Source organism: Gigantopelta aegis, chromosome 8 (assembly GCF_016097555.1).
Source record: "Gigantopelta aegis isolate Gae_Host chromosome 8, Gae_host_genome, whole genome shotgun sequence".
Taxonomy (NCBI): domain Eukaryota; kingdom Metazoa; phylum Mollusca; class Gastropoda; order Neomphalida; family Peltospiridae; genus Gigantopelta; species Gigantopelta aegis.
The window spans coordinates 65,922,760-66,066,938 of record NC_054706.1 but is presented as its reverse complement, the minus strand read 5'-3'; the positions used below and the strand labels follow the sequence as shown (position 1 = coordinate 66,066,938).

General features: G+C 37.3%; 5 protein-coding genes and 1 long non-coding RNA gene across 8 annotated transcripts in view; 4 read left to right on the top strand and 2 right to left on the bottom strand.

The window, feature by feature from the left end:
- The window catches only part of LOC121378454, a 26,862-nt gene extending 983 nt beyond the window's left edge, over positions 1–25,879 (bottom strand). Inside the window, exon 1 of one of the 2 annotated variants that reach the window (XR_005958732.1) lies at positions 25,782–25,879. This is a non-coding gene — a long non-coding RNA (uncharacterized LOC121378454). Of the gene's footprint in view, positions 1–6,138; positions 6,687–25,781 lie in introns of those variants that run through there. The other variant, XR_005958731.1, reaches the window with a different exon arrangement.
- LOC121378452 (indolethylamine N-methyltransferase-like) lies at positions 10,730–26,259 on the top strand. Its single transcript, XM_041506625.1, has 3 exons — positions 10,730–11,455; positions 17,357–17,564; positions 25,830–26,259. Exons 1-3 carry the CDS (start codon positions 11,326–11,328, stop codon positions 26,257–26,259), a joined length of 768 nt encoding a protein of 255 aa, XP_041362559.1. The 5' UTR covers positions 10,730–11,325.
- On the bottom strand, positions 11,486–14,839 carry LOC121378453. Its single transcript, XM_041506626.1, has 2 exons — positions 14,289–14,839; positions 11,486–13,853 (listed from the first exon to the last, which is right to left on the bottom strand). The coding sequence occupies exons 1-2, from the start codon at positions 14,503–14,505 to the stop codon at positions 13,357–13,359; spliced, it is 714 nt and encodes a 237-aa protein (XP_041362560.1). The 5' UTR covers positions 14,506–14,839; the 3' UTR covers positions 11,486–13,356.
- A 30,045-nt stretch (positions 26,260–56,304) lies between the features above and the next one.
- On the top strand, positions 56,305–82,199 carry LOC121378567 (vacuolar fusion protein CCZ1 homolog). Its single transcript, XM_041506803.1, has 12 exons — positions 56,305–56,514; positions 62,956–63,053; positions 63,870–63,960; positions 65,692–65,814; positions 67,051–67,140; positions 67,712–67,887; positions 69,215–69,358; positions 70,896–71,041; positions 73,001–73,118; positions 75,044–75,196; positions 76,035–76,162; positions 79,848–82,199. Exons 1-12 carry the CDS (start codon positions 56,437–56,439, stop codon positions 79,901–79,903), a joined length of 1,401 nt encoding a protein of 466 aa, XP_041362737.1. The 5' UTR covers positions 56,305–56,436; the 3' UTR covers positions 79,904–82,199.
- LOC121378568 lies at positions 56,528–57,505 on the top strand. Its single transcript, XM_041506804.1, has 2 exons — positions 56,528–56,968; positions 57,116–57,505. The coding sequence occupies exons 1-2, from the start codon at positions 56,843–56,845 to the stop codon at positions 57,386–57,388; spliced, it is 399 nt and encodes a 132-aa protein (XP_041362738.1). The 5' UTR covers positions 56,528–56,842; the 3' UTR covers positions 57,389–57,505.
- A 1,292-nt stretch (positions 82,200–83,491) lies between the features above and the next one.
- On the top strand, positions 83,492–141,380 carry LOC121379328 (arf-GAP with dual PH domain-containing protein 1-like). 2 transcript variants are annotated; one of them, XM_041507900.1, is made up of 10 exons: positions 83,506–83,584; positions 119,015–119,142; positions 123,068–123,192; positions 125,347–125,438; positions 126,432–126,621; positions 130,584–130,730; positions 131,477–131,560; positions 134,209–134,340; positions 135,453–135,675; positions 138,871–141,380. In XM_041507900.1, exons 4-10 carry the CDS (start codon positions 125,350–125,352, stop codon positions 138,918–138,920), a joined length of 915 nt encoding a protein of 304 aa, XP_041363834.1. In that variant the 5' UTR covers positions 83,506–83,584; positions 119,015–119,142; positions 123,068–123,192; positions 125,347–125,349; the 3' UTR covers positions 138,921–141,380. The 2 variants fall into 2 exon arrangements, with proteins under 2 accessions (XP_041363833.1, XP_041363834.1); XM_041507899.1 differs by lacking the exon at positions 119,015–119,142 and having other exon boundaries at positions 83,492–83,584.
- Positions 141,381–144,179: the final 2,799 nt, after the last annotated feature.

Here is a 144,179-nt window from a genome sequence, read left to right as displayed (position 1 = left end):
GGTAAAGTGCTCAATCTATTCAATGAATCTTATCGAGAACATAGAAATAACTTCCCAACATGTGATGGTGATCCGAAGTATGACGAACAGTCCTATCAACAATGGGGTATGTGCTGGCCCCTAGGTTTAAAATGTGAGCTATGTCATTTTAGATCGAAGAAGCACAAATTGTACGAAGAAGTCACTTTACACACTGCACGAGGTCAGAAAGCTGCTCAGCCTAATATTGGGATACATGTTGGCCTTATGAATACATCAGTTGGAATTACAGGATTTCGCGATTCCTTATCTGCAGCTGGTATCCCTGTTGGAAGCAAGCGTGGAATGCAGAATTCAGCCAATTATGTTGGATCCAAAACAGTGTACATAAACAGACACGATATGAAAGAAAGACGGTCTAATTTGGTTCGACTAAACAAACTAAAAGGTTTTACCAGTGATCACAAGATAAGTGTTGAGGGAGACTGCCGTTACAACAACAGACTTTTCAGTGGGAACTCGAGCACACCCCTCCAGCCTGCAACTCAAGCGGTCTACACCATTGCTGAGAACGAAACACCTAAAAAGGAAATTATTGGGATATACACTGCAAACAAACTTTGCAAAAAAGCTGAAATCCTCAGATCTAAAGGAGAGAAAATTACATGTCCAGATCACAGTGGAAAATGTACAGCTAATTTCAAGACAACAGATTCCATCGGCAATGAGGGCTTATATGCAGAAAAATGCGTGGTGAATGAATTTCAAGTGGACGAAGACAAACTGAATATTGGTTATTTCACGACTAATGGAGATTCACATGCTACTGACGGTGCTACCCGAGCACAGACAGGTTCCATTGAGAATTTACGTGACACTAGACATTTTTCTAAAAGTCATCAAAAGGCGATTGAAAAAGTTTCATTTAGCTTAACCATGTTTCCGGGGAAAAATAAATCAGAACGACAGAAAGTACAGCGACGTTTTGCCATCGACATCAAGCAACGTTGTCACCTCGAACTTGACATCGCCCACCGTCAACTTGCAGGAGATATCACTAAAATAGTTAGAAAAATGACGTACACCATCGATTCCATCGTGGCCTGTGTGAGTGGCAACTGTTCAACACTGTGTCAAAGGCATTCATTTGTGTGTTCGGGCAGGCGGATCAAGGCATGGAAACCAGCCTATTTACCTGCCGATTCAGTTCTGAAAATGAAAGAAGGCGATAAAGAATTGTTAAGAAAATGCCTAGAACTTCGACTCGGCAAAACTGCAGTTCTTAAAACAAAACTCAATACAAACACTCAAAAAGTAGAAAGTGTCAACCGGGCTTATACTAGAACAAATCAAAAACAAGTGACATTCTATTGCAACTTTGAAGCAAGAATAAACAGTGCAGCCCACATGCTCAACAAAGGAATTCTAAAGTCTACTGTTACAAGATGTCAATTAGTGGGAGCCCCACTGACTGGAAGAATACACGCCCTCGCAGAACTGAAAGCTCGGGAACATGAAGACCGGTATCATGCTACTACAGGCCTGGAAATAATTATTTGGACCATGCCTGTCAAGCTGTCCTATATCAGTCAGTTTGTGCCTGTCACAAATTAAAATGTACCTGTCACCAAATTGCATGCCAGTGTGTAAATATCGAAAGCAATTATTACAAATTTTAGAATGTTATTTATCTTTTATTAATCCTGTAATATTAATAAATGCATGAAATTATAGTATGACTGATAAATTACTTATATGGTCATTGTTATTGTATTCAGATCAACAACTGCCAATATCACTTTGGTAAGAAACCTTCAAATCTTAAGCAGCCACTGTTGTCAGAATCAGATAAGAAACAATGTTGTCAGCATAACTTTGACTTGTATCTGATTTCGGTTTCTAGTTTCTAGTTTATGATATCGTTCATGTTATATATCCGTAGGCAGGAAACCTTCAAATGTTGAACTGTCACTACTGTCAGATAAACAGAATACATTTTCATTATCACTAAAACTTTCACTTGTGTCACCAGACTCCGAATCAGATCCACTAATCTCCTTTCTTTCAGTTTCTAGTTTCTGGTATTTTACTTTTGGGGGTCTCTTTTTGTACATTTGCCTTTTCTTCTGATTTGGTCTCCTCCTTTTCACCTGGTTCCACAGATGAACTACAGGGCTTACATCAAATGATCCCAGTGGGGGACCTTCCTCAACAATTCGTAGGATATTTGTTAACCTGTCCTCACCTAAAGAACACCTGCTATGACTCTTTGTTCTTTTTAAGCGAGAAAACATTCTCTCAAGTTTTGCATTACAAACTGGTACAGAAAACAAAAGTTCAATGAAAGTCAGTATATTCTTCCACTTAGTGGACTTAGAGCAGTTAAACAAAATTTTCCAGGTTTTTTTGTAACAACTTTTATGTGGCTGTAAAAAGTCCAGTGTGTACCTGACCATGTCGTGCCATTCCTCTAGAATATTTTGAGAGGCATCTGGAGAAAATCCTTGTTTCAGCAATACAGGCTGAAAGTTCTCTATCAGTTCAGTAACATTGACATCCGTAAAGTCTACACCTGCCACATCAACATTTGATTTCCAGTGTTCAGTGTTTAATATAGTGGCAACATTATTCAGCTGTATACTGCTGGCACCCTTTAGTCTGGAATCCATGGCACAGTGTACAGCATTTATAATGGTATTCTTTGCTGATTTTACATCTTCAGTGGCCTTCAGAAAACTTGTTTTAGTGAATTCTATCCCCTGATAAGTGTACACTGAATCAGTCTTTTGTAACTTTCCAAACAGAAATTTAACAGCAGGAAGATCCTCAAAAGACCTAGTTAACAATTGATCAAGAGATTCTTCAGAACACTTGATATTATGTAGAACTCCAACACTGTCAATAACATCTTCTTGAAATGCTTTGGACAATATAGCTGCTGGGTTCAGGACATCAATAAAGAATGCAACATACAAAAGCATGCGACTAGAATTCCACTCACACAGATAACCACATATCTTTTTATGATCTTTACATTTTTTGTCACCAGCTAAGTGCTGTAGATGTTGCATGTAAACACCATATTTATCCAGGACCATCCGCAGTGCTGACAACTTGAAAGAAATCCACCTTGTATCACAAGCACGTTTTGGTTTCAGAGAGCCCTCTTCAAATTCAAATGTATCTTTGACTAAATTGTGCAAAGTTTTCAGTTCCTGTAGTTTTTTGGGAGATTTATGGTAAAGGTAATACAACCTCAGCAGCATATTGTCCACCTTTTGAAATACGGTAGTATTTAAGGCATCTTTCAGGGCCAATTCTAATTTGTGAGCCACACACCATGTATATATTAGCCATGGTGCTTTTTGTTCCAGAAGTGCTTTTACTCCACTTTTATTACCACTGTTGACTGATGCACCATCAGCACCAAAACCAATAAGCTTTGAATAAAGTTCACTTGGCATGATACCCAGTGAGTGAAAACTCTCCTCAATTGCACCAAGTATTCCAGGTGCATCTCCCTTTTTGACATCTTTTAGGTAAAGAAATGAAAGCTTCACTTCAATTTCATCATTTTTAGAATAAGGATCAAAATACAGTACATATACAACTTCCTTTTCTGTAACAGACTTGTCTGTGCTCCCATCTGTTAAAACACTATAGAATTTGGCTTTTGAAAGATCATCATGCAGCTTTGATGCTATAAACTGTCCATGAATGTCCACAAATTCTGCACATTGTTTACGGTTAGTGTAAGCTTGATCACCTATATCTACACCATGGTAAGTTTCCAGTTTAATCAAATCTTCATACAGAGAATGGGAGCTCTTTTTTGGCAATAAAATATGCTATTTCAATTTTTTTTATTTGTTGAAGTTCTTGTACTTTAGTCATACTACAAAAGCTGTCACCAAGCGTTTGTTGTTGGGGGTCTGGTTCAAATACATTGTGAAGATGTTCAACACATTCACCCCTAGCGTTCATGTCCTTGACGTAAAGTTTGTATGCATGTTTATGGTAGTTTGTTGAAGAATGGTCTCTAGCATTTGATAAGCGCATGTTTGTAGACCCTCTTATCCAAACGTCAGTGAAATCTCTACTACACCGTATCTCTTTCTCAAACTGTGTGCAGACGACACACCTCATTGCGGTCACCTCACCTTTAGAATTTGTTTCGTGTTTTAACCAAACGGATGCATTAGTTTTTACCAAGTCGTCATTTATCCATTTTTGCAACGTTGTTGATCGTAGAGTTCTAACCTGCTTCTTTGTAATGCTGGTAATTTGTGGGGATGAATCTGATGTTTCGCTACCGACATTAGTATCACACGTACTACTACTTGTACTTGCTACACTTGTAGTTTTATCAAAAAAAGATGTTATCTTTTTCGACATTCTAAATTCTTTACCTTTACGGACACCACGTGATATCCGTTGTGCATGCACGGGCGATGACGTCACTATATTCTCGGTTTCACGTTTTATTGTTATTATTTTTAAATATATATTGACCCGTATAAAGTATAAGACGTGTTCTGTTGATTTGTTATTTTATGTTATTTACTGACATAATTAACTTCGCTCGGGGGGGGGGGGGGGGGGGGGGGGGGGCAAAAATTTCGTGCTGTCGGCTATTCGGGTCACTCGGAACACATTTGCCGATTAACGATTTTCTGATCGGACCCGCGTTCCGTATAAGCAGCATAAGTGCAGCAGACATATTTCGCGAGACGCGATTTCTGCCAATTCGTCAAGGAAATAAAAGTTATAAATTTTTTAGTAGTACGTTTGGGTGTTTTCTTCCTTGTATTTAAATATGTTTGCGTGCAGATCTATTCGTTGTGCATAGTTGAGCAGAAATGCGTAGCGTTCACAGTGGGTTTTTTGGTGTGCAATGCGGCCCCGCTCTATTAATAGACACCAGCTGTAGTAATCGGTTGAGGTGTCTCTTCCCCCAAAATAATATTAATAATGACCGATGTGTGACCGTTCCGTTTTAGAGGTACAATAACATTCCATTAAATAATTATAATCGGAATCAATTAATTGTCAGTTAATTTTAAAGGTAAACTTTAGTGCTAAAAGACGCTTATAATTATCACGCCGTTTGTGTCAACCATTGAACCAATGATTCGCCGAGGTGAGGTCATTAGGCGTGTCTATTAATAGACAAAAACAATTTGTGTGTTGTTTTTTCTCGTGGAAAACGTAAATGCCTTCTCGTTTGTATTTAGTTACCATAAAAACTAATGTAAGCTTCGTGCACGTGCACACTAGTCGGAAAATATTCAAAATATGCCTCTCTTTTTTTTCTCAAAATATAGAGAAATCGGCTAAGACAAAATAAAAATAGCAGTTTTTGTGCCGGACAAGATGACCGCTAATATTAAATACGCGACTGTCAAATCGTGACAAATCACAAATACGTACCGGACAATGACCGTGACCGGACACTTATTTCCAGGCTTGTACTAGGAAAAAAACTACTCGGTACAGATCCCGAAGAAATTATCTCCGCAAGGTTCGATACCAGCAATATGACGACAAACACAACAGTACTGCAAGAACAACCTACAAGAAGAATGTACTTGACTTCGAAGTTGTACCACCATGTCCAACAGATCATACATACCTGTCCCCAAGAAGAAAAAAACAGTCTCTATAACCTGGATGGCCGATGCAGTGTTTCGGGACAATGTTTAGACAGTGCTGACGGTTGTTGTTAACATAATGTGGTTCGAGGCTCAAGTGTTCAATATTAACACAGAGAGAGTGGTGACATAAATGTGATACATCCATGCTACGAGGTATGTTAAAGTGATTGTGGTGGAGCATATACTGGAGTCGGTGTACTTTAAAAGTTTGGTGTTTTGGACCACCAGGTATTTTTGCATGAATAACTCCATATTTGTTATAATCCTTTTTGTCCCATTTTTGGCAGCCTGTCCAAATTACACATCCCATATTTGGCATCTTTTCAGTCTTGGCCAATATACGATTTTTCAGTCAATACCCAGTTTGAGTTCACCTCAACCTTAACATTTGTTGTTGTTGTGGTCATATTACATCAGTGATTATGTAATAAATTATAAAAATTAAAGCAGCCAATTTCTGACTCCATTAAAATTATGAAATATACAAATACATTGTTATTATTACCTTGGAAACCAGTGTGGTGTGAATTCCAGTGGTATGTGTCAAGTGTGTCTTCAGGTAGCGGCTAGGGTTTCCCTAGAGCGATAAGCCGACACGGCCCGTGCTCCCTTAGCCAGCCAAGTAAGCGCCTTCATGTCTGGAGCGCCTTAACTGCAGGACCGTGTCGTCTTAATTTGTAACATGTATACAAAACAATGGAGCTGTGATCCGTAACGTCATTCACCACATTATCACACTTCCATTTGGTATCTCTGCAATTCTTTAGATGTTCACTTTGAGGTCCATTGATCGCACCGTTTTAATTGTCGGCGGGCTTGTGCTGGTCACGTGGTACAGGTGATCGGCTACTACTAATCCGCCAGATAACTGCTTGTTGTAATAATGTCTGTATGCTTTGGAATTACGCATCAAGACAAATCAAAGAAAATACCTATTAATTGAATAAACATCTTTGAAGGTGAAATTCTTGAGTAAAACATGTCACCATTATTTTAATTTTGTAAAGTCTTTGAACCAAAGTAATAAAAACAAACCGACACTGCATGTCAATTTGAATACACATGCCAGTTCAGGGCCGAAAGACATGTCGGCTATCCCAAGGTCCGAGTTCAGCCAGACCGAGCGAAAACAAAACGTTCGCTACACTGGTTTGTGCGCTTCACGTTAAACCAAATGGACACGACGGACACCAATCAAATAGTTCGCGAACGTTAGGAAGAACGTTCGTTGGCTGAACTGAGGAAAGCTCTCGGCGTAATATACGTCACGCTTCAGAGTCAGCTGACACCCACGTGTCAAGAGACATCGTTGCGGACACGAACAATGAATGAATGAATGAATGTTTAACAACACCCCAGCACGAACAATACATCGGCCACTGGGTGTCAAACTATGGTAATGCAAATAAATAAAGTGATGATCAACATCAATATAAAAATTCAAGACTTAAACAAAAACAGTGTAAAGAACTGTGCAAAAACACAAATATCACAGAATTTTACGGATACTGAATTTTACTAAAAACTTCAATTTGGTGCTGTATTGGCCATTCTCAAAGAGAATGTTACACCCCTGCACCACGGTGAGGTTACAGCACACGCAGGGGCGGTCATTAGTTCATAAAAATAAACTCGAATGTAAATGCACATTTACATTCGAGTTTATTTTTATGAACTAGGGCGGACATGAACAATACGATTACACGGAAGTAAATCTTGATGTAAATGTGTAGAAAAACAATAGTTGTTTGCATCAATGAATACCTAACTGCAGTTTTGTTATTTCCTTTGTCTTTGTTAATTTTGTACCTATGGTCGAGAGCACGCACTGAGATCGCGATCGCAGGAAATGGAACATGCAGTATTTAAATTATACAAATTACAGTAAAACGTATACTGAATTAGTTTACAATAATCATATTTGTTTGATAATGCTAGATATGTATTTGTTAAACTGTGAGGTGACAAGCATTTAACACGACGCTGAAATCAACAGCAACAACATGGCGCAAATTATGAAATTGTTGGGGGTGGGGAATATTTTTTATTTTTTTTATTTTTTATTTAAATAAATTTTTATTACCCCCAGATCAATTTAACAATGACAAGGGTGGGGCGCCTTGCATCATTGCCTTACAATGAGATAATATACATAATTATATTATATACACATGGTTACAATAGTACATAATACATACACATATTATACAATCTTAAACCAACATTTACAATAATACACATATACACTAACATTCATGTACATAGAATAGAGGTTTAGCTTTATATATATAAATACATACATACATATATATTGTACCAAAAATATTTACTTTTTGTATAGCATAATCTTTCATAAATGTGAGATTTAGGCATTTTTTTTTTTAAAACTCAAACATTAAGTTGACACGCCCATACGTTATTTCTAAATAACATTTGGTCTGAGGAATGAGAGACAAAAATAAAAGAAAGTTTGGAAGGAAAGAAGACAGTAGAAAAGAGGTAGAAAAAGGAAAAAGAGAAGAAAGGAAATGAGAAGTAGAAGGTAAAGGAACTAGACGAGTGCTTGGACAGGTGTGTAACGCTAGAAATAAACGTTTGGATGGAGTAAAAGACCGATTTTTTTTTAAAGAATATAGTTTGTTAATTGTATACGTCTGTGTCAATATGTATTTTGTTTAAGCTAGAAGATTAAGCCACTTGGACCAGTTGTTATAAAATTTATCATATTCGCAATTTTTAAAATATATATATTTTTTTATTTGAAATTTATTACGTAGAATAACTTTAATCGCATTGATACATAAATTTCTTTTAAGTATTTTCATGGTATAAATATAGTATTTAGTATTAATTATTAACCAGTTTATATTTTGGGCCATTTTTCCATCAATTATCCCAAAAATCACTAAATGTTTTGTTAGTGAAATGCGAAATCATACTTACCATTTGCGACACCCAATAGCCGATATGTATTTTTGTGCTGGGGTGTCGTTAAACAAACATTCAATCAATCGCGAAATCCCGTTTCATGAAATATCCAATTTTCTAAACTTTTCCAAAGCTCTCGTACCTTGTCACAATCGTAAAACAAATGTTGTAAAGTTGCAGGTAGTTTATTGCAGAATGAGCATTTATTTGATTCAGAATAGTTTATCATATATAGAAATGTATTTGTGGCAAGAATTCTGTGCAGCAGACGATATTGAAACCATATTAATGTAGTGTCTTTTAAACATTTAAAAGGTAAAACATAATATTTTGTCCATGTAAGATGGTCAAATATTAAACCCTTGCTTGCATACTTTGTTTGTGACTTTGGAGTAGTGATTTTATTATTCAAAATATTGTACATAACCTTACTTGTTGTATTCTCGTTCAACAGAAAAATCAGTTTAAAAGGAAAAATTGGTATTTTAATTTTGTTAAACTCTGTTACAGTTAAGCTATCTTGTGTTTGTAAAAAGGCTTTTACAGCGTTTGTTAGCGATGCATAATGTAAAAAGTTAGTATTTATGTTATATTTTTGGGTAAAGGATTCAAATGTAAGAAAGTCTCCTTCCTCGTCCAGTATGTCGCTAATAAAAATGACTCCTTTGTTAATATAGTTCTTATACATAAATGGTTTATTATTTAATAATATGTTGGTATTATACCAAATATTCAATCCTTGGATATCTTCAGTGGTTTGTAACTTTTGATATTTTTGAACTAGTGCCCAACTACACAAAACATCTTTCCAAAACATATTTCTTACTCTTTCCTTTTTAATTACAAGAAAGTAATCTCCGTATATAACAAGGTCTTTAGTTCGTAACTTTGTGGTGGACTCAAATAATGTAACACATTTTGTACTTTGTCGGAAAATTCTTTGTATCCATGTTGCTTTTAAAGATGTAACAAGGTGTACTATTATCAGGAATATTTAAACCGCCATATTTATAATCTTGTACTAATACATCTCGCTTGATTTTTTCTGGTTTATTTTGCCAAATAAATTTTTAAAACATGTTTTTAAGAGCTTGTATCATATGTGTTGGTGGATTTGGCAGTGCTATTAAAAGATGTGTGATTTTTGGTATTATTAAGGTTTTAAGGACTGTAACCCTTCCAAGTACTGACAATTTCCTAATTGACCAAAGTTTCATTACATTCTGCATATCTTTAATTTTCGAATTATAATTACAATCTATAATTTCATCTAAATTAACTGTGAAATTTATACCAAGGAGGTTACATTTATTTCCACCCCATTCTAGCTTCCACCGTGTATGATGGTATACTTCTTTAGAATATTTTTTGCTGCCTATCCAAATGGCTTTAGACTTTATATAATTTATTTTTAAACCTGAGATATCTGAGTAGTAATCAAGTAAAACCATTGTACTTTCCAGAGACTGGGATGTCCCGTCAAGAATAAAAGTAGTATCATCTGCGTATTGAGTTATTAAATATTCTTCGCCTTCAATAGAAATACCTTTAATGTCATTGTTATTTCTCACAAGAATTGAAAGAATTTCGGCACAAATTAAAAAGATATAAGGTGAGAGTGGATCTCCCTGCCTACATCCTCTTTCGAGTTTAAATGTTTCTGACATATGACCGTTTTGTATTACACTCGACATCGAATTTTTGTACAAAGTTTTTACCCATCTTATAATTGATGAATCAAAGTTAAATATATTTAATGCATTTTCTATAAAGGACCAAGATACTGAATCGAATGCTTTTTCAAAATTTACTAATATTAAAAGACCAGGTATAAAGTGTGTTTCGGTATATTGCATAATGTCATATATTAAACGTATATTTTCTCCGATATATCTTCCCTTAATGAAACCTGTTTGGTCATTATTTATTATTTTATCCAGGACAATTTTAATTCTGTTAGCTATGCAACCAGCAGCTATTTTATATATACAATTTAAAAGAGTTATAGGTCTCCATTTTTTTTAAAACTGCTTAAGGGGGGGGGGGGGGGGGGGGGGGGGGGGATTGATGGGTTATTTTTTTTTAAAGTTTTAAACCCCCCCCCCCCCCCCCCCCCCCCCCCCCCCCCCCCCCCCCCCACAAAAACAACCCCAACATGATTTGATGGATTGAAGGCAAACACTTAACTGTTTTCAACCCACTACCCCACTTCGTTTGGCTTGATTTTTGTGTTATAATGATGCTATATATGTAAGCGCCTTAAAAAAATCCTGGGGAAAGGCTCAGTGAGCGAAGTAAATCATAACATACTGTCATAACATACTGTCCACTATATTAACATAAATTTTAAAAAATAGAAAAAGAGAATTTTCCCAGGTGAATCACACATGTAGTGATGATGGCCAGTCCTTGTTTTGTGCAGCAACTATGTCTGAACTGGGTGATCTCAACCTAAATCTGGAAATAATCTCTTATTTTTGGAGGCAGCCCCCATTTTGCCATTTCACGGCTGCTAGGAAGTCTCTCCACCCCGACCATGTATTCATACTCGGTATGTACAAATCACTCATGGAAAGTGAGATCTCATTCAACACAACTGTGCCCCATAAATGTAGATGCAATTCCTGTCAAAGATCCAATTTCTTGTTGCCCGACGCTCATTGGTCAATTTACTTCTCTGCAACCTACAGAACAGTTAACCCATATAACAGCCAGCCTTCAGTTGCTCGAGACTGCTCGTTGAACGCTGGTTGGAGTTGATACAATGGCGCTGCTACACGGAAACGACTACTATGACAAGTTCGCAGTCGACATTTACTTGAAGGATTTTTGGGGACCTCTTGACGATCAGTACATATTTTTAATATCCAATACATACACCTTCCTCAACGATAGTCAGTATTATTATTATTATTATTATTATTATTGCTAGCGTACGTCAGTTAAATACTGAGATATCTTTCGTATATTCTTAGAGAAAAGTATATATTTAATATATATATATATATAGAGGGTTCTCGGCTTGGAGCTAAAAATAGCAATATTACCCATAATTCTGCGCGGTCGGCCATGTTGATAGGCAGGTTCCAATGTAAAGCACACGTAAGACGTTATTGTTTTGAGCTTAGAATATAGTGATATCAGTTATTTGTTTATTAACAAAACATTTTGACCACTAGGAGATCGATAAAATGCAGAACTATATTGAGACACTGGATGACCAATCGAGATCTCGATACAATGACAAAATAGAGTGTATAGGAAAGCAAGATCCATACCAAATCAGCAAAGATAAATGGCTTCATGATCGTAATTTGTATCCCGCACTGACATATCCCGATCTTGTTAATTATTTAATATTTCACCCAAGCCCCTTTTGTACTTTAAAAGACTTCCAGAACTACAAGAGTTTGGACGCCTACGACCGGTTTGTGTGTGGTTGGGTTAGGGACGTTGCTGTTTACATATATAATGTGGATAAGGCCAGTCTCAAGATTATCAGAGCCAAGGTTTTGCATGCCCAAAGTCTTAACGACCCCCTTCTTCATCCCTGGATCATCTTTAATGCTGAAGGCAAAGTACTTTGTGCACATTGTAACTGTAAGGCAGGACTAGGGGAATCATGCTCACATGTTGCATCAGTTTTATTTCACATTGAGGCATCGGTGCGGTTGAGAGAAACCACTACTGTCACGCAGGAACCTGCATACTGGATGTTGCCTTCATCGCGTACCAAAGTTGATTATGCCCCATTGAAAAATATAAATTTTATGTCTTCGAAAAGTCTCAAGAAACGACTGGATCGACAAATTGACCATCCTGAAACACAAATCTCGGATACCCCCATTCGTTCGACGAAACCTGTGGAAAAGGCATCAACTTCACAGTGGGAGACCTTTTTTAACAAGATTTCAAGTGAAAAAACAGCATGTCTGTCTGTAAACAGAAACTACAACAGCATTTATATTCCAAAAGTTCTTGACATTAAATACCCCATGATATTAAGTGAATTGTATGATGAAAACTTGCACAATGAATCCACAATCAAGATTTTCAGTCACTGCGAAAGCGTGTTTAAGGAACTTGCTGTCACTGATGAAGAAATTGTCAATGTGGAGCTTGCAACAAGAGAACAGTCAACGTCAAAAATGTGGTTTAGATTTAGGACTGGGCGTGTTACAGCTTCAAAAATGAAAGCAGTATGTTCGACGTCTTGTAGCAATCCTTCACTGAGCTTGCTGAAGTCAATATGCTACCCAACAGAAGCAACATTTTCATCTGCAGCAACTAGGTGGGGATGTCAACATGAGCTAACAGCAAGAGAAAGTTACTTGAATCAAATTAGTACCCTTCATCAAAATGTCAACATCAGTGATTGTGGGCTTTTTTTAAGTGCATGTTATCCCCATTTGGGTGCTTCCCCAGATGGTCTTGTTGAATGTGATTGCTGTGGTAAGGGATGCATTGAAATTAAATGTCCATATTGCATGAAGGATGAAAATGTACGTGGTGGGAAGAATTCATGCTTAGAAACGATTGATGGGGCTCTTCGGTTGAAGCGAAATCATCCTTATTTTTATCAGGTGCAATCTCAACTGCATATTTGCAATTTGGAGTATTGTGACTTTATAGTGTGGACCACAGATGATTTGTTTATGGAGAGGATTGAGCCCTGCCCTGAACTTTGGGAACAAATTACTTTAAAATCTACCAAGTTTTTTACAACAGTAATACTTCCGGAGCTAGTCAGTCATCTGTTCAGTAAGAAGACCACACCACTGACTGATTCCACTAATCAGGTCAGCCTTACTGCAGCAAAGTCCAAATCTATAAAACAGGGAAGGAAGAAAAGTGTGACAAAACTGGACAAGCCAGTATAATACTTGACCTTGTCATCATCATTTTCGAAATCTTCTGGTTTATGGGACTTCAATTTAAATACCACTTTCTCTAAAGTTTTAATTTCCTCGCGCAGTTTTTCATTTTCCTCCTTAAGCACCACAATTTCTGCTGTTGCTACTCTAAGCTTTTCAGGGTCAGACATATGGGCATCCTCAGTTTCGTTATCTACCTCAGGTTTGGTATCTGTACTGGAAACAGCTCCCCCCTCTTCAAATAACGCGTTCAGATCCAAAAGAGTTAAAGCAGCTGCCCTAGTCTGTTTGGTTTCTTTTCGGTTTTGTAACCTACTGTATCTTTGGCCCGGATCAGTTGAGGTACACTGCTTGTAACCCAGGTTTAAAGAAGGCACCCAATCTGGGTTGGTTTCATCATACAAAGTTGATGGCTTTCCTAAAAAAAAAAAAAGACATAATATGAGAGACTGATAAATATATGTACATGTATGTGGGGAAATCTTTCCAGTAAGACTTCCAAATATTCCTAACATGCATACATGTATATTTGCTCTTAAATATGTTTTACGGTTATTAATAGCTTGGTATATTTTTGATCACACAACAAATACTGAATTAACATATACTCATACATTATGTATTGGAAAATATACAAGTCTGTCCACACACACACACAGTTAATTCCAGCTTAAAACAATTTTTTATTTATCAAAAAATTAAATAATCTCTACAGAAAATTGTCAATATTTAAATGGGTTGTAGAGGTGGTGTGTGTGGCTTTAGAAATAACCTGCTTGTTTCACCCCACCCCCAGTGACACACGAATGCGCATTATAATGATTATTCAGTTATTAAAAACATAAAAACGTACCACTAATAAAATGCCTGGAACAAACTCTACAATTTTCCACAGCTTTCTTTGTCAATTCCTGACGATTTATGGCTGCAAGCCAAAACCTCTTCCTTCGCTCACTTCTCTCTTTAGTATCTTCACCCTGGTGAATTAGGACTTTAGGCAGTCGATAAAACCTGCTGTTATCTTTTCCGCACCGTGAATTACAATCAACAATGGCACACGTTGTAGGCATTATGTTCAGATAAAGAAATGAAAACGGACAATAGCTTGTAAACAATGACGATAAAAAGATCACGATACGCTCAGCTGCCTACCAATATGGCCGACCGTAAGGCACTGTGGGTAATCCGTCGGAGCCGGGAACCCTCTATATAAATATTATTATTATTATTATTATTATTATTACTAGCGTACGTCAGTTAAATACTGAGATATCTTGCATAATTATATTCTTAAAGCTGCAATGTCTGGTTTCAATCGTATACAGTCAAGTTCTAAGTTCAAATACAAGCATAACTGCACTTTTAATTCACTCGCAAGTTGTCGTCATTAACGCATATCGTCAAATGCTTACTAGCCAGTTAGAACAATTCTCGCCATTTTGTAATACCGTGCGCATTCTAGCAGCCACTTCCTAGCAGCCAATTACGCTAGCAGCCAATTTCAGCAGACACGCATGGCAACGTTCTAAACACCGGACCATTGCGCCTTTTATAATGTGTGTTGTGGTGTGGGCTATACGATACTAGTTGGACATCCTATATTACCGTAGTACAGAAGGATTTTTAAAGTGATACTTCAGATATTATAAAAATGCTTAATAAAACGGTTAAGTTGTATTTATACGGATATTAGTAACAATAAGACTGTGAAAATGAGTCTTGGTTGTTATTTTGTTTTTGTGTTGTTATTATATTAAAATACTCTTTAAAACTCTAAAATTCTTAAGTTGTAGTGAATAATTAAAAATTAGCATAACAGTGTGTATAAAAGTGTGTGAAATACAGGTAACAATCGAAAGGCGTATGAGTCCGGTGTTTAGATCGTCGCCATGAGGGTCTGCTGAAATTGGTTGCTAGCGTAATTGGCTGCTAGGAATTGGCTGCTAGAATCCGCTCGGTTTTTGTAATGCAACAATAGCCGAACCATTTTTAGCCCAGAGGGCGCCCGGCAAAAGTGTCCCATTTTCAAAATAGTGGGTTTATTTTTAACTTGGAAAAGCCAGTGTAGTGAAACCAATTCGGAGTGCGGCGTCTTATATGCACCAAACGTAATGGGATTTTCTGTTCTAAATGCTTAAATAATAAAAATATTCCAGACATAGCCGCTTTAAAGAAAAGTATATATTTTATTATTATTATTATTATTATTATTGTTATATCCTTCCAGTCTACTACATACAACCTTCTGAGCTAGGATCAATGTTATTAGCGTATATCGGATAAACGCTGGGATGTTTCGAGTCATTTGGTCTCTCAAAATTACTTGATTCTCAAATGTTTGGTATATTATTAGTGAAAGGTGTGTGTGTGTGTGTGTGTGTGTGTGTGTGTGTGTGTGTGTGTGTTATTATATCCCCTATCCACTACATACAATTGCAATTACGAAGCCCGTCTTTCTTAAACCCAGGTGTTTAAGCAGTATAAGCCCCAATCTAATTAAAATTAGCTCCACTATTACATGTGGATCTAACACCAGCCAGTTGGAGCTCATGTCCACCAATCAAAACCTTACTTGCAGAATCCTGCCAGTGATTTAAAAATAATTTGAAAACATTCCGAATTATCCTGAGGGTATACGACATGTTTCGTGTGAATTACGAATGCCTTAAAACATGTTTTATTTTATAAAATAAATAATTTGTAATGTAAAACTGAAGACTGATTTAGTTTTTTTTTTTTTTTATAAATAAATAAATAATTTTTAATGTAAAATTGAAGACTGATAACCCACCCCGTACGTATTGGTATGGTTCGCTGTACTGCGGCCACTAAAATAGACTCGCCCGATATTTTTAGAATTTGTATGCTCCCAAATAACGTTATAAAAGGCGAAGTGTGATTGGTCAATATTTAAATTATTATTTACAGACGAAATGTTACCTGGACATTGGGGACTACGCAGTGTTGTTAGTTTTAAATCACTGGCAGGATTCTTCAAGTAAGGTTTTGATTGGTGGACATGAGCTCCAACTGGCTGCTGTTAGATCCACATGTAATAGTGGAGCTAATTTTAATTAGATTGTATAAGCCCTCGTGTAATATAAAAACACGCTTCGTAAATTTGGCCCAATGTTGAGTCCTCCGTGGCTTAAATACGAAAATTCCTTGTGGTTATAAATATATACACTCTTTTCGCCGATAATATACAGTAAGAGGCACCTTCCTACAATGGCATTTAAATTTTTTAAGTTCATGGGTTTTATTACCAGTAAAAGGTATATATAACCCTCTCCTTTGTAGAATGTTATCATCATTTATCACAAAGTGTTATGTTTTCACGGTGTTGTCTGTTTAGAAGTATATAAGTATTTGCTGATATGAATTAATGTCAATTAATTTTGACAAGTTCGTATCATGCATATAAACGCTCAAAACATTTTAAGATACAAAAACTGTTTCAGCTGGTGTTTTACAGGGTTCCTCTCTTGGTCGTGACTTATTTGTACTAAATATTGAAGGATTACATCGCATATACCACTGGCTGTTTTATATTAAAGTTGATATATTAAACCCAGAAGCGTGTGAAAATATATTCTCTTCTTACATAGCGTTTATCAATATGTGAAATGAAAAATGCTTTGTTAAGTTTATTCCTGAGAAATTAGAAATTATAACATTCAGTCGCTGAACTACTTTTAAATAATCAACATCTAAAGAAACTGGTTTTATATGTTTTAAAAAGAAAAAAACACCTCTTCATAACCACTTATGTATAAACTTTCAAATAACGTCTTGCCGATTTACCACAAGTCGCACTTCAGGCTAGCACTCTACCACTGAATAACATTCCGCCCCATCCGCCCCACCCGCCCCATGCGTTTAATGCTATACGCATACATATATTGGTGTCTCTGCTTCCAGAAAGAGTGACAGGACATCGACTCCTTGACTTTGGTTGCGGTCCATCTCTATGCGGGGTGATCACTACGCCAGAACGATTCACGGACATTGTCATGGCTGATCTTTCACCGTCCAATCTTGATAATATTAGTCGCTGGATGGACGGAGAAAAGATAAACTTCAACTGGGATCATATTTTCAAGTTTACAGCAGAGTTAGCTGGTGCTAAGTGAGTCTTATTTATACAAACATGGGTAAACACTTTAAAAGCATTTAAACTTCCATACGCAACTTCATATGTTTATAATATGATGGCAAATAATTTTAACAAATGATATTCACCAGTGACATATTTTGAAACAACAGTATTCATGGTTTGTTTATACGTAGGTATTGCGTAGTTATAGTGACCGGAAAAAGACCTTGCAAGGGACATAACTTGTCTGGACGTACACGCCACTATTGGAAGTTGTGTTTCTTGATAATACTGCGCATACTTCCGCAAATGATTTATATATATATATATATATATATATACATTAAACGTTCAATAAAGATTTTATAGGCTTAGTTAATACCAAATTAGTTTGTTTTTGAAAAATAAATTTCACTGAAAAGTATAGAACCACTGAGAACTCATATAATGTGTGGTTGTAACAGACTGATATGAATATTTTGTTATTGATCATGAGGGATTCACTACGAATTTCTCAAGTAACTAATAATTAAGATATATATGCATTGAACAAAATCTTTCTGTATTCAAGACTACCTTGTATTATTGTGTATGTCATTGTTTTACCTGTACTTTGCAATAGAATTGGTGCTTTTCAAACAAACTATTTAAGTTACGTACAATAGGAATATAATCATCATATTTAGTGGTATGTTCAGTTTTGATTGCATTGAAAATTTAAGACATTATATGATAAATATATTTATCATATAATATCTTACATTTTCAGTGCAATCAAAGTATGTGATATTTTTCAGATCACATACTTTAAGAATTTGATAACTTTGCAAATTAGATGTAAATTAGTCGAGGTCTCGGCACTAGGTTTATTGACATTTAAGCAAACGTACTTTGGTGATACTCCATGATTGACGTATGCATTCATAGTCATCAAATAAAAACATTTCAGTGGCAATTTGACACTGAAAGCTGTCCAGCGTTCAGAAAACAAAAAACGTTAGGCATAACTTTCTTTTGATGTAAGGACATCCAAAATGGCGTCATTCGTGTTTGACGTCATTTCCATTGAAAAATACACCGCGCCACATATTCTTACGTCATTTGAATATCTAGTAATGGCGGACTGGAATTAAAGTTGGGTGTACAGTTTACAAAACTACGTTGTATTAAGCTTAAGTATATATTAGGAATAAAAATAATGTATTATTCTCGCCAGAGGCTCGCATAATACAATTTTTATTCCCAATATATGATATTGACGATACCGAAAAACACTCTGGTAATAACCTCTATTTATCCTATAACTTACCCATAATATCCATGTCATACACCCATGTGATAATTTTAGTGTATTAACCCGGTCAATAATGGTATGCAAATTTGCAAGGTCTCTAGGTAATGTGCTGCTGTGAATGGGTCATTTGCTTGCAAGCCAACAAGACCCGTTACCTGAGCGTAACGTTTTCAAAGCTTTAGTTAAAATGCGTGACGCCAAACTAATTTGTGCTAATCGTGATGACGTCATATTACCGATGGCGGCGACTTTAGTATTGTGATTTACAAAAAACTGAATTAAAATGTTATTTTAGAAATGTTATAGGATAAATAGAATTCGCTACTCGTCCCCTGCGTGTGCTGTAACCTCACTGTGGTGCAGGGGTGTAACATTCTCTTTGAGAATGGCCAATACAGCACAAAATTGAAGTTTTGAGTAAAATTCAGTATCCGTAAAATTCTGTGATATTTGTGTTTTTGTACAGTTCTTTACACTGTTTTTGTTTAAGTCATTCATTCATACGCTACTCGTGTTTTTTAATATGTAAAATATCAACCTCGTCTAGTTAATCGGTATTTGTCTCGGCAGAGCATCGACATTTTACATATTAAAAAACATTCGCGACGAATCCTCTATTTGTATAGTTGCTGTTGAAATGTTTTTACTTGATGACTATGAATGCACAAGTCCATAATAATTATGGAGTGTCACCGTAGAACGTTTGCTTAAAGGTCAATGGACATAGTGCAGTGATGTTTTTGTTTCATGATTATGAATGAAAGAATGAATGAATGTTTAACGACACCCCAGCACGAAAAATACATCGGCTATTGGGTGTGGTATGGTAAATTGAAAACTAAAGTGATGGGCAACATCAATATAAAAATTCAAGATTCAAATAAAAATACAGTGTAAAGAACTGTGCAAAAAATACAAATATCACAGATATATTAATTTAAAATTTAGAGTAAAAGTTAGTATCACATAAAATTGTAAAACTAATTCTGGATGGAATCGAAATGATTCCATCACATTTGTTTGTCCAAATATATCTTTTCGAGTTTCATGCATATGCTTACACTCCACCAAAATGTGTCGCACAGTCAGAAGACACTGACAGTGCTCACACTGAGGTGGAGGATCTTTCTTCAAGATAAATGAATGGGTCAAGTATGTATGACCGATGCGGGCACGACACAAGACTACCTCATCCTTCCTGCACTGTCTATAGGACGACTGCCACTCTCCCAAGACTGGCTTGATAACATGAAGCTTGTTCGCAACCGCACCGTCCCAATCACGTTGCCAAGTCGAAAAGATAAATTGGTTGATATTAAGTTTAAAATCAATATCTGGTACACCAACCCTGGCATGAGGCAAATCCAAAGCAGACTTGGCAGCAGAATTTGCCTTTTTATTACCCCTGATACCAACATGGCTGGGCACCCAACAAAATACAACATCTTTATTGGCAATAGATAAAAAGACACACTTTCGTATCAGCATCCCAATTAAGGGATGGTCCAGCTTCATATTGTGCAAAGCTTGGAGACACGAAAGTGAGTCGGTAAAACTAATAAATTTGGATGCATTAGAATCCTTTATTTCTTCCAAGGCTTTAATGACTGCCCAAATTTCAGCACTAAAGATAGATGCTGAGTCACGCAAACTCATGGAAAGTATTGTGTCTGATGGAAAAACTAGCACAAGTCACAGAATTCCCATCCCGTGATCCGTTTGTATACACAGGAATGTAATCACGGTACTTGTCTTGAATTTCCATGAAAAACTGTTTATAAATAACAGCATCTGTACGATCTTTCTTCAGATGCGCCGGATCAAACACAATGTTAGGTGGTGTAATACACCAAGGTGGTAAAACAAAATATGAAGGCGTTTCCAAAGTGTCAGTTAAATCAATGTTGGAAAGCAACAAAAACCGCTTAATGCGAAGACCAAATGTACGAATAGCATTTGGCCTTGCATCAAACAACCTCATATATTTGTTGTCAAACACCGCATTATGTGTAGGATGTGATGGTAAAGAGTCGATCTTGGTAGCGTACTGCAGAGAAAGCTTAGCACGTCTAGCACCCAAACACGGTTCGTGTGCATCAACGTACAAGCTCTCTACAGGAGATGTTCTAAACGCAGCAAGACAAAGCCTAAGTCCCTGCTTGTGTATAGGATCTAGCATCTGCAAGTAAGACTTGCGTGCCGACCCATACACAATGCATCCATAATCAAGTTTTGACCTCACAAGAGATCGATACAGACGGAGCATAACCTTGCGGTCTGCTCCTCATTCCGTATTACCAATAACTTTTAAAATATTAAGAGCTTTTAAGCCCTTCTTTTTAACATATTTAAGATGGGGCACAAAAGATAGCTTCCTGTCAAATATAACCCCCAGAAATTTAGTCTCCTCCACAACTGGAATTGGATTTTTGTCCAAAAAACAACTGTGGATCTAAGTGAAGACCTCTTTTCTGGCAGATATGCATACAAACCGTTTTTGTCTTTGAGAATCGAAAGCCATTGTCAGTTGCCCATTGATGAAGTTTATTCAAACAAAGCTGTAACTTACGTTCAATGATACTCATATTGGACGATCTGTAACAAATCTGAAAATCATCGACATATTACGAGCAATCCACACCAGGAGTTAAACACTGGGTGATGCTGTTAATTTTCACAGAAAATAGAATTACAGACATGATACTACCTCGAGGCACACCCATCTCCTGTGGGTGAATGTCAGACAAAGTCGACCCCACCTGGACTTTAAAAGATCTATCTTTTAAAAATTGAGAAATAAAAATAGGAAGTCGACCTCTAAGGCCCATGCCATGGAGGTCGTTTAAAATCTCATACTTCCACGTGGTATCGTAAGCCTTCTCCAAATCAAAAAACACTGAAACCAAGTGCTGATTATGGATGAAAGCTTCCCTACAAAATGTTTCAAATCGAACAAGATGATCAACCGTGCTACGTTTAGATCTGAACCCACATTGCACGTTAGTAAGCAATTTGTGGGATTCAAGATACCAGACAAGTCTACGATTGATCATTCGTTCCATAGTTTTACAAAGGCAACTTGTCAAAGCGATAAGGCGATAACTAGTAGGATTAGTTGGATCCTTACCAGGTTTGGGAATAGGAATAATAATTGATTTCCTCCAATCAGAAGGAAAGTCACCAGAAATCCAGATGTTATTAAAAATATTCTACAGAACCATCAAAGATGATTCAGGTAAATGTTTTAATAACTGATAATGAATTTTATCCAGTCCTACTGAAGTATCATGGGTTCTACGAAGAGCAACCTGCAATTCCTCCATAGAGAAATGCCTGTTGTATACGTTAGCATTTTCGAATGAAAAACTGATGGACTGCTTTTCAGCTTTATTTCTGACAGATGTAAATGCATGATCTGTACTGAAAGCAGATGATGAGTTATGAGAAAAGTTGTCTGCCAATGCATTGGCAATATCACGATGAGACGTGACATCTGTATCATTGACAGACAAATGATGAATTGTATTACTGGATTCTTTACCTTTGATTTTACGGAGCCTATTCCAGACAGGTTTTATGGATGTTTGTGAATTCAACTTGGAGACAAAAGTTCTCCAAGATGATTTCTTACTCTGTCTAATATCTCTTCTAGCCTTAGCCCTAGCAATACGAAATGCATCCAGGTTATCTCCAGTAGGTTCACGTTTGAACCTCTCAAGTAACCTGTTTCGCTCTTTGAATGCATCCTTGCACGTATCATTAAACCATGGTTTATTGAAATGCTTTGGCACTGCCGAAGTCTTAGGAATAGTTTCATCTGCAATGTCCTTCAAGATGGAAGTGAACAAAGACATGGGATCATCAGTATCAGTAATGGCAAACTGTTGCAGACGAGTGCTGCATAGATGCTGAAACTGATCCCAATTTGCCTTCGCCAACTTCCACCTTTGAACCCTTTCAAGCGATGGAGGTCCATCATTCTCCAAAATAATGGGAAAGTGGTCACTACCACAAGGGTCTGAACCAACTTTCCAGGAGAAATCAAGAAAAAGTGAAGGACTACTAAGGGTTAAATATATAGAAGTGAAAGAACCACTTGCAGAATGTAAATATGTATGACTTTTGTCATTAAATAAAAGCAAGTCATTTTTGAGAATTAAGTCTTCCAATTGTTTTCCTCTAATATCTACATCCTCGCATCCCCACAAAGTGTGGTGACCATTAAAATCTCCCATAACAATGAAGGGAGTAGGGAGCTGGTCAAGAAGACCTTGAAGATCCCTAGGATTAAAATTAAAATGATTACGAGGTGGCAAGTAAACTAAACACAGAGTAATAGTTTTATGAGCTGTAATCTTTACAGCCACAGCTTGTACATTGGTAGTTAATGTTACTGAACTCTGAGGAATGTTTTCATTAACAAGAATGGAAACACCCCCAGATGCTCTATTTTCAGTTTTTTGAAACTTATGATAGAGGTTAAATCCTCTCATGGTAATATGATCAGTGTCCTTCAAGAAAGTTTCCTGAAGACACACTGCAAGAGGATTATGTTTTTGAATTAAAAGACTTAATTCATCAAAATTGGGCCTAAGCCCACGGCAGTTCCACTGAATGACTGAATTAGTCATTGGAAGGACGTATGGGGGTAATCTTTTTCTTTGGTGATTTTTTAGAAGGTGGATGATCATAAGATCATACATCCATCTCATCATCCAGATCAGCCAAAGATTCATAAGGATTGTCCAAGGGAATCAGTTGTTTTTCAAACTTCTTCAATTGACCTGAAGAACAATCCTTATTCTGAGTTTTGGTGTCCTTTCCTGATGTAGGTTTACTAGGACCCGGCTCCCTAGTTAAACTTTTTGATGGATTTTTGGAATCCAAAGACACCTGTACAAGTTGCTTTTGAACAGCTTTTGTAGCTTGTTTTTTGGCTTTTGCAATATCTGAAATCTTTCTGTATCTATCCTCCCCATTAGGCCAAGTTAACTCGGTCTGAATGGCAACACTGGTTGTAGAAACCTTAACTGCAGTGGCATAAGATTTACCTGCCACTACAGGTGTTGAAGTCTCTACAAGTTTTCTTGCCTCATAAAATGACAGGTGTTTTTCTACTTTTACCTGTTGTACTTGCTTTTCCATTTTCCACCTTGGATACTGACGCGAGTAAGCAAAATGCTGGCCCTTGCAGTTGATACATACCATATCATTTTGACATGTCTTGCTGTCATGATCAAATTGACCACAACGAGCACATGTCAATCTGCTACAAGTATTTTGCCCATGACCAAACTTTTGACATTTAAAACATCTCAAGGGATTGGGTATGTAAGGTACAACAGGTATATTTAAATACCCTGCCTTTACCGAGTTTGGAAGAGTTGGCAACTTGAAGGTCAAGATCAACGTATTCGTCGGAACAAGTTCATTATTCCGACGAATACTGATCCGTTTAACCAACACAACACCTTGTGGGGCGAGATTTTCACAAATCTCATCCTCACGTACTCCCTCCAAGTCTCTAGACCTAATCACTCCCTTTGATGAATTCAGGGAGGAATGGGGTGTAACTTTAATTGGTATGTTACATAACAGTTTAGATTTCATAAGATTTTTTGAATGACTCTCAGTAGCGCATTCCACTAGCAAAGAGCCATTTCGCAATTTTGTAATGGTTTTAAGCTCCCCAGCTAAACCTTGCAATCCTTTGTCAATTGCGAATGGAGATAATTACCGCAAGGCCTCGTCATCAGATCCTATAAAAAGGAACCTTGATCAGGTTTTAACAGAAATTACCTTAGATTTTTTAATATTCAAAGTCATAGACTCTGGGATGAAGAGTCTGAAACCTCGGTGTGGACCCGTTTAAGGGCCTCATCAAAAGGTAATGACATATTTTTAGCCATATTAAAAGATCAACTGATTCATCAATCATGCCCCCACCCACCACGGAGTCCAACGAGGGGACATGCTGGTTGAACTCCAGGCCAAAGTGGTGTGTTGCCAGAGTATTTTTTAATATGGAAAATATCAACCGAGTCTATGTTAATCGGTATTTGTCGAGGCTCTGCCGAGACAAATACCAATTAACTAGACGAGGTTGATATTTTACATATTAAAAAATACGAGTAGCGAATTCTATTTATCCTATAACACTTCTAAAATAATATTCTAATTAATCTTTTAGTAAATCACAGTACTAAAGTCGCCGCCATCGGTAATATGACGTCATCACGATTAGCACAGATTAGTTTGACGTCAGGCATTTTAAACAAATCTTTGAAAACGTTACGCTCAGGTACACGGGTCTTGTTGGCTTGTAAGCAAATGACCCATCCACAGCAACACATTACCTAGAGACCTTGTAAATTTGGTATATTTGATAGCTATATTTGGTTTCCAACAATTAATGTAATTTTTATTTATTATACATTTTTAGAAAAATACGGTTCTTAAATCTGTGACAGTATGCCTTTAAATAAAAAAAATTAATCACAATTTCAAAATTTCCTAAATATATCTATCAATGTTAAAGTACTATTTTTTTTTTAATTTGATAAATATTTCCGAAATATTTCTCTATTAGTTTTGTTTAGATTACCCAGGAGGATAATTTCACAAACTTTCAGAACAATTAAGTGAAAACTCTCGTAGGAGATGAACTTCAAAGGAAAAATTGACAGACGGACAAGGGACTGGCGACGGACAGATATGTCTGAGACAGTCTCACTATAAAAGCAGCCGGGTTTTTTTTCTTCTTGTTTTAATATGTCACTGGTTATACTGATAAAACATGTTTTATTCTTTAAAAAAAAGAAGTTTATTAAATTCCCCCCTTCCCCATCCCCGATTTGAATATCTTCTTCCAGTTACAGTTATTAGCAACATGTCATTTGTCTGCATGCTTAATATAGAAGACACAACACTTCTGTAAGTAAATATCAGCAAAATACCCTCAGTATAGTTTCAGTTGTACATCTTTATCTGCGTTGGTCTTTCAGAGATGTGTCAGAATGGACTGAAAGAAAGATAGGTCACCTGAAGAGATCCGTGAAGAAACTTGTCACTTGTGACGTCACAAAGGAACTGCCATTAGGACCAGACTACGTTGAGGCGTTCGATGTCGTATTTACCAGTTTCTGTTTTGGTTCTGCTGCAAAAAGTGTCGCTGAATACAAACAGTTCCCGAAAAATGTTTCCTCCCTTCTTCCGTCTGGTGGCTATCTTATCATGCGCGGTGCATTGAACCAAACTGCTTATACAGTTGATAACAAAAGGTTCCACCATCTGAAATTATCGATGTCTGATGTAATAGATGCTTTATGCAATGCCCAGTTTGAGGTTCTGGAATATAAATCTGAGAATTTCACCAAGCCTCAATGTGAGCCTCCAGAATTCCCAGTCTTTGTTCTGTTGGCAAGAAAAGTTTAAAGGTTCAATCTTTAACCTTATTTACTCCGGTCAAATAGAGCTACAGACACACAGTTTTAATAAAATTTTGTTTCATTATACGCTTATATAAACATTTGTTCTATTCTATTCTATACACATATATATCTGTTGCACAAATTATTTCGTTTATACCACGTGATCTAACATTAATTAATGACCAGTCGTAGAGTTGTACACAAAAAGCCATAATGGACGCTAAAAGGCATATTGGATGCTAAAAGGCATATTGGACGCTAGAGGGCATATTGGACGCTAAAAGGTATATTGGACGCTAGAAATCCATATTGGCAGCCGCTAAATATCCATTGCATATTGGACACCCGTGCACTGCGACGTAAAAGTGACGTCATTCCCATTGGTTTACGTTTCTTTGCAGTGCTAATGTTGTGGGTGTTCATAACTGCGATAGAAAACAAACAAGAAGGAAACATAAATAAATTAAAATAATTGATCAAAAGAAATGGAGGTAGGAAAAGACAGAATTGGAGATTTTACTCCGTTGGCACTAAAGAATTATTTCGTCGTTTTATAATTGACAAATTACAAAGTTTTATTTACTACCATGAAACTAATAATTTAATGTTTGTGTGATCTACATTAATTACCTTGGCCAAAGGATATAGAATTGTATGCGGCGGTTCTCTAATGATTAAATAAGAAGAGAAAAATACTCAAGATTTTGTATAGGCCTACTTTGCTTACTCTCAGCAGACCCTAGTTTGGCACATGTGCGGGGGGGGGGGGGGGGGGGGGGGGGGGGGGGGGGGGGGGGGGTAATATGAAAAATGCATTTTGTGGTATTAGAAACACCATGATGACCTGAAACACTTCGGATATACAAAAATTAACAATTTAAACAATAGAATCTAATTAACGTATGATTACACTCATCAAAAACGGCTCTAATAGTGAAAAATATGCCTTAGTGTTTAAAAACTAGGGTCTGTCCTGTGTAAAAATGTAGTTATTTTCTATAGTACTACTGTCCTATTCCTTCTATTAACAAGAATTAGTAATAAATGTTCTCCATAACGTACATGGTTGTTGTTATATTGTCACAGATTTTAAAAACAAAACTTGTTTTGTTTATCGACACCACTCAGGCCTGTAGCCAGCATTTCAAGTGTGTGTGTCGGTGTGTCGGTGGGGTGGGGTGGGGGGGGGGGGTGTCGACTAATCCGTCCCATCCTCCTACAAAAATGTTTTTTTTGTAAATTTCAGTTTGGTTTGACATAAGACAAAAAGTAAAAGTGTTTTTAAAATAAAATAATAAAAAATATTATTAATGTGTTAGTTTAGAAAACAATCTTATCAGAAATAAATAACTTGTAGTAAATTCTATTGTACGAAAAAAGGCGTTCCCTGTAGGATGGACTGTAGCTGTTTGTTCGGGCCTTTTGGATAAGAAGTTGCATGTGGGCGCGAAGCGCGCGAACGTTTTATGGGGATCCAGGGACATGCTCCCTCGGAAATTTTGAAATCTCTGAAAGCCTAAAACGTGTTTTCCTGGCATCTGGAAATTAAAAATTGATATTTTAAAACAATGATTTTCGACTATTTTGTACATTGTATTTTTGTTATTAAGGGTGGGGTTGTTGTTTTTTTGGTGGGGGTTTTTTTTTTTTTGGGGGGGGGGGGGGGGTTTGTGGGGGGATATTTTTGTTATTAAGATAATGAAATTCTAGCACACAACAGGAGTTAAGACAATTGACCCGAGGTATATGTTAAATATTTTCGGCAATTACCTATAATAACTTTAGCAACAAAAAAGGTACGTGTACCTCGGAACTATGGTCAGTTCCTTTAATAATGAACATATTTATGAAAAACAAAACACATTACCTTCTTAAAGGAAGGGACAATCAAGGCATTTGACCTGGTATGCATATTCAACGATATATAATGCACATTATTGTTTAATATCAACAAGTATAATTGTATAGTTAATTAATAAAACGGTTAAATGTGACGGCTATTATATATAACGGGCGAGCTATTTTGTATCATCCTAGTGAATACGCCCTCTGGCGAGCTGGTGGTTACGTAATACCTAACGTGTCACGTCAGGAATTAGTCTTCGAACTTAAGAAACAAAACATACCTGATTTTTGCGGATGCATCGCAATATTCTGTAATAATAGTCATCCCAGTAAGCCAGCAACAATTATATATTATTTTTAATACAAAATAAACCACCATTGTCAAAGTGTTGAAATAACTGTATTATGGTTTGTACATAAATTAACCCAGGTACTGAAATAATAATCGGAGTGTTTTCTTAGTTAACTGGTCTTTTCTTTCCGTGGCCTGTACCTGTGGTTCCTGATTGGCAGGTGTATATTTAGACGGTCACCAGACACTGTGTCTAGACACACTAAAAAGAAGTGCTTCTTTTATTAAGATCACAGAGTATTGTGTGTTAACCGCACGGACACCCCTATAATCGTAATCGATCAGCCGTCCTGCTTTATTACTGTAAGTAATTCTGTAAAACCCTTGATTAAGTAGACTTTCCCATCTAAAATCACAAAACTGACCAATTACGTAGTCCCAAAGAAAAGAAAATTATCACTTGGGTATCGTGAGTGGTCGTTTTTGCTCGAACGTAGCATACCAATAGGCCTAATAATATCCATTTTTTTCTTTGGATTTAAAAAAAAATAAAAAATACTATAACTCCATTTCGTTCTATTGATGCAAACTGAAATATATTTAGTTAAATAGTTTATTATACTATCAAGTCATTTATGTTGTTTTACAAGTCAGGTTGATGAAAGCGAAGCGCCTTGTAAATTAGAGCGTTTGTTTACACTGTGCGAAATTGCAGAAAGGAGGAAGGAACTCTATCCAGCCTTCAGGGAAGCTAGGAGAAGAAACCAAAAAGCGTTTCTCAAACTGGACAGACTCTATATTGACGGTAGAGAATACATACCTGAGAGTTGTTCCACCAAACCGCACCAGTACCAGACCCCCAACAACGATACCAGGAACCTGACACAGAACATAGCAGCAGAGCTCCATCCAGGAAAAGACACAGAGTGGTAACACCCAACCCAAACCCAGTATTTGAGGACAGAAACCAGTTTGACATCTTAGCCAGCCTCCCTGCCACCTAGGGGTGTCATGGAGTTCCAAAGTCTGAAACCTCCCAGATTAATACCTATGACTTATCATCCACAAATCCATCAGTAGTACGTGGGTCACTTGGGTATCATGTATGCAAATGAGCTAGGTCACGTGACCTGTCCTGCGCTCTGATTGGTTGACCTCTAAGGGACGTGGCCTCTTCTGATTGGCTGACCTCTAAGCGTGGGGGCGTGGCCTAATGACGTCACGTTCAGTGCACCTCGGGGTCATGCAGCTGGCTGACCTTTGAAGCGTGGGGACGCTACTGGGTTAATGACTTGGGACAGCTGTGGGAACCTGAACTTAGTGTCAATAAACACCGGATGTTGGTCAGATTGATGGGTGTGTTAACCGTCGGGGGTCCTTTGATGTACAGGAAACAGATGGTGCGGAAGTCGTTAATGACCCCTAGAGTGGTGTCGAATGATGGGGTGTTTATTTAACTGTGACAGCCGTTTGATGTACAGGAAACAGATGGTGTGGAAGTCGTTAAGATGGCAAAATGGATTTGACAGGTGTGGGTTGATTAAGGAGAACCAGTCAACGGGGAGTGGAAAATTCCAGGGGTTTTACCAGATGTCGGGGGAAAGGTCTGAAACGTGTCCATATAAGGCGTTGGCCATGAGTCATCCCAGAACGTGTTCAGACACGTATTGAGTGAGGTCTCTGCATAATGAGAAACAGTCAACGGGGGAGTGGAAAATTACAGAGGAAAATCCCCAAGGTTTTGCCAGATGTCGGGGGAAGGTTTGAAATGTGTCCATATACGACGTTGGCCATGAGTCACCCCAGAGCGTGTTCAGACACGTCTTGACCTCGAGATAGCGTGGGGACGCTCTTCTGCTCGTTGCGAGCACAATTTCTTAAAAGTGTCAATAAACACCGGATGTTGGTCAGATTGATGGGTGTGTTTAACCGTAGGGGGTCCTTAGGGGGAAACAGATGGTGCGGAAGTCGTTAATGACCCCTAGAGTGGTGTCGAATGACGGACGGGTGGTGCTTAGGTGCTTATTTAAACTGTGACATCTGTTCGTTTTTGGCCATGAGTCATTCCAGAACGTGTTCAGACACGTCTTGACCTCGAGATAGCGTGGGGGTCTGACGTCACAAGAAATGCCCGAATCAATGTGCTGTAGTTCGGTGGTTAAACCTATAATAATACATCTGCAATAATATTATTAGAAATGGTGGAGGCAGAATATTCATAAATGCATGTTACGAGAATAGATCTACTGATGACCTCCGCAGTTAACTCTAGGCCAGCGATTAACAATTTTTAATCATGACAATACTAAAGGTGGTATATTACTGAACGTTCTGTTACCGTACGCAATAATAGTGTGCAGACTACAGTACAGTGTGTTGCAAACGATGGTTAAATAAATAACTAAAAATGTAGTTATGTACTAGAGTACTACTTTTGTGTTCTGCTATTAATAGAATTAGTGAGGCATGTTAGCTTAACGTTTCATGTTTAGATTATAATAGATCCAATAGAGTAGAATAGGCGGTGCCGGGTTGTTTATCCACACAGACTCAGGCCTGTAGCCAGCACGTCAAGTGGTAGACCATGCAAACCCGATACAATGGGGTGTGTGATGTTTGGTCTAACTTATGATATTGTTACTTTAAACCCTCTACAAAAGTGTTGAACTTATCGCTGTAAATTCAGTTTTGGTAGTAGCAACACAACGGTGATCTGTGTTTAATCGAAGTTCGTCTATAATAGTTATCAATGTGTTACTCTAGCGCCCCATCATATCTTATGATAAATAAATGTGTATCAAAGTACGATGGGACGCTAACGATCTCGACCGCGTTCTCAGGTACAAAATAACAAAATAGTAACCAAACACCATTGACATACAGAAGATATATGTTTACTTCAAACTCGGCGAAGTTTCATGTAAAGAAGAAGGATGAGCTACCATTCGCCTAAATTTCTTCAAACCAACAATTCCGCAAACAGCATGTCAACCTGCCAATTCTGGAACTTGCGCGTTCTACTGATGACTTTGAAACGTTTACTTTCGGTATCTGTACGTTGTACTTTGTTATTAGGTGTCGGTTCCGGCGCGTTGCACGGCTCATACTTAAAGATAAGGGGGGTGGAGGTGGGGGGATATTTTGTTATTAAGATAATTGAAATTTCTAGCACCCAAAAGGAGGAAGTTAAGACAATTGACCCGAGGTATATGTTAATATTTTCGGCATTACCTATAATAACTTTAGCAACAAAAAAGGTACGTGTACCTCGGAACTATGGTCAGTTCTTTTAATAATGAACATATTTATGAAAAACAAAACACATTACCTTCTTAAAGGAAGGGACAATCAAGGCATTTGACCTGGTATGCATATTCAACGATATATAATGCACATTATTGCTTAATATCAACAAGTATAATTGTATAGTTAATTAATAAAACGGTTAAATGTGACGGCTATTATATATAACGGGCGAGCTATTTTGTATCATCCTAGTGAATACGCCCTCTGGCGAGCTGGTGGTTACGTAATACCTAACGTGTCACGTCAGGAATTAGTCTTCGAACTTAAGAAACAAAACATACCTGATTTTTGCGGATGCATCGCAATATTCTGTAATAATAGTCATCCCAGTAAGCCAGCAACAATTATATATTATTTTTAATACAAAATAAACCACCATTGTCAAAGTGTTGAAATAACTGTATTATGGTTTGTACATAAATTAACCCAGGTACTGAAATAATAATCGGAGTGTTTTCTTAGTTAACTGGTCTTTTCTTTCCGTGGCCTGTACCTGTGGTTCCTGATTGGCAGGTGTATATTTAGACGGTCACCAGACACTGTGTCTAGACACACTAAAAAGAAGTGCTTCTTTTATTAAGATCACAGAGTATTGTGTGTTAACCGCACGGACACCCCTCTAATCGTAATCGATCAGCCGTCCTGCTTTATTACTGTAAGTAATTCTGTAAAACCCTTGATTAAGTAGACTTTCCCATCTAAAATCACAAAACTGACCAATTACGTAGTCCCAAAGAAAAGAAAATTATCACTTGGGTATCGTGAGTGGTCGTTTTTGCTCGAACGTAGCATACCAATAGGCCTAATAATATCCATTTTTTTCTTAGGATTAAAAAAAAATAAAAAAATACTATAACTCCATTTCGTTCTATTGATGCAAACTGAAATATATTTAGTTAAATAGTTTATTATACTATCAAGTCATTTATGTTGTTTTACAAGTCAGGTTGATGAAAGCGAAGCGCCTTGTAAATTAGAGCGTTTGTTTACACTGTGCGAAATTGCAGAAAGGAGGAAGGAACTCTATCCAGCCTTCAGGGAAGCTAGGAGAAGAAACCAAAAAGCGTTTCTCAAACTGGACAGACTCTATATTGACGGTAGAGAATACATACCTGAGAGTTGTTCCACCAAACCGCACCAGTACCAGACCCCAACAAGATACCAGGAACCTGACACAGAACATAGCAGCAGAGCTCCATCCAGGAAAAGACACAGAGTGGTAACACCCAACCCAAACCCAGTATTTGAGGACAGAAACCAGTTTGACATCTTAGCCAGCCTGCCTGCCACCTAGGGGTGTCATGGAGTTCCAAAGTCTGAAACCTCCCAGATTAATACTTATGACTTATCATCCACAAATCCATCAGTAGTACGTGGGTCACTTGGGTATCATGTATGCAAATGAGCTAGGTCACGTGACCTGTCCTGCGCTCTGATTGGTTGACCTCTAAGGGACGTGGCCTCTTCTGATTGGCTGACCTCTAAGCGTGGGGGCGTGGCCTAATGACGTCACGTTCAGTGCACCTCGGGGTCATGCAGCTGGCTGACCTTTAAGCGTGGGGACGCTACTGGGTTAATGACTTGGACAGCTGTGGGAACCTGAACTTAGTGTCAATAAACACCGGATGTTGGTCAGATTGATGGGTGTGTTAACCGTCGGGGGTCCTTTGATGTACAGGAAACAGATGGTGCGGAAGTCGTTAATGACCCCTAGAGTGGTGTCGAATGATGGGGTGTTTATTTAACTGTGACAGCCGTTTGATGTACAGGAAACAGATGGTGTGGAAGTCGTTAAGATGGCAAAATGGATTTGACAGGTGTGGGTTGATTAAGGAGAACCAGTCAACGGGGAGTGGAAAATTCCAGGGGTTTTACCAGATGTCGGGGGAAAGGTTTGAAACGTGTCCATATAAGGCGTTGGCCATGAGTCATCCCAGAACGTGTTCAGACACGTACTGAGTGAGGTCTCTGCATAATGAGAAACAGTCAACGGGGGAGTGGAAAATTACAGAGGAAAATCCCCAAGGTTTTGCCAGATGTCGGGGGAAGGTTTGAAACGTGTCCATATACGACGTTGGCCATGAGTCACCCCAGAGCGTGTTCAGACACGTCTTGACCTCGAGATAGCGTGGGGACGCTCTTCTGCTCGTTGCGAGCACAATTTCTTACAAAGTGTCAATAAACACCGGATGTTGGTCAGATTGATGGGTGTGTTAACCGTAGGGGGTCCTTAGGGGGAAACAGATGGTGCGGAAGTCGTTAATGACCCCTAGAGTGGTGTCGAATGACGGGGTGCTTATTTAACTGTGACATCTGTTCGTTTTGGCCATGAGTCATCCCAGAACGTGTTCAGACACGTCTTGACATCATCATCGTAGGGAGTCGAGTCCGTTTCTCGAGCAGCATCCGTCTGATCCATGGGTTCTTCGTCCACGATTTCGACGGGTTCACGGATATCCGTGGGTTCTTCGTCCACAATTTCACCGGGTTCACGAGCAGCATCCGCTTGATCATGTTCTTCTGGTTTGGTAACCACTCTTTTGCATTGGATCGTGTGTCTTTTGGAACATTTGCATACCAAGACATCGTCACCGCTGCTACAACTGCTGTTACTACTGCTGTCCATTCTCGAATATTCCGATGCCATGTCTGGAGCGCACGTCTTCGCTCTGCAATGGTCGACTGACGAATGGCGAACAGTTCTAAATCTAAGGTTTATATACACAATGTCTGAGCATGTCCAAACACGTCCTCGTTTTCCCCGTGACGTCACGGAACATGTCTGGACACGTCTAATATCTCGGATTGCATTCCAAACACTCTATGGCACCCGTCAGATTTTGATGATCTTCTCGTAAGTGGCACGGTATGACGTCTCTCAGTTCAGGCACAAAGTCGTAGATAGTGTCAAAACATTTCTGGAGCTCTTTCCACTGTTCGTCAGTCAGTCGAACGCCGCGACGGGAAGGTTTCAGTTCTTGATCACAATACCACCACTGACGAATATCCACACCTTTGTAAATGGTCTCGACGTAGACGTTCCTACCAATATGCTGCGGTACACTCGATTCTCGTTTGAGCGAATGGCAAGCGTCCTGAATATGGGGTTTTTATAGCCCCCACAGTAGCGTCCCCACTTTTAAAACTTTTAAAACAAAGCTTACTATTTGTATTTATTTCAACTTATTTCCGTGCTTATATTTCAATTATGGTTCAAGCACGCTGTCCTGGACACGCGTCAGCCATCTGTGGCTAGTGAAAAGGCTGGGTGATGACCAGTTGATACCCGGATACGAACCCCGGTATCTACCCCGGTCTTAACCACCGACTACAGCAATGATTCGGGCATTTCTTGTGACATCAGACCCCCACGCTATCTCGAGGTCAAGACGTGTCTGAACACGTTCTGGGATGACTCATGGCAAAAACGAACAGATGTCACAGTTAAATAAGCACCCCGTCATTCGACACCACTCTAGGGGTCATTAACAACTTCCGCACCATCTGTTTCCCCCTAGGGACCCCCTACGGTTAACACACCCATCAATCTGACCAACATCCGGTGTTTATTGACACTTTGTAAGAAATTGTGCTCGCAACGAGCAGAAGAGCGTCCCCACGCTATCTCGAGGTCAAGACGTGTCTGAACACGCTCTGGGGTGACTCATGGCCAACGTCGTATATGGACACGTTTCAAACCTTCCCCCGACATCTGGCAAAACCTTGGGGATTTTCCTCTGTAATTTTCCACTCCCCCGTTGACTGTTTCTCATTATGCAGAGACCTCACTCAGTACGTGTCTGAACACGTTCTGGGATGACTCATGGCCAACGCCTTATATGGACACGTTTCAAACCTTTCCCCCGACATCTGGTAAAACCCCTGGAATTTTCCACTCCCCGTTGACTGGTTCTCCTTAATCAACCCACACCTGTCAAATCCATTTTGCCATCTTAACGACTTCCACACCATCTGTTTCCTGTACATCAAACGGCTGTCACAGTTAAATAAACACCCCATCATTCGACACCACTCTAGGGGTCATTAACGACTTCCGCACCATCTGTTTCCTGTACATCAAAGGACCCCCGACGGTTAACACACCCATCAATCTGACCAACATCCGGTGTTTATTGACACTAAGTTCAGGTTCCCACAGCTGTCCAAGTCATTAACCCAGTAGCGTCCCCACGCTTAAAGGTCAGCCAGCTGCATGACCCCGAGGTGCACTGAACGTGACGTCATTAGGCCACGCCCCCACGCTTAGAGGTCAGCCAATCAGAAGAGGCCACGTCCCTTAGAGGTCAACCAATCAGAGCGCAGGACAGGTCACGTGACCTAGCTCATTTGCATACATGATACCCAAGTGACCCACGTACTACTTCCATCCCTACACTGTAATAACATTATGCCAAACAACTCACAAAATGTGAATACCCATTATATTGAAAATAAAAGTGCATATCCTGTGGATAACAGAGTATACAAGACCAAAATCCCTTACTCAGCACAGTGGCACACAGGAAAAAACACTAGTCATAAACCAATACCTTCTAATCATAACTACACTAATACAAAAAAACAAAAACAAGTCAATATGTATACACAAAGTAGTATTGGTGTCCCCACTAAATCATTTTAACAGCATTTCTAGTACTAACACCACCCATTGGTTACCCACTGTAAATACTAATAATACTAAGAGTCCTATGTATGTGACAGCTAGAACAGATAGATATTTACCTAGAAAATACCTTGTTCCCAATGTGTCTAGTAAATGTCTGACAGTATCAATTAATGTGAACAAAAATACTAGTAGCCTACTTGGTAGTTTCAGACAAAGTATATTTAACAGTATGCCATGTGTTGATGTTACAACTAACATTATCAGTGTCACAAACATTGAACCTTTAAGAACATCAAGTATTTACAGCACAGAAACAATATTTGAACTCAGATCACATGCACATACTCTAATGCTTCTCTCACACAGTGGCGAATATCCTTGCGAATGTAAAAATTTGATATTCGCGGCAAATTCGCCAAAAATGATACGATTGGCCAGGAGAATTACTGAAACAAGTGAGGCCTTACAAATGGTTACGAATGCTTGCGAATTTCTTACGCATCCTTGCGAATTTCTTACGAAGCTTACGATTACTTAACAATCAAGTTGCAGAATTTCTTGTGAATCCTTTGCGAATGTTAAGAATACTTACGAATGCCCTTGCGAATTTTGCGAATTTTGCGAATGCTTGCGAACGCCTTACGAATGAAACGACTACACAACGCATGCGCGGCGAAACCCCTTGCCAATGTTTCGCTGTGTCCTTTTATTCGCCAGGCTATCTTGAATAGTCAAGATTGTTTTATTCGTCCTTCATCATGCGCATCCTTGGGGTCGTTCTCCAACATCCCGTCTTTTCAGGCGAGCACACCGGACAACACTGGAGACAACTTCCGCCTGTCGCAGGTCTTACTCAACACACCTCATCCCGCTGTCAGCAACCCCCCAACACCGCGACAAGTAGATGACGAGAAAAGTGACAGTGAAATGTGAAATTATTATGATTTTATAGTGACAGTTTTACAGTCACAATCTGGATTCCAGACTGTTATTTGTTCTTAATTGAACTTTTACTTGTTTGTTTTGGAACTTAATTTGAACAAAATAAATAATGACTGTTATTTGTTCGTAATTGAACTTTTACTTGTTTGTTTTATTATAGAATTGTTAAAATACATAGTCCCTAAAAGCATTACAAATTAAAAACATTACAACATTAAACATTAAGTCCCAACATATAATAAGCCACAATTTTTTTTTTTTTTTTTAAATACATTAAATTCCTAAAATATATTTCAGTCCTAAAATGTCTCAGTCCCATAATACAGTAGGTGCCCAAAACAAATATATTCTAATTCACTGAAAAGAACTCGAAGTGTTTAGTTTGTTGAAGACTTCTTACACCATGTTGTCCTGCCATGGGACTGATCCTGCTGGGCTGTTGAAGTACAGCTTCAGGTATTCCCTTTCTTGCTTGGCCTTGGTGGACTCTCTTGTTGGGCCTCTTGCTTGTTCCATGTCATGCATGTTAGCATTACGCCGCCAATCGCCAGGAATGAGGTTGACGTTGGCATCCTCCTGGTCTACCAGTGCTTGATGGTGGCCAGGATACCTGGTACGCATCATGTTATGCAGTACCATGCATGTTTTGACGATGAGCTGCACTGTCTCAGTTCTCTGCTGCATGGTGGTGAGACGGACTTGCCAGCGAAGAGCCATGATTCCAAATGTGTTCTCCACAACACGTCGCCCACGGGATATGCGGTAATTGGCTATCTTCTCCTCGTAGGTCATATTCCTGCGTGAGTACGGCTTCATCATATATGACTTCAGGGCGAATGCGTCATCACTCAGCATGAAATATGGATGTGGTCTGTCGTCATTTGGAAGATGCTCATCGTCAGGCAGGTTGATCTCTCCACTCTGAAGGACTTCTGCCAGTTCCGAAGCGTTGTAGATCTGGGCATCAGACTGAGAACCAACGCCACCAACATCAGCCCACAAGAAGCGGTAATTGGCATCCACCAATGCCAACACAACGATGGAAAAGAAGCCCTTGTAGTTGAAGTACTCTGATCCGGAATGAGGGGGTTTCTTGATGGCAACGTGTTTGCCGTCAAGGGCACCGCAAGCGTGGGGCACATTCCAGCGTCTCTGGAACTCTTCAGCGATGGCTTTCCACTCATCTTTGGTCATAGGTGCCGGAACAGCTTCATCAAGGAACTCATCAATGATGGCTTGGCACACCTCTGGCAAAAACAGGCTGATGATGTTGTCTCCGACACGGAAGCTGTACCCCAGGTCAACATATGAGTTCCCAGTTGCCAAATGGCGCAGCGTCACAGCTAACTTCAGGCCAGGTTCTATGGCATCACGATACGAGGTGTTCTGCTTGGTGATGCGCAGCCTGAGGCGGTCCAACAGCTCATCAAACAAGGCCGGCTCCAATTTGGTGAAGTTCTTGAACCTGTCCGGGTCTCTCTGCCGAAGACTCTCCATCAGGTTGTAGTAGTGCGAGTGCTGCAACCTCTCTCCGTGTGACAGCCAGTCCCTCACCCAAGATGACCTTTGCCTTGTTTGTCTGCGTCTTCTACGTTGGGTCTGATGCTGCTGCCTTCTTTCTTGTTCTTCTTGCTGCAGAGCAACAACAGCAACTTGCGTGACAACAGCATGGTGAGAAACCAGCAATGCCAGTGTTGCCACTTGCCTCGCAGCCTCGGCCATGGCTGAACTACAAATGTATATAGGACAAGGGAAGATGGGGTCTTTTATACCAGTTTGGCTACCCTAGCGGCCTCAACTGCGGCGAATGTGCAATATTCGCATTCAAATCGCCAGGAATTATCAAAGCATTTGCAAGACAATCTTAACGTTTGCATGTCATTCTCAAGCATTTGCAAGTACTCGCAAGTGTTGGCAAGCCGTTCGCAAGCATTCCCAATGCGTTCTCAAGAAAATGGGCCAAAAATCGTAACCGATTTGCTTTATTCGTAATGGATTCGCAAGCATTCGCAACGTTTTGTTTGCATGCGTATGGATGAATGCTAGCAAATCCTTACAAATGTCTTACGATCACTACAAATGCCTTGCCATCAATAAGAATGTCTTGCGATTGCTTACGAAAATGTTGCGATAACAATAAGAATATGCTTTCCTAGCGAATTTTAGGAGCATGTTCCTAATATTCGCAACATCCCATGAACGACCGCGAATGCTTACGAACACCTACGAATGTCTGGCGATCATTTTGTGATCATTGCGAATTGGTGGCGAATTGCATTCGTAAGCCCATTCGCCATATATTCGCCACTGTGTGAGAGAAGCATAAATGTTGATCATCTTTGTGGAAAATCTGTGATTCCAGACTCAATCTGTGCCAATCCCCCTATATCTGACTTACCTCCTAGCTGTACTACAAATGTCATTTTATCCTCTGTACAAACTACATGTGCTGAATTTCCTTGTTATGCTGCTACAAATGTCAGTACCAAACCTGCTGATTTACTGTGTGAAGGTAAAGTCTATGTAATCCCACCAACATATACATGTACTACCACAAATGTTGACTTACCTAGTATAAGCAGGACAAATATAAACTATACTTCTAATACTATTACTAATAATACTACAGATGCTGACTTACCATATGTTAACAGAGCATATGCTGACTTTGATTGTGTTAATAGTGCAAATGTTGACTTGTCATTTGTAAATAGTGAATATGTTGACTTAGACTGTGTATATAGTGCAAATGTTGACCTACCATGTGTAAATAGTGAATATGTTGACTTAGATTGTGTTAATAGTGCACATGTTGACTTGCCATGTGTAAATAGTGAAAATGTTGACTTAGATTGTGTTAACAGTGCATATGTTGACTTACCATATGAAAATAGTGAAATTGTTAACTTAGATTGTGTTAATAGTGCAAATGCTGTCTTACCTGAGAGTCCCACATATCTCCATATACCATTTGTTAACAATGCATATGTTGATTCAACTTATAGTAGTAACACAACTGGTTGTATCCCATCAGTAAACACTACAAATATCAACTCACATGGAGATAGTACTGATTTTACAAGCCTATATTTACCCCCTATCAATACTTCATGTATAAATGTTCTCCCACCCTGTGATAATATTCCAAATGTATACTCAGTAACAGATAATAATTTATCTGCATATATTGACCCACCATGTTATTGTAGCACAAATGTATTTTTACCTCGAAATGTATATCCACAAACGGGTAATAATTTACCGGCATATATTGACCCACCATGTTGTAGTAGTACAAATATATTTTTACCTCCATATGTATATTCACCATATTTATATACCTCAAATGTGCATACAGCTCCTATCTCCTATACAACTGTTGACTCCCCTCCTATTAGCACTGTCACAATTGATCAGCCTTGTGTAGCTGAGAAAAAAGACCACAATATCCCCAAACCACTGGCCTCTTGTGACAGTTCTAAAAATACCAAATTAACCTTTCTCAGTATTAATGTGTGTGGACTCAGAAGTAAACTTAAAATTCCTGAGTTTGTAGAATTTGTATCCAAGTATGACATTCTTTGTCTTACTGAAACAAAAACAGATCAAACCGACTGCATGTCAACATTACTACCAGGCTACACATTCTTTTTGAATAACCGCAGAAAAAGATTATGTCCATCTGGTGGAATAGCCATTGGTATAAAAAATGAACTGTCATCTACTATAGATTTTAATGTTACAAATAATTCTGAATATGTGTCTTGGTTTAGCATTCCTCTGGAAATGACAGGCCTTTGTGAAAAACTTACTATTGGTGTTGTATACATCCCCCCTATTGGATCCCCATATTATAAAGAAGATACATTTGACCAAATTGATAATGAAATTACTAAAAATACAGCACAACACAGCCCACTTTTACTGTTAGGTGATTTTAATGCTAGAACTAAATGTTTTCCAGATTACACTATAATTGACATAGACATATTTTACGACATAGATAATGATATGTTAGATTTCTTTAATAACATATTCAAATTAGAATCATATAATGTACCCATAGAAAGAACAAGCCAAGATATGGGCAAATCCAACGGGTATGGTATTAAATTACTGAACCTATGTAAATCACACAATCTTTATATAGTAAATGGTCGAATAGGAGATGACAGAAACATTGGAAAAGTTACTTGTAAAGATAGCAGTGTGGTTGACTATGCCATTGGCACCCATCATATATTTAAAATAGCTAATAATTTTCAAGTGTATGAGTTTGACCCACTTCTGTCAGATGTACACTGCGGCCTAATACTTACCTTGAATGTAAACGAGAATGCTGCATGTAGTGACAACGATATTCCAAATTGTATTATATACTCAACAAATAACAAGCCTAATAAGTGGAAACCCGAAGCGTCTACTGAATTTAAAAATAGCATTAATAAAGACTCACTCGATAACATACTAACAACCCTAAACAACTCGTCTATTGACATCCAAACACGTGTCGATAATACAACAGAGACGATGAAAAACCTATTTTTAGACGCGGCTGAATCAACTCTAGGTCAAGCACGCTCTCGCACGATCAACCGGCGTGCAAAACCCAAAGGTCACCAGTCACTGTACGGAAAGTCGCATGGTTGTCGAGTACTCCGTGGAAAATATCATCAGGCTAAAAAGAATTACAACTTAAAGAAAACATTAGAAAATAAACTAAGACTTATTAATGCAAGTAAATCGTATAAAAAGTCGTTGATAAAGGAACATTCCGTAAATAAATTCAATATTGAAAAGAAAATGCGTAACTTAAGAACAAATGACCCCAAAGCTTTTTACAAATTATTAAAACCACAGAATGAAGAAAATACCCCCCCCACTTGACACGATTTTTATAAATTTTTCAAAACTATAAACGAAGGCGAACCGGACGAAGACGAAATAAATATAAATCTGGATAACATAGATACACACAGTGAAAATGTTTTAAACAGAAAGATAGAAGAAGGATAAATATTATATGCTATAAAACAACTGAAAAATGCCAAGGCACCTGGAATCGATAATATTATAAATGAATACATTAAAGTGACTGCCGACATGATGCTTCCAATTTATTCCAAGTTATTTAACATAATTCTCGATAACAGTGTTTTTCCAAATGAGTGGTTGACGGGGGTAATTAAACCCATTTTTAAAAATAAAGGAAATCGTTTACTCCCTGAAAACTATAGGCCGATAACGCTGCTCTGTTGCATCTCGAAACTATTTACGACTATTTTAAACAACCGATTAAATACCTTTATTGAAGGAAATAATATATTAAACGAAGCTCAAACAGCTTTCAGAAAAGGTTACTCTACCACTGATCACCTATTTAATATACATTCATTAATCGAAATTCTGAAGAAAAGAAAAAAGAAATTATTTTGCGCTTTCGTAGATTTTCAAAAAGCATTTGATCTAATCTCTAGGACATGTCTTTGGCAAAAATTGCTTAAAAATAACATAAATGGAAAATTCTTCAAAATTATCTACCAAATGTATCAAGGAATAAAATCTTGCATTTGTACAAACAATGAAACATCAGATCTATTCCCTTGCAAGATCGGTGTCCGTCAAGGAGAAAATTTGTCACCTGTTTTGTTTTCTATTTATTTAAATGATCTAGATAATTACTTAAAAAGCCACAATTGTACTGGGGTATCTATAGCCACAGATGACATAGCAACAATCTCGGAAACCATTCTTTATTTTCTATGCTTATTATATGCCGACGATACTGCGCTTCTCACAACAAACGCCTTCGATTTACAACAATCCCTTAATGCCTTTTCACAATATTGCAATAAATGGAAACTTAAAGTTAACGTAAACAAAACTAAAATAATAATTTTTAATGGTACTGCTACTGACTACAAGAAGGTATTTACATTAGGAAACCAAACACTCGAAAACGTAAAAGAGTACAAATATTTAGGGTTAACTTTTACCAAATTAAATAGGTTTAAAATCACCATAAAATGCTAACACAAAAGGCGACAAAAGCAATGTACTTTATCCTATCAAAATCTAAAGACAATAACTTTTCAGTTGAATGTAAATTAAAATTATTTGATTCCATGGTTGTCCCGATTCTTTTATATGGATGTGAAATATGGGGCCATGAAAATATTGATACTATTGAAGCTATTCATATTAAATTTTTAAAACACATCCTACCAGTAAGGAAAGGAACCCCACTATTCATGGTATACGGTGAACTTGGAAGAAAACCCCTTAAATTAATTATCCAACAAAGGATGATAAGTATCTGGGCCCGAATTGTTTCTGGAAAACAAACAAAAACATCCTTCTTATTGTATAAACTAATGTTACACGACTCTAACATATCTGGATATAATTATAAGTGGATAAAACACGTGGAAAATATATTTAACCAACTAGGTATGACCAGAATTTGGATGTCACAAAACTTTTCATCTATACCACTACTTATTCATCACGTTAAATTAAGACAAAACGATCAGTACCTACAACAATGGAATAGCGACATAGCTTCATCATCAAGGGGTAAAATGTACACCACATTTAAAGAACACCTAACATTAGAAAAATATATTATAAAATTACCACAAATATCCTGGACTACGTTACTAAAATTTAGAACATCAAACCATTACTTACCAATCGAAACAGGACGATGGAACAACACCCCAGTAGAAAGCAGACTATGTACACTATGTAACAAAAATGACATCGGAGACGAATTTCACTATCTACTTACATGCTCTTTCTTTAATAACTCCCGAAAAAAATTGTTAAAGCCATATTATTATAACAAACCCAATATGCTGAAATTTAAACAACTAATGACAAATGACAAAATAAGTCTTCTAAAAAAGTTGTGCAAATTAATAAAAGAAATTACGGATAAATTCGGTAAACCTTAAAAAGAATTGTCTTCCAAGCTTATGCTGTCTTATTCCGACTACTACTATCCGTGTTTGCATGTATGTGTATGTGTATATATATATGTATATATGTATAGATGGATAGATAGATAGATAGATAGATAGATAGATAGATTATTACTATTAGAAATATATTTCATTTTGTATTATTATTATTAGAAATTTCTGTTTTGATATTGTACATGTAAATTTTCTCCTGTAAACCCCATCTTGTCACTGTCATATAAGTATTGTTAATGTACCTCATATGCCGCTGAATAGCGGCCTGAGTGAAATAAAGTTCTGTTCTGTTCATAGAGCAGATAGACGGAGCTGACGTCACTTCGCCCCAAGCTATACCACCGGACGTCACAAAAATGAAACAAAATGGCTGCCCCCAGTTAGCAGTAATAATCATGGTTTTTTATTAACTCTAAAATTACGCGTTTTTCATTTGTTAAGGTGTCAGTATGTGTTGGTGGTCCGGGTATGCATCTTTCCAACACATAAATCTCTTGTTTGAGTTTACTCTACTTTAAAAATTGTTTCTTACACATCCGTTGGTGAAAACATCATTTGTTATTTTTTTATAACACATACTTGTTTACACATGTACGTGTGTTAACAATTTCAAGAAAAACGACTGGCTGCTTCTAGGTGATAACCAGGTCACCATAGCCATACATCCAATGAAAAAACAGCACTATCGAAATCGATTACACTTTAACGTATAGTTAACCTGACAATTATTTTGTCTGTGACGTAGTAAGTTCGCTACAATTGCAAGAGCTGTAAATAACTTTAGTCGAAAAAGATGTTAAAATTTATTTACAACCTGGTCTTTGAGCATATATAAGAAATAGAATAATACATTCGTGTCCGTTAGAAACCATTTATCATACAACTCGTTGTTTAAAAACATATCAAACTCGCTTTCGCTTATTAGATACATTTAAAAAAAGAAACTCGTTGTAAAATAAATGGTATCTAACGGCCACTCATGTATTATTCTCTATTATTATCACGAATACCCGCCAACACATACAGTCCATGTTAAGAGTACAGATGTAGTCCTCAAACGTTTTCAGCAAAGGGTATAGCATAAAGTATTGCATCCCATTTCATTTTTGTCACTGATAAGTCATATCATCAAAATGGCATCTACATGTTGGCCGTAAAACGTTTTAAAATATTTGGAAATAATCTGCATGCTAAAGCAACTTCTATACCAAAATTACAGAATACTATTACTTGATACATGTGGAAGCCAGTGTCGATTTGAATCCCAATATAAAGATCAAGGCATGAACAGGATGAATTTTCTAACTTTTGTTGATAAATCAATGGAAGGTGAATTGCTGTCATTGTCGTGTTACGAGGTCATCAGTATAGCAAATGACGACGAATATTGTTGTATGGGAGAGTTGCAAATGTTTCAATCAAGTATTTGTACAATATTAAAAAAAGAAAAAGACCCAAAAAGTCGACCTTGGCTTTTGCGGGAAGGTTCGGACGAACCTCCCGAACCACTCCCCCTACATACGGGCCTGCCATTATGGATGTCAAACATTTAGTCATTTTCACATATAGTCTTAAAGAGGAAACTCGGTACATTTTTCGATAAATAGCAAGGCATATTTATATGCACCATTCCACAGACATAATAACACATACCACGGCATTTGATATGCCAGGCATGGTTCACTGGCAGGAACGAGAAATAGCCTAATGGGACAAATAATTCTGAAACGTAGACTTAAGAAGAAACTCTTTACATTTGTTCATGAGCAGCAAAATATTTTTTATATGCATTTCAGACACGACAGCACATACCACTGCCTTTGATATACCAGTTAAGGAGCACTGGTTGGGCCGGGAGAAAAATAATCAGAGAATGTGTCTAATGAGGTGGTTCGATCCAATGACGCAAGCATCTCAGGCGAGCCCTCTACCTTAGGACATCCTCATTTGAAACGACGCCATATCATTCTGACACAGAGAAATTGTTCCATCAGGGTTGACCGGCCTCGGTGGCGTCGTGGCAGGCCATCGGTCTGCAGGCTGGTAGATACTGGGTTCGGATCCCAGTCGAGGCATGGGATTTTTAATCCAGATACCGACTCCAAACCCTGAGTGAGTGCTCCGCAAGGCTCAGTGGGTAGGTGTAAACCACTTGCACCGACCAGTGATCCATAACTGGTTCAACAAAGGCCATGGTTTGTGCTATCCTGCCTGTGGGAAGCGCAAATAAAAGATCCCTTGCTGCTAATCGGAAGAGTAGTGGCGACAGCGGGTTTCCTCTTAGAATCTGTGTGCTCCTTAAACCATATGTCTGACGCCATATAACCGTACATAAAATGTGTTGAGTGCGTCGTTAAATAAAACATTTCTTTCTTTCTTTCCATCAGGGTTATAATGTTCAGGGACTCCTCGGGGAATATAAAACGTTTTATGCTCGACATGTAGAGGCTATATCTACTGAATATGATACACCACTGACCAAAATGATGGCTGATGCTATTGCATATATTGAATTTGTGTTTACCTTTTCATCTCTTTGGTGAAACACTTGCACTTTAGATGAATGAATGAATGAATGAATGTTTAACGACACCCCAGCACGAAAAATACATCGGCTATTGGGTGTCAAACTATGGTAATGCAAATAAATAAAGTGATGATCAACATCAATATAAAAATTCAAGGTTTAAACAAAAACAGTGTAAAGAACTGTGCAAAAATACAAATACAAATATCACAGAATTTTACGGACACCGAATTTTACTCTAAACTTCAATTTGTGCTGTATTGGCCATTCTCAAAGAGAATGTTACACCCCTGCACCACGGTGAGGTTACAGCACGCGCAGGGGTGCACTTTAGATGAAGTGACGGACTTGACAGCATTGGCAGTATTCATGACGGGTGCCACCGGTGGGGCAGGGTATGCTCACCTTTCGCGAACACCTGATATAATCAATGTTTTGACAGTCATGTCATCACAGCTGTACTAATGAATGAATGAATGTTTAACGACACCCCAGCACGAAAAATACATCGGCTACTGGGTGTCAAACTATGGTAATGCAAATAAATAAAGTGATGATCAACATCAATATAAAAATTCAAGGTTTAAACAAAAACAGTGTAAAGAACTGTGCAAAAATACAAATACAAATATCACAGAATTTTACGGACACCGAATTTTACTCTAAACTTCAATTTGTGCTGTATTGGCCATTCTCCAAGAGAATGTTACACCCCTGCACCACGGTGAGGTTACAGCACGCGCAGGGGCACAGCTGTACTAGGTTTGATTTAGTAAACTATACTGGGTGGCAGTCCTCTTTGTAGCCATGCAAGGATCAGTTATCCAGTAAACGATCTCACCGGGAGACTCACTATGAAACTACACCGAATGAAGTTGAAATTAAATAATTAAATGGAGAAATAATTAAATGGAGAAATAAAACAAACTTGTTGAGAACGGTTAAATGAATACAATCCAGTTACATTATTTCTGAAGGAGGTGACATGACATTGTCGAAAGTTGAGAAAACATTAACGGACTTGCAGTTCTTATGATGGGCATATACTTACAGGCTCCCATGTTTGTAAGGGATGGAGGGGGAACTGGAGAGTGGCAGTCCTGTTATAGGTGAAAGTAAAGTTTGTTTTCTTTAACGACACCACTATAGTCCTTTCCCACAGGGAACACCTTTTTTCATACTGTGGAATTTACTACAAGTTATTTATTTCTGAGCCGATTGTTTTCTAAATTGCGCACCAAAATAGTCTGGGTTTTTTTTTTATTATTTCCAAAACACTTTTACTTTTCTTCTTACGTAAAACCAAACTGAAATTATTTACAAAAGGAGGATGGGACGGACTATAGGTTGAGATTAGTTTGTTAACGTCCACATCTAGGTACGTATAAAATACGGTTACGAATACGGTGAATCACTGTACGACCGTATTCGTGTCCGTATTTTATACGTACCTAGATGTGGACGTCAACACTGATAATGAATGGTATCAGGTCGTTTCGCTCTTATTCCCGATCACTCCGTGTCGTTTCGCCTCGTGTCGTTTCGCTCCCATACCGGATCGTTTCGCCCTCATGTTTATGTTTGTGAATGATGAATAAATTTGTATACGTGACTCTAGTTGCAAATCAGATATAGGTTATCAATTTGTAACCCTTTATCAACCATAAACACCATTTATATGTATATGTTATTATGTGCAATATTTTAAAGAACCCCTCCCCTCACACCATCCCAGTTCCTACGGGCCTGATGTATTTATATTAATATAAGTACAAAGACTAGCCTACACAATGATATTGTCGATAGGACATATTAGTTATAAAGTGCTTTGGTGTGTGTGGGGAGGGGGGGGGGGGGGAAGAGAGACCGCTTTTTAGCAAATTTGCGAAATTGTCCTCTGGAATATCCATTGACGTGTCATGTTTACATCTATGCTGAAGAAGATTTATGATGAAATATTAAAAGGTCCATTTGCTTCAGTTTGCTTGTGTTTTCAGTCACACCATACGATGTAGAAGGTGAATATAAAATCGGAAATTTCACAATATGAATTCAAATAATAAACATACATGTATAATATACAATATATTAATAGACATTGAAACGAAAAATTAATTTTTTTTTAGTTACATGTTATTTATACAACTTTTTTTTTTTTAAATTCTTGTAATGATTTTTTACTTTATTTATTTGTAGGATGGAACAAAAACGCTGTTCATGATGGCCTAGGGTTTTACCAACTGGTGATTTTGCTGGTAAAGGAGGCAAGAGTTGTGGAACTGAACGTGAGTGCAGATGACCTGGAGAGAGACAGAAGTAGCCGATTTTCCCGCGTTGAACTGGGACTTCATGAGGCCTGGGAGAAATATATGAATAAAGAAATGTCGACGTCCACATTTCTGAAGAGGTGTGCCGGTCTTTACGGACCACCAGATAGAGAACAGAAGAGAAGACAGTGAATAAATTTGTGAAGGATTTATTCAGATACATGATGCACTGGATTAAAAAAAAATAATAATAAGTTTCAGTAGTACTAGTAACACATTGTGGCGGTGAAATAAATATTTTAAAATATAACACAAATGCTTAGGTCATAGGTGACACCAGTGTTCGTATGCTTATGTTAGCAAAAATGTATGTATATATCAAATAAACAGATTTGTGTAATGTTTTTAATTCTGTTATTTAAAATCTTGTTTTTAATGCAACAATACTTTTATATTGTCCTTATTAATTCGTTTAAATGAGAGAGAGAGAGAGAGAGAGAGAGAGAGAGAGAGAGAGTTACTGTACAAAAAAAATTATGAACAGTAAAAAAAATTTAAGAACACATTTGTTTCTTGTTTTATATTTTACACATTATATACATGTACATGAAAATTGTTCATTGTGGCACTTTCCATAGTTTTGTGAAACCGAACTATTCACAACAAAAACCCACTGTTTACAGACGACTGTTTGCGGTATAGTCTTGAACTGACCGTAACATATCGATGTCTGTTCTCGTTACAGCCAGTTTAGGGTAAAATACATGCAGTTTTCTGCTGTCTGCCATTTTGGTTTTTTATGGAATACTCTTCAAGAGGGGTGAAAGACTCTAAAATATTAATATAAAATCAATGATCTCTAGTGGTATCTTTAAACAATCAAATAATATTAATAATAATAAAATAATATGACGTCATCACATTTGCATTTATATCATAACATGTTATTACATTCAACGGTTGTTAGATTAAGTCATATCCTTTCACCCTTCTTGTAGAATATTCCATAAAAAGTAAAAATGGCAGCCAGCACAAAATTACATGCTTTTTGCCCTATGCGATCTCAGCGAAGCGGACACGCATGGCGACGTTCTAAACACCGGACTTATACGCCCTTCGATTGTTACCTGTATTTCCCACACTTTTTTTAAGCACACTGTTATCCTAATTATTAGTATTCACTATAACTTAAGAATTTCAGAGTTTTAGAGTTTTAAAGAGTATCTTTCTAAAAAAAAAAAACCCACAAAAACAAACCAAGACTCATTTTCATAGTTTTATTCAAGTTTCTACTATCACACCTTCTATACAAATTACACATACTTCTCGGCCGCTCTGTACTAAGAATCAAGTAGCGTTTTAAAAGCTACATACAACATACCCATATAAGCCACACCCCGTCAAATTCTTTATAACGGCTGGCAGACACAGGGTGAAATTTCGAATATCGCTAATTTCTATACAAAATACACATATTTCTCGGCCGCTCTGTAATAAAAATCAAGTACTGTTTTAAAAGCCTGTATGATCCATACTAAGATGGGTATCTCTACTACATACCCATATAAGCCACACCCCGTCAAATTCTTTATAACGGCTAGCAGACACAGGGTGAAATTTCGAATATCGCTAATTTCTATACAAAACACACATATTTCTCGGCCGCTCTGTAATAAAAATCAAGTACTGTTTTAAAAGCCTGTATGGTCCATACTAAGATGGGTATCTCTACTACATACCCATATAAGCCACACCCCGTCAAATTCTTTATAACGACTAGCAGACACAGGGTGAAATTTCGAATATCGCTAATTTCTATACAAAATACACATATTTCTCGGCCGCTCTGTGATAAAAATCAAGTACTGTTTTAAAAGCCTGTATGGTCCATACTAAGATGGGTATCTCTACTACATACCCATATAAGCCACACCCCGTCAAATTCTTTATAACGGCTAGCAGACACAGGGTGAAATTTCGAATATCGCTAATTTCTATACAAAATACACATATTTCTCGGCCGCTCTGTAATAAAAATCAAGTACTGTTTTAAAAGCCTGTATGGTCCATACTAAGATGGGTATCTCTACTACATACCCATATAAGCCACACCCCGTCAAATTCTTTATAACGGCTAGCAGACACAGGGTGAAATTTCGAATATCGCTAATTTCTATACAAAATACACATATTTCTCGGCCGCTCTGTAATAAAAATCAAGTACTGTTTTAAAAGCCTGTATGGTCCATACTAAGATGGGTATCTCTACTACATACCCATATAAGCCACACCCCGTCAAATTCTTTATAACGGCTAGCAGACACAGGGTGAAATTTCGAATATCGCTAATTTCTATACAAAATACACATATTTCTCGGCCGCTCTGTAATAAAAATCAAGTACTGTTTTAAAAGCCTGTATGGTCCATACTAAGAGGGGTATCTCTACTACATACCCATATAAGCCACACCCCGTGAAATTCTTTATAGCGGCTAGCAGCCACACAGTGAAATTTCGAATATCGCTAATTTCTATACAACATACACATATTTCTCGGCCGCTCTGACAAAAATGTGACTGTTTTGAGCATGTAAAGCCTGTAGAGATACCCATCTTAGTATGGACCATACAGGCTTTTAAAACAGTGCTTGATTTTTATTACAGAGCGGCCGAGAAATATGTGTATTTTGTATAGAAATTAGCGATATTCGAAATTTCACCCTGTGTCTGCTAGCCGTTATAAAGAATTTGACGGGGTGTGGCTTATATGGGTATGTTGTAGAGATACCCATCTTAGTATGGACCATACAGGCTTTTAAAACAGTACTTGATTTTTATCACAGAGCGGCCGAGAAATATGTGTATTTTGTATAGAAATTAGCGATATTCGAAATTTCACCCTGTGTCTGCTAGTCGTTATAAAGAATTTGACGGGGTGTGGCTTATATGGGTATGTAGTAGAGATACCCATCTTAGTATGGACCATACAGGCTTTTAAAACAGTACTTGATTTTTATTACAGAGCGGCCGAGAAATATGTGTATTTTGTATAGAAATTGCGATAGTAGATAATTCACTCTGTGTCTGCTAGCCTTTATAAAGAATTTAACGGGGTGTGGCCTATATGGGTATGTAGTAGGGATACCCATCTTAGTACAGACCATACAGGCTGTTAAAACGCTACCTGATTCTTATTGCAGAGCGGCCGAGAAATATGTGTATTTTGTATAGAAATTGCGATAGTAGATAATTCACCCTGTGTCTGCTAGCCGTTAAATAAAATAATTTGACGGGGTGTTAGCACCAGTTATGGGTATGGCTGTAGGGATGCCCTCTTAGTATAGAGCCTACAGGCTCGATCCTAAAACACTATTTGATTCTTTTACAGACTAGGCCGAGAAATATGTGTGTGACACATTTCTTAATTTGTTTTAATTTTTTCCTCTAGCCATGTGCAGTTTCTATTGCACGTAAGCCCAATAACTTTCCTTTTTACGTAGTACTTCTGTGATCGGGCATTCCAATAATGCACTTAGTCCAGCTGTGTGAGGCCATAAAACGAGTAGTTACGTAATACCTACAAATACACTCGGTTTCGGCGACCGTGATTTTGGCGACCAAGGCGTCAGTAAGTCTGACGATCAGAGAAATTATACCGACTCTGGGAGATTAATATCACATTCAAGATGGGAGGTACTACCGTGTACCCCCAGGTCAATATTCTGATTTATAGATAAATAGCAGTTTTTGGAGATATCGAGGGGAACCATAGGAAGGTATCCCGGGGGAACGTTGTCCGTCTGGACTTTGGTAAATATATTATTTCTGCTCTGTTGTATAACCTTGATGTGATTGATGTGACTTTTAAATATTTTAAACACTGTATTATACCAATATTCTTTAGACAGGGTCTTCGGTCATCTGACGAAGTAAATCGTAGTCTTACTGTTCTATATTTATACGAGTATTTGGTAATATAAGCTAAGCTTAGCCAGTCATCCTAGAGGACCTAGGTAAACTGTAGGTTATTGTCTTTATTGTGATAGGTACCAGTATTAATTCTGTGTTACAAGGTTACTGAACGAGTAGCAAGGGTTAATTAAAAATTAACCAGTTAGGAATAGAGTGGTAATTCCTTTATTAATTAACTTCTCCTAGAAGCGTCTCAATTATCACACGTGTGGGTGTTGTGTCACGGTGAAGTGATTCGCATATTGTGTAACTAGACCCTCGATAGAGATTAACTAATTAAGTGATCAGTTCTGGGTTGTTATTATTGTTGTTATTAATTAACTACTACGGCTGTACATTTGTCAGCGTAGGTTAATACAGATTCCAAAGTGTATTGTGTTTTTGTTGTGTTTCTAGTGAACTAACGTGCTATAATAATATATACTTTATATAAGATCGTATCTCTGATCATACCTAGAGACGAGCCATACTAGGGTTTAACCGCCTGTTACAGAGAGATCTAATAGATATACAGTTAGGAGAGATATTTTGATAATCGTGTTTTATTCAGTTACGGGAATTATAGAATCCCCGTGACAATGTGTATTTTGTATAGAAATTGCGATAGTAGAAACTGTGTCTGCTAGCCGTGATAAAGCGTTTGACAGGGTGTGGCCTATATGTGTATGTGGTAGGGATACTCATCTTTGTATAGAACATACAGGCTTTTAAAACGCTACTTGATTCTCATTACAGAGCGGCCGAGAAATATGTGTATATTTTGTATAGAAATTGCGATAGTAGAAATTTCACCCTCTGTCTGCTAGCCTTTATAAAAAATTTGACGGGGTGTGGCCTATATGGGTATGTAGTAGGGATGCCCTTCTTAGTGTAGAACCTACAGGCTTTTAAAACGCTACTTGATTCTTATTACAGAGTGGCCGAGAAATATCTGTATATTGTATAGAAATTGCGATAGTAGAAATTTCACCCTGTGTCTGCTAACCGTTATAAAGAATTTGACGGGGTGTGGCCTATATGGGTATGTAGTAGGGATACCCATCTTAGTATAGAACATACAGGCTTTTAAAACGCTACTTGATTCTTATTACAGAGCGGCCGAGAAATATGTGTATTTTGTATAGAAATTGCGATATTCGAAATTTCACCCTGTGTCTGCTAGCCGTTATAAAGAATTTGACGGGGTGTGGCCTATATGGGTATGTAGTAGGGATACCCATCTTAGTATAGAACATACAGGCTTTTAAAACGCTACTTGATTCTTATTACAGAGCGGCCGAGAAATATGTGTATTTTGTATAGAAATTGCGATATTCGAAATTTCACCCTGTGTCTGCTAGCCGTTATAAAGAATTTGACGGGGTGTGGCCTATATGGGTATGTAGTAGGGATACCCATCTTAGTATAGAACATACAGGCTTTTAAAACGCTACTTGATTCTTATTACAGAGCGGCCGAGAAATATGTGTATTTTGTATAGAAATTAGCGATAGTCGAAATTTCACCCTGTGTCTGCTAGCCGTTATAAAGAATTTGACGGGGTGTGGCCTATATGGGTATGTAGTAGGGATGCCCATCTTAGTATAGAACCATACAGGCTTTTAAAACAGTACTTGATTCTTATTACAGAGCGGCCGAGAAATATGTGTATTTTGTATAGAAATTGCGATATTAGAAATTTCACCCTGTGTCTGCTAGCCGTTATAAAGAATTTGACGGGGTGTGGCTTATATGGGTATGTAGTAGGGATGCCCATCTTAGTATAGAACATACAGGCTTTTAAAACAGTACTTGATTTTTATTACAGAGCGGACGTGAAATATGTGTATTTTGTACAGAAATTGTGATATTCGAAATTCCACCCTGTGTCTGCTAGCCGTTATAAAGAATTTGACGGGGTGTGGCTTATATGGGTATGTAGTAGAGATGCCCATCTTAGTATGGACCATACAGGCTTTTAAAACAGTACTTGATTTTTATTACAGAGCGGCCGAGAAATATGTGTATTTTGTATAGAAATTAGCGATATTCGAAATTTCACCCTGTGTCTGCTAGCCGTTATAAAGAATTTGACGGGGTGTGGCTTATATGGGTATGTAGTAGAGATGCCCATCTTAGTATGGACCATACAGGCTTTTAAAACAGTACTTGATTTTTATTACAGAGCGGCCGAGAAATATGTGTATTTTGTATAGAAATTAGCGATATTCGAAATTTCACACTGTGTCTGCTAGCCGTTATAAAGAATTTGACGGGGTGTGGCTTATATGGGTATGTAGTAGAGATGCCCATCTTAGTATGGACCATACAGGCTTTTAAAACAGTACTTGATTTTTATTACAGAGCGGCCGAGAAATATGTGTATTTTGTATAGAAATTAGCGATATTCGAAATTTCACCCTGTGTCTGCTAGCCGTTATAAAGAATTTGACGGGGTGTGGCTTATATGGGTATGTAGTAGAGATGCCCATCTTAGTATGGACCATACAGGCTTTTAAAACAGTACTTGATTTTTATTACAGAGGGGCCGAGAAATATGTGTATTTTGTATAGAAATTAGCGATATTCGAAATTTCACCCTGTGTCTGCTAGCCGTTATAAAGAATTTGACGGGGTGTGGCTTATATGGGTATGTAGTAGAGATGCCCATCTTAGTATGGACCGTACAGGCTTTTAAAACAGTACTTGATTTTTATTACAGAGCGGCCGAGAAATATGTGTATTTTGTATAGAAATTAGCGATATTCGAAATTTCACCCTGTGTCTGCTAGCCGTTATAAAGAATTTGACGGGGTGTGGCTTATATGGGTATGTAGTAGAGATGCCCATCTTAGTATGGACCATACAGGCTTTTAAAACAGTACTTGATTTTTATTACAGAGCGGCCGAGAAATATGTGTATTTTGTATAGAAATTAGCGATATTCGAAATTTCACCCTGTGTCTGCTAGCCGTTATAAAGAATTTGACGGGGTGTGGCTTATATGGGTATGTAGTAGAGATGTCCATCTTAGTATGGACCATACAGGCTTTTAAAACAGTACTTGATTTTTATTACAGAGCGTTTGTTTTTGTGGGTTTTTTTTTTTAGAAAGATACTCTTTAAAAATCTAAAACTCTGAAATTCTTAAGTTATAGTGAATACTAATAATTAGGATAACAGTGTGCTTAAAAAAAGTGCGGAAAATACAGGTAACAATCGAAGGGCGTATAAGTCCGGTGTTTAGAACGTCGCCATGCGTGTCCGCTAAAATTGTCTGCTAGCGTAATTGGCTGCTAGGAATTGGCTGCTAGAATCAGCTCGGTTAATGGAGGGGAGTAGCTTTCGATTTGATTGAGGAATGTTTCTCTATTTGACACTGTTGCAGTATTTGTTATTATGGGTTGAGAAGAGTTGCCATTAAAATATTACGTCGAAAAATACATCATGAGTACCAAGGCATCATCGTCAACATTATTAAATTTCTTTATTTTTAGTCCTAAATATGGTCCAAGAGAAGGGGAGGTAATTTGTTTTCTGTCATTTTTTTTATTAAAGTTGCTATCGCTGGTTGTCGTTTTTAATTGTATTGTATTTATTAGTGCAAAACACAAATGCACATACACTTTTAATAAACGTGTATGTCTTCACAATAAATCTACATATAATTTGATAATCTTGTCATTTGCCATGTCTGATTGAATGCTGGTCACCGTCAAGGCTTTTGAGAGTTTCGGACCCCGCTAGCGCCGTAGTGGCACTACACATTCGGCCCCTCTCCGTTTCGGCCCATAACCCAAGTCGTTTCATCCCAGCTTTTGATAACTTGAGAGCATTGGCAAAAACACCAGCAATGATAAACCTGATGATCTACCTGAACAACACATGGTTGCAGAGCCCTCACTCGAGTCGCTGGACTGTTCCCCAGGCCAGTGGTCGGTGTTTTGACAGTCCATCAGAACAAACGATGACGTCAAAGGTAAATATATCAATACATAATAACAGTAATAATTGTACTCTTGCAGGACGTAATTATTATTTAAAAGGATAATTCTATTTATATATGCTTCAGCTAACATCTATGTAAGAAATTATTACTTTAACAAATGATGATGTATATTTTCAGAATGGCACCGCAGAATCAATGCAAAGGCAGTTTTATCTCCTAGTGCCACTTCTTGGGAAAGAAGCAAAGACTGAGTATCCGCATAAGACAGGTGGAAGAGCACATCTTAACACGCTATCAAAGAGATGCCTACCGGAAGATGCAAGGGAAAACAAACAAATTTGGGACAGCTACGAGGCAAAAGAAGTGAAAACCTCAGACTTTTTACGACGTGTGAGGAATATGTATGCACCATCCATGCCTAAAACTGCCGACAGTGAGGATGACATTTAAAATATATATTTATTCAATTGAATTATCACTGAATCATCACCATCCAAAAATGAACATATAATTATTAAACTGATTTTCTTGTTTGTGTAAATACAATTTAATAAATTGCAATAAATTGTTTTGTGTTTGTTCTACTTATATTTCCATATAGACCTTTCCCATAATAGGGGCACTTTACATGTAGCTAGAATTGGAACCACTGATGTTTGACGTCAGTAGGGGTTACATGTGTACAGAAATTAGGTACGATCACAAAGAATGTTTTCCCTGCAGAGCACTCACTCCGGGTTTGTAGTCGGTATCTGGATTAAAAATCCTATGCCTCTACTGGGATCAGAACCCAGTACCTACCAGTCTGGAGACCGATGGCTTAACTACTGCACCACCGAGGCCGGTAGGTAAATTGAAAGTAACATCATTAAGACATGAATGTTATTTGACAAATTAATGTTACAAATTTGTATTTTATTTATATTTTTACCGGTGTATGTGACCATCTAAAGTGTTACTATACCAATTACAGCATATATCTGTATACACGAATACTAGATAGCCGTATATTGCATTAGGGGCCGAAACTTCTGGGTCCGAACAAGTACTAGGGCCGAAACGTCTTGACACCCTGGTCAACTCCCCAAAACCAGCTCACCCCTAGTACACGGCGCACATTATGTCAAACTCTGAAAAATATCCGCCCAGTACACACACGCACACACCATCAATGTAAAAAGGGATTTTTTGATGGCGCAGATATTTTGCCGCCCCAATTTCAATTTTACTGTCGTTTTGTCAAGGCCTAATGCTAATTTGTTGTGTTTTAGCCCAAGTACTCTGACGGTAAAAGAACTATAGTCAGTTCCAAGTTAGTTATTTCTGAACCGATTGTATTTGTTATTTCCAAAACTTTTATTTTTCTTCTTACATCAGACCAAACTGATATTATTTACAAAAACAAATTTGTAGGAATTTTGTAGGAGGATGGGACAGATAATAGATGGACAGTTATCAACACTCTAGATCTCTTACCATCAGAGTATTTAGGCTACTCTTGTTTCTACTGTGACAGATAATAGATGGACAGTTATCAACACTCTAGATCTCTTACCATCAGAGTATTTAGGCTACTCTTGTTTCTACTGTGACAGATAATAGATGGACAGTTATCAACACTCTAGATCTCTTACCATCAGAGTATTTAGGCTACTCTTGTTTCTACTGTGACAGATAATAGATGGACAGTTATCAACACTCTAGATCTCTTACCATCAGAGTATTTAGGCTACTCTTGTTTCTACTGTCACAGATAATAGATGGCCAGTAAGTAACACTCTAGATCTCTTACCATCAGAGTATTTAGGCTACTCTTGTTTCTACTGTCACAGTTTACACCTTTGGACTCGCTGTGAATGTTTTGGTGTGAAATATAGTCTATTGCAGTTCAGTCAGATCTAATGTATATTAATTTAAGTTTACTGTGAACATAATAATAGAACAACTGTGTCAAGTTTACCAATCACTGGGACGAGTTGGTAATATTTTTGGAGAGAAATGAATAAACAGTTTAGGGCAAGTTGGTTTTGGGGTGAGTTGACCCGCTCCCGTCAGATTCATATCATCAACTTCTATTAGTCATGTCAATGTGCCTATGGAAACAGTGTCTGAATATTTAGTGGGTCAAAAACTATTGCTTCCTTCTCACCTAGATCTAGCACTGCTTATAATTATTGTTATTTATAGTCCGTCCCATCTTACAAAAAAAAAAATTGTAAATAATTTCAATTTGGTTTGTCATAAGAAGAAAAGTAAAAACTGTTTTGGAAATAATTGAAGTACTATTTTTGTGCATAAATTGGCTCAGAAATAAATAACTTGTAGTAAATTAAGTATAAAAAAGATGTTCCATGTGGGAAGAACTATAAATAATTTAATAAATAGAAAATTTCATCACAAGTGTTTTTTAACTAGACAAGATTGATATTTTACATATTAAGAAACATGAGTAGCGAATTCTATTTATCCTATAAAACTTCTAAAATAACATTTTGATTTGATATTTAGTAAATCACAGTACTAGAGTTGCCTCCATCGATAACATGACGGCATCACGATTAGCACAAATTAGTTTGACATCACACATTTTAACTAAATCTTATGAAAACATTACTCTCGGGTATACAGGTCTTGTTGGAGTGTAAACATAATGACCCATTGACAGCAACACATTGTTGCATAGAGACCTTGCAAATTTGCATATATATATATATGTGTAATAATGATATGCAAATTTAAAGGTATATACAGTAGAATCTCATTGGCTCGAACGCCCAGCGGTCGAACCTACCGGTATTCTTGAACCAAGAACAATGTCCCGATTTTTGTCTCTATTAAATCCTTTTATTTTGGTGCTGATTGGTCGAATACCCCTGGGGACGAACAGAAGCTTTCTCTCGAACCAGTTTATTGGTCCGAACTGTAAAATTAAACATATTTAGCTCGAACGACTAAGTCTATCCGAAGAAATATAAAAAAATATTTATGTACGAAATTTTTATCGACCCTTTCACATCAGTCACAAAGTAAGTTATTATAATTTCGGAAGTGGAACGAATTAATCCTAGATCATATGCCGGCTTATCATGTTGTTTATTTAGCACCTATAGGTAATTATCTTTCGAGTAAAGATAATTGTACAACGATAATCATTAGCTGAATGAACCTTGCATGTAATACCAATCAGTTGGTGAGCCTAGGCAGGCCTCGCCGGTTTACTTTAATCATTTTAATCGCTACTCTATGCATGAGCGTCGGCATATTTTGTTTTTGACCTGAAATACAGGAGAGATCAATGTTATGTAGTGATTGCAACAATAACAGGTAAAGGGCCTCCGCCTGTGCTTATGCACTTTTATTTTTTCTCAACGTTGTCAATATGTCACAAAAGATTCTACAACAGCATAATAAAGATTTTTTTTTTAATTAATAAATATTTATAAATACAGACTACCAGTGTGTTTGTTATTTGTTTTATCCGACATTTGACGGTGATTTCCTTACTCATGAGTCAGTCGGACCATCTCGCCCAAGCCAGTTTTACGGAAATATGCGAGGTGTTCCGATTGGTTTTTGTGTTACAGAAGCACCCAACAACGGCCTAATGCATGGTTCGAACTACCCGATGGGTCGAACAGACTTTAATGCACCGACAGTGTTCGAGCCAATGGGATTCTACTGTGTGTGTATATATATACATTTATATTTATTCAACTGAATTAATTCTATGTGCAGAGAAGCACAGAAAAGTTATGTAGAATTATTGCATCCTAATGACTTACAGTTACGACCAATTGTAGCCGGCCCAGTGTGTGCAACCCACAGACTGAGCAATTTCATTGATATATTGTTGAAACCATTTTTATTAAAAGTAACCAGTTATACAAGAGACACTATGGATTTCATCAACAACCTGCCAGAAAAGACAAGGGAAGAAAGCGTACTGGTAACATTTGATGTAACAAAACTATATTCTAGCATACCACATGACCTTGGAATCACTGCAGTGTCATACTGGTTAACCAAATATCCCCAACTTTTGCCAGAATGAATTTCGAAGTCTTTAATTGTAGAAAGCATAAAATATATATTGGAAAACAATATATTTTACTTTGATGGGAAAGACTACAAACAGATTAAAGGGACGGCAATGGGTACCAAAATGGCACCAAGCTATGCGACACTGACTTTAGGTTACCTAGAACAAATATTAGAAACTAAAATTACAACATGTATCTTAAAACGCGAGGTTATCCAAAACAGCTAATATCAGATAGTATCGAAAAGGCGGTAGTATTAGATAGAAAATATCTTTTAAAACCAAAACAAATCGTTTCAGCGAAAAGGCCGCTGGCATTTGCATCCACCCATAACCCGCAGAACCCTAATATATATAAAAAGATCTCGTCAGAATTGCACATTTTAAAACAAAATGAAAAAATGTCATCCATACTAGACTCTATTTCAATTATAAATAGTAAGAGACAAAGCAAAAACTTGAAACAGATACTGACAAAAGCACGATTTGAATCTACGACAGTAGAACATAAATGCAGTGTCAAAAAGTGTAACCGAAGTAACTGTGGTACATGCCAACATATTTTAGAAGGCACACATATAGAATTCAACCACAAAGGTTTATTTTGGGTACACAGGGATATGGATTGTTCCGTTAACAATGTTATTTATGTAATTACATGCCAAGGTTGCAAAGAACAATACATTGGTCATACCAATCAGCTGAGAGCCAGAGTACGCGTACACAGACAGCAAATAAAACAACCTGAAACAAGATGCATACCCTTGAGTTCACATTTAAATACATGTGCGGCACAAAAAGATATTAAATTCACCATTTTCCCATTTTATCACATAGATACCAATGATGAAATGAAAAGAAAGACAAAGGAAATGTATTTTATTAGAAAGTTTTGTCCACTTCTTAATGCTCTTCGTTAGATAAAAGCAACAATGACGTAATTAAATCAATCCCCTTCTACTACAGTAACGTCATAATATGTATGACGTCATATTTAGCAGTTATTTAGCAGATCCTTTCTGAAGATAACATTGAAACATGTAAAAGGATCATTATTTCTTTAAATTGTTTTTTAAAATACATATATACTGTACACTTGTTTTCTTTTATCATTTTTATTTATATATATATATATATATATATATATATATATATATACAGTTGAATCTCGTTGGCTCGAACCCTGTCAGTGCTCGAGAAAGTGTTCGACCCATCGGGTAGTTCTACTGAACCATTCGGTCAAGATCGGATATTTCCATAACATCAGTTAGAAAGTTGAATTAGATACATATTATTTTGGTAACTGCAAACTTAAAAATTTCATCAAGGTGTTATATAGCAAAATATCACAGTGAAAGGATTTATTACAAATTACAAGTGACGTGTTCAGGGTAACGCTTTTGGTATCACGGTTCATCGAACAGGTACCGTAACACTAGCTGTACTTGAAAGATCATTACCGATAGCCGCTTAACACACATCATGACAGGTATGGTAAGAAAGGATTGCATGGCTATTGTTGCGATTCTCTGATTCATTTATAGCTCATTCCGCCTAAATAATTAATCCAAAGGTTATAATAACCAACTGTGCAAGGGCAGCAATTTTTGGTTCTTTTTGGTGGTTTTCCATTTGATATTTGATGGATCACCAGTCGATGGAAATATAGCTAATAACACAGACAGGACTGATAATTTAGTTCAAGTGAAGGCTTATAGTCGACCCTGAATGTGTTTGACCCATCATCAGTTAATATAAGGGTTTACCGAACAAAAACTTCGGGACTTAGTATTTGGTTCAAGTGTTGCAGTGTGATCGACCCTTCCGAGGTCGAGCCAATGAGATTCTACTGTACCTTTAAATTTGCATATCATTATTACATGGGTTAATACACTAAATTATCACTTGGGTTTATGACATGGATACCATAGGTAAGTTATGGGATAAATAATAATCTATTAATAATTGTATCTTTCAGGAGGAGAAGAAGATCATGTTTTATTATCCGAAGAATATGGACATTGACACACAGATAAAGAATATTGGTCTAAGCGAAGCAATTGTAAAATTTTCAGAGTAAGTGACAATGTTAAAAGTTTGTTTTAATGGCACCACTAGAGTACATTGATTATTTATCATCAGCTATTGGATGTCAAACATTTGGTAATTTTGACTGTTAGTGTTTCGGGCGTAGCCAGAGAGGAAAAAATGTTGAGGCAAACCCAGACCTGTAAAGTAAATATCGGTGTCGCGAGAAAAAAAAAAAAAATCTGGGGAAATTCCAGACAAGGCTGCTGCTTATGCTGGCTACATTTTACCATTAGCAGCATGGGATCTTTTATATGCACTTTCATACAGGACAGCACAGCACATACCATGGCCTTTGATATACCAGTTGTGGAACATTGGTCAGGATGGGAGAAAACTCAGATTAAACCCATTTATGTGAAATTTATTTCACTTTGTCATCAATTATGACATTATAAAATGATGCTCTACCCTGTAAATTTAATGCATGATTGATAAAATAGATAACAATTAAGAACCTATACTTGTGTAGGCAACAGGTTAACCAAATTATCATTTGGGCTATTTCTCACTCCAGCCAGTGCACCACGACTGGTACATCAAAGGCCATGGTATGTGCTATCCTGTCTGTGGGATGGTGCATATAAAAGATCCCTTGCTGCTAATCGAAAAGAGTAGCCCTTGAAGTGGTGACAGCGGATTTCCTCCCTCAGTATCTGTGTGGTCCTTAACCATATATCTGACGCCATATAACCGTAAATAAAATGTGTTGAGTGCATCGTAAAATAAAAATAAAATATTTCATTTTGATCAATTTTGAGAGGCTAATCAAGAATATTTAATTGTTTTGTTTGCACATTTCAGGACATTTTCTGATAAGCCTTGTGAGTGTGTGCACACCCAGAAGACCAGACAGTTATTCCTGGAGCCGGAACCAGAGTTCTGGATGGCCATGGTTTGTTGAGTTTTGTCATTTTTTAAGTAAACATGTTTATGAGTGATAGCACTGATACATTGTAGACAAAGTTCATTGTATATATTAGGCTAGTTCAAATCATATCTTAGTGTCCACCTTGAGAGACACCACGACTGGTATACCAAAGGCAGTGGTATGTGCTATTCTGTCTGTGGGATGGGTTTCCTCTCTAAGACTGTAAAAAAATTACCAAATGTTTGACATCCAATAGCCAATGATTAATAAATCAATATGTTCTAGTGGTGTCGTTAAACAAAACAAACTTTAATCTTGAGAGTCTTAGTTATTATATCTACAGGGTTTAAACATAAATATGTACCTCAGGATTTATGGGAAATACTTTTTGGAAACATCTTAGTAATCATGGTAAAGGTAGATTATACATGTAGACAACAAAACATTACGATGGCCAGAAGTGCATTGGTTAGGGAGATGTTCATATTCTAAACATTTTTTTTGAGTAAATTGTAATTTTAATAATATAAAAATATTTTATCTGCCGAAAACGTTTTAAAATGGCTACAGACTCAGTATAGTCCGTTTAATACATTTGGAATGACTGCTCACTACAAAAAGTAATCGTGATGCAAAATGGTATTGGTTCAGTAAAATCTGACTAAAATCAGATTGACTTTACCGTTATTTGTTTTTAGCTTGACAGGATAGTACATACCACAGCCTTTGATATTTCAGTTGTGGTGCACTGACTGGAACGAGAAATAGCCCAATGGGCCCATTGACAGGGATAGATCCCATAAATATATAATGTAAATATTTCTTCCATGTATGCTATGGCTAGCCTGCAAACGAAAATATACTCGGGGCCCCATATTTATAGCCACTACTGATAAAGGTGGCACTGCTTTTCATGTTTCGGTAATGGAGGGGAGTAGCTTTCGATTTGTTTGAGGACTGTTTGTTTGACATTGCTTCACTATTTGTTATTATGGGGTGACAAGAGTAGCCATGCTGTTCTGGGGTGACAAGAGTAGCCATGCTGTTCTGGGGTGACAAGAGTAACCATGCTGTTCTGGGGTGACGAGAGTAGCCATGCTGTTCTGGGGTGACAAGAGTAGCTGTGCTGTTATGGGGTGACGAGTAGCCATGCTGTTATGGGGTGACAAGAGTAGCCATGCTGTTCTGGGGTGACGAGTAGCCATGCTGTTCTGGGGTGACAAGAGTAGCCATGCTGTTCTGGGGTGACAAGAGTAGCCATGCTGTTATGGGGTGACAAGAGTAGCCATGCTGTTATGGGGTGACAAAGAGTAGCCATGCTGCTATTATGGGGTGACAAGAGTAGTCATGCTATTATGGGGTGACAAGAGTAGCCATGCTCTTATGGGGTGACAAGAGTAGTCATGCTGTTATGGGGTGACAAAGAGTAGCCATGCTGTTATGGGGTGACAAGAGTAGTCATGGTATTATGGGGTGACAAGAGTAGTCATGGTGTTATGGGGTGACAAGAGTAGCCATGCTGTTATGGGGTGACAAGAGTAGCCATGCTATTATGGGGTGACAAGAGTAGTCATGCTGTTATGGGGTGACAAGAGTAGTCATGCTGTTATGGGTTGACAAGAGTAGTCATGCTGTTATGGGGTGACAAGAGTAGTCATGCTGTTATGGGGTGACAAGAGTAGTCATTAAAACATTGAAGAGACACCACCTTTAATTCTGTTTTGAACTGTGGATTTTGGGGGTTGGTTTTTTCAGACTGTATCCATTCCATACAGTGAGAAGGTGAAAGACGGTCACAGCTACATCGAGTACCGGGAAGAAGATGTCCAAGACTCCGTATATGCAGCCGTTCTCAAACAAGCATACAGAATGTTTCAGGTAATTCAACAGGGATCAAATTTTTAAAAATGTGTTACTTATGGCAATTTTGAAAGTTTTTTGTTGCAGGCAAAAAAAAAAAAGGTCACCTATTGTAAGTTTGAGCCCACTTACGGTACTTAAACCAGTATCTTTTACAACAATAAAACGTTATCCCTTCAGCCGACATGAATATTGTTTACTTGGTGGTAAGAAAGAAAGAAATGTTTTATTTAACGACGCACTCAGCACATTTTATGTTTGGTTATATGGCTGGTGGTAACAAAATGCCTGCTTGGTGAACTCATTTTTTGATTCGAACATGTCCCATCTCAGTAAGTGCCCCATGACTGGTATATCAAAAGTGTGGTATATACTGTCCTGTCAGTGATAGGGAGTCTCAGGTGAGTGATGGGGAGCTCTAGTGATAGCTCCCCTTAAGTGGCGAGGTCTGGTTTAAAATGTGCTGAGGTGTTGTTTATCAAATATTTATAGGATATTAAACGAGTTTCCATTTTGTATCATGTTTATGTCTCGAGTGAAATAATTTTTAGTTGTCACGAGCTTTAGCGAGTGACTATGAAAATTATTTCACGAGTATCTTTTACAACAATAAAACGTTATCCCTTCAGCCGACATGAATATTGTTTACTTGGTGGTAAGAAAGAAAGAAATGTTTTATTTAACGACGCACTCAGCACATTTTATGTTTGGTTATATGGCTGGTGGTAACAAAATGCCTGCTTGGTGAACTCATTTTTTGATTCGAACATGTCCCATCTCAGTAAGTGCCCCATGACTGGTATATCAAAAGTGTGGTATATACTGTCCTGTCAGTGATAGGGAGTCTCAGGTGAGTGATGGGGAGCTCTAGTGATAGCTCCCCTTAAGTGGCGAGGTCTGGTTTAAAATGTGCTGAGGTGTTGTTTATCAAATATTTATAGGATATTAAACGAGTTTCCATTTTGTATCATGTTTATGTCTCGAGTGAAATAATTTTTAGTTGTCACGAGCTTTAGCGAGTGACTATGAAAATTATTTCACGAGGGACATAAACATGATACGAAATGGTAGCAAGTTCAATATCCTATTTTTTACCCATAATCAGTATTAATTTATATCACACATCTCGTTTCATTGACATTCCTATAAGGTTGTAGTATGCCAATTGATGACGTCATCGTGTGACGTCAAGAGTGTTACGTCCTACCAAGATATTTTTTACCATATGGATAATAAAATTGCTTTTCTTTCCAGCTTTTCAATGGGACATTTGAGAACATCCTTCAGCAAGCAAATGGAGATGTGCAGATTCTTAAACAGAGACTGGAACACTTTTATGAAAGGGTATAACATTGAAACCCCTCAAAACTGAACTCTCTTTAAATCGGAAATTTAAAATACCAGTACAGAACAGAACCTCGGAAAAATATCTGCCCGGTACTCCCTCACCCTCACCCTCACCCTCACCCTCACCTTAACCCTAAGCCTAACTAAAAATAATAAAGGGGGGCACCGGGTGGATATTATACCCAGAACCTCTTTAAACCTAACCCCTGCAATTGCCCATGGCAATCGACAGTGCCATGGAGTTCTTACTTCTCCATGGCACCTTTTTTGCTTTGGACTATATTCAGGTGGGGTTTTTTCATTTTTCAATTGTTTTGGGGTTTTTTTTGCCGTGGACATTTGTTTAATTTCAGGGGCTGTAAACCAGATACTGACATTTTATTCAGTGCATGACAATATACTGTGACCTGTTGATATCACTTGCTGATACTTTTCTTGAATTGTCTGAAGCTGCAATTATACAAAAAACTAATTACACACCAATATAACTTACAATTTAATTCTTCCTTTGTTTTCAGTTCATATGTGTGTCGATGACAATTTTGGGGTGGGTTTTTTTCTATTCCAGTATCTGTTGACCTTACGCATGCACCAAAGTGACATTCTAGATGTGTTCAATGGAATTCATTTTCTTCCTCTGGACAAAAACACTTACCTGAGAATTCAGTGCTTCATTAACCAACTGGAGGCAACATTCCCATCTGTCAAATACACAGCTTTCCTTTATAACGATCAGCTAGTCTGGTAGGTTTGCGATGTTGAATAAAGTTTAAACATAACATATGTTGTTTTAGTGTATGTGCGTTGTATTAAATGTAGAATTCATCTGTTAACCCTATGAACCTGAGAAGCCACTTTTCTGGCTTGACGTCATTTGACGTATACCCTAGAAGCCACTTTTCCGGCTTGACGTCATTTAATGTATACCCTTGAAGCCACTTTTCTGGCTTCCAAATGGTCTTGTTTGTAAACAAATTGTTTGGCAACAGTTCAGTGTTTTTTTCGACCAGTCAGAATTCATTTTTACAGCATAGGTAATAGCAGAAGTTGTCTGCCTGTATGAATGTAAATTTGCAGAAGTGTTTTGGTGTTTTAAGTGTATTTTTTCACAAATATGAACTGTGGGCGTGTCAGCGCCGAAGAAGTGCTAAAGTTAATAATGTCAGACAATGATGGTGAGCTCGATAATGACACATAGAGCAATGAAAGTGACTTTGAAACTGAAAATGATGATGAAATTTATCATGTGAATGCGTTAACAATTATGAAATTGACAGTGAATCCAAAGATGTAAATAAAGATTCTGGCACAGTTGATTTTGGTAGTGTGCAATCTTCGTGGGCATGGCGTCGGGCGAGGGACAGACAGGGGACATGGTTATATTGAAAACAATTAATATCAGTCGACTAGGAACACTACAGGTTTTGTTGACAGGCATTCATCATTGAGCAGTGTTTGATTTCCAATATTTCTAAGAGAAAATGAAAAAGAAAATTTCCCAAAATTTCTGCTGGGAGCTCAGGGTAGAGGGACGTTTTGAAAAAAATATTTAGGGTTCAAAGGGTTACGTGTTGAATAAACTTAATATGTTGTCTGGTATGTGTGTGATATATAAAATATTGTCTTTTTCTGTCAAGATTGTTCTTTTCTGTTAGGTGGGTGACATTCAATAAAATCATGCTTAATCTTTATCTGCTTTGACACAAAAATATTTTTTTAAATGTTGACTTACAGTTTAAAAATAACAAATCTTAAACTAACCAGCCTCCATGGTCTACATAGCTGAGGTCTATGCTAGAATTATAAACAGGTCTTCTTGAATTGAAAATAAAAATCAGGTAACCCGTTTATGGTTTTTTTTACAACCATGTAAATCAAGTCCTAAATTCAATGTAAAACTGAAAGAAAGATTATGCTAAACATGACTTGCATGAAAAACACATAAATGACAGTCATTTGTACAATGTTCATAATTCAATGTAAATCTAAAAAATCAAGTTAAAATGAATTGAAAATCACAAGCCAAGTGAGATTTGTTAGGTGTACAATGGTTGCCATGGTTACATTGTAGGAGTGGTCTGGAGCAGGATGACATGAGGATCATGTACAAGTACCTCACCACCAGTCTCTTCCCCACACACCTGGAGAACGAGCTTCAGGGGGTACAACCGCGCACAGTGGGCTCTTCTATACAAGGATCCTCACATTTAGCAAAGTAAGCATTGTCATAACAGTGGAGTCTTTTGTACAAGGATCCTCACATTTAGCAAAGTAAGCATTGTCATAACAAGGATCCTCACATTTAGCAAAGTAAATATTGTCATAACAGTGGAGTCTTCTGTACAAGGATCCTCACATTTAGCAAAGTAAGCATTGTCATAACAGTGGAGTCTTTTGTACAAGGATCCTCACATTTAGCAAAGTAAGCATTGTCATAACAAGGATCCTCACATTTAGCAAAGTAAATATTGTCATAACAGTGGGGTCTTCTGTACAAGGATCCTCACATTTAACAAAGTAAGCATTGTCATAACAATGTGGTCTTCTGTACAAGGATCCTCACATTTAACAAAGTAAGCATTGCCATAACAGTAGAGTCTTTTGTACAAGGATCCTCACATTTAGCAAAGTAAGCATTGTCATAACAGTGAAGTCTTTTGTACAAGGATCCTCACATTTAGCAAAGTAAGCATTGTCGTAACAGTGGGGTCTTTTGTACAAGGATCCTCACATTTAGCAAAGTAAGCATTGTCATAACAGTGGGGTCTTCTGTACAAGGATCCTCACATTTAACAAAGTATGCATTGTCATAACAGTGGGGTCTTCTGTACAAGGATCCTCACATTTAGCAAAGTAAGCATTGCCATAACAGTGGAGTCTTCAGTACAAGGATCCTCACATTTAGCAAAGTAAGCATTGTCATAACAGTGGAGTCTTCTGTACAAGGATCCTCACATTTAGCAAAGTAAGCATTGTCATAACAGTGGAGTCTTCTGTACAAGGATCCTCACATTTAGCAAAGTAAGCATTGTTATAACATGTAGATCTATGAGCATTTCATGGTGGGGTGTTGTAACAGTAATGTAATTGTTATTTGACATTGATAAACAAAGTTTCTCTCACATTCAAAAAGGAAATGTTTTATTTAACGACATACTCAACACATTTTATTTATGGTTATATGGAGTCAGACATATGATTAAGGACCACACAAATATTGAGGGAGGAAACCCGCTGTCACCACTTTATGTCCATAGACAAGATAGCACATACCACCGCCTTTGTTATACCCGTCGTGGTGCACTGGCTGTAGCACTCATATTCAAATGCAAAATTAATTATTTTATGTAAAATGGGTTTAGACCATGGGCTCCCATCTAAATACACACCTGCATAAATGAATTCAGACTTTTTTCCCAATGGTAATTAGATTTATTTTGATTCTTCAGAAGTAAATGTACCGTAATTCAATTTAATTTGCATACATTAAAATTAATTAATGTATTTTGTGTTACTATGTCATTGTTTCTTGAGTATTTGAGATTTTTCTACGTTTTCTTTTGTCTCATCTCAACAATGTTTGCATTGAGATGAACATCCATGGGTGCAACTATGGGTAACACAAAATCACTTTTATATACGCCACTGCGAAAAACAAATAAGGTTAGGCCATATAGTTGTGCGTGTGTTTGTATTGGATGATCTGGTTCTGATATGATATCAGTAATCTTTTTCTTCTGTGTTTTTTTCAGGTTTGTTACGGGTCCAGTTAACTTGAAAGATGAAGGAAACCTGGGAAAGATTCCCCGTGTGTTTATTAACACAGAAGAAGAAAATGAGGAGTGTCAACTTCTCGTGTACAAAGCACTCAGTGCCAGTATATGTATGCTAATAAATGGTATGTGGTAATGTGCTCTATAATTGCTAGTCACGGTAATAAGCTGTGAGATGTAGCTCAGTGCCAGTATATGTATGCTAATAAATGGTATGTGGTAATGTGCTCTATAATTGCTAGTCACGGTAATAAGCTGTGAGATGTAGCTCAGTGCCAGTGTATGTATGCTAATAAATGGTATGTGGTAATGTGCTCTATAATTGCTAGTCACGGTAATAAGCTGTGAGATGTAGATCGGTGTTAAGAGCACTTGCCTGAGGTGCAATGGGTTACAGGATCAGTTGCCCTCTATAACCGGCCTCAGTGGTGCTGTGGTTAAGCCATCGGACTACAGGCTGGTAGGTACAGGGTTCACAGCCCGGTACTGGCTCCAACCCAGAGCGAGTTCTTAAGGGCTCAGTAGGTAGGTGCAAGGCCACTACACTCTTTTCTCTCTCACTAACCACTAACCCACTGAGGTGTGTGCCCAGGACAGCATGCTTGAACCTTAATTGGATATAAGCACAAAAATAAGTTGAAATGAAAATGCCCTCTATAGACTGGTTTCTTTTTGTCTCACCCAGTGCCCCACAATATATATATTTATCATATAATATCTTACATTTTCAGTGCAATCAAAGTATGTGATATTTTTCAGATCACATACTTTAAGAATTTGATAACTGCAAATTAGATGTAAATTAGTCGAGGTCTCGGCACTAGGTTTATTGACATTTAAGCAAACGTACTTGGGTGACACTCCATGATTGACGTATGCATTCATAGTCATCAAATAAAAACATTTCAATGGCAATTTGAAACTGAAAGCTGTCCAGCGTTCAGAAAACAAAAAACATTAGGCATAACTTTATTTTGATGTAAGGACATCCAAAATGACGTCATTCGAGTTTGACGTCATTTCCATTCAGAAATACACCGCGCCACATATTCTTACATCATTTGAATATCTAGTAATGGCGGACTGGAATTAAAGTTGCGTGTACAGTTTACAAAAACATGTTGTATTAAGCTTGAGCTTATATGATAAAGAGATTATTACCCTCGTGTACATGTATTTCGGTATCGTCAATATCATATATTAGGAATAAAAATAATGTATTATGCTCGCCAGAGGCTCGCATAATACAATTTTTATTCCTAATATATGATATTGACGATACCGAAAAACACTCTGGTAATAACCTCTATATATCTATCAAAGGGCATAGTATCAGGAGATTGTGCAGGAGTGTGTCTAGACTTCGGGGTTGAAGTTTTTGGAGAGGTTTGGGTCATGCTTCTGGAAAATATATTTTTTAAACAAGAAGTTTTCTTGGAAAAGGAGAGTTATACCTTGTACATGTTCCTGGGTATGTATTGGGGAAGTGTATATAAAAGAGCTGTTGCTCTGTTATTACTAGATGTAGCCTATGTGGCAGCAATGGGTTCCTTCTCTCCCTTTCCCTTGTTCCAAGTTTGAGAATAACCACATTAGAAATCAAACAGCTGTAAATGAAACCTGTGTTTAGCTATTAGTCTATGGGGCGGGACGTAGCCCAGTAGTAAAGTGCTCGCTTGATGTGTGGTTGGTCTAGGATCAATTCCCGTCGGTGGGCCCATTGGGCTATTTCTCATTCCTGCCAGGCACCATGACTGGTGTATCAAAGGCTGTGGTATGTACTATCCTGTCTGGGATGGTGCATATAAAAGATCTTTTGCTATTAATGGGAAAATGGTTTTCTCTTTAAGACTATAAGTTAAAATTACCAAGTGTTTGACATCCAGTAGCTGATGATTAATAAATCAATGTGCTCTAGTGGTGGTGTTTTACAAATCAAACTTTAGTTATCAGTCTTGTCTCCAGACTAAATATTCACATCACTAATAAATGGTAATCTTTGGCAGATGTAATTACTTTTAATTTTGATTTCTCTTTCTAGTCCTGTTTATCATCATGGTTATTGGTGTTCTTTCTGGTTGCAGTAAAAAGTCCCTTAACCTTTGACCTTTGTCGTAAACTTGATGGCTTCCTTGCACCTCAGATGAGCAAACTGGCTTCAGATATAAGTGAGGTTTACTCTAAGAAGTCACTGACTTTAAGGTATGTTTGGAATTTCCAGTGCTGAGCCAGGCTGGAAAACAAGAATGTGATTTACTTATAAATTATATTCAGCTGTTACGAATCTCAGTAGTAATGACTAATAGTGATTGATGAAGCCTAACAAGGAATTTAAAATGTTATGTAATGTAAATAAATCATTGATTAAGCCAGATGAAGGCCCTCCCCCATATTGTTATTCCCCACCCCCTAAATATTTTTGTCCTCTAAGCATATATATATATATGATGTGTGGTATTTCCAGGATCCTGAAAATATAAAATAACAAACAAATCCCATCCCATTTTGAAAAAAAAAACCATTTGATGAAAATCGAATCTTTTTTTTTTTTTTTTAAAGGTACAGTGAAACCCCCCAAAACCGGACCCACAGTAAACCGGAATTCCCTCAAAACCAGATGTTTTACACGGTCCCGTGATTTGCGTATCTTTTAACACTAAAATTTACCCCTCTAAACCAGAAACCCTCAAAACTGCACCGGACGAAATTATCCGGTCCCATTGTGTTCCTTTAATGCAAATTTTACCTCAGAAAACCGGACGGTCACACCAGCAGCATTCATTACCGATTGACTTATACTTTGAATACCCACTCAGCCGGTAACGTGATTGCGTCCGCAGAGCTAATTACATGTGCACATGCACCAGTGTCACTGTTGCGCAGGTGATAAATACCAATTAAGGGGTTAATTAACAGCTTTGATGTTTAAATAACTGGAGGAAACACATGTACTCCCTTTATTCTGAGCTCGATTGTTACAAAGTTAGATTAACTTCCGAATTTGATTGAGCTCCTTTTCATAGCCTACATGTACATCTCACGATTACCGCAATGAACGGCAAAGCAACTAGGAATTTAATTCTTTTTCCAATTGTTTGAAACTTTTTTTTGTTGTTGTTTTTGTTTTTTTATCTTTGCAAAGTTTATTTAACAAAATAAAGAGTAACCAAGAATAAAATTGTTTGGCTTGGTTTGGTGTAAAATTTGTCAACAGTGTTTCATTTTAGTATCTATTTGGACATGTTGAACGTCCAGCGAAATGCTGCCATGTTGAATTATTGCTTGATAATAAAGTTAAAATAATTTGAAAGTTCGAAAGTGTACCTGTTTTTTTGGCAGTTTTATTGGTTACATTATCAGTAGAGAACACCAGCCAACAAACAGTTTACCTCAATACTGAAACCTCTGTAAACTGGATACCCCTCAAAACCGAACTTTTTTCTTGGTCCCATGGCTGTCCGGTTTTGAGGGGTTTCACTGTATATATGTAAGCCTATGGCTTGTTTGTCAATCCACCATGTGATAGTTCATCCTAATACCAGCTCAAATGTAAAGTTTGTTAAATGACTTATTGTGGAGGTGTAAGACCTCTTTGCCTATTAAACCACTAACATCTACAGGGCTTCTAGAATTTTATAAAAATCCACTAGCCATGGGATCAGTGATTTTAAAAATGTACTAGCCATGATTAAAAATTTGCTAGCTCTACTTTAAATAAATACAATTTTACTAATAGTAATAATCAGATATGTCACATAAAGAGGGAGATAGATCTTTAAAATTCTTAGATTGGGGTGGAAAGAGGGGGGGGGGGGGGGGGCAGGATATTCATATTTGCAAAATATGTAAATGCAGCATTTGACAAGGATTTTTTCCACTAGCCGTCGGGCTATTTATAGTAGTTATTTACTAGCCCAACACTGAATATCACTAGCTATGGGAGTGGGGCTACCATAATCTAGAAGCCCTACATCTAAGTATTAACCTGTCTCCTGGACAGATAGCTGAAGTATACGACCAGGACAGTGCTTGAACCTCAGATACAAGTACCACATTTAATTGAAATTGGATGCATGGAGGGATGGAGGGATGATAAATAATTAGCACATCTGCTTGTTTGCTTGCAGTTCTACAGATCCACAGTTCAAATACATCTACTTCAACCATATGAACCTTGCCCAGAAGACGACAGTTCACATAGACATCAGGAAACTTTCGGGTGTGAACATCCCTCAAGACACACTGAGGCTATTGGCAGATATCAATGCAGATCTAACCAGGTAATTTACAAAGCTGTATTACATTCCTACAGTTGCTCTTTAAGTTACCGTCAGATATCGGTGCACATCTTACACGGTAATACATAGAGATTATTATACGAGCTTGTGTGTCATACTGATTTTACGAAACGAGTGTCTTGATTTTTGTATTGCCCGAGCGAGAATGAGGGTAATACATGAATCCTGACACGAGCTTCGTAAAATCAGTACAACTCGCAAGCGAGTGTAATAATTTCTTTATTATCTCTATTATTATTGTTGTTTTCTTTACGAATAACAAGACCCAACTCAAAATGTTTCAGCCACAACTAGAAGGAGACGACTAAATGACGTCATATTTCAAATGCACAGTCTGAGCTAGGACTTGAGAAACAATGTCATGTTATGACGTCGCTTCCCAAAATTACGTCATTACACTTGTCATTACACGTGTGCTTTGTATGATTATTATTAACTCGGTTATGTTGAACCATATGGATAATAAAAAGCTGTATTACATTCATACAGCTGCTCTTTAGGCTACTGTCAGATATCAATGCAGATCTAATAAGGTAATACAAAGCTGTATTACATTCCTACAGTTGTTCTTTAGGTTACATGCAAATGCCACAACATTTCACTTGAAATATTGTGCCTTGGGTGGCATTAAACATTCCTTTCCTTTGTTTTTCTCACAAATTTGACCAAGCTTTGTGTTTAATGTGTTAAATCATGTGCTGAGGTGTCATTAAACATTCCTTTCCTTTGTTTTTGTCACAAATTAGACATAGCTTTACATTTAGCATGTGTTAAATCATGTGCTGAGGTTTAATTAAACATTCCTTTCTTTTGGTCACAGGGGTAATGAAGATGGTGAGACGATAGTGAAGACTCTCTCAGACTATTGGGTGGTAGGGAAGAAGTCGGACCAACGAGAGTTTTATGTCGTCATCAATCAGAAAAATGCTAACCTCATCGACATTAATGGTAGGTTACTTACACTATCTCTTCCTAATTCTTTAGAAAAATGCTAACCTCATCGACATTAATGGTAGGTTGCTTACACTATCTCTTCCTAATTCTTTAGAGTTATGTTACACTGCAGTGTTAAGTTATGCTACAGTGCAGTGTTAAGTTATGCTACACTGCAATGTTAACTTATTAAACTTTGCTACTTCCTGATTTGTTGGAGTCATGTTTCAATACAATGTTAATCTCCAAAAAAAGTACATATAAGTTAATTCTGATAACTTACCTTTAATGTTTGTTTTATTACAGTGGGATTGTTGTTTTATTTATGGCAATAAACATCATTAATTATTTAATTTTCTTACACACTCATTGGTGAGAACATCATTGTTATTTATGACAACACACCAATAACATACATATTTGTGATATCGAGTTAAAGACATATGAATAGTAGTTAACAATACTTTACCTTTATATTAAATTATATTATATTAGTATATTGCTATACTATACTACCTGCAATTTTAATTACAGCTTAACAATATCTGTGTACATGTTTAAGTCACTCTCCACCATTGCACTGCACTATATATACATGTATATATTAATTTATATGTTCAATACTGTTTTTATACCATTAAGCTGTAAAGCTTAACGCAATAAAGGACTTGAACTTGGCTGATCCTGTGTTATTACCGGGTTGCTACAGCATAACCAGCTCAATCAAATAAGCTAAATCAAATTTGTTAGCTCTGCGACGTACAAGTTAACTTGCAACTGAATGCTCTGTGGGGCGGGATGTAGCCCAGTGGTACAGCGCTTGCTCGATGCGCGGCCGGTGTGGGATCGATCCCCGTCGTTGGGCCCATTGGGCTGTTTCTCGTTCCAGCCAGTGCACCACGACTGGTATATTAAAGGCTGTGGTATGTACTACCCTGTCTGTGGGATGGTGCCTATAAAAGATCCTTTGCTGCTAATCGAAAAGAGTAGCGACAGCGGGTTTCCTCTCTCAATATCTGTGTGGTTCTTAACCATATGTCTGACGCCATATAACCGTAAATAAAATGTGTTGAGTGTGTCGTTAAATAAAACATTTCTTTCTTTCTTTGATTGTTCTGTGATACATGCTAGCAAGAATTTGTTTTTAACCTGGTTTTTGAGGACATGTAAGAAACAGAATATTACATTCACATCTTACAGTTAATAGTTTAAACATGTATCCAACTCACTTTAGCTCGTTATATACATTTTGAAACTACTCGTAAGATTAATGGTACCTAGCGGACACTCATGTAGTATTATCTATCTGCCTAATCCTTAGAAACTTGTGGGTACAAATTTAAATAGATTGTGTGGAAGGAGAAGGGAATATACTCTACAAAAATTATATTCTGCAATAGGTGAGCGTAATTGTGCGTAATTTGAGCACTATAACAAATCAAATTATTTTGAACATTTATATAAAAAGCAAAAAAATTGGTGGGGATGGAATTGGTTTTGTTTTACGTAGACCATTTGAACACCATCTGTCTAATATTACATAGTAAGTTATAATCTTACAGTCAGCTGTTGTCAACTTCCTTGCACTCTGATCAATGTATCCTTGACTTAAAGTATCACTTTCTTATTGACATCACTGATAGTTACATTTTTTACTTCCTGCTTTTATCAAATTGGTGACCATAGGATTATATAGGGACTGTCCTATATGTATAATCATTAAAACAGACTGAATTAATCTCTTCGCATGTACAATGCAGATCTAGGAAACAAAACCCTATTAATAAGTTTGAACATATATATATATATATATATATACACACACACACACACACATACATACACACATACATGAAGCTGCAAACACATAGTCCGTTGGACCACCTGGAACTTAATTATTTATTTAGCACAAATGAAACGTTTTGTGAATCTCCTGACCATGCTGACCTATTTTAAATGGCACAAACAGAGGCTTGTCCAGAAATATTTTAAACTATTTAGACTGTTATCTGTTATTCACTGAGTGGACCACCTGAAACTTCAGGGACTATATGAAATGAATGTCAGGTAGTCCTGTTAACACTCTGAGAAAATGGTGAGAATGTATCCCTGTGTATATATATATATATATATTTATCATATAATATTTTACATTTTCAGTGCAATCAAAGTATGTGATATTTTTCAGATCACATACTTTAAGAATTTGATAACTTTGCAAATTAGATGTAAATTAGTCGAGGTCTCAGCACTAGGTTTGTTGACATTTAAGCAAACGTACTTGGGTGACACTCCATGATTGACGTATGCATTCATAGTCATCAAATAAAAACATTTCAATGGCAATTTGAAACTGAAAGCTGTCCAGCGTTCAGAAAACAAAAAACGTTAGGCATAACTTTATTTTGATGTAAGGACATCCAAAATGACGTCATTTGAGTTTGGTGTCATTTCCATTAAAAAATACACCGCGCCACATATTCTTACATCATTTGAATATCTAGTAATGGCGGACTGGAATTAAAGTTGCGTGTACAGTTTACAAAAACATGTATTAAGCTTGAGCTTATATGATAAAGATATTATTACCCTTGTGTATTTCGGTATCGTCAATATCATATATTAGGAATAAAAATAATGTATTATGCGAGCCTCTGGTCAATATCATATATTAGGAATAAAAATAATGTATTATGCTAGCCTCTGGCCAGAGGCTCGCATAATACAATTTTTATTCCTAATATATGATATTGACGATACCGAAAAACACTGGTAATAACACATATTTATTACCTACAAGGTACAGCATAACGAGGGTCATATTTATCGTACGATTTCCCTGGTATGTCATAACTAAATCGTATGTCCTCTTGACATTGTCGTTTAACAATTGGCTGTTGTAAGAGTACATTTTTTCTTTCTGATTGGCATTCTTAAAACGGAAACGTCATGTACCCAATTTATAGTTATTGTAAGGAGATGCAAAGTGACGTCATTGGAATACTGACGACATTCAAATTCAAAACTAATTATTTCAATTACGGTGTATTTGTTTGCTTTTTAGTATACACATGCTTTACAATTTACAGCTGTTGATACATGTGTACTCTTTACTTATGGGCGTATAAATATCATGTAACTTTAGAACAGGTTGTGATTTGGTTTTCAAGACATCAATGAACAAACATTACTCTGCCGTTAAGGAAACGTTAGTTTGTAAACAATGACTGGAATGTTCATTTAGCAAGACAGTTCTACGGTAATAAACAGAATATTACATTCGTGTCCATGACAGACGATGTTTCGACACTTGTGCCTAAATTATTGCATTTCCCTCGCTCTCGCTCGGGAAATATGATAATTTAGGCACTCGTGTCCTAAACATCATCTGTCTTGGACACTCATATAATATCCTCTATATATATATTCTAGGCAAGAAAATATATGGTACAGGGAACATGTGGGGTTTTTTTTTAACCAGATCTTCATTATTTTTAACTACTTATTAATAAAAACATTAAAAAAGAAAATTGAAGAAAAAAACATAGGGTCAACCCTTTTTTCTATGTAGGTTTGGGTTTCCAGAAACACCTTTTTTCACACATCTAATGTATTATTTTGTGGCTACATTTATAATTTAAATTTACTGATTATTTTTTTTTTTTTTTTTTTTTATTAAATTTATTTTTCTATATTTCAGAGGAGGTGAAGAAATTGTGTACAATGCATTTGAATAATGTGTTCTTCTTGGATTGATGTCCTAACTGGCATTCCATACAAAACATTCTACAGCTGACGCCATGTACCAGACAGAAATGTTAATGACGGTGTTGCTTGATCTGGTTAATAATCCATATCAAACATTATGTTTTTTGTGTCCACTCCATAACAGAAGTATGTTTAGTTAATGACTGTGTTGCTTGATCTGGTTAACAATCCATATCAAAAAGTATGGTTTTAATGTCAACTCTATAACAGCAATGGGCTTGGTTAATGACTGTGTTACTTGATCTGGTTAACATTCCATATCAAAAAGTATGGTTTTAATGTCAACTCTATAACAGCAATGGGCTTGGTTAATGACTGTGTTGCTTGATCTGGTTAATAATCCATATCAAACATTATGGTTTTAATGTCAACTCCATAACAGAAGTGTGCTTGGTTAATGACACTGTTGCTTGGTTTGGTTAGCACTGTCTATCAAACAGTCGGATTTTAATGTCCGTTCCCAAATAGCAGTGTGCTTGGTTAATGGCAATTTGGAATAACTCTGGGTAACAATTCATATCAAACATTATGGTTTTAATGTCAACTCCATAACAGAAGTGTGCTTGGTTAATGACTGTGTTGCTTGGTTTGGTTAGCACTGTCTATCAAACAGTCAGATTTTAATGTCAGTTCCCAAATAGCAGTGTGCTTGGTCAATGGCAGTTTGTGATAAATCTGGTTGACAATCCACATCAAACATTCCGGTTTTAATGTAAGTTCCGGAACAGCTTGGTTAATGTTTACACTTTTTGGATAACGATCCATACCAAACAATTAGATTTTAATATCAACTCCAAGACAATCTTGTGCCCAAATAATTGGCCGTGTTATATAATCACATATCTCTACAGACTGGCAATGTGCAACATACTGACTTAACACCATCTACAAAACAGGTTTATACTTACTGTTGTTAAATTGTTTTCTCTGTGGATTGGTATTCCGATACCGTGGTTGACAACCCATTATCATACTAGACATTCTGACCAGGCTCAGATGCAGGATTTCTGAAAGGGGGGATTCAAATGTGATGACTGATCTCTCCTTTTACACAGAACAGTTAATATAATCACGTTTCCCCTTAAAAGTTATGGTCGGTTTTCAAAAAGGGGGGTCCGGACCCCAGGATCCGCAACTGCTGACTACAAAAATATGTGCAATACAACAGTGTTAACAGTTGGTGAACAACTTTTCATAATGTTGTACCAATAATGATGTTAGCATACCAAACATTGTGATTAAAACAATTAGAACAAGTAACCAGAGTGGTCTTTTAACAACTAATATATTTAGTAGTTCATGGTATTGTTCTTACTTCCACCCACCCTACCGGCCTCGGTGGCATAGTGGTTAGGCCATCGGTCTACAGGCTGGTAGGTACTGGGTTCGGATCCCAGTCGAGGCATGGGATTTTTAATCCAGATACCAACTCCAAACCCTGAGTGAGTGCTCCGCAAGGCTCAATGGGTAGGTGTAAACCACTTGCACCGACCATACCCCGTCAATATTTTAACAAAATATAATTAAATGTTTTCAACCTGCCAAAGAAGATATCTGAATGTAAACAGGTGATCCACTTTTAGGGTAATCAGGATAAACGCACAATTTATAAAATCAGTGCACATACCATTAGTATTATCAGATTTTTATTTTTGGAGGCCATCAGCATTAGGGCCCGCCCATACTATCTATTAATCTGCTAATTTCAGTGTTAAACGTGGGGCGATTTTATTTTAGGAAGCCATCTGCATTAGGTCCCGCCAATACTTTTTATTAGTCAGTTAATTTCAGTTTTAAACATGTGGGGCGATAAGCAAATATTAAAGGTGTGGGAGGGGAGAGATGATTGGAGGGCATACCCCTCCCCAGTGGCACATACCCTGCCCTTTAATATCCATCATGGATCATTCATAGAATGGGAAATAACCAGTTGCACTGTGATGGGTGCTCCTATGACCCACGTAACAGGGCCCTGTCTACATCGTATATGTTTGTTTTCTTCCATCTTTTCATGTATACTTTCCTCTTAACGAGGTATGAGGAAAGGAGACATATTTGTGTATCGACACCACAGCACATGCTTGCCTACAGGTGTTTTGTATCTAACACAGGTGGGGGCAGGGGCTTTCTTTTTTCTTTTTTCTTTTTTTTTGACATTTAGGTTAAATTACAATTTTGGTATCACTGTATAACAAGGTATTAAAAGTAACAATATGTTGCATACTACAACATTGTAATAATGAGTGAGTTAATGTTTTAACACTGAAATAAATTATGAAAGATTTCGTTTTGTTATTCTTTTTCTTTCTTTTTTCTTTTTTTTTAATGTATCAAACTAGTAAATATATAATTATAGGCAGCATATTATAGCTATGTTTCGATCACTCCTGATTACTAGTATATAGTATTCCACCCATAACACCACTCATCAAGATAGTGTGGCCCCTCCCACATGTGGTTGTCTCGCCAACATGAAATCCTAAATACGCAAATTAATAATATAGTTGATGTTTAGTTGAACGTGTTTTGATATTATGAGCCAATGATAAATCTGAACAGTCCTACTTAAAACCAAGCAAACAAAATTAAAGGTAATATATACGTATACAACAATGAATGAATAATCTTTAAAATAAATACGATATTCATCAACATATTTATTTTGTGTTGTTACATGTGCCACATCTAAGATACTAAACTAGTAATGTCATTAACATTGGATCTTTCTGTCGTAGATCTGTTCATAGACCGAATATTTCTGTCTGTAAAGTTTCATTTCATGTTTTATATCTATTTAATCATTGGAAAAAAATATATATAAAACATGAAATAAAGCTTTACAGAGGCAGAAATATTCGGTTTAGCCTGTTCAAAACTCGTGGTTGCTTTCTTTTGAGGCGTCGGAAGATGCAAAAACATAGGGTTACGGGTGGGAGTTACATATATTAAGGCGCATGTGCAAATTTTCTCCTCTTGTTTTTTCTACCTTCTGTTTTTTCAATATATTTTTCAGGGAAACATGATTAGACCCCTTATAAACTTCGCATGCTACAGTTTTGACGCCCCCCCCCCCCCCCCCCCCCCCCCCCCCACTATAAAATTTATTAAATGAGCCTGGAAAGGCTGGAAATGTCATTTTGAACATTTTCTCGGAGCATACACAGCCCCCAAAACCTCATTAACAGGTTCAGGCCCTCAAATTTCCATTCCACTTACCATAACGCACTGACATCTCCCCCATCTCCGCCCTTTCCTTACCCTCACCCCCCCCCCCCCCCCAACAGTTGCAGGGCCTGCGGTAGGTCAAAGGCCAATCTGATTCAAATTAGCTCTACTGGGTCTAGTGGAGCTAATTTTAATTAGATTGGTCAACGGCCTAAGTATCTACTCGAGTGGGTGTCCACTAATCTTGTTTAGAGTACTACACATCTTGAAAGATTTGATAACAAAATGATTAGTGGTGAACGTTTCCTTCCTCGATGACATCATGATGTGTTACTGCCATATAAGGGACGCGTAAGGTAGTTTCCCGAGATACTATTAATAGATATAAGCAACATTGGACGATGTGAATCATTCCGCGCAAGATGGCGGAAGAAAACAGAAGACAACTTTTGCAGATCGCAAGTCAACCTGGAAATGACACTTGCGCCGACTGTGGGGCCAAGGGTAAGATTTCCACCAGATATTTGTAATAATCGCAGTGTTTTAATGTAATAACTTCGACACATATTATATTAGTTGTTTTCGTCAGTGAATTTTTAATCCACCTGTTCGCTACCGTGACTGCATGGCTCAGTCTGTATGAATCTTTTATTTCTCCCATGCTGGGAGATCCACATAGTAAATATTATCGGAGAACATTTGTTCAGTATCGCGACGTGATTTGCTACACACATTCGTGTTGACACTGTATAAAAACGTGTGTATGGGTAAACAGAACGGCACCTACCTTCAACCCTCCCCTCCCCCCCCCCCCAAATCCCCCTTTTTTAAATTCCCACGTTATGGATATACATGTAACAGCATAAAATCTCTTCGTTTTTTTTTACTTTTCCCAATTAGATAGACGCTAAAATACCTGCATTAAGCGGCCACAGTAAAGTTTTACTCTTATATAAAAGGGATATTTTAACAACAACAATAAGGTGCAGCAAATAACCGATCTTCACACCTTCAGGAATACTAGTACCCATTCAGTCCTGACATCTCCACTGTGTATCAATTAAGGAAGTATGAATCTGACATGCATCTAATTGCCTCTGGGCAGGCTACACTTGACATTTGTAGATTCACTTACTATGACAATACATCGCATGAAGTCGGAATTAAATAATTAAATGGAAAAAGAAAACAAACTTGTGGAGAACGGTTAATATAATATATATTCTATTTGCATTATTTCTGAAGGAGACATGTCAAAAGTTGATTTATAGTCAACTATGAAGCACACATCCGTTAATTAGCAGTACAGACGGTAAAACAAGAAACAACAACAAATGTTTTAAAGACTATATATGTGGCAACCTGTACTCAGCGGTCACCTGTCTTAAGCGGCCACGTTTATCTACTCCCTTGTGTGGCCGCTTAAGACAGTATATATATATATATATATGTGTGTGTGTGTATATATATATATATATCGATCGATGCCATAACCTGTCGATGCCATAACCTATGGAATGTTTTGTTTATACTTTTTACGAGATAGTCTTTTAATCTGGCGTTATCAAAACCCTCGGGTACGAGTCGCAGAGACTTTGTCCAAGTTGTTGCACTGCTTTTTAATTTGAATCATTCCGCTTTAAATTTCAGCGGACCGTTTTCTACAGCCATTATACCATCTAATTCGAAAATATGTACATGTTAGTTGCCAAAGTTTAAAGTCTCCTACGAAGATACTCAAGTCGCCCATAAGAACCTGTCTGTCACGCCCCCCAATTTGTAAATAGACTAGTTTCAGTCTATTTTGTCAAGGGACGTTACTCTTTGCTCGCATGCGCAATAGGAATGCGAAATACCTCTATTGTGTTAAAAGTTGAACAAATGAGTAGTTATAATGGTAAAATTGTTTGGTTAAAAAATTTAAGCTGCAATCTGAGTTTTAATAAATACACAAACAGATATCCAGAAATATATTTATGTTAAAACATATAAGGATCCTATATTTTTGACAAAGTATCTGTGAGAGAGTTTTGCGTGCAGACGCTGTGACAATCATGTGACTTCAATAACAAAATAGCAGTACAGCTGAGAACAGACAAAAATAGTTTTAAAAAATAAGTTTTTTTTCTCAAAAAATAGTGTTCGAAAATCATAGAAAAAAAGGTATTAAGAAATGTGCCGTGTTTATGAGTGGGTTAAGTTCGATCTTACTTTCTTTGCTTATTTTAACGTTATTTTTATGAACATTTCTGTGAATGTGACAGCCATTTGTTTACTTTCCCCATGAAAAAGTCAACGGCATCGGAAATCTTCAAATATACATATTGTTGAGCACAAACGACGAAACCACCGAAACAGGACCCTCATCAAAACGGCCACGGACAATACTTATCATAAATAGTTAGGGTTAGGGTTAGTGACAGTGCCAAAGGAAAGTCATTCCGTCCGACACATCAAGGGCTCACCCTGTCTTTTTTTGCCAAATTAGCCAATTGCTAATTTTTATATAAAGTGGCTACATCATTTAGACTTTGGCTAATAAAATATTCCTTAAATTAACCACGTTTTAATAATTTTCAAGAAAATACTCTAAATATATATAAAAATTGGCTAAACCAACATTTATGACAGTGTGAGCGCAGCACATCTGCCATCAACTGAATTTGACAAACTTGATGACAGATGTATTGGACTATCTCAGTCAGAGATCGCTTGCCTGAAGTGCTCAGCTGGTCATGCACGTAGGGTCGAATCTCCTGGGTGAATTAATTTTGGGTTTTCCCATGCCTGTTTGTGAGACAGTTCATATACATGTACAGTCAGAGATCGCTTGCCTGAAGTGCTTAGCTGGTCATGCATGTACATGTAGGATTGAATCTCTGGGTGAATTATATTTGGTGTTTTCCTATCCCCATTGCTAGCCTGTTTGTGAGACAATTCATATATAATTCTTTCCTTCACTGCTACTAATGGAAAAATGTAACAGATTTGTTTCCAGGCCCCCCCCCCCCCCCCCCCCCCCCCCCCAAATTTTAAAAATAAATAAATACGCAAAGCATTAAATTCGCAGTGCTGTCAACGTGGTAGCAATTTTCGTGGTATATTTTATTTGCGAACATTTTTGCATAAATACGGTAGAAGAAAACATATTTTATTTTATTTTGTCTTTAAAATACTCCATCTTCCGTAATGATGTAATTTTCTGTGTGAAATTGATGACAAACAGGCGTAAACGCATGACCGGTATAACTGCTAGTAGCAGACTTAAACTTACAATGTTTAGTGAAATGGGCCCCTGCATGGTCTCTGAAGAGAGGCGGGACAAAGCCCAGGGGTAAAGTGCTCATCTGATACATCAACGGCCATGGTATGTACTGCTTCACCCTGTTTGGAGAAATAAATACATGTAAAATTAAGATCCCTTTCTTTTGAGCGGAGCGGATAATTTTAACATGCCCATATACCACTAAGGTTTCGAGCATGTCTCAACAGAAGTTGAAAATGGGCAGAATTTTGAAAATAGCAATTAGTAAAAAAATTTTTAAAATAAAATAAAATTTACAAGCCAAAAAAAAAAAGAATTGACTGCTCGGCCGAATATTTATATAATTTGGAGCATTTTAGAAAGACAGTCCAAAAAGAAAGAAGAGAGGATCGGACTATTTAATAATATTTTTTTTAAAAAGTAAGTTCGACATAAAAGTTTGAACAGAGGTCTAAACGTTTAAAGTCCGATCTATATGGTCCAGGCTGGGGGGGGGGGGGGGGGGGGGGGGGGGGGGGGGGGGTTTAAGGTGGGCGGAATTTGGAATATGAATTTAGTAGTTAGGTCAAGGGACCTAAAGCCAATAAGAGCTGCTATATACATTCGACTCATGTCTGGATAAAATTTAAAATCCAAAAAATAATATTTGATGGCAGCTGTTTTGCGTCTCAATCTGTTTCTTTCTGTCACAGTGTCAGTCAAATGTCAAAATGAATTTATGTCGGCAATACCAAAAATCCACAGTTTAAAATGACTGAAAATTTTAATCTAAAATAGTAAAATACGCAAAAAGACAAGACATTAAACATGAACCCAATACTGTCAAACATGTTTTAAGCAACCACACAAAGGAGTAGTCAAAAACGACCGCTTAATACCTGTAGACCTGTGCAACCTTTACAGTATGTAATGTTTTTCTTTCATTTTTTTCATCATCTTAACGATGTGTGCTCTAGAGTTTTCTAAAAATCATCTTTCCACATGTCGCCTTCTTTAGAAATAATAAAATGTAACTAAACAGCACTAATTTAACCATTTGGAATTAATTCTCTCACAAGTTTGTCGTCTCTTTTCATTTAATTACTACTCCATGCTGGGCATTGACCTTATAGATTAATCTACCAACATCAAATGTAAATTACCCAGAGGCAATTAGATGCATGCATTCCACAGTCTCAAATTCCTTAATTGATGCACAGTGCAGATGTCCGCCTGACTGGGTACAAGAGTCCGTAAAGGTGTGAAGATTGCTTATTTGTTGCACCTTGTCGCTGTTGACTGGCCTCAGTGGTTAAGCCATCGGCCTACAGGCTCCAACCCAGAGCGAGTTCTTAAGGGTTTAGTGGGTAGGTGTAAGGCCACTACACCCTCTTCTCTCTCACTAACAACCCATGCTGATAAATTATGATATCACAAGACACTCGGGGAGTATCCTCTATTTATTTACTCAAAATAAATTACTGTGAATTTAAACCACGGAAAATTAAAAATACCTTATCATGTACATGCAGTTACAGATCAAGTTTCACTTTCATTATGATTTACTCAATTTTGGTAATAGTTGTGGCCCTTGAACTTCAAAGCTATGGAAATGTTTTGGTTCTGGTAGGGGTCATATAACTCTTTAAGCAGTACTCTCAAAATTCTTATTATATATTTGATATTTAGTGTTGATAGTTTTATCTTCTATTAGTATTAGGTAGTTTTTTTCATGATTTACTTTCCAGCCAGTGTTCCACAGCTGGTTTAACACAGACCATGGTATGTACTATCCTGTCTGTTGAATACTACATATAAAAGATTCCTTGCTGCTAATCACAAAGATTCAAAGAGTCGCCCATTACATGGCGGCAGCATGCAGGTTTCCTCTTTCATTTTCTTGCCACTGGACAGGTTTATCCAGCTTTTGCACGGTGCTAGAAAAATCTGTCTGACCCAAGGGCTAGATAAATCTGTCCGACCCGAGGGCTAGACGATTTCTACATACGCCTGACGTCATAACTTATGTTTTACAACGATTGACGTCATAACTCGTGGTTTTCAAAATTCTGTTTGCCATTTCACGTTGTATCATTGTTTTAAAAATATTTAAACAAATTAATATTTTCAACTTTATATTTATTGGTAAGTTAAACATTACATATTTATGTCGTTGCATAAGGTGGGCTATATTTTTCCGCGTATGATTAAATGAGTTGGCAGGTGAAATGTATACAAATCGTTCTACAATAAACAGACCATAGCTTACAAAATTAATGTTTTGTTACTGTTATTAAATGGGCAAGAAAAAGAATCAATCACCGTTGTGAGGTATAGATAAGGCAATTCCACCCTCGGGACAAAATGTTTTGGCATAAAACATTTTGTCCCTCGGGTTGGAATAGCCTTATCTATACCTCACAACGGTGATAGATTCTATTAATCTGTGTGGTCCTTAACGTTCAACACCATAAAAACGTAATTAAAATGTGTTGACTTCATTATTAAATATTGGGGCGGGACGTAGCCCAGTGGTAAAGTGCACACCTGATGCGCGGTCAGTCTAGGATCGATCCCCGTTGGTGGGCCCATTGAGCTATTTCTCGTTCCAGCCACGACTGGTATATCAAAGGTCGTGGTATGTGCTATTCTGTCTGTGGGATGATGCATATAAAAGATCCCTTGCTACTAAGTGAAAAATGTAGTGGGTTTCCTCTCTATGAGTGTGTCAAAATTACCATATGTTTGACATCCAATAGCCAGTGATTAATAAATCAATGTGCTCTAGTGGTGTCATTAAACAAAACAAACTTTTAACTTTAAACTTTAACTCGTCATTAAATAAAATGCTAAGTAAATCCACAAACAGTATTGATCATGTATTTTGATGGTAAATTAAAACCCCATTTTGTAAATAAACGAAGGTATGTAATACATTGTAAAACAGAACTTCATATGCATTTTTTTTTCGCTTTTTATTTATTTGCACAACATACCATGCAAAATAAATTGGTGCAATAAATAGGAAGTGAAATCAATGTATGCGAAGTTCTGTGTATGTATTTTCTCCCATCCCTAGCCATGCAAGACAGACCCATTCCATGACGTCAGCCCATGTGGAATAAATCTGTCTTGCATGGGCTATGGGGACAGGTATATTACAGCGTTGGTAATATATGACATCATATCAATGCAAGTTGGTTAGTTTTAGATCAATATTTTGTTATTAAAACCTTCAGTATAAAAGCAGGGCTTCTAGATTATGGTAGCCCCACTCCCATGGCTAGTGATATTCAATGCTAGGTTAGTAAATTACTACTATTGCCATACTTGACGGCCAGTGAATATTTTTTGTCAAATGTTAAGTCTATTTTGTAAATATGAATATCCTTCGACCCTGGGACTCTGCAAGCCTCGTCCCAGGTTGAAATTTTCACCACCTCAGGTATACTTTTTCTATCCCAAGTGGGCGGGACGTAGCCCAGTGGTAAAGTGCTCGCTCGATTCGTTGTTGGTTTGGGATCGATCCCCGTCGTTGGGCCCATTGGGCTATTTCTCGTTCCAGCCAATGCACCACGACTGGTATATCAAAGGCCATGGTATGTACTACCCTGTCTGGGATGGTGCATATAAAAGATCCCTTGCTGCTAATCGAAAAGAGTAGCCCATGAAGTGGCAACAGCAGGTTTCCTCTCAATATCTGTGTGGTCCGTAACCATATGTCTGACGTAAAAAATAAAATGTGTTGAGTTCGTCGTTAAATAAAACATTTCTTTCTTCTTTTTTTCTATCCCACATGACCGCATATGATGGAGTCTTAATAAATGAGTGATGTTCTCATGATCGATTATAATTGAAAGTTGATTGGTTTGGCTCCACTGATGTGAGGGGTGGGATTTAGCAGTCGACTGAGTGGAGTGCATGCTTGTGGTGCTTGCATCACAGGATCAAACCACCTTGGTGGATCCATTCAACTGATTGGGGACTTTCTCATTCTAACCAGTGCACCACGACTGGACAAAGGCCAAATGTGGTATGTGCTTTTCTGTCTGTGAGGAAAGTGCATATAATAGATCCCTTGCTGCATTGGGAAAAATGTAGCAGGTTTTCTCTGATGACTACGTGTCAGAATTATCAAATGTTTGATATCCAATAGCCGATGATTAATTAATCAGTGTGCTCCAGTGGTGTTGTTAAACAAAACAAACTTTAAACTTTCTACAAATGTGATGATCTAATATAAATACCATAATCGATTGTGTGGGAAATGTTAACAGTAGAATGAGTCATTGTCCCCCAGTTCAGATGATGAAATTGATGTACGAGTGTTTGGGTTGGTGTTTGCTTTCAAGTGTACATAAAACATTTTTGTTACAAAAGCCCTTTATATGGTCTAGATCCCAGTGAACACAATAATTACATATACAGTGAAACCCCTCTAAACCGGACACCTTTGGGACCAATAAAAATGTCCGGTACAAAGAGAGGTCTGGTTTAGAGAGGTTAAAGTTCTGTACTTGTTTTTAAGAAGGGACTCTGTAAAACGTCTGATTTTGAGGAAATTTCAGTTTACGCTCATGAGAGGTTTCACTGTAGGTGCATTGTCTTTAATTATAATCCAAACCCTTCTTATGTTCACATGATCTTTAATTATAATCCAAACCCTTCTTATGTTCACATGATCTTTAATTATAATCCAAACCCTTCTTATGTTCACATGGTCTTTAATTATAATCCAAATCCTTCTTATGTTCACATGATCTTTAATTATAATCTTTAATGGTCTTTAATTATAATCCAAACCCTTCTTATGTTCACATGATCTTTAATTATAATCCAAACCCTTCTTATGTTCACATGATCTTTAATTATAATCCAAACCCTTCTTATGTTCACATGATCTTTAATTATAATCCAAACCCTTCTTATATTCACATGGTCTATAATTATAATCCAAACCCTTCTTATGTTCACATGGTCTATAATTATAATCCAAACCCTTATGTTCATATAATTCTAATAGATAAGGCCGGAATATTTTTTTTACTTGTTTCCTATTACATACTGGAAAAATATAGGATAGGTAGGTAGGAAAAACATTTTATTTTGGAAAATAATTTTATTTATGATATTAAATAAAGGTGTTGACTACCGGTATCCAAAATAACCTCTGCATGTATAGAAATGCATTATGCAAACCAACAATACCATTCATCACAGTTTTTTCCCTAGAAATGAAGTAAGGCATGGTAAAGTGACGTTTTGGGGACATATTTTATGTGCAGTTTTAAATATAAGGGCTTTTTTTCCATTATACAATTTTCAAAAGGACAAAAACCTTATGGCCATTTTATTTTCTATATCTATTTCGTAACTTAAAGGGACATACCCTAGTTTTTAAACACTAAGGCGTATTGTTTACTATTAGATTGATAACTGAAATAATACTTTACTTAGATGTTATTGTTTAGATTATTAATTTCCGTACATTTGAAGCGTTTTTGGTCATCTTGGGGGTTTTAATATTACAAAATACATTTCTCATATTTTTAAAAACACATGTGCGTCTGAGAAGTAACAGTTATGTAGTCAAGTTTTAGTCTATTTTCAGAGGGTATTTCACCATGTCAAAGTCACAGACTCATGTTTCACTCAATTGTAACTGTATCCAAATGTGTTACAGGTATGTAGATTAACTAAACTTAGTGTTAATTTTCACGGGTTGAAACTAGGGTATGTCCCTTTAATTAAAAAAAGGAAATATGTAGTACTATCCACATAGGTGTGTTTAAAGGCTTCTTTTTACATGGGCAACTTATAAATTCATAAAAGGCAAGGCATTTTGATTTTGAGGGCAACTTGGTGCTAACCTATCTGGGAGAGTACATACAAAAGACCCCTTGCTGTTTAATAATAGGCAGAAGGTTTACTCTCATACTAACACTTAACTTCTGTACTGGTCCAGGACAGACTTGGTTGAACCTTAATTGGATAGAAACCAGTAAATAAGTTATAACAATTTCTTTTAATGAAAACTGAATGAATGAATGAATGAATGTTTAACGACACCCCAGCACGAAAAATACATCGGCTATTGGGTGTCAAACTATGGTAATGCAAATAAATAAAGTGATGATCAACATCAATATAAAAATTCAAGACTTAAACAAAAACAGTGTATAGAACTGTGCAAAAACACAAATATCACAGAATTTTACGGATACTGAATTTTACTAAAAACTTCAATTTTGTGCTGTATTGGCCATTCTCAAAGAAAATGTTACACCCCTGCACCACAGTGAGGTTACAGCACACGCAGGGGTTAATGAAAACTGAAAGGAAGGGTTCTATATTTATCTGTCCAACAATAACATTTTAATTTTTTTTTATGAATATTATCTTTCCTAGTGTATCTAAGAAATGGTAGACTTACCAATTGGTAATTTGCAATGTTAGTTTTATTCTGTATGCATCCAGTATTAAAGTACACACTTGGTTTGAAGCAATCAATTGGTCCAATGAATAGAAATGCAGTACAAATGCTTAAACGAATGTTGAAAAGTAAAGTTTGTTTTATTTAACGACGCCACTGGAGCACATTGATTTTTATCTTTAATATCATCGGCTATTGGACGTCAAACACATGGTCATTCTGACACTGTTTTAGAGGAAACCCACTGTCGCCACACAGGCTACTCTTTTAGAAGAATGTTGATGTAAAACTTAAATCATGTTAGAATTATTAACAAGAACACTGTAATGAAATATTAAAAAAAAAAAAAAATTGCGTATCGGTAAACTAAACATTCCCTCCCCTAGTTTATCAGAAGGTCACTAAATTTCAACAAAGCCAGTTTGTCGCTGGAGTAAATCGTTAAATATAGTTATTATTATTATTATTATTATTATTATTAATCGGAACACCTCGCTACGCTAGATGTAGAATAAATCGGAAAAGATCGCATATATTCATGAAAACTATTTTCCGACTCTTCGCCTGATATCTCACGAAAGTTACCGAACTTCAATTTGAAGGGAAGTAACTCCATCAATGAATTGTTAGAAGAAAACATTTCGTGGCTAACGGGTCGCCAATAAAACTAAATTTGCGACAGTAAAACCACCGATATACGTCCGCAAATCGGAAAACACAGTAGGGTTATCCCCTAAATGACACCAAATTAGTGCTTGTGATAGTTTTGGAATTATTTCGTGGAAATCGTTGTTATATTAAAAAAACATTTTTGGATATACAAAAAAAGTTTTAGGGTTGGCAGGTTCAAATTAGGGTCGGTCGGGTAACCGGAAACAAACAATATTTTATGATATGCCTAAATCAAAGGTTGACTGGTTGGTGCCAATGATCGATGATGAAATTCCAACCAATTCCCCAGACTATTATGAATTGGTTTTTATTATTCAACCTCCCCACTCCAGTAATCATGTCTGGAACAGCTTTAAATAGCAAATTACTGCCACCAGACAGCTTGACTTCTTTTCACTCCAGAAGAATGACATATTTGCATGGACAATAATAAAAAATTAAAGGAAAGGAATGCAGGTTACAGTTTTATGCATGAGACCAGTCAACTGAGAATAAATCAGACAGACTAGCTGGATTGGATTGGATAACATATTAACATGCCTATATCCAATTAAGGTTCAAGCACATCTCTCCTGGGCACAGTCTGTGACTTCGCCAGTGACTGGGTCCGGGACAGATGGTGGGGAAGTAGAGTTGGAAATGTGCAGAATTTTGAAAATAGCAATTAGTTAATAGAATTTAAAAAATAAAATAAAAAGTTAACAATCTAAAAATAAAAAGGAATTGACTGCTTGGCAGAATATTTATATAATTTGGAGCATTTTTTAAGGACAGTCCAAAAATAAATAAGAGAAAGAAGAGAGGATCAGACTATTAAATCTTTTTCTTTTTTTTAATAATTTCAAAAATGTTTTTGAATGAAGGTCTAAAAGTTTAAAGTACGATCTATATTCACGTGTGACCCCGTGGCTGTATATTGAATGTGTTTCTGATTGCCCTAGTGTTCATGCTAGATCAAACTTAATTTCTTTTTCCCCCAAGTATTGTGAGTTCAAATCCAGTTTGGTCTACTTACATACACACAAACAGTTGGATGACCAGAAACACATTGAATATACAGACACTGATATTAAAAGCAAGAATTTGTATTTAGTATTGACTTTTGGTCGTCACAACATTTTGTTTAATAATAGTACTGGTAACCTGTATGGATTGTCAGACACTTATGATTGTGCATATAAATCATATACTGCTGCTAATGGAAAAATGAAGCAGGTTTCCTCTTGGAACCCGTCAGTGGGCCCATTGGCCTATTTCTTGCTCCAGCCAGTACACCACGACTGGTATATCAAAGGCTGTGGTATGTACTACCCTGTCTGTGGGATGGTGCATATAAAAGATCCCTTGCTGCTAATCGAAAAGAGTAGCCCATGAAGTGGTGACAGTGGGTTTTCTCTCTCTATCTGTGTGGTCCTTAACCATATGTCCGACGCCATATAACCGTAATTAAAATGTGTTGAGTGCTTCGTTTTCCTTCCTTCCTTCCTCTTGGAACACTCAGTCCTGCCTGTATGTCTTCAACGTATCAGTTTTAAAAAACAAAATTCATATTGAGTTTCTCACTACTGTCTGACATCCCAATTAAAGGCAGTTCTAAAATAAACACATGTGGGTGGATTGGATGGTTCTGATTTTATATTATATACTCTTCAAAAGAAGAAACGCAAAACCACATTGTCGTAACATTTGGAGAATTGATTTAATTATTGAATGGTGAGTCCGATAATTACCAAATGTTGCAGGATTGTTCACAATTCACTCTAGTCCATTGTGAGTAAGTGATAGTACACACCACCAAGGTCAAGGTCATCTGGAGTCAATACCGGGTGTGGCCTCCGCGTGTGTTGACAACTGCCTGGCACCGCCTGCCCATTGAAGCAACCAGAGTACGGATGACGTCCCGGGGGATGGTGGCCCACTCGGCCTGCAAGGCTGCTGCCAGCTCGGGCAGGGTCTGGGGCTGTGGTTGTCGCTGTCGGAGGCGTCGGTCCAACTCGTCCCATAGATGCTCAGTTGGGTTCAAATCCGGTGATATCGATGGCCAAGGAAGGACATTAATGTTGTTGTTCTGTAGGAAAGCCGTTGTGAGACGTGCTGTGTGAGGCCTGGCGTTGTCATGTTGGAACACTGCGTTGGCGTTGGCCATAACTGGAACGATGTGTGGCCGGAGGATCTGGTCAATGTAGCCCTGTGCATTCAGGTTGCCCTGCACGTGGACCAGGTCAGTTCTGCCAGTGTGTGAGATGGCTGCCCACACCATGACACTACCCCCGCCGAATCTGTCCACTTCCTGCACGCAGTTTGCCGCATAACGTTCACCACGACGCCTATACACGCGACATCTTCCATCATGACGTCGGAGCAGAAATCGGGACTCGTCACTGAACCACACCTGTCTCCATCGCAGTTGAGGCCATTGTCGATGAATCTGGCACCACTGCAGTCGGAGTCGACGGTGTTGTGGTGTTAAGATGACACCTCGAACTGGACGTCTGGCACGAATTCCTACCTCACGTAGGCGGTTCCGTACGGTCTGGTCGGATATCCTGCGCAAACCTGGTATTGCTGCGGCTGTGGAGGTGGCAGTAGTCAATCATTCCCGAAGGTGGCGTACCCGGATGTAGCGGTCCTGCCCGGGGGTAGTGACCCGTGGTTGACTGGATCTAGGGAGGTCACGTGTTGATCCATGTTGCTGGTAACGGTCCCACAGTCTGGAGATGGTGCTTGGGGACACATGGAATGCCCTGGCAACGGCCGTTCTGGATTCGCCTGCGTCTAATCGGCCGATGGCATTATTTCTCTGCGGTTCACTGAGACGTGGCATGTCCTGGATTGTCAACTGTCGGCCAGATACAGAGGCCAGGCAAGCGAACACCCTGCACTTTTATACTGTCGGTGTTCATGTTGCACGTGCAGACAACGCACGTGCAGTGGTGACATGGTTTGCACGTGGCTGCGTTTTTGCGAATATTCACATTTTGGAACTTTATTGTACAGTAGCTGCGTTTTATCGAATGTAACCGTGGGAATGTGTTTGGGACATGCAATGACCTTATATTCACAAAGCATGAACCGGTAGGAAACATAAAATCGGAGTTATAACCCATTTGTACCCTTTTGCGTTTCTTTTTTTGAAGAGTATATTTTAAAAAATCTTTTGTCTGCTTGAAATAGCTTCGTTAAAAGCATCAGTCGTTTAGAGCCTGCGGGTTTTTTTTCTTTCTTTGAGTATTAGTGGAAAATAATACTCACTAGGTGTATTCTTTATTGCAATAGCCATAAATGAATGTGAGTGTTGTCGTTGAAAAATATTGATTGATATGATAGTTTTATCTAATTATTTTGATAATACCACATGACTATTTGGGGTCTGTTCAGTGTTTTAGGCCCAAGTTTGAGACATAGTTTGCTGTATCCAGAGTGATATAACCCAGTTTTTATATTCTAGTTTTCTCACTACTTTCTACATGTAATACTTTGAATTTTTCATATTTTATATACATGTACATATGCACTCTCGTTTGCTCTCTCACCCTGTCTCTCTCAATCCGTCTCTCTGTGTCTCTTACTCACTCACACACTCTCTCTCTCTCTCTCTCTTTCTCTCTCTCTCTCTCTCTCTCTCTCTCTCTCTCTCGCTCTCGCTCTCTCTCACACACACACACACACACACACACACACACACTCCTCTCTCTTTTTCTCCAAGTGAGACAGAAAAAATAAGTTGTGGGTTATTTTATAGCCAACCATTTTTGTTCAAAGTATAGCCTAAATGGTTCTGTACATCTCTGAAGGTAGTACTAGACCAAATAACTTCTGGCTAGGTCAAAGTTTGAGGTGCACCCAACTTTTGATAGAGAAGTGAACACCACAAGTCCTGTGATTGGTTATAAATGTGTGTTGGTTGTAAAAAATAATAGTTTCATCTGTGTAAAAAAAAAAAGCAATTTTATTTCATCTGGTACCAATGTGTCAAGTAGCCTTGTGCTTGAAAGATATATGGGGTACCTGTAAAAAAAAGTACTCGAATTTTGTGCGGAACTAGGGTAGTCATAGACGCTACCCGTTATCTCAGAAACGAGCAGCTTGACCCCCAATTTTTTCTAATTCACTTTAAGTGTGAGCGGTGGTAGTATTTATATCCGTGGCATTGATGTCGATTGATATGTTGTAGGTAGGAGTTTTAGCCACATATGTTACTATTGTCATCTATGGGATTTTATTTGGTAGTATACACCCTGAAAGTTATTGATTGGTAGGCCTTTTATATGATCTCATTATTTTGACGTATATATGGTAGCCCCACTCCCATGGCTAGTGATATTCAATGTTGGGCTAGTAAATAACTACTGTTGCCATACCCGACAGTTAATGAATTATTGCATTATAAATGTTGCAGTTAAGTCTATTTTGTAAATATGAATATCCAGACCCCATCCCAACCCCACAATGTTAGTGTTTTTAACCTGTATCTCCCTCTTTAGGTGACATATGTGATTATTACTATTATTTAGTGAAATTGTATTAACTTAAAGTAAAGTAAGGCTAGTGAATTTTTAATCGTGGCTAGTAAATGTTTTAAATCACTGAACCGATGGCTAGTGGATTTTAAAAAACTTCTAGAAGCCCTGCATGGGTCAGGGGTTTTATCGATGGCACATTTTTGCTGCTAGATAAAAATTATTACTGTCATTTGAAGGAATAATTTTATTTCTTACACACCCATTGGTGAGAACATCATTCGTTATTTTTGATAACACATGCAAAATGTACTTGTTTAACACATGTACGTGTTATATTTTTACATGTTAGGATTTTATATTGGGGGATAGTGTACTATTTGGGGGGGGGGGGGGGGCACCCATACTATGTATGTATGTTTAATGTTATGAAATTTAATAGTAAACAACAATTTTTTTAAAAGTATGATTTGGGGTGGGGCATTGCCTGTGCCCCCCCCCCCCCCCCCCTTGCTACGCCATTGATGGCAAAAACCTTTCAAAATTGCTAAAGTAACTGAAAGGGACATTCTCGAGTTTGCTGCATTGTAATATGTTTCCGACTAATAAAATATTTCTACGATTAAACTTACATATTAAATATATTTTCTAGTTTAGAATATCATTGTCTGTATATTCAGTGTATTTCTGGTCGTCTTAATATTTGTAAGAAGCCCAAAGTGGATTTTGTATTAAAATAATTTTGTATGTACGAAAAAAAAAAATATTAGGAAATAAAATGAAATTTAACCTAGTACAAATATTAGAACAATCAGAAACACGTTAAATATACAGCCACTAAATGTGAATAATATGTTATGTAGAAAAATATATTTGATATGTAATTGCAATCATTAAAAAGTCTCTGTTAGTCGATAACATGTTAAAAATTGCAGCAAAATCAGGAATGTCCCTTTAAGTTCAAGCCCAGCATTGACTGTTACAACTGTTATTATATCTGTGCAGTAGTACACTATTAATCTTTGCAGAAACGCACTGTAATCTCTGCACTAGTTAGTACATTATCAGCTTTATCTGAGCAGTAACAGAAAGGAAATGCAAAGCATACAACTGATAAAATATAAAATAAAATAAAATAGTGTCAGATTATTTAGCTCTGAGTTTGTACACTATTGCCAGCTAAGGAAGTAAATTACAGTCCTTTTTTGCTTGTCTTATTTTTTTAATTATTAATTTTTAATGCAGGATACATTTACCTTGTAACAGTTTTATATCCCTTAAGTAGATATACTAAATGAACTAAGATACACTGTAAACAATCTTATATGACACACACGCCCGGGTCAGGCATGTTAACTTGTTCAGCTTGATCAAACATGCTTAAATATAATGGGACTCAGTTTCAGGCATGGCAGAAACAAGTAGACATTGGGTGGGAGTGGGGGTGTCTGACTGAGATCGAGGGTGCAAAGCAAAGTTTCTAGGGGGTTCTGGGGTATTCTCCCTTGTAAAATGTTAAACCTAGATGTCCTGAAATGCAATTTCCTGCATTCTACAAGTAAGTCGGTGTGGGATCGATCTGCGTCAGTGGGCCCATTGGGCTATTTCTCATTCCAGCCAGTGCACCACGACTGGTATATTAAAGGCAGTGGTATGTACTACCCTGTCTGTGGGATGGTGCATATAAAAGATCCCTCGCTGCTTATCGGAAAGAGTAGCCCATGAATTGGCGACAGCAGGTTTCCTCTCTCTGTGTGGTCCTTAACCATATGTCTGATGCCATATAACCGTAAATAAAATGTGTTGAGTGCACCGTTAAATAAAACATTTCTTTCTACAAGTGAAATTCATCTCTGCCTTAAAGGAAACATGTCACGTAAACCATATTTGGCACCAACCATGTACAAGTAATTATAAATTGAATCACCTAAAAAAATTGTTTATAACAAATTAATTACTTAAAATATCTCCATAAAAGAACCCCAGATACGAGCTCTTAGCGGAAATTGCCGATCTTTAATGAGCAGGGCAATCACGAGGTCCGTGACGTCAGAGACGCGTCGCTTGATCTGAAGCCTTACACTTAAAAGCATTAGTCGGTACCGCTCATAAAGAATCTAAGACTTGCACAGCTTACCAAAACAATGAGTGTTCGTTCGCAAAACGTTTTGCCGTATCAATATGAGCTGTTAGTAAATGAAGAAAGACACACATTTACTTACAACAGTGATACTGAAGAAAAAACGGATAGCGAGTCGGAGGGTGGAGAAACTGATGGTGCCAGACCAGACCGGTCGACCAATTTACAGCCCGGAGCCCGAAAGTAACCCGGAGACAAAACCAAAACTCGGATGCTAATGCCGAGGTGTATACTGTTCATATTTAGCATAAAGATACACCTCGATATGATGTATTTAAATATGTAAAAAATATAAATGTAGGACAAACATTTTTTGTTGTTGAAAATATCGCATTTTTTATTTTCGGGCTGTACATAATGAAATCTGTATGCACAGTGTAAACAAACGCTCTAATTTACGACAAGGCGCTTCACTTTCATTAACCTGGCTTGTAAAAAAAAAACATAAATGACTTGAGAGTATAATCAACTTTTAAACTAAATATATTTCTATTTGCATCAATAGAACGAAATGGGGTTATAGTATTTTTCTCTCATAAAAAAGTAGCATATTATTAGGCCTATTGGTAGGGTGCGTTAGAGTAAAAACGACCACTCACGATACCCAAGTGATAATTTTCTTTTCTTTGGTACTACGTAATTGGTCAGTTTTGTAATTTTAGATGGGAAAGTCTACTTAATCAAGGGTTTTACAGCATTATTTACAGTAATGAAGCAGGGCGGCTGATAATGTTCATTAACATTGTACTATAGTCGCGACAGGTTACGCCACAATACCCTGTGATCTTTAAAAAACTGGCACGTATTTTGTACGCATGTCTAGACCGTGGTAATCACTTACCTGGTCGATACCCTGCAATATACACCTGCCAATCAGGAATCACCTGTGCAGGCCACGGAAAGAAAGGACCAATTAACTAAAACAACACTCCGATTCTCAAGTCAGCCTGTGGATGAAACATAATAGTTATTTCGACACCGACAGTAATGGTTTATTTTGTATTGAACTTCGTGTTGCTTTGGGGCTTCGGGCGATGAGGAACGTTTTTGTGACGTATTCCACCCGAAGATTAAAAACATTATTTAAAATTATTATTGTTTTCTACACGTTTTTTTAAAAACATATTTAAATACATCGTACTGAGATGTATCCTCATGCCAAATCCCATGTTTGTATATGCCATATTTAATTACTTGTTGATGTTTCCTTCTTCGGACGGTGAATACAGATTTTGTTATGTAGGCCTACAGCCCTAACATGAAAAATCTTCTTTTTTTTCTTTTTTTAAATAAATAAAAAATTCTACATTTTTGTTTTAACATATATAAATACATCATGCTGAGGTGTATCTTTGTGCCAAATATGTACAATGTACACCTCGGCATTCGCAACCGAGTACTGTTTTTGTCTCCGGGTAACGTTCGGGCTCCGGGCTGTAAATGGGCTGACACCAAAGTACTATGCGGTGTTGGTGTCCAATCTTTTCTTTTGCGATAAAATACACGCGTCTTTCTTCGGATACAATCCTTTGGAAAACCATAAAAAGACAATCCCGATCGTTTAAACTGTTTATTTTTACACCCAAAGGCCGCGCAGTACGGCACTGTTGGACTGAAAAGATCGTAAGCCCCTTACTCCATATATAAACAGTTAACAACAATGGAAGAGTACAGCGGCTCTGACGTCACTTCCCTTTTTTTCCGAACGCTCACGAAGAAATATGCATAAATCGTACTTTGATACTGATTAGCGTAATTTCTTCATTTTAAGTTAACTACACGTATTTTATTGTTATAAAGTTATTTGTATATTATTTTTATATCATTTTTCTTTTAAAATGAGCTATAATATGGTCTCGTGTCATGTTTCCTTTAAGATTTACAACCATTAATATTTTTTATTCAAAATTATCCCCTCTGTTCTGCCATTCCTGAGTTTGAATATGCATTTAACTGGCCTCGGTGGTGTCATTGTTAAGCCATTGGATATAATTCTGGTAGGTACAGGGTTGGCACCCCGGTACTGGCTCCCATCCAGAGCAAGTTTTAACGACTCAATGGGTAGATGTAAGACCACTACACCCTCTCGTCTCACAAACAATTAACAACTAACCCACTGTCTTGGACAGACAGCCCAGATAGCTGAGGTGTGTGTCCAGGACAGTGTGCTTGAACCTTAATTGGATATAAGCACGAAAATAAGTTGAAATGAAATGAATATGCATTTGCACCAGTAAAAGTTTCAAGTTTGTTTTGTTTAACAACACCACTAGAGCACAATGATTAATTAATCACTGGCTATTGGATGTCAAACATTTGGTAATTTTGACACGTAGTCATCAGAGGAAACCCGCTACATTTTTTGTAATGCAGCAAGGGATCTTTTGTATGCACTTTCCCACAGACAGGACAGCACATATCATGGTTTTTGACCAATTGTGGTATACTTGTTGGAACGAGAGAAAAAAAATCAGTTGAATGGATCCACAGAGGTGGTTCGATGCTGTGACACAAGCACCTCAAGCAAGCACTCGGCCAACTGAGCTAAATACTGAGGTGGTTCGATGCTGCAACACAAGCACCTCAAGCAAGCACTCGGCCAACTGAGCTAAATACTGAGGTGGTTCGATGCTGCAACACAAGCACCTCAAGCAAGCACTCGGCCAACTGAGCTAAATACTGAGGTGGTTCGATGCTGCGACACAAGCACCTCAAGCAAGCACTCGGCCAACTGAGCTAAATACTGAGGTGGTTCGATGCTGCGACACAAGCACCTCAAGCAAGCACTCGGCCAACTGAGCTAAATACTGAGGTGGTTCGATGCTGCAACACAAGCACCTCAAGCAAGCACTCGGCCAACTGAGCTAAATACTGAGGTGGTTCGATGCTGCGACACAAGCACCTCAAGCAAGCACTCGGCCAACTGAGCTAAATACTGAGGTGGTTCGATGCTGCGACACAAGCACCTCAAGCAAGCACTCGGCCAACTGAGCTGAATACTGAGGTGGTTCGATGCTGCGACACAAGCACCTCAAGCGAGCACTCAGCCAACTGAGCTGAATACTGAGGTGGTTCGATGCTGCGACACAAGCACCTCAAGCGAGCACTCAGCCAACTGAGCTCAATACTGAGGTGGTTCGATGCTGCCACACAAGCACCTCAAGCGAGCACTCAGCCAACTGAGCTAAATACTGAGGTGGTTCGATGCTGCGACACAAGCACCTCAAGCGAGCACTCAGCCAACTGAGCTAAATACTGAGGTGGTTCGATGCTGCGACACAAGCACCTCAAGCGAGCACTCAGCCTACTGAGCTAAATACTGAGGTGGTTCGATGCTGCGACACAAGCACCTCAAGCAAGCACTCAGCCAACTGAGCTAAATACTGAGGTGGTTCGATGCTGCGACACAAGCACCTCAAGCAAGCACTCAGCCAACTGAGCTAAATACTGAGGTGGTTCGATGCTGCGACACAAGCACCTCAAGCAAGCACTCAGCCAACTGAGCTAAATACTGAGGTGGTTCGATGCTGCGACACAAGCACCTCAAGCAAGCACTCAGCCAACTGAGCTAAATACTGAGGTGGTTCGATGCTGCGACACAAGCACCTCAAGCAAGCACTCAGCCAACTGAGCTAAATACTGAGGTGGTTCGATGCTGTGACACAAGCACCTCAAGCAAGCACTCAGCCAACTGAGCTAAATACTGAGGTGGTTCGATGCTGCAACACAAGCACCTTGAGCAAGCACTCAGCCAACTGAGCTAAATACTGAGGTGGTTCGATGCTGCAACACAAGCACCTCAAGCAAGCACTCGGCCAACTGAGCTAAATCCCGCCCCTCGCACCAGTAATGCTTAATGGTTTAATTGTATTTGTTTAGAATACTATTACATCTTCTGATTTTTCAGTCCTATAGCAAGATATTTAAGTTTGTTCCCCTCAACAAAACAAACAAAACAAACACACATTCTGCTTTTTCTTGTTTTTAAAATACTGTCTTGTGTTAACATGTTTTAAATATAAATCATTATACAAGGATAAATACATTTTCGATGATTTTTGGCAGAATATTATTTCTAATTTCATTTGTCCATTGGGAGAAATAACAAATTTGTACACACATTATTGATGTCTAGAAATGCATTGGTTGTAGAGATGATATTCATGTTCTAAACAAGAAACATTGCAGTATGTTTAGACTCTAAACTTTAGAGTATTAAGTTTTAAACCACGCTAACTCTGTAAAACAATCTCTTGCAATATTTGCAACTTTGTTGTGTTTCCTAATTACATGTATTGACCAATTTGTTAAGTTGTTACAGTTTACTTTTTCCCTTGTGCATTTTCCCTTATTAAATATTCTACTTCAAATCAATCTCTCTGACCGGCCTCGGTGGCGTCGTGGCAGGCCATCGGTCTACAGGCTGGTAGGTACTGGGTTCGGATCCCAGTCGAGGCATGGGATTTTTAATCCAGATACCGACTCCAAACCCTGAGTGAGTGCTCCGCAAGGCTCAATGGGTAGGTGTAAACCACTTGCACCGACCAGTGATCCATAACTGGTTCAACAAAGGCCATGGTTTGTGCTATCCTGCCTGTGGGAAGCGCAAATAAAAGATCCCTTGCTGCCTGTCGTAAAAAGAGTAGCCTATGTGGCGACAGCGGGTTTCCTCTAAAAACAGTGTCAGAATGACCATATGTTTGACGTCCAATAGCCGATGATAAGATAAAAAATCAATGTGCTCTAGCGGCGTCGTTAAATAAAACAATCTCAAATCAATCTCATATTACCACCTCGGATACAATCTTCATTATTGCACATCAGTGTTTGTGTTTACCTGTTTCTGTGGTTTCAAAGACAACTATCTAAACTATGGAAAAGTAGTTCCTTTTTATCATTTGCATACCTGTTATGGATAATTTGTTTATTTATGGTGTTGAAATAACTGAGTTATGTCATGGGTTTGTAACATTGATATAACATAAATTTGATATGATAAATTGAATTTATATTGTAATTATTCTGAATTATTTTATGGTACTAGAGAGAGAGATACTTTGTTCAATAGCAAAAAGTTTGTTTTGTTTAACGATATTATTAAAGCACATTTATTAATCATTGAATATCGGATGTCATATGTTTGCTAATTTTGACATATAGTCTTAGAGAGAAAACCTGCTACATTTTTCCACTAGTAGCAATGGATCTTTTATATGTACCATCTCACAGACAGGATAGCACACACCACAGCCTTTGATTTACCACTTGTGGTGCACTGGCTACAATGAGAAATAGCTCAATGGGCCCACCGACAGGGATCAATCATAGACCCACCCACATCAAGCGAGTGCTTTATCACTGGACTATGTCTAGGGCCTCCACAAGTCAAAAATATTGGACTCGAGTACTCGAGGGTCAAACTCTATCCAGACCAGAGTATCCGACACTTACACTAGATGATGATGAGATTAAGGAATAAAGTAAACTTGCATTATGCATCTTAATTCCAGTGCTGAATATGGATGCCAAATCATGTCATTGTATTGCATTTAGAAACCGGTTTATATGTTCAGTGATGGGACGGACGAACGGCCTGTTTGAACAGAGAAACTAGCGCATGATCATATAATTATTGTGTAACTTACATTGTTGATTATTTACTGCTGAAATTATTGTCCTACATTGTATTATAGTTGATCATTGTATTCCACCTTGTAGGGGTACTCACATCCTGTTAACAAACTCGAGTTATGCTAGACTCGACCCGTGCTCGAGTACTCATAGAGACCCTGACTACATTGCACCCTTTCAATAGCATTAATCTGCAAATCTAAAAACTCCATAAAGGTAAACTAATGTGTTTTTATATGTCCGTACATCCATCCATGAAATTTTCATTTCCAGGTCATAGCTTTCTTTTCAAGAATCAATTCATATAGGATCATCAAACCATGTATGCATGTACGACTATGGTGTGTTGCATACTATGACCTACTTTAATGTCTCATATTTTATAAAGGAAACACCTTGCTATTGTCTAATAATGTCACTAGAATTGTTTGTGTAATTATAGTCTGTCAGAATATTGGGTACCATTGCTCAGAATATTGGGTTCCATTGATCAGAATATTGGGTATCATTGCTCAGAATATTGGGTTCCATTGATCAGAATATTAGGTAACATTGATCAGAATATTGGGTATCATTGCTCAGAATAATGGGTATCATTGCTCAGAATATTGGGTATCATTGATCAGAATATTGGGTACCATTTCTCAGAATATTGGGTATCGCGATCATTGCTCAGAATATTGGGTATCATTGCTCAGAATATTGGGTATTATTGCTCAGAATATTGGGTACCATTTCTCAGAATATTGGGTATCATTGATCAGAATATTGGGTATCATTGATCAGAAAAATTGTTTTCATTTATTAAGAATTACTACTTTCTTCCAAATAATGTTATGTATGTTGGTATAGGTTTAGAACTTAATAATTAATATTTTTATTAAAATTATAAACTTTATTAATTGTAGTTGCATGTCAATTCATCAGTTTCCATTTGACATAGACTGTAGTTTATAAAACACTGCAGTGTCATTAAACAAACATTTCTTTCATTGTCATTTCGGGTGACTGATATATATTTCATTGACATAGTTGGCTTACCTTGAGGTATGACAGTAATCATAATATTGATGATTCACAGCTAACATATGCACGTATGTCAACACAATCTTGTACACCCGTGTTGTCACTGTGAGAAGAAAAACAACAGCTGATTATTAATAAAGTGCTTTTAGTTTTCTGTCATACATTTGTATGCAGTGTCTCATTTCAGTGATGAATCATGTCTGACATTATAACAGGGCGGGGCATAACCCAGTGGTAAAACACTCGCTTGATGTGCAGTCGGTCTGGGATCGATCCCCGTCGGTGGCCCCATTGGGATATTTCTCATTCAACCTAGTGCATCACGACTGGTATATCAAAGGTCATGGTATATACTATCCTGTCTGTGGAATGGTGCATATAAAAGATCCCTTGCTACTAATGGAAAAAAACGTAGCGGGTTTTTTCTCTAAGACTATATGTCAAAATTATCAAATGTTTGACATCCAATAGTCAATGATTAATAAATTAATGTGCTCTAGTGGTGTCGTTACACAAAAACAAACTGACATAACTGGCATGGGGAAATATAACAATTTTTTAATATGAAACTTTTAGCTTTGTAATTGAGAACCAAAAACAATTCTACATGTAACTGTATTATTTTTTTTACTTAAAGGTTAACTTTACAATAAAATTACGAGCTGTATGCTTTAAATCTATTTTTACTGTATACTTTGTATTCACAATAACAAGTAAAAAGTGCTGTTCCTACTTTTTGCTTTCACGTAGCTTTCACATAAGCAATGAAAAGTGTCTTACAAAATACCTACATGTAGGTATGCTAAATGTTCCAAACTTCATTTTAAAGCCAGGATATCATTACATAGTTCAAGTTGAGGGAAATCATGACAAAACATAATTTGTGATCATTTTCTTTACTTCATTATACATCACTGTTCTAGGGTAATTTTCCCGATTTATCCAAAAAGCAATAATTTTAATGCAGGATTTTCAATAATTTTTTATAAAATTGAAATAGCCTTTATTTGAGATGAAAATATATGTATAATGACAACTTAGCAATGGCGGGACATAGCCAAATGGTAAAACGCTTGCCTTATGCATGGTCAGTCTAGGATCGATCCCCCGTCGGTAGGCCCATTGGGCTATTTCTCATTCCAGCCAGTGCACCACGACTGGCTAACATGTATCAAAGGTCGTGGTATGTACTATCCGGCATATAAAAGATCACTTTCTACTAAATAAAACATGTAGCAGCTTTCCATTCTAAGACTATATTATAATTCAGGGCTCGAAATGCAGTGTTAATACATGCACCGGTGCATGCTGATTTTTGCGTGTGCATGTAACTTTTAAAACTGGGTGCACGCGGTGCATGCTAATATTTTTCAAGTACTGTGTATTGCGTATACTAGTATCCTGTTGTCTACCAGATTCAGACTCAAGTTGGTAAATTTTGCGTATGCATTTCGTAATCTGTTCGCCACATGAAAACGATAACTTTTATCTTATGGGCGCATCCATTTTGTATCCCATAATCCTACTTACAACAATGGCGCCCTTTCGGTCATTTCCATGAAATATATTTGCGAAAATTGCCGGCAATATCTCGGTTATATCCGTGAACGGTATTAGGGAAGGTGGTCGAGACCGACTTTGGGGTATCCACGCGCATAACACAGTTGTTGTCGTCACTGACAAATTGAACTCCGCCAGATCTGTGATCAATACAAAGTACCGTAACTGCCTTGAACATTTTCGACCTCAGATATGGGCACTTGATCAGATGATTGCAAACGTGCATGTGCGTTACTCGCATAGTTGACTCGAAGTCAGCCAGTGATTATTTCAATCGCAACTTCTTGTCGAATTCCGTAGGCTAATTTATATTATACCAACAGATCTTATCGAGTTAAAAAAGTTAAATTAAATTAAAAAGAAAATGATAATCAACACTGTAATCAAGGTAATTAAAATAGTATTTTTCTCATTGTTAACAGGATTTACCTTATTTTTGGTGCATGCAGAATTTTAATGGTGCATGTAACTTTTTTTTCAGCATGCACCTGGTGCATGTAGAATTTTTTTTTTCATTTCTAGCCCTGTAATTACCAAATGTTTGACATCCAATAGCAATGATTTATACATCAATTGGCTCTATTGGTGTCATTAAACAAAACAAACTTTAACTTTTAACATTTTTGCAAAACATTTCTGTTTTGTCTGATTATAACGTTACTTTGTCATAAAGTTAACCTTTAAAGGGACAGACACTAGTTTTAAAAAAATATTAAGGCATATTTTTCACTTAGACTAGATTCAACCCGTAAAGATGGACACTAAGTTTACTTTACAAACATGTAACAAATTTGGATACAACAGAGTGAAACAAGAGCTTGTGACGTTGAAAGACTCTTAAAAATAAGACTACACCATGACTCCATATTCATTACTTCTCAGATGCATGTGCGTTTTTAAAAATATGAAAAATGCATTTTGTGGTATTAGAAACACCAGGATGACCAGAATTAAACACTTCGGTTGTACGGAAATGGATAATCTAAACAATAAAATATAAGTAATGTTTTATTTTGATTATCATAAACTTCTCTAATAGTGAGAAATACGCTTTAGTGTTTAAAAACTAGGGTATGTCCCTTTAAGGAAAGTTGCTGAACAGCAGCATGCTGCAAGATCAGGAGTGCAGAAATGGAAAATATACCTTTGGACTGGTAGTTGCATTTTTTAATGTGAGTGTGCAAGTACTTAAAAGGATGATATATTGAATAGCAGGGTTGTTGGGGGAAGGGGGGGGGGATTCTAGCTCACATGTGATGTATAATGTGTGTCAACAGAATGATGTTTGCTGGCAGGCTTAAAGTCAAGTTTGGTGAAAGTTCATAAAATATTGCCACTTGAGTCTGTGATGAATCATAATGACATTTGGCTGTCATGTTGGTTAGACCATGAAGAATTTGTAGATTTTGTTTTTGATAGTGTGCACAAACCAGGGCTCACATTGGCAGGAATTTTTGTTTAGCCAACTTTCAGATAAACATGTTTAGTATTTTCGTGAAAACAGTTAAAATGTGGTTAATTTAAGGAATATTTTATTAGCCAAGGACTAAATTTTGTAGTCTCTTTGTATAAAAATTAGCAATTGGCTAGGAGGGGGATGCATGTTTTTTAGCCAGAGGGAAATGTAAATAAAAGTATTACTGCAAATTAAAAAAAATTGTTTGTTTTAGGAAGGTGGGGAGGTTTTTGGGGAAATTAATAAAGAAGTGAGTACTCTTTGTACTGGTATGTTTGCAAAAATGTTGACAATTGTGAATTTAAGTTTAGTTAAATTAAGGTTCCTTAATAGCCTCTTGAATCCATTACCTCTTGAATTATTCAAATGGATGGCTTTCATTTTGGTTATTAGCATTTTAATTCCAAAGTAATAATTCTAGTCCACTCCTCAAATCCCAGAAGTGTAATATGCCCTATTGGTGAAGTCATTGGGCTGTAGATCTTGTTTCAGCAGCCAGTGCAACACAACTGGAATATCAAAGGCTGTGGTATGTGCTATCCTGTCTGGGATGGTGCATATAAAAGATCCCTTGCTACTAATGGAAAAAAATGTAGCGGATTTCTTCTCTTAGACTGTATGTAAAAATTACCAAATATTTGACATCCAATAGTTGACGATTAATAAATCAATATGCTCTGGTGGTGTTGTTAAACAAAACAAACCTCTTTGCTACCAAATTAAAATATTATAACATAATTTGCTTCCCACTCCACACTGAATTTCAAATCTCAAATGAGAACAGTTGCACCACCAGCAAAAAACAGGGCTAACTCTGTGCATTGCCACAGTAGCCATTTGCTCATTTGTATACAAAATGGCTACAAAATTTAGTCATTGGCTAATAAAATATTCCTCAAATTAACCACATTTTAATAAATGTCAATGAAATACTCAACATTTCTGAGAATGGCTAAACCAAAATATTTTCCAGTGAACCCTGAAAAAGCCTTTTTCCATAGTTCTATAAGTGATTGTTTTTGGTCACCTGGAGAATTAATACCTCTAGTAGGGTGGAACGTAGCCCAGTGGTAAAGTGTTCACTTGATGTGGGTGGGTCTGGGATCAATCCCCGTTGGTGGGCCCATTGGGCTATTTCTCATTCCAGCCAGTGCACCACGACTGGTATATCAAAGGCTGTGGCATATACTACCCTGTCTGTGGGATGGTGCATATAAAAGAACCCTTCCTGCTAATCGAAAAGAGTACCCCGTGAAGTGGCGGCAGCGGGTTTTCTCTCTCTATCTGCGTGGTCCGTAACCATATGTCTGACACCATATATAATAACCATAAATAAAATGTGTTGAATGTGTCGTTAAATAAAACATTTCTTTCTTTTTAATACCTCTATTACTGTAACCTAGTTGTTTTTTAACTGCCATCCTGCTGGTTTATGGTTATGTACAGCCCAATAATAGTCATTGTGATATTAACTACATGTAACTATATATACAGATTAGTTTGTTCAGGACTGTATATATACAGTAGTTACATTCAATTGTGATTGTATCTATAAATAACGACTTGTTATCAGTTGTACTGAACTGCATTCCCTAGAGGACCTAATTACCATAGAAACCACATGGTAAATTAGTTTTGTTAGGGATGTCATACTGTCCATACATATACATGCAGTAGGGCAAGTAAAAAAACAATTCCATGAAGTTTGTTATGTTTAACGACACCACTAGAGGACATTGATTTATTAATCATTGGCTATTGGATGTCAAACGTATGGTCATTTTGACAGTCTTAGAGAGGAAACCTGCTACATTTTTTCCAGTTGTAGCAAAGGGTCTTTTTTTTATGCACCATCCCACAGACAAGATAGTACATACCACAGCCTTTGATATACAAGTTGTGTTGCACTGGCTAGAATGAGAACTAGCCCAATGGGCCCACCGATGGGGATCGATCCCAGACCGACTGCGCATCAGACTAGAAATTCCATGAAAAACCTTGCTTTATTATTTATTGTTATTATTTACATGGGGTGAGATTTACATATGAAGCGGTGGGACATGGCCCAGTGGTAAAGCACTCACTTGATGCGCGGTCAGTTTGGGATCGATTCCCATTGGTAGGCCTGTGGGCTATTTCTCATTCCAGCCAGTGCGCCGCAACTGGTATGTCAAAGGCTGTGGTATGTGCTATCCTGTCTGTGGGATGGTGCATATAAAAGATCCGTTGCTACTAATGGAAAAATGTAGCAGGTTTCCTCTCTAAGACTTTATGTCAAAATTACCACATGTCTGAGATCCAATAGCAAATGATTAATAAATCAATGTGCTCTAGTGGTGTCGTTGAACAAAACAAACTTCTTATTAGATGTGCTTGGGTTGTAGATTTGAACCCACTCAGTGGACACATTGGGTTTTACTCCTATCCCAAACATTGCCCCACAACTAATATAACAAAGAGCATGGTATGTACTATTCTTTGTGAGGGACAGTACATACATGTATACTGTAAAATATTGTTTGCTGCTAATAGTTAAAGTTGAAGTTTTTGTTTAATGACACCACTAGAGCATATTGATTTATTAATCATTAGCCACTGGATGTCAAACATTTGGTAATCTTGATGTCTTATACATTTTTCTTTCTTGGTCTTTTATATGCACCACAGATATGATAGCACATACATGTACAACGATATTTGATATACCAGTCATAAAAATGGCCCAATGGACCCATTGATGAGGATCAATCCTAAACCGACCATGCATCATAGAGTGCTCTACCACTGGGCTATGTCCCACCCCTGCTTGTATAGTTTCCACTATAAAGACTTGTGTTAGAATTGTCAATTGTTTGACATCCAGTAGCCACTGATTAATAATCACTGTGCTCTAATGGTGATTAAACATAAACATTTATATATATATATATATATACTCTTCAAAAAAAGAAACGCAAAAGGGTACAAATGGGTTATAACTCCGATTTTATGTTTCCTACCGGTTCATGCTTTGTGAATATAAGGTTATTGCATGTCCCAAACACATTCCCACGGTTACATTCGATAAAACGCAGCTACTGTACAATAAAGTTCCAAAATTTGAATATTCGCAAAAACGCAGCCACGTGCAAACCATGTCACCACTGCACGTGCGTTGTCTGCACGTGCAACATGAACACCGACAGTATAAAAGTGCAGGGTGTTCGCTTGCCTGGCCTCTGTATCTGGCCGACAGTTGACAATCCAGGACATGCCACGTCTCAGTGAACCGCAGAGAAACAATGCCATCGGCCGACTAGACGCAGGCGAATCCAGAACGGCCGTTGCCAGGGCATTCCATGTGTCCCCAAGCACCATCTCCAGACTGTGGGACCGTTACCAGCAACATGGATCAACACGTGACCTCCCTAGATCCGGTCGACCACGGGTCACTACCCCCGGGCAGGACCGCTACATCCGGGTACGCCACCTTCGGGAACGATTGACTACTGCCACCTCCACAGCCGCAGCAATACCAGGTTTGCGCAGGATATCCGACCAGACCGTACGGAACCGCCTACGTGAGGTAGGAATTCGTGCCAGACGTCCAGTTCGAGGTGTCATCTTAACACCACAACACCGTCGGCTCCGACTGCAGTGGTGCCAGATTCATCGACAATGGCCTCAACTGCGATGGAGATAGGTGTGGTTCAGTGACGAGTCCCGATTTCTGCTCCGACGTCATGATGGAAGATGTCGCGTGTATAGGCATCGTGGTGAACGTTATGCGGCAAACTGCGTGCAGGAAGTGGACAGATTCGGCGGGGGTAGTGTCATGGTGTGGGCAGCCATCTCACACACTGGCAGGACTGACCTGGTCCACGTGCAGGGCAACCTGAATGCACAGGGCTACATTGACCAGATCCTCCGGCCACACATCGTTCCAGTTATGGCCAACGCCAACGCAGTGTTCCAACATGACAACGCCAGGCCTCACACAGCACGTCTCACAACGGCTTTCCTACAGAACAACAACATTAATGTCCTTCCTTGGCCATCGACATCACCGGATTTGAACCCAATTGAGCATCTATGGGACGAGTTGGACCGACGCCTCCGACAGCGACAACCACAGCCCCAGACCCTGCCCGAGCTGGCAGCAGCCTTGCAGGCCGAGTGGGCCACCATCCCCCGGGACGTCATCCGTACTCTGGTTGCTTCAATGGGCAGGCGGTGCCAGGCAGTTGTCAACACACGCGGAGGCCACACCCGGTATTGACTCCAGATGACCTTGACCTTGGTGGTGTGTCCTATCACTTACTCACAATGGACTAGAGTGAATTGTGAACAATCCTGCAACATTTGGTAATTATCGGACTCACCATTCAATAATTAAATCAATTCTCCAAATGTTACGACAATGTGGTTTTGCGTTTCTTCTTTTGAAGAGTATATATATATATATATATATATATATATATATATATATATATATATATATATATATATATATATATATATACCGGTACACACACACAGACAGTTTAACCTGTCCTAATGGCCACCTGTATTCGGCAGTCATCTGCCTTAAGCGGCCCCTTTTTTCCCTCCCAAACAATTTGTAACGTAAATGCACCTGTAATAAGCGGTCACCTGTCTAACGCGGCCACCCAAATCGGATCCCAAATCGCTAAAATACCTGTATTAAGCGGCCACACTAAATGTTTACTATTATATAAAAGGGATATTTAACAACAGCGATAAGGTACAGAAAATAACCGATCTTCACACCTTCAGGAATACTAGTACCCATTCAGTCCCGACATCTCTACTGTCTATCAACTAAGAAAGTATGACTATGGAAAGCCACGCTTGACATTTGTAGATTCACTTACTATGACAATACACCACATGAAGTAGAAATTAAATAATTAAATGCAAAGACAAAACAAACTGGTTGAGAACTGTTAATTTAATACATTCCAGTTGCAGTTTTATTTATTTATAGTAAACTGTGAAGCGCACATCCATTAATTAGCAGTAAAGACGCTAAAACAAGAAACAACAACATATGTTTTAAAGACTATATGTGTCGCAACCTGTAATCAGCAGCCACCTGTCTTAAGCGGCCCCTTTTATCTACTCCCTTGTGTGACCCGCTTAAGACAGGTTTGACTGTGTGTATGTGTGTGTATATATATATGTGTATGTGTATGTGTATGTGTATATTGGTGGAAACTTCTTAATTCTCACTTTAAAAATCGTGGGAGTATTAGTTTAACTATAACACCGCTGCTTGTCGATGGTAACGTTATTGATAATCCTAAGGAGATAGCCAATGTTTTTAATGAATTCTTTATTAACCTTTAGACTACTGGATTAATTTTTAACAAAAACCACGTTGAGTGGGTACAAGTTTATAATTTTTACTCACATATATTCACTTAAATGTTTCATAAATACATGAAATAAAGTTCATATATGAATCGGTAAGTATTATTTTCGTGTCTTTTTTTGTAATTTTTATTATTTTAGATCGGCTAATGGTGATTAAAATTAGGCAAAAAATCGAAAAAGTTGCGTTTACTTACGGGCATTTGTGGCCAGGTGTCCAGTATTTATGTCCATTATTCCCGATAACAGTGGTTTTCTGACCAGAATTTTTTTTTAAACCCGAACTACGATTCATATTGCAATATTTGGTAATTTTTGTTGTTGGTAAAACGATCAAATTTATTATCAAATTAGCTGTTACAATCAGCTATCGATCCCTGAAAATTACCGCGACGTGCCGCCATTGTTGTCAAGCGAAAATACTTGCCGAAAACCACTTTTTGAACTCAAAATTTCAAGGTATTTTCAATTGAAAAAATCAAAACAAAAACCACCATTTTGAAAAAAAATCTTTTTTCTTTAATTATATTTCCGTTTCCGGTGAGTGTCGTGTGCAAAACGGCGGGAAATATGAATTGGGGAATGCACTGTATACAGTGTACAGTATATCGACTGACGTGACGTCGGGCGAGATATCTCGCCTGCAGTAGTCAGAAGGTTAAACAATCTACTTTACACTGCCCGCAAGGAGAGCTTCCGACAGTAGACCTTACAGTTGATCCACTTATAGAAATAGATCTAGTACCATCCGAAGTAGAAGATATCTTAAACACCCTTAATACATCCAAATCAACAGGCCCCGACTTTATTAGCAATAGATTACTTAAGTTACTAGCTAAAGAACTTTCATACCCTCTAACACGCTTGTTTAATCTATCATTACACCATTCCATTTTCCCCTCAGATTGGAAACTTGCTAACGTAAATCCTATTCATAAAAAGGGTAGTATTCATGAACCAAGTAATTATAGACCCATTTCACTTACAAGTAATCTCTCCAAACTTTTCGAAAAATGCATTTTTAAGCACATTTTCAATTTCTTTAGAATAAATAACACCATAAAAAAATTCCAGTCTGGCTTTATTCCTGGCGATTCAACTGTTAACCAACTAATTGATTTTTATCATTTTATTTGTCATTCTATGGATGAAGGGAAAGAAGTTAGAGCAGTATTTGTCGATATAAGCAAAGCATTTGATCGAGTTTGGCATAAGGGTCTGATCTATAAATTAGAAACTGTTGGGATTTCGGGAAAACTCTTATTATGGTTTGAAAGCTATTTATCTGATCGAAGACAATGTGTAGTACTACAAAACCATTTCTCACATACTAAACCCATTTCCGCAGGTGTTCCGCAAGGTTCTGTTCTTGGTCCTATTTTGTTTTTGGTATATATAAATGATATTGTTAATGGGATTACTTCAAATATTAGATTGTTCGCTGATGATACCTCATTATTTATTACTGTTGAAAATCCTGAACTATGTTGTAATATTTTAAACTCTGACTTAGAGCATATTAACAAGTGGGCTAAACGGTGGCTTGTTAAGTTCAGTCTCGAAAAAACCGAAACCTTGTTGTTTAGCCGAAAAATTAAAAACCCCAGCAATCCTAAGTTATTTTTAGACAACGTACAAGTATCAGAGGTTGATGTCCATAAACACTTGGGCCTTACATTCCAGAAATCTGCGGAATGGGATTTCCATATACAAAATATTGTAAGTAAGGCCAGTAAAATGGTAAATTGTCTTCGATCCTTTAAATATAGATTATCTAGAAAATCATTAGTAAAAATCTATAGATCATTTATTCTTCCCATTTTTGATTATGCCGATATTCTTTGGGATAATTGTAGTCTCCAACAGGCATACAATCTTGAAAATATACACTTGGACGCTTTGCGTACAATTTGTGGTTCTGTTCGGGGAACATCTCACAAGTTACTATATAGCGAAACTGGTTTTATATCTTTATCAGAAAGGAGAAGTCGCCATAAACTATGTATGATGTATAAACTTTCTAATAACTTGCTCCCCACATTCTTGACATTACAATTACCATGCCCCATTTCTGCAAAAAACCCATATTACACTCGTAATGTAGATATTCATACATCAATACATACTAGCCAGTGCCAGGTCTGCCCACTGTTTCATGCACGTAAGCGGGATCGACCGCGTAGATTGTAGGCCCCATGCATATGGTTGAGTTAAAAGAGCTTCCTTTTTATGGAAGCTTCGATAGCTCAGAGCGTATTGTGGTTAGTCTGCCAATTTGCGGGCGAATCGGTGCCACAGGTTCGAGTCCCAGCAATGGCATGGGACAATTTGTGAGGCCAGAAAGGATTTAATTATCCCCTGCGCCAGTGCGTTAATATCTATGTATGTAATAGTCAACCTCGACATACATACAATATATAGATATTCATACATCAATACATACTAGCCAGTGCCAGGTCTGCCCACTGTTTCATGCACGTAAGCGGGATCGACCGCGTAGATTGTAGGCCCCATGCATATGGTTGAGTTAAAAGAGCTTCCTTTTTATGGAAGCTTCGATAGCTCAGAGCGTATTGTGGTTAGTCTGCCAATTTGCGGGCGAATCGGTGCCACAGGTTCGAGTCCCAGCAATGGCATGGGACAATTTGTGAGGCCAGAAAGGATTTAATTATCCCCTGCGCCAGTGCGTTAATATCTATGTATGTAATAGTCAACCTCGACATACATACAATATATAGATATTCATACATCAATACATACTAGCCAGTGCCAGGTCTGCCCACTGTTTCATGCACGTAAGCGGGATCGACCGCGTAGATTGTAGGCCCCATGCATATGGTTTGAGTTAAAAGAGCTTCCTTTTTATGGAAGCTTCGATAGCTCAGAGCGTATTGTGGTTAGTCTGCCAATTTGCGGGCGAATCGGTGCCACAGGTTCGAGTCCCAGCAACGGCATGGGACAATTTGTGAGGCCAGAAAGGATTTAATTATCCCCTGCGCCAGTGCGTTAATATCTATGTATGTAATAGTCAACCTCGACATACATACAATATATAGATATTCATACATCAATACATACTTTTGTCGAACTAAACTTTTCGCGAATTCCTTTTTTCCTTCCGCAGTTAAATTATGGAATAATATAACGTCCGATATTAGGAATTCTTCATCGTTAAATAGATTTAAATCAGAATTAAATAAATCAGACCCAATTGTACCGTGCTACTTTACGATGGTGATAGAAGGCAACAGATATTACATAGTCGACTCCGCTTGGGAACTAGCGATCTAAATGGTCATAAATTCGCAAGACATGTAAGTGACAGTCCATTTTGTACTTGTGGACATCTTATTGAAGATGCAGAACATTTTTTATGTTATTGTCCACTATATAATGTAATTCGTAATACTCACCTGTCAAAATATCACAATCTTAATTGCAAGACTTTATTATTTGGTGACCCAAATTTTAGTACCCACGAAAATAGTGTTATATTTAAATCTGTTCAAGACTTTATAATTAATAGCAAACGTTTCGATAACTAACCATTCATTATTCCTCCTTCTCCCTTCCCAACTGTGACTAAATAATATCATATCAACTATCTATTTTTATTTTTCCTTTCTTCTCTCTCTCTTCCATTCTTTTCATCTTAGCTAATTTGAATTTATTTAAATTATTATACTATTTCTGTCATCTTGATGTATCAAACTTGTATTTATAAATGTAGGGAGAGGCCTTAATATAGGCTCTTGCCTGTTGGCCAATCCCAAACCGCATTTTGACGGCAATAAGTGTATATGTATGTGTGTGTGTATATATATATATATCTACACAAAGATAAGGTTGTGTTGAACTTTGTCAGCTTTAAAAACCTGATATCTGCACAGTAGAGTATGGTTCAACTTTGTAGATGGCTTAATTATTATGTTATTTCAGGAATGTCATCCCTTGCTGATGTTACAGCGCAGATGTAGGATTGTTCTAGTGAGAGTGTGCATATCAGAGGGAGTCCGTACCACTCTAAATACAGTCAAACCTGTCCTGGCGGCCACCTGTACTCAGCGGTTACCTGCCTTAAGCGGCCACTTTTTTCCTTCCAAATAATTTTTAATGTAAATGCACCTGTAATAAGTGGTCACCTGTTTAACGCGGCCAGCGGCCACCTAAATTGGATCCCAAATCGCTAAAATACCAGTATTAATCGGCCACAGTAAAGTTTTACTGTTATACAAAAAGGTACATTTTAACAACAGCGATAAGGTGCAGCAAATAATCGATCTTCACACCTTCAGGAATACTAGTACCCATTCAGTCCCGACATCTCTACTGTGTATCAGTTAAGAAAGTATGACTCTGCAATGCATCTAATTGCCTCTGGACAGGCCACGCTTGACATTTGGGTTCCCTCCCATTCTGCCTACAACCCACTTTGCCTACACCCATTTTGCCTACATCCCAGTATGCCTACAGTCAGTTTGCCTACTATATGAAAAAGTGACATCCCCAGTTAATAGTGGGACAGTCCCTATTATTTTATGTCTCAAACCAATATAAAAACATTGTATTATATAAACAATTAAGATTACGATGAACATAAGTAATGTAATTGGGGCTTAGTTGAGCAACAGTAATTTTATGCTCTTTATGGTGATTAGTATTAGTTCAATGATCCCATACTGTGATCTTTAATACATGATCAAAGTTAAATGGCATCCATGATTCTTTGATAAGATTAAAGTTAAACTTTGTACAAAATATTATATACTTGGAATGATCCACTTTTAACTGGGGATGGCACCTTTTCATACTGAGTGTAGGCAAACTAGGTTGTAGGCAAACAAGGTTGTAGGCAAACTAGGTGTAGACTAAGTGGGTTGTAGGCAAACTGGGTGTAGACAAAGTGGGGTGTAGGCAAAATGGCAGGACACCGACATTTGTAGGTTCACATACTATGACAATACATAGGAATTAAATAATTAAATGGAAAAAGAAAACAAACGTTGAGAACGGTTAATTTAATACATTCCATTTGCATTATTTCTGAAGGAAACGACATGTCAAAAGTTGATTTATAGTCAACTGTGAAGCATACATCCGTTGATTAGCAGTACAGACGGTAAAACAAGAAACAACAACAAATGTTTTAAAGACTATATATGTGGCAACCTGTACTCGGCGGCCACCTGTCTTAAGCAGCCACTTTATCTACTCCCATGTGTGACCACTTAAGACAGGTTTGACTGTATATTAAAGTGCTTCTTTTTAGTTCTTTATTGGTACAACAAGAGGGAGGGGACAATAGGTTTCATCTCCATCCTTCTGTCCATCCATCCATCCATCCGTCTGTCCCAAATATAGCTTTTAGACTAAAACTCCTACCTGCAGTGTATTAGTCGACATAAATGGATATAAATACTACCACCCCTCACCCTTAAAGTGAATCAGAAAAAAATTGGGGGTCAAGCTGCTAATTTCTGAAATAACGGGTAGCGTCTATGACTACCCTAGTTCCACACAAAATTTTAGTACTTTTTTTTACGGGTACCCCATACATGTTTCAAACAAGGTTACTTGATACAGTGGTACCAGATGAAATAAATTGCATACATTTTTTTGCCCCGATGAAATTTCTTCTTTTTTTCACAACCAATACACTCACATTTATCACCAATCACAGGACTTATGGTGTTCATTTCTCTATCAAAAGTTGGGTGCACCTTGAACTTTGACCCAGCCAGAAGTTATTTGGTTTATTACTACCTTAAGATATTGAGCGAGAAAGTTTGTGTATACATGTACATGTAGCTTTATCAAACACTATTATAGACAAGTTTGACTTTTATTGCAATGTACTTATTTTTGGCAAAGTTATGGCCCTTGAACTTGAGATGTTGAGATATTTATTTGCCTTTTGATATTATCATATGTATGCAATAAATAAAAACACAAAGTACATGTATATATTGGCAGGATTCAAATTATTGCATACAATTTGTGTGACATTTTACAAGATATCCACGATCCTAACTGCTAGGTCAAAGAGTCGCCCATATCAATCAGTGGCCAGTTAATTATGTATACTGGGTATTCTGTACTCGTACAATTGGTTGTGAAGTGTTCTGTAGCATGGTAGTGGTATTCAACAACTGTTAAATTGTTGCATTGCTTGTAATATACTTGGGAATTGGCAGTCCACCAACAGAAACACTGACTCTCAAACAGAAACACTGGCTCTGTACATACATTTTTAAAATAGAGAGTACAGCTGAAGCCACAGGGGTGAGGGAGGACTAATGGACATTAGGGTGGGGGTGATCAGGAGATGGATTTTAAAATATGGGGGGGGGGGTTAGCTCAGTCAGTTGACTGCTCGCTTGAGGTGCTTGCGTCGCAGGATCGAACCACCTCGGTGGATACATTCAGCTGATTGGGGTTTTTCTCATTCCGACCAGTGCACCACAACTGGACAAAGGCTGTGGTATGTGCTTTCCTGTCTGTGGAAAAGTGCATATAAAAGATCTCTTGATGCATTAGACAAAAAATGTAGCAGGTTTCCTCTAATGACTACGAGTCAAAATTATCAAATGTTTGACATCCAATAGCCAATGATTAATTAATCAGTGTGCTCCAGTGGTGTCGTTAAACAAAACAAACTTTTTCAAAATATAGCAGGGGAAGGCTTGTCTGTTAAGTTATTAAATTATTTCAGACACATGCATTATTTTTATTCATAAATTAAATATGGACATGGTGAAAAAAATGTTTTATGAACAGTCAAACTCGTGTTAAGCAGCCCCCAAAGGCAGTATGAAAAAGTGATCTTTAAAGGCAGCTATTTAATACAGGTTGATTTATACCATGATTTGGGAAAATAAATATATGGCTGATTAATACATGTGGCTGTTAGAGCAGGTTTAACTGTATATTGTCGTTATCTTCTCAGCTCAAGGTATCTTCAGTGATGTCGAGAAATGGTTTCAAGACATTATTTTGCTGACACCTATGTTCATCTTGAGATAAATTTTTAAAATAACAACAGAAAACAATAATTTTTGTCGAATTACATCACAATAACAGAGAAAAAGAGACAGGTATTGACAAGTGTTATATGGGTGGAAGAGGTACATAAATAATTATATTTTATGTTGCCTAATTGTTGAACAGCCTCCATGATGTATTTACATATTTGCTGAATGGTCTCAAAGATATGTTAATGATCTATATAATATACATGTATGTGTATTTACATGATTTTATTGTTGAACAGCCTCTATGATATTCATGTATTTACATAATAATATGATATATTTACATAATTGTCAAACAGCCTCTTATGATATATTTACATAATTGTTGAACAGCCTCTTATGATATATTTACATAATTGTTGAACAGCCTCTATGATGTATTTACATAACTGTTAATGACCTATATAATATACATGTATGTGTATTTACATGATTTCATTGTTGAACAGCCTCTATGATATTCATGTATTTACATAATAATTGAACAGCCTCTATGATATATTTACATAATTGTCAGACAGCCTCTTATTATATATTTACATAATTGCAGCCTCTATGATGTATTTACATAATTGTTGAACAGCCTCTTATGATATATTTACATAATTGTCAAGCAGCCTCTATGATGTATTTACATAACTGTTAATGACCTATATAATATACATGTATGTGTATTTACATGATTTCATTGTTGAACAGCCTCTATGATATTCATGTATTTACATAATAATTGAACAGCCTCTATGATGTATTTACATAATAATTGAACAGCCTCTATGATATACATGTATTTGCATAATTGTCAAACAGCCTCTTATGATATATTTACATAATTGTTGAACAGCCTCTGTGATATATTTACATAATTGTTGAACAGCCTCTATGTTATATTTAATTAATTGTCAAACAGCCTCTATGATGTATTTACATAATTGTCAAACAGCCCATATTATATTTTCAGATCCTCAGTGGGCATCTCTGACTCTGGGCTTGTTTGTGTGTCTCGACTGTGCCGGCATCCATCGTGTTCTGTCACTACGAGTCAAGTCGATCAAGCTAGACAACTGGGACCAAGAGCAAGTCGATGTATGTTCCGTCCAGGTTTACAGTAGTAGAATATATATACATTGTATAATTAAACATGATATATAGGGAATAACTGGTTACTGTCTTAAGATATCGGCTTTATCCTGTGAAGGTTAGAATGGCCATTCGATCTGAGCAGGATAAAGCTGATATCTTAAAACAGTAAGCAGTTATTTCTTTTATCCTGCAATCCTACAGAAATATTTGGAAAATCATTATTTATTCTAGTTTTGTGTACGCAAATTGAGTATTGTCAACCTAGCAAGGCTTTTGCCGTATGACGTCATTCTTTGTAAGACACTAGCTACATTCTGCCACATTAAAAAACCATTTCTAAACTCTAATTCATAAATAAATATATAAGTTTTCTATTGTTATCGCAAAACTAAAAGTTATTTTTATTTACTGTACTTAACAAATGATTTAAAGAGTATGTTTACTGAAAACTACTCTGAAATACTTGAGTCGAGTTGTGCTTATCTCACGTGACCTATATTTTTGGTCAGTGACTGAAAATATAGAGATTTATCTAGTCATCGTTCCAATGTATACAGTGATTGCTGGATAATCTTTTATTAGTCCCCTACCTGTCCGTCCGTCTGTCTGTTTGTCTGACTGTTCCGCATATGGTTTTCCAGACCTTTGTTCACAATACCTCAACACATTGAGTTAACATTTTATAAATAGCCGTATTATATACAGTTACAGATCAGGTTTGACTTTCATTGTCGATTTGCCCATGTTTCACAGAATTATGACCCTTGAACTTAGGAGCTAATTTTCTGTTCCATGTATTGCTATAGTTGTACTCTTAGAAGGCTTGTTTATTATTGCTTGTTGTATTGTTTTGATTGTTCTACTACAGAAAATTTTATGTATTGACGTATATCATTAATTGTTAAGCCACTGACATTTGAAACTGTGTGAACCATGGTTTACAAAAAAAAGAAATTCAGGAAACTCATTTCATTTTGTATGACTCATTACAAGTCATAGAAAAAGAAATTCAGGAAAGTCATTTCATTTTGTGTGACTCATTGCAAGTCATAGAAAAAGAAATTCAGGAAACTCGTTTCATTTTGTGTGACTCATTACAAATCATAGAAAAAGAAATTAAGGAAAGTCATTTAATTTTGTATGACTCATTACAAGTCATAGAAAAAGAAATTAAAGAAAGTCATTTCATTTTGTTTGACTCATTACAAGTCATAGAAAAAAAAATTCAGGAAACTCATTTCATTTTGTATGACTCATTACAAACTATGTAAATTATATCCTACATTTAAATGTTAATTAAAATAAGCACGCATCATTACACTATATTCTGGAAGACATTGTGTTTGTGAGATCACTGGTTGAATATTTGGTAATGTTCAAAGTGATAAATGAATTATTTAACCATTCATGTCAGGTAGAAATATGCCAATGTTTGTAAAATTAGCCAATACAGTGTAAATAATTTGGACCAACAGTGCAAGCCATGTTAATGAGTGAAATAGAAATATGGTTCTCACAATTCTCAGAGGATCGACTGCTGTCATTTCCCATTTACCGTTAATACTTGTGAGCCAGTGCATGAATGTAGCATAACGCACTGCATGTATTCATGTTGAAAAATAAAAACATGGGGATGGTGGGTTCATCTAGGTTGGTGCATTATATAAGCTTATTTGGCTTTATATATCCAATACAGAATTTAATAGAAGGGTTAGCCAAATTATAGCTGTTAAACTTCCAAATTTTATAGATACCAGTTATTTTGTTTCAAAATATAAATTATTATATAAAATTATTTCGCAAAGTTAAAATAAAATTTGCGAATTGTTTTAAAAAATTTGCGATTTAAAGTTATCTTTAAATTATCTTCAAGTACGTGATTATTAATTTTGTATTACCATAAAATGTGTTTAGATGTATAACAAGCAGGGGTGGGAATTCTCTTCGGATCAGCTGTTTTTCTCTCATGGAACATTGCATTTCCTTGCATTTTAATCATCCTTTCCTCCAAAATGTGTCAGATGGCACAGATTTTAACCTAGGATTTCAAGAATTTCCGAGACCCATCTTAGATGTCCTCTTTTTTACAGTTCACCAATTCCCAACCCTGAACATGGCATATCCGGTACTGTATAAGTTTATCTGTTTATTTCTAAGGTAATGAGGACACTTGGTAATGAGAAGGCCAAAGAAACGTATGAAACATGTATACCACCATTTTACAGACGGCCAACACAAGATGATGTTCAGTAAGTAATTTCTTATAATCTATAAAGTAAAGTTAAGTTTGTTTTATTTAACAACACCACTAGAGCACATTGATTTTTTATCTTATCATCGGCTATTGGACGTCAAACATGGTCATTCTGACACTGTTTTTTAGAGGAAACCTGCTGTCGCCACATAGGCTACTCTTTTATGACAGGCAGCAAGGGATCTTTTATTTGCGCTTCCCACAGGCAGGATAGCACAAACCATGGCTTTTGTTGAACCAGTTATGGATCACTGGTCGGTGCAAGTGGTTTACACCTACCCACTGAGCTTTGCGGAGCACTCACTCAGGGTTTGGAGTCGGTATCTGGATTAAAAATCCCATGTTTCGACTGGGATCCAAACCCAGTACCTACCAGTCTGTAGACCGATGGCCTAACCACGACACCACCGAGGCCGGTATATAATCTATAAAGAGTTATTCGTGAAATAAAAGGGGAGGCAATTAATTTTTTCTTATACTCAGCTGAATATAACTGCCATCCAAAACTTGTTATTGAGCCTGGAGATTCGAGTAGACTGTTTATTTGTGTGTAAGCATTTTCCAGGCATGGCACCCATTAATGGTGGACTACCTTGTAGCAAAGCAATGATTTTTTTTTTTTTAAGTAGTTGTGCCATTTTAAAATATCAGTTGCTCAGCGTCATTCCTATCAAGGCTGGCCAGTTCATTGGAAAATATTAATTCTTCTGCCAGTATGTTTGTTGAGACTTCTATTTATCAACCATTCTTGACTCTTCAACACTATCCTTTTTTATCTTGCTGGCTCACTTGCAAGTTAAGACACTAAACACATCATTAACTGTTTTTTAGAAGGTGATAATTCGACTTTGCCTTAAGTATGGCACAGTTAAATAGTTTATTACCAACACCATACTATAACAATTACTTATTTTACACTACTCAATAACTAGTGTCATTGCCTTTAAATCCTGCAAAAAAAATTTGTATTGTGTTTTATTCTCTCCAGTGTATTAAAAAAGGAATGGATACTGGCAAAGTACGAGCGGGAGGAATTCATCAGCAAAGAACAACAGAATTACGACTGCACGAAGAAAGAGGGAATATTATTCAAGCTAGGCAGAGATAGAAAAACATTTCAACCCAGAAAGTTTTGTTTAAACAGAACAAATAATAAACTTGAATATTATGTTAATGAAGTAAGTTGAATTAATTATTCTCATATCAGTGTTTCTGCCAGAAAGAAATTTTTGGGTATGGCACTATGGAATAGAATATTTACAATGTGTGTGCTGAATGCAACCACAGTTGACAGAAAGAAAATGGGTTAATTTTAGAGTTAGGGTTAAGAAAAGCACACAGTAATGATGAGAGTTATTAATTTTGTCAAAAGGTTAACTTAAAAAAAAAAAATCTGCAAACAAATCTGGGTATGGCGCTATACCCATTTTATCCTCTGGCAGAAACCCTGTATATACAGTCAAACCTACCAAAACTGGATCACCTTAGATAGCAGCCAATCCTGCATTAATTGCCAAACTATTTTGTCCTAAATCTGTTTGTGAGTGTATTTAATAGTTAAAATTATCCAGCATTGATTCTTAACTGTGGAATGCCTGATCAACATTGTTAAATGGAAAAGTTGTGTTCATGGTTATATGGAAGGTCAACTATTTCATCAGTATTTTATCATATTTTCATAACTACAGAATTTCTGTTCAACATTGTTAAGTGGAATGTTGTGTTTTAGGTTACATGTGGAGCCAGGGCACAGTATTTTACGAGAACTGTCGGTTACATAGTGAACAATACATTATAAAATACCATAAAGTACCATATATCAGTAATGAAAGTAATGAAAGTGAAAATCAGTTTATGTTTTTAAATACATTTGAATCACCAATGTACCACAGAACCGTAGTTCAAGTGTTTTAGGATTGGGTAGGCCTAACTCATCAGTTACGAGAACTACTATAAATCATGTAATTAATATGTCATGATATTATTGCGTCCGTACATGAGTGAACAAAAATGCGTATTTTTATTAATGCGTCCGTTAAAAGTCCACATCACATAAAAAAAACAGTTGTCTTGTTATTATATTGTTTGGGCTTCATCTTTCCTGTTAAAAGAAGTCAATAGTTGTTTTCACAGCTACTACGTAACCTGAACTGCTGAAGCTAATCGCATGGTGGGTCGATCAAGACCCCCTAATTACTTAAAGTATAACTACACCTTATTGTTAAGGGTATGCCTCGCACTTTTGTGTGGTAATTGCTTCTAATTAATCCACCAGTAGGAATAAAAGGTAATCGGGTTGCAGGGCACAATATTTCACGCGAACGCAGACGTATTATTCTAACAAATGTTTTAGACTGATTTTATACACGATGCGCAGCACATGAATAGACGTTAACAAAGGCGATATATTGCAACAGTGACAACTTGCGACCAGTCTAAATTTAAATGCCATGTATAGAATCGAGCCAAATGGTTTGAAGAAATACGCACGAATTGTTGGTTACGGTTATATAATTTTCTACTGTTTAATTTTTACAGGAATGTATTTAGTAATAAAATTTGTTGATTATAATTTTACAAATGTTCAAAACAGTTTACATGTATACAGTAATCCAGAAGTGTAAGAAAATTTTATAAATACTCACATCGCAAAATGAGCTTTTTAAAAACAAAACATTTGTAACATCACTGTATTATATAACCGCTATGATATTCCAGGAAAGTGAAAATAGAATGGCAACATCGAAATGAAAGAAAGATTCTTGAAGTATTCACAAAAAGACGTTTAAGAAAAGTTGTTTTTGTATTTTGTTTCATCTTTATATTATAAAAGTTTTATTTTATTAAGAATTATTATAGTAAAATCCTGCACATTTTTTATATTGGGAATGAGTCTAAACAAAATGCGTCAAGTTATTATTGCGTCGATGTGTTCGCCGCATTTTTCGCATTAATTTCATGATTTACAGTATATTCACATAACAGAACTACTGGTTACTAAGTAAAACTCACGTGAACTGATTTCGGGTTACCTAAGATTTTGAAATATTGTCTCCTGTAGAGCCAACTATTTTAATGAACTGCAAAATTTCTAATCAACTTTGTTAAATGTAGAATCAGCTATTAGCTGTGCAGATATTGTTAACTGCAGAATTTCTGATCGTCACTAAAAGGAAGTTATTTTTTTAGCTACATGGAGACTTGACTGTTGAGTTAGCTGCCATTCAGTTTTTACCTACTGGTTTATCCCAGGTAACTAACAGGCATGATGTAGCTCACTAGTAGGGTGCTCGCCTCAGGTGTGACTTGTTACAGGATCAATCACCCTGAAGGGATTCAGGTTTTTTTCCAGTTCAAACATGTGTCCCATGACTGGTACATCAAAGACCATGGCATGTACAGTCCTGTCTATGGGGGAGAGTGTGTTACCTGTAGGAGTAACCCATATGATGGGACCAGCTTTCCTCCTCTTTTCGTCTCTTTCAACTAAAGTGGTGGGATGTAGCCCAGTGGTAAAGTGTTCGATTGATGCACAGTCGGTCTGGGATCGATCCCCGTCAATGGACCCATTGGGCTATACTCACTCCAGTCAGTGCACCATGACTGGTATATCAAAGGCTGTGGTATGTGTTATCCTGTCTATGGGATGGTGCATATAAAAGATCCCTTGCTGTTAATCGAAAAGAATAGCCTATGAAGTGGCGACAGCAGGTTTCTTCTCTCAATATCTATGTGGTCCTTAACCATATGTCCGATGCCATATAACTGTAAATAAAATGTGTTGAGTGCGTCGTTAAATAAAACATTTCTTTTCCTTTCCTCTTTCAACCAAGAGGCAGGACATAGCCCAGTGGTAAATTGCTCACTCGATGCGTGGTCGGTCTAGGATCGATCCCCATGGATGAGCCCATTGAGCTATTTCTCTTTCCAGTCAGTACACCACGACTGGTGTATCATTCGTCGTGGTATGTGCTATTCTGTTTTTAGGATGGTGCATATAAAAGATCCCTTGCTATTAATTAGAAAAGATATAAAGGGTTTCCTTGCTAAGACTGTATGTCAAAATTACCAAATGTTTGACATCCAACAGCCGATGATTAATGAATCAATGTGCTCTAGTGGTGTTGTTAAACAAACAAAAACTATTTCAACCAAATGTCAATATGGTTGTATATATGTCACACGCTGTGCCTTCAATGGATCTGTCATTAGCATAGCCATAGGTAGATAACACAAATCTTGATCGATTGCTCAAGGATCGATCAATCTCGCTGTACCATCAGTGGTGCTGTTGTTAGCATAGCCATAGGTAGATAATAATGACGGATTCATAGCACATGAGATATATATTTTAGATACAAAATAGCCATAGTTTTACTGTTTAACAATGTGCTGAGGTGTTGTTAAACAGATTTTCCTTGCCTTTAATTAAGAATATTATGGTTTATGTTTTAGTAAAAAAATCAGTCCAATTTTCAAACCGATACATTTCAATTTTCTTCATGGTTCATTAATACACTGTACATGAAATAGATAACAATGTTTCCTAGAGTACAGTATATTCAAGGTTTGGTTTTGGCAGGTTCCATCGTATATTATATTGGTAAAAATAAATAAGGGAACATATAGTATTTGAGACCAAATTTAATTTATCACTAGAATAGCTGTCTGTATAAATACAGAGATGTAATGTGGGACTAAATGTCAGCACTGTGGGACCGACTGTCAGTAACATGGTTAGCTTCTTGATACTATGGATGAGGGTTTTGATAACAGACAATACAGAGATGTATTGTGGGACTAAATGTCAGTATTGTGGGACTGACTGCCAGAAACATGGTTAGCTTCATGATACTACGGATGAGGGTTTTGGTAACAGTTGATACAGAGATGTAATGTGGGACTAAATGTCAGAACTGTGGGACTGACTGCCAGAAAATTGGTTAACTTCATGATACTGTGGATGAGGGTTTTGGTTGAAAATCAATATTTTTCTGTTGCAATTTATGTGTTCTTTTATGTTTTTTCAATCAGTATCATATCTATTTGTAAGTGAATAGAAGTGTCTGTTATATAATAAAAGAATGGGGGGTGGGTTTCCAAATTTTCCAGTGCTTAACTTTATTATTTAATTTTTCAGCAATTGAAACCCAAAGAAGAGATTAATTTGGATGATGTGAATGCAGTATTTGTTCCAGAAAAAATAGGTCATCCAAATAGCATGCAGATCACATTCTTAAAAAATGGGTCCACAAGAAGTTTATTTGTCCATTCCGAAACATCAAAGGTAGGCCACTAAAAGTCATTACTCAGTAGTGGATCCAGGGGGGTTCCAGGGGTCTGGACCCCCCCTTTTTGAAAACCGACCATAACCTTTAAGGGGAAACATGATTATGATTATATTAACTGTTCTGTGTAAAAGGAGAGATCAGTCATCACATTTGGACACCACACAGACACACACACACACACACACACACACACACACACACACACACCACCTTCAGAAATCCTCCATCCGTGCCTGTTATTGTATGTCACAGTTCACTTGATTGTTAAAGTAGACATTTTTCACATACAGTCAAACCTGTCTTAAGGAGGTATCTAAGGATAATTTAAGAAGAAGTTGATAAAATACTAGACAGATTGTAACATAAACATAATCAAAGTTGAAGTCTTTGGATAGATGGTTACTTGAATATATGCAGTAGAATATCGGAAGGGTCGGATACACCGCAACGCTTGAACCAAAACCAAAGTCCTGAGTTACACTTACACAATGTTGACCGAATGGTTAGGTCAAACTACCCAAACACTTTCTGGTGCACCGATGGGGTTCAAGCCAACGTAATTCAACTTGTTATACAATAAACTGATGACCATTTGGAGAATCAGTCAAAATATATACAAGCATTTAGCAAAAAAACGTGGCTCGTTGAAAGAATGCTCATTCTCTTTATTGAGTATGTGTGGGAAGTGGTGTTAATGAGTAATACAGTGTGTCCTGTTCTAATCCTTCTTGGTTTTTTTCAGGATATTGTAGACTGGTACTATGCCATTAGAGCTGCCAAACTGGACCGGCGGAAAATAGCCTTTCCTGATAGGAATATAGAACAGGTACAAAAAAAGTATACAAAATTGAAATACACACACACACACACACACACAACACACACACATGCACGCACGCACACGCACACACACACACACAACACACACACTCACACACACAACACACACACACACTCTCACACACACGCACGCACAAATGTGCGCACAGACACACACACACACACACACTCTCACACACACATACACACACACACATGCACGCACACACAAATGTGCACACACGCACACACACACACATGCACACACACTCACACACACACACACACACACACACACACACACTCACACTCACACTCACACTCACACTCACACTCACACTCACACTCACACTCACACTCACACTCACACTCACACACACACACACACACACACACACACAGCTGCCAGAGCCAAAATGATACAAAAGCTGGTTTATTATGGCCCATGTGGTTAAATAGCTTTGTGGGGAGCACGTCCACAGATTTTTCAATGTAATTTCTTTATTCAGGGCTTCTAGATTTTTTTTTTACTGGCCTCGGTGGCGTCGTGGCAGGCCATCGGTCTACAGGCTGGTAGGTACTGGGTTCGGATCCCAGTCGAGGCATGGGATTTTTAATCCAGATACCGACTCCAAACCCTGAGTGAGTGCTCCGCAAGGCTCAGTGGGTAGGTGTAAACCACTTGCACCGACCAGTGATCCATAACTGGTCCAACAAAGGCCATGGTTTGTGCTATCCCGCCTGTGGGAAGCGCAAATAAAAGATCCCTTGCTGCTAATCGGAAGAGTAGCCCATGTAGTGGCGACAACGGGTTTCCTCTCAAAATCTGTGTGGTCCTTAACCATATGTCTGACACCATATAACCGTAAATAAAATGTGTTGAGTGCGTCATTAAATAAAACATTTCTTTCTTTTTTCTTTCTTTCTAGAATTTTTATAAAATCCACTAGCCATGGGATCAGTAATTTAAAAATTTACTAGCCATGATTAAACATTCACTAGCCCCACCGGTATTTTAATTCAAGTAAATAGAATTTTACTAATAGTAATAATCGGATATGTCACCTAAAGAGGGAAGTGAGCTTAAAAACAGATTGGGTAGTGGGGACTTGTTTAAAATAGACTTAAATGCAGTATACAACAACGTTATTTTCACTAGCCATTGGGCATGGCAATAGTAATTTACTAGCCCATCATGAATATCACTAGCCACGGCAGTGGGGCTACCATAATCTAAAAACCCTGCTTCTAGTGCCTATATTATCAGCATATGTATATATGCGTAAAGCATTCCCTTTAAAATGATTTCGAAGTTAACTTTCATCATCTTTATTGATGTAAAGGGTGTTTTCATATCAAGTATGTAATTGCTACTTATAGTCCATCCCACGAGCATAGGAAGGTGCCAAAAGGGGGGGGGGGGGGCGCACACTTATATTTACACACTTTTACACTATTATAAAGCAAAATATCCTATCTGGGCATTCACTTGATGCGCAGTCGGTCTAGGATCGATCCCCATCAGTGGACCCATTGGGTTATTTCTCGTTCCAGCCTTTGTTACATCAGTTGTGGAAAACTGGCTGGAACGAGAAATAGCCCAATGGGCCCACCAACAGGTTAGGCAAAGCACTCACCTGAAATTCTTGTGTTGAAGGATTGACTCTCGGCAGACCAGTTGGTGTTTCTCTGATCTCGATAAGTGTTCTATGGCTGGTATATCACGGACTGGTATATGCTGTTTTGTCTTGGAAAAAGTGCATTCAAGAAATCCGTTGCTAATGTAAAAACTATGTCTCAGAATTACCAAATGTTTTACATCCAGTAGCCGATGATTAATAAATCAATGTGCTCTAGTGGTGTCGTTAAACAAAACAAACTTTTTGAAATAGCCAATTATTAGTTTTATCACTGTGCTCTAGTGGTGTCGTTAAACAAAACAAACTTTTTCAAATAACCAGTTATAAGTTAATCACTGTGCTTTAGTGGTGTCGTTAAACAAAACAAACTTTTTCAAATAACCAGTTATAAGTTAATCACTGTGCTCTAGTGGTGTCGTTAAACAAAACAAACTTTTTCAAATAACCAGTTATAAGTTAATCACTGTGCTCTAGTGGTGTCGTTAAACAAAACAAAACTTTTTCAAATAACCAGTTATAAGTTAATCACTGTGCTCTAGTGGTGTCGTTAAACGAAACAAACTTTCAAATAACCAGTTATAAGTTAATCAAAGTGCTCTAGTGGTGTCGTTAAACAAAACAAACTTTTTCAAATAACCAATGATTAGTTAATCACTGTGCTCTAGTGGTGTCATTAAACAAAACAAACTTTTTCAAATAACCAGTTATAAGTTAATCACTGTGCTCTAGTGGTGTCGTTAAACAAACCAAACTTTTAACTTTATTTTGAAACATGAGGCAGAGGCAGATCTAAGGGTGGGGGGGCGGGCCCCCCCTAAATTTTGCAATAGTTATAATTTTATCATATATTAATTTTCATTTTTTATGATCTCCCTCCAAACCTCCCCTACAGTTCCCTTGGCATTCCACCTCATGTCACTGGGGCCCTCCCCTAAATGGATTTTCTGGATCTGCCACTGTGAGGACACACAAAACCCCAAATTTTGACAACTTTGGATAAAATTGTTTGTTTTAGCTGGCCGAAGACTTGACCAAAGATTTTCTCTTAGAAGGCTGGCTGTATAAGATGGGACCACGCAACGAGCCATTCAAACGCAGGTGGTTCATACTCGACAAGAGGAAGCTCATGTATTTTGAAGAACCTCTGGTAAGATGTGAACATTGATATATCGTAACACATTTTTAGAGCTTTTGAGAAAAATGGGGAAAAATTATTTGCTTAAATAATCTTAACCTGCTGACTATTGCAGGCTAGATATCTCACCTGACATCACCCCAGTTGACATAATGTACACTGTATACAGTGCATTCCCATATTCATATTTCCCACCATTTTGCACACGACACTCACCGGAAATTAATTATACAGTTTCCTGTAAACATTACTTTACACAATGGCTGCTTTAGTTTTCGTTTTTTAATGGAATATACTGTGGTTTTCGGCAAGTATTTTCGCTTCACAACGATGGCAGCATGTCGCGGTCATTTTCAGGGATTGATTGCTGATTGTGACAGCTAATTCGATAATAAATTTGATCATTTTACCAACATCGAAAATCACCAAATATTGGGATATGAATCGTAGTTCTTTAAAGAAAAACATTCGGATCAGAAAACCACTGTTATTGGGAATAATGGATATAAATACTGGACAGCTGGCCACAAATGCCCATAAGTAAATGCAACTTTTTAGACTTTCTGCCTAATTTTAATCAACATTAACTGATCTGAAATATCATAACAATAAAAACACATGAAAATAATACTTATTGATTCAAATATGAACTTTATTTTATGTATTTATAAAACATTTAAGTGAATATCTGTGAGTAAAAATTATAAACTTGTATCCACTCAACATGGTTTTTGTCAAAAATTAATCCAGTAGTCTAAACTTTAAAGAATTCAGTTCTGTTTGAATAAAAATCAGTTATGCAATTATGCTAAAGGCTGGCAATATCTTAAAATCATTTTTAAAAAGATTGGGGGAAGGGGAATATATAACGTTTTGCTAAAAAGTAAATCTTTTGTTTTTTTAAATACCAGTAGCTCACATCTTACATTTCATTTTGTGTTACTCCTTATAACCTTGTAAATTATGGGGTTTTTTTTTTAATTCTCTCTATCTGGCCTAGTTACACCAAACAAGATATTTTTACGCTGTATTCAGGTAGGATATTTGTGGCAGATTTCTTGATACGAAAAGCAGTTAACAAGACTCGTCAGCATGTTTGGATGCTTTGGGTTTTTTATTTTCAGAACGCATTTCCTAAAGGTGAAGTGTTCATAGGGAACCGTGAGTCAGATTATTCTGTGACGAAGGGAGCAACAGAGGGCAAGGGAGGCAGTCCTAACTGCTTCACACTGAACACACCGGAACGGAAGTTTGTGATGAAGGCAGAGTCCAAGGAGGAAATGGATAAATGGGTGGACCAGCTGCAGAAGGTGGTCGAGATGCCTCTCACTCCACAAGATAGCAAAAGTAAGTCGTTCCACAAGATAGCATAAGTAAGTCACTCCACGAGATAGCATTAGTAAGTCACACCACAAGATAGCAAAAGTCACTCCACAAGATATCAAAAGTAAGTTACTCCACGAGATGGCAAAAGTAAAGTAAAGTTTGTTTTATTTAATGTCACCACTAGAGCACATTGATTTTTTATCTTATCATCGGCTATTGGACATCAAACATATGGATATTCTGACACTGTTTTTTAGAGGAAATCCGCTATCGCCACATAGGCTACTCTTTTACAACAGGCAGCAAGGGATCTTTTATTTGCGCTTCCCACAGGCAGGATAGCACAAACCATGGCCTTTGTTGAACCAGTTATGGATTACTGGTCGGTGCAAGTGGTTTAAACCTACCTATTGAGCCTTGCGGAGCACTCACTCAGGGTTTGGAGTCGGTATCTGGATTGAAAATCCCATGCCTCGACTGGGATCCGAACCCAGTACCTACCAGCCTGTAGACCGATGGCCTAACCATGACACCACCGAGGCCGGTGGCAAAAGTAAGTCACTCCATGAGATAGCAAAAGTAAGTCACTCCATAAGATAGCAAAAGTAAGTCAATCCATGAGATAGCAAGAGTAAGTCACTCCACGAGATAGCAAGAGTCACTCACTCCACGAGTAAGCAAAAGTAAGTCGTTCCACAAGATAGCAAAGTAAGTCACTCCACGAGTAAGCAAAAGTAAGTCACTCCACGAGATAGCAAGAGTAAGTCACTCCACGAGATAGCAAGAGTAAGTCACTCCACGAGATAGCAAGAGTAAGTCGCTCCACGAGATAGCAAGAGCAAGTCACTCCACGAGATAGCAAGAGTAAGTCACTCCACGAGATAGCAAGAGCAAGTCACTCCACGAGGTAGCAAGAGCAAGTCACTCCACGAGATAGCAAGAGTAAGTCACTCCACGAGATAGCAAGAGCAAGTCACTCCACGAGTAAGCAAAAGTAAGTCACTCCACGAGATAGCAAGAGTAAGTCACTCCACGAGGTAGCAAGAGGAAGTCACTCCACGAGATAGCAAGAGTAAGTCACTCCACGAGATAGCAAGAGTAAGTCACTCCACGAGATAGCAAGAGTAAGTCACTCCACGAGATAGCAAGAGTAAGTCGCTCCACGAGATAGCAAGAGTAAGTCGCTCCACGAGATAGCAAGAGCAAGTCACTCCACGAGATAGCAAGAGTAAGTCACTCCACGAGATAGCAAGAGCAAGTCACTCCACGAGTAAGCAAAAGTAAGTCACTCCACGAGATAGCAAGAGTAAGTCACTCCACGAGGTAGCAAGAGGAAGTCACTCCACGAGATAGCAAGAGTAAGTCACTCCATGAGTAAGCAAAAGTAAGTCACTCCACGAGATAGAAAGAGCAAGTCACTCCACGAGTAAGCAAAAGTAAGTCACTCCACGAGATAGAAAGAGTAAGTCACTCCACGAGATAGCAAGAGCAAGTCACTCCACGAGGTAGCAAGAGTAAGTCACTCCATGAGTAAGCAAAAGTAAGTCACTCCACGAGATAGCAAGAGTAAGTCACTCCACGAGATAGCAAGAGCAAGTCACTCCACGAGGTAGCAAGAGCAAGTCACTCCACGAGATAGCAAGAGTAAGTCACTCCACGAGATAGCAAGAGCAAGTCACTCCACGAGTAAGCAAAAGTAAGTCACTCCACGAGATAGAAAGAGTAAGTCACTCCACGAGGTAGCAAGAGCAAGTCACTCCACGAGATAGCAAGAGTAAGTCACTCCACGAGATAGCAAGAGTAAGTCACTCCACGAGATAGCAAGAGCAAGTCACTCCACGAGTAAGCAAAAGTAAGTCACTCCACGAGATAGCAAGAGGAAGTCACTCCACGAGGTAGCAAGAGGAAGTCACTCCACGAGATAGCAAGAGTAAGTCACTCCACGAGATAGCAAGAGTAAGTCACTCCACGAGATAGCAAGAGCAAGTCACTCCACGAGATAGAAAGTGTAAGTCACTCCACGAGATAGCAAGAGCAAGTCACTCCACGAGGTAGCAAGAGTAAGTCACTCCATGAGTAAGCAAAAGTAAGTCACTCCACGAGATAGCAAGAGTAAGTCACTCCACGAGATAGCAAGAGCAAGTCACTCCACGAGATAGCAAGAGTAAGTCACTCCACGAGATAGCAAGAGTAAGTCACTCCACGAGATAGCAAGAGTAAGTCACTCCACGAGATAGAAAGAGTAAGTCACTCCACGAGGTAGCTCCACGAGGTAGCAAGAGTAAGTCACTCCACGAGATAGCAAGAGTAAGTCACTCCACGAGATAGCAAGAGTAAGTCACTCCACGAGATAGCAAGAGTAAGTCATTATCAAGGCTCATTTCTACTAATAGGTATCATGCTTATTGATAGTGTGTTTCTTCTCTACATCCCCAGACAACATGTTGCAAATACCTTATTAAACCTAAGTAAAAGTGTGTTTTGGTACCTAGTTTCTCTGGGGGTTTTAATGTTTTGGTCGACAGATATGTGTGTATCCTAATGACCCAGCTGTGGGTATCTTTGTAAAGTAGCAGACTTCTTGAAGTTCAGTCACCAGGGCTCAAACTTACGAATTTGTCTCCCACAGCAATTTAAAAACAAAATTACTGTGGGTGAAATGGCCCACCAACCGCAATTTAAAGCCTTCCCATGGCAAACGAAGAAAAAAAAAGTACTTTTGCAGCAAATAATTAAGACTGAAAGGTTATTTTGCTGTATGTAGACATATTTTAAATGGACTAATGTTATTTACTGGCAACTAATGTACACTAGGTGTAAACATTTTGCCATCATTGAGGAGCTTTACCGATGGCACTTTTGTGCTGTCGATGATGCTCCCGACCTACGGCAATTTGTATCGCAACAACGGCAGATGCTGTTGGTGCCGTTGTTAAGTTTGAGCCCTGAACCATAATTCATGGTACAAATTCTCTTTGATAAAGGATCATCAAACTTTGCATTTCACATTAGCCATTCAGTTTCGATTTCCAATCATGGGTTCTTGTAAAGTAACTTTATCTAAACATAGTTGAACAAGGTTTAAGTCATTTGTATTTGATATTGGGCTATAGCATTGCTTGTTATAAATTGTATATGCAAAAATTTACATTTCTCTCATTTCTTTAAAAGTTTCAGGTTTTCAATATTTTATTTTTGTTCTTTTTTTCATTTCAGTGGCAACTTTATTAGTTGCTAAGAAACCATTTAATCCAATTCGGCGGTAATATGTGAAGAAGACTTCAGTGATATATTTCAAACCCAAGTCAGGATAACCATCAACTGCCACAGACTGGTTCTCTTGGGAGTTGACTGGGTTCCTTGTTTATAACTGTGTTTGGAAAGACATCAAATGCAAAATATTCTTACAGTATTTTAAACATTATTGAAGTCACCTTTAAGACTTCAACTTTACTCATTAATCTCATCAAAGATAGGAAAATCAATTATGAGATTTCGTAATTCCATATTTAAACTTATTTAAAGGTATACAGTCCTCAAAAACATTGTGTAAGAGATTATAGGTGATTCTCATACACAGAGTTGTTTGATTTAAATTCCCCCAAATCTGTGGTTGGGATGATCCTGGGAGATCAACACAATAGAAGGTGTCAAGTGAAGCCACTCTACTTCAATGTGGTAAATTGGACGAATTTGGGGATGCTCTAGAGTCAGATCTAACAGATGTGTCTTGAAGTCACTGACTTCACATGTCAAATCATCTTATATAGCCATCCTGGCTAAACACCAAGTACTTAAACATTAACTCAATAATCCCCAAAATGCATTTTGTTGCCTCATTTCTAGATGTTTGAGGTATTTCCTTTCAGAATGCAGTGAAGCTTCCAAATCGTGTATTAAATAGGGAGCAAGTATTCAATTCAGAAGCTCCAAATGAAAGTAAAAAAAAAAAAAATCAAATAAATTTAAATTTTAAAAAATCAGATTTAAAAAAAAAAAATAATTAAATCATGATTTTTTTCAACCCTGATCATACACCCAGAAATACATTTCACATGGATGCAGGTGTGTGTATGCAGGGGTTTATACAGGAGGATGTTGACTGTGTCGAGCAAAGTTTACAGGGGGAGGGATTTGAGTCATGCTCCATCGGAAAATATATTGAATAAAAAAAGGGGGAAATATTCTTGAGCAACAGGGTTTTGACCCCCAATATCCTCCACCTGCACATACTGGAACTATATGTTAAAAAATTACTGTTTAAAGGAAAAATGTAAGTTTTACATATAAATACCACAGAGGGTTGAGAAGAACAAGTAGCTTTAATAAACTAACTTTTAGACAGAAATGCCAGGTAACTTTCAGGGTTGAGGGGACCAAGTACCTTTAATATAAACAGTGGTGGATCTAAGATGGGCCCTGGCCCCCATAATTTTGCAACAATTTTATATATATATATTTTTTTTTCTTTTCTGTTTTACGTTGGAGAATCTAACATTAACTTGGGGCCCCTTGAATTGATTTTCTGGATTCGCCACTGATAACACAAATGCAACTACAGCCATATTAACCCTTTATGTTCCTGTCGGCAAAACTAAGCACAACACTTCACAACTAAGCATTTATGAACTTTTATTCCTAAACTCCTGTTTCGTAATGTATGTTGAACAGTGAATCTGTTGGTACTGAGCCATCATTATATTGCAAACTCCACATTACTGTTATCTGTTAAATGTCCAGTTACAAATGTAGTTCAAAACATTATCTTAACTTTGACATTGCAGAGGTATCAGTGCAATAAATCAACAAATGTCATACTTCATGTTTTTATCAAAACTTTATTGTTTCAAAATATAAAATGGAAGGTTTTTTTTTAATATTTAATGTTCAGAATGTTTTGTATAAGCTTAACATATTTCATTATTGACTGAAATCTATATTGCTCAAAATTATTTAAAACGACAATCAATTCAAATAGTTTTCATTTCTAATTGAAACCAAAATATGTTCTGCCATTCAGAAACCTCTCTACACTGGACATCTGGGGAACCAAGTAAAGTTTTAAAGGGGTATGCGGTTTAGAGAGATCCTGTTCTGAATTGTTTTGAGGGGATTCTGGTTTACAGCGTCTGGTTTTGAGAGTTTTCATTGGACTATAAAACATTAAACTTCACAGAAATAAAGAATTGTATGTGTTTAATATACTGTTAAACAGACATATGTGCAACTGAAAATCACATGTGTCACAATTGGCAGCAGGATTTTTGTCCAATCTTGATCTACTCAATTTACAATGCACTGAAAAATGAATGGTCACAATAATTATTGGAATCATTACATTGCTTTCACTGTTCCTTACATTCAGTGAAACAAATATTAATCTCATGCTTGATTAGTTGTAATGCTTACTAAGCAATGACTGTATGCATTAGTGAGCTATAATATATAATTTATAGGTGTATCATCATAGTTGCAAGTGTAATATGTCATGATTTGTGATATATAACTGCGAATTAGTCTATTCCACACCTAGTCTTTGCAGAATTACATGTAATTCAAGAATATCAAAAGCATAGTGTGTGGACAACAGGCATAAACAGTGACTTAATCCAAAATTCTGGCAAAAAACAAAGTGAACAAACAAAAATTTTGCCATTAAAGAATTATATATTGCTTAACTTGTCAGCCAACCTCTAAAGAGATCCCAATAAAATTACAGGCAATAATATTGTCGTTGTCACAGTATGTTTGGATGTGGTCTGTTTCTAAACATACATATAAAACTAATTTCACATGTTTCTAAACATACATATAAAACTAATTTCACATGCTTCTAAACATACATATAAAACTAATTTCACTTGTTTCTAAACATACATATAAAACTAATTTCACTTGTTTCTAAACATACATATAAAACTAATTTCACATGCTTCTAAACATACATATAAAACTAATTTCACTTGTTTCTAAACATACATATAAAACTAATTTCACTTGTTTCTAAACATACATATAAAACTAATTTCACTTGTTTCTAAACATACATATAAAACTAATTTCACTTGTTTCTAAACATACATATAAAACTAATTTCACATGTTTCTAAACATACATATAAAACTAATTTCACTTGTTTCTAAACATACATATAAAACTAATTTCACTTGTTTCTAAACATACATATAAAACTAATTTCACATGCCATTCTGCTTGCAAGTTTGTCGATACACACAGTACTTTTTCCACAAACATGTTTCCACATGTAGGCATTCAGTGCATTAAAACAAAGTTGATAGATAAGTGATTTTTCCGCATGGTGACATCATAACACAAAATATTTACTAGAAACTGAAAAATACACTTCAATGGCATCAAATTTTGTGTAGTAATGCAGAGATGGAAATGCATGTTTTCTCATTAATGAAAAATAGGCCTAATACAACATTCAATGAGGTTTTAATTAATTAATGCACACATTAATTATAGGATACCTATACATGTAGGTATTTTTATTATCCTCTTGTTCAACACCTCAGCTGGCTGTCCCAAGAATTTTATTAATTATGTTATTAAAGATATTGTTATTGTTTTTCATAATATTGCTAAATTGTAAATACTTACAAACTGGTATTTAAATAGTAAAATAGTCTGATTCCAGAATGTTGTAATTAGTGACTGTTATTTCTTGAATACCAATGTTTATGTTGCACTTGATGCTACACCGGTAGTTTTGTTACTTTAGTTAGAGTATTCTGCTATTTGAGAGCTAAATGGACATTTCAACAATTATAATTGCTTTCTACCATCAGGAGGCGAGATTTAGCTCAGTTGATTGAGTGCTCACTTGAGATACTTACATTGGAGGATTGAACCAACACGGTGGATCCATTCAACTGATTTGGGTGTTTTTTTCTGTTCCAACCAGTGCTCCACAACTGGTCAATAGCCATGGTATGTGCTTTTCTGTCTTTGGGAAAGTTCATATAAAAGATCCTTTGTTATTAATGGAAAAATGTAGCGGGTTTCTTCTGATGACTACAAGTCAAAATTACCAAATATTTGACATCCAATAGCTGATGATTAATAAATCAGTGTGCTCTAGTAGTGTCGTTATACAAAACAAACCTAAAAAAACTTAAACTCTGCCATCAGAGGCAAATATTCCTGTTCTAATACAACAATAACTGCTTGGCATTAAATAACTTTACATCGATCACTTTCTGATTCACCGACAACAAATATTTCACACATTAATCATTAATACAAACTCTTCTTCCTGTAGTATGTGTAGTAATGGTTAATATGTGAAATATTTATTATGAGTGAACTTGAAAATTATTGATGTATTTGTATTTAACAGAGAAATTAGGATTATTGTTGAATTAAAGTGGAAATCTTTGCCTTTCGATGCTTAGCAAAAATTTAGCATTTTCATTATAGTGATGTCTCTGATAGTAGAAAGTGATTATGACTCCCCTAACATCCATCTAGCTCTCTAATGGCAGAGTATTGTGGCTAACTAGACTGGTGCTGTAACTAGCATGGAGAATACGTTGACTGTCTAAAGTCATTTCCTTAGTAATGGGTCATAATTTAAAAAATTCCTTTTAGCACATAATACGCATATGAAATCTTCCTGTTTTCAGTTGGTGTATTTCACTTTGGAATCAGTTATACACAAGTGACATACACAACCCACTGGTCAATATAGATTACTGGTATTCACAATAAAAGGGGAGATCACTCCTATGCCTTTATTTGGCTCACCTCTGAATAACCCAAAGAGATTTGGGTTAAGTTCAGCCAACCGTTAGTTGCTAACATTTGCTAGACTGATTTTTGTTGTAATGCTAGGATGCTATAAACTGAATAACCACTTTGGAAACCTGTCAAAATAGTTTGCAAATGTTAAGCAACAAAAACAGCTGGCTGAATATAGGCCTGTTCACGAAGAAAGGGAGACCACTCCTTAAGCTGTTATGAAGAAACCCAGATGGGCTAGTAAAGAAAAAAAGAGACATTAACAACATCACATCACTAGAGCACATTGCAGGCATGGATTCAGGATTTTTTAATAGATGGGGACCAAAAGTATAATTTAAAATTCCTTGACAGGTGGACAGGATAACTTTGCATTTTTGTGTATTCTGTATATATATTATTTCACCAAAAATAGAGAGGGGGGCCGGGGCCCCTTAGGTCTGCACCTGCATTGATTTATTAATCATCGGCTATTGGATGTCAAACTTTTGGTAATTGGCTAGTAAAGATGCTAAATGTCAGGTTTTCTTGAACAGATGGAAAAGACATTAACTTCAGGGAATGTTTCAAGCTTTGTGCAACATCAACAAGATGCACCGCCTACTGTTGGGTAATTTGATACCCTTGTTTTTCTACTGTTTAACTTGTTGTTACTCTTGTTAGTTACATGTATACATGGTGCACATTCCTTGAGACGCATATAATTGTACAGACATAAGATAGTTTGTGTATAGTATCCAATTTATTATAAAAATTATTGT

Bases quoted from the DNA above. Each gene is read 5' to 3' on its own strand.
- LOC121378453 (XM_041506626.1), bottom strand. From the start codon at position 14,505: ATGCCTACAACGTGTGCCATTGTTGATTGTAATTCACGGTGCGGAAAA. The intron at 13,854-14,288 runs GTACGTTTTTAT...TTTTTTTTTTAG, and splicing joins TTCCAGGCATTTTATTAGTG to GAAAGCCATCAACTTTGTAT.
- LOC121379328 (XM_041507899.1), top strand. From the start codon at position 83,503: ATGGCGGAAGAAAACAGAAGACAACTTTTGCAGATCGCAAGTCAACCT. The intron at 126,622-130,583 runs GTAAGTTGAATT...TTAATTTTTCAG, and splicing joins TTGAATATTATGTTAATGAA to CAATTGAAACCCAAAGAAGA. The intron at 134,341-135,452 runs GTAAGATGTGAA...TTTTATTTTCAG, and splicing joins TGTATTTTGAAGAACCTCTG to AACGCATTTCCTAAAGGTGA.
- LOC121378567 (XM_041506803.1), top strand. From the start codon at position 56,437: ATGAGTACCAAGGCATCATCGTCAACATTATTAAATTTCTTTATTTTT. The intron at 65,815-67,050 runs GTAATTCAACAG...TTTTCTTTCCAG, and splicing joins AAGCATACAGAATGTTTCAG to CTTTTCAATGGGACATTTGA. The intron at 71,042-73,000 runs GTATGTGGTAAT...TTCTGGTTGCAG, and splicing joins TATATGTATGCTAATAAATG to TAAAAAGTCCCTTAACCTTT.
- LOC121378452 (XM_041506625.1), top strand. From the start codon at position 11,326: ATGGCGCTGCTACACGGAAACGACTACTATGACAAGTTCGCAGTCGAC. The intron at 11,456-17,356 runs GTCAGTATTATT...CTCTGCTTCCAG, and splicing joins ATACACCTTCCTCAACGATA to AAAGAGTGACAGGACATCGA. The intron at 17,565-25,829 runs GTGAGTCTTATT...TTGGTCTTTCAG, and splicing joins GCAGAGTTAGCTGGTGCTAA to AGATGTGTCAGAATGGACTG.
- LOC121378568 (XM_041506804.1), top strand. From the start codon at position 56,843: ATGATAAACCTGATGATCTACCTGAACAACACATGGTTGCAGAGCCCT. The intron at 56,969-57,115 runs GTAAATATATCA...GTATATTTTCAG, and splicing joins AACAAACGATGACGTCAAAG to AATGGCACCGCAGAATCAAT.